Source organism: Zootoca vivipara, chromosome 7, assembly GCF_963506605.1.
Source record: "Zootoca vivipara chromosome 7, rZooViv1.1, whole genome shotgun sequence".
Lineage (NCBI taxonomy): Eukaryota > Metazoa > Chordata > Lepidosauria > Squamata > Lacertidae > Zootoca > Zootoca vivipara.
In genome coordinates, this window is record NC_083282.1 from 10,617,187 (window position 1) to 10,761,365 (window position 144,179).

A 144,179-nucleotide genomic window follows, 5' to 3' on the forward strand; every position below is an offset into this window, starting at 1 on the left:
AGATTGGATGCTATGAATTTTTAGACACATTTCTGTGTGTCTGTAATCTGTCACAAAATCTGCAGAGTCTAATAGCACACATAGCATCACTAGTGTTTAAGTGGTGCTTAAAAATAAATCTGCCATTTTTAGAGGCACAGTTCAGTAATTTTAGACTCTGGGCTTGGTGTTCTTACTAGAGGTGGGCTGGTTTTTTTCAATATTGTGTATTACTTTCCTTGTTTCAAAGTGTGTTAAGACAGCATTGCTGCCTTGGGTGACCTTCATTCTCATTCTGGCAATTGAGGGCCTTGCCTTCGCCATCCTTATATTCTTTCAGGTGCCAAATTAGGGCTGGACCTTCACCTGTATCAGTGCCAGATTTTGGGTGGTGTGGGCAGTTTCACTGCATAGGGCACTGAGCCAAAGGGGTGCAAAATTGAGAAGATCCAAAATTGAGACGATCCATTTTGTGGCACCAATTTTTGGCCTCACACTTGGTACCATATTCCAAAAGATTGCCAAAGTCCAGCCCTGCCTTTCTGCATATAGTCGTACCTCGGCTCCCGAATGCCTTGGGAGTTGAACGTTCTGGCTCCCGAACGACCAAAAGCCAGAGTGAGTGTTCCAGTTTTCAAACAATCTTTTGGAAGCCGAATATCCGACAGGGCTTCCAATTGGCTGCAGGAGCTTCCTGCATCCAATCAGAAGCTGCGCTTTGGTTTCCGGACGTTTCGGAAGTCGAATGGACTTCTGGAACGGGTTCCATGCGACTTCTGAAGTACTTATGTATCTCTGTGCTGACTATTTGCATTTTGGAGTTTTGGAGAAAGTCTCAAAAGTTCCATGATTCCAGTTAGGCATCCAATCTCCCTTTACACTGAATTTATGGATAACCTTGATATAGCTTTAATCTTACGTATTTTGTTGCTAGTTCCGATGGCAGTGGACTGTTAGGCCCCTAGATGGCACCTCTGTTTAGGAAAGAAAAGGCCTGCTTTTCAATACTAAAAGGACCTGGGTGTTCAGCCTAAGCCATTTCTCTTCCTACAGTGCCTTCTGAGTGCTTCTGGATGCTCCACAAGAAACAAATTTTCTAAATACCTGCAAAATCCATCTTTATAACTGGATTGACCTCTTGAGAGAACAAGCGGCCAGCCTTGGAAACTACCAAATAGCTCATATTTCAGTAGCTGGTTTTCCATTCAAGGCTTTTGTAATTACCTGAACGAGGACAGGGTCAATATGGTGCAACAACTGCCAGTACTGGATATGCAGCAAACCTCTGGGTGCCCCCCACATTATGATGAGAACTGAAGGTTTTGTTATCTTTATGAAGCAGAGGAAACCATTTTGAAATACTTGTGGATCCCTGCAAGGCGCAGGTGGCACTATGGTTTAAACCACTAAGCCTCTTGGGCTTGCCTATCAGAAGGTTAGCAGTTCGAATCCCTGCAATGCGGTGAGCTCCCATTGTTCTGTCCCAGCTCCTGCCAACCTAGCAGTTTGAAAGCGCACGCCAGTGCGAGTAGATAAATAGGTACTGCTGTGGCGGGAAGGTGAACGGCGTTTCCTTGCACTCTGGTTTCCGTCACGTTGTTCCGTTGTGCCAGAAGCGGTTTAGTCATGCTGGGCACATGACCTGGAAAGCTGTCTCTGGACAAACGCCAGCTCCCTTATCCTGAAAGTGAGATGAGCGCCGCAATCCCATAGTCACCTTTGACTGGACTTTATCGTCCAGGAGTCCTTTACCTTTTTACCTTTTCTTGCATAACCATTTAGTTCCACAAGACTTCAGTTGGAAAAGTTTGGTGCAGTAGTTGGCAATGTTCGTTAGGACATTCTCTGAAATGGACTAGAGTTCTGGAGAACAATGGCAGGCAGCTGTGTTCTGTCCATCAGAAGCAAGAGGAAAATGATATTGGAATTAAGTGACACGTCACAAAGCAGTGAGAAAGCTTTTGAACTCATTAGCACCCATTCACTCTGGCTATTAAAAAATGTGGGTGGGGATGAGAAAACAGAGATTGTTGATGGGTGTGATGGGAAAAAACACTGGTATGAACTACAAAATCTGACATCACGTCAAATAACATTGTTTCTTCACACCCACTCCTTTTCTTATGTAAATAATGTCCAGTCTGAAGAAGAATTCTGGTGGACTTGAAAGCTTATCTCTAATAAAGGCTTTTCAATCAGTTTAAGTGGTAGTCTTACCTCCCTGGGAGTAAGCCCCACTGAGCTCAGTGGGACTTCCTTCTGAGCAGACATGCCTGAGATTGTGCTGTAAAGAATGCTAATCTTCACCAGAGTCTTTAGTTGTTGGTCAAATACCCACATAATTCAGAGGCTGCTGTAAGTTTGTCATTTCCAGAAGAGATGTGTCTGATTTGCAGTTGTTTAGGAAAAAAGAGCTGGACCATAAAGAAGGCTGATCGCCGAAGAATTGATGCTTTTGAATTATGGTGCTGGAGGAGACTCTTGAGAGTCCCATGGACTGCAAGAAGATCAAACCTATCCATTCTGAAGGAAATCAGCCCTGAGTGCTCACTGGAAGGACAGATCCTGAAGTTGAGGCTCCAATACTTTGGCCACCTCATGAGAAGAGAAGAATCCTTGGAAAAGACCCTGATGTTGGGAAAGATTGAGGGCACAAGGAGAAGGGGACGACAGAGGACGAGATGGTTGGACAGTGTTCTCGAAGCTACGAACATGAGTTTGACCAAACTGCGGGAGGCAGTGGAAGACAGGAGTGCCTGGCGTGCTCTGGTCCATGGGGTCACGAAGAGTTGGACACGACTAAACGACTAAACAACAACAAAGGAAAAAAGATCCTGCCACTGATCTTAGGCATATTCAAGAGCAGCCCATCCTGTTTCGCAGCCTGAGGTGAATTGGGAAAGGGCTGCCCTTGCCACGCCCATCAAATCCTTCCTTGCCGGGCTCCAGCAATATTTGTTGGTTCTCATGGGACTCACCAGAACTTGGAAGCCACCGCAGCCACTCTTCACTTCTCTGGTGGCAGAGTGGTGGTGATGCCCGCAGAGGCACCCCTCATAGACAGGCTAGCCCTGGTTGTATTACATTACAGTGCACTTGAATAAGTTTATTAACTCCAGTGAGTTACATTGCTGTATTAAAGGTAAAAAGGTAAAGGACCCTGTGGCATATGATCCAGTCAAAGGCGACTCTGGGGTTGCGGTGCTCATCTCGCTTTCAGGCAGAGGGAGTCGGCGTTTGTCCGCAGACAGCTTTCCAGGTCATGTGGCCAGCAGGACTAAAGCACATCTGGTGCAATGGGACACCGTGACGGAAACCAGAGCGCACGGAAACGCTGTTCACCTTCCTGCCACAGCGGTACCTATTTAGCTACTTGTTGCGTGATTTCTGTTCTCATCCTGAAGTAAAGTTCTTAACCTGAGTTACTATTAATAATAATAATAATTTAATAATAATAATAATAATAATAATAATAATAATAATAATAAGTCTGTGAGGGGTAAATTGCAGTGCCCAAAAGTCTTTGAAAGTGTTTCGCATGCCTTCAAGTTGCAAGAAAGGAGATTCTGACTAAACATTCGAAAAAACTTTATGACAGTAAGAGCTTTTCAGAAGTGGAATGGACTCCCACAAGAACTGGTGGACTCTCCTTCCTTGGGGGTTTTAAAACAGAGTTTGGATGGCCATCTGCCATGGATGTTTTCGCTGAGATTCCTGCATTGCAGGGGGTTGGACTAGATGACTCTTGTGGTCCCTTCCAGCTCTAAGATTCTCAGGGCCGTCTCTAGCAAGTCGGGCGCCCTGGCGCTGAGGCACGGAGATCGCTCCGGCGCCCCCGCCCTCGCAGCGCACAGCATGGCTTCCGTGCGGCTTTGCCGCGAACGCCCCCCCTGCCGGCCCGGCGCCCTGGTGCCCTGTGCCACCGGGACTGCACCTAGAGCCGGGCCTGAAGATTCTATGATTCTCTGTGACAAATTACATGTTGCTTTAACTATCTAGCGGTGCCTTTAAGTTCAGGCCGCTTTAAAACAAAACAAAACAAAAAACAAATTTCTAGTAGGAAGGGTTCATCGCCATTTTTTAAGAGGACTCTAGCCCTTTAGCCCCTGCTGTGGTCCTGGTCTGGGTCCAGGCAACAGCTCCCTCCCAGGTTTTCTGAGGCAAGGGAGTAGGACTGAAGTCCATGATGAAAGCAGTCTTCCCTTCCCACGCCTGCCCTTGTTCTGGTGCTTTCGTCACCCTCCTGGAAAAAAACTGCTCTTTGGTGCTCAGTTGGAGCTAACAGGAATCTGGGTTTCCCCCAGATTGCCGTTTGTTCTGATGTATCACTAAAGAGCAGGTTTTCCCTTGGAAAGGAGCAGGGCAAGGGAAAAACTCCTCGGACCCGTGCTTAGAAAGCGTGGGTCAAGCGGGAAACTGCCAGGACTTGTGCTTTCTAGGCACAGCACATGTGGAAGTGTGTATGAGCCCTGTATTATCTATATCTATCTATCTATCTATCATCTATCTATCTATCTATCTATCTATCTATCTATCTATCTATCATCTATCTATCTATCTATCTATCTATCTATCTATCTATCTATCTATCATCAACAATTGCAGAAACCAGATGGGTGGTGTATAAATAATAAAATCATCATTATCATCATCATCATCATCATCATTCTGGCAGCGAAGGAATTCAGGATCAAAGAGCTAGCACAAATGTGCTTGGATGATGGCAAAGTGAGAAAACAGCATAGACTGGATGTTCCACATTCAGATCATAGCATTTGGCCAAAATGCTGACGATGTCCATTTCATTTTATTCATCTCCGTCTCTGTCTGCACCCACCAGCAGTTCCTCTTCTAGATGTGACCAAGTCCCAGTTAGACTGCTGTCTCTTCAGCTGTGATGACTCAACTTTGTTTTTTATCTGGAAATGCAATACTCTACCTCAGATAAACTCAATCATGGGTGAAGGTTGTGTCCAAAGTCTTTAGAAACGCACTAAGAATACCGGTAGAACCATCAAAATACAAGCCAATATCATTTTAAATCTTAAAATTAAAATTAAAACTCAGAAAACCAGGGGGACCAGAAATTCAACTAAGTATATCATTGGTTTTTCTTCAGAAACATCCCTTTTTTGTCAATTGCATCATGTCACAAAGAGATTCTGTGGAGTTTTCTATTCTCTGTGTGCCATTTTAGACCTTCTGCTCCCTACTCCTTGTTCTCCATTTAGGGTTAAAATTGCAGTTGAAGAGCAGTCCAAAGATTGTTACTGCCCCCTTCTGATTAAGATGGTTTATTTTATTCTTTTTGAATTGGACAAGGCATTAAGTGATGGCAACAAACCAAGCAGTTGCTGCTTTCGTCTCATTTCCCATTGTGCCTGCAGTTCAATCATCTACATTTATTTGTCTATATCAGGGGCGGCCAACTTCCAAGAGGCTGCAATCTACTCACAGAGTTAAAAACTGGGGTTCAGGTCAAAGTTGTTGAGCTTCTTTAGGGAGGAGGAAAGTGACACTGAGCTTTTTTTTAGGGAGGAAAGCCCCGTTTTTAGGGGTGCAGGGCAAAGATGTTGAGCTTTTTTTAGGGGAGCCAAAGTTTTTTTTAGCTTCTTTGGGGGGAGCTGGCGATCTACCGTTGATCTGCCACAGATATCCAGTGATCTACTGGTAGATCACGATCTACCTGTTGGACATCCCTGGTCTATATAACTCACATTCTCTGTGTGACATTTTAGACCTTCTGCTCCCTACTCCTTGTTCTCCATTTAGGGTTAAAATTGCAGTTGAGTGTATCTGAAGAAGTGTGCATGCACACGAAAGCTCATACCAAAATATAAACTTAGTTGGTCTTTAAGGTGCTACTGAAGGAATTTTTTTATATTCCTTATAAAGTTAAAGCATACTTTTTCTTTGTACACCATAGAACCTGGCTCTTTTCAATTTGACATTTGTGTTAGAGACTATAATAAATGCCGGACCGTCCCCAAATAATTATATTTTTTTCCAGATGTTTGGTAAAACAATTTGCCTTCTTCAAGCTACTTCCCTCCCTTTATGCATCTGAGCTACTTACTTGCCATTTACCTATTTCAGGCTGATTTTCACCCTTGCCTTGCTCTGTAGATTCAGAGTTCTTATAAAAGTTTAAGGCTTTCTCCCCTTCTCCCTGGGTCTAATAATCTTTCCTTCATTACCATCACCACATTCCAGACAACTATCCCATCAAGATTAAGGTAAAGGGTAAAGGGACCCCTGACCATTAGGTCCAGTCGTGACCGACTCTGGGGTTGCGCGCTCATCTCGCATTATTGGCCGAGGGAGCCGGCGTATAGCTTCCAGGTCATGTGGTCAGCATGACAAAGCCGCTCCTGGCAAACCAGAGCAGCACATGGAAACGCCGTTTACCTTCCCACTGTAGCGGTTCCTATTTATCTACTTGCATTTTGTCGTGCTTTCGAACTGCTAGGTTGGCAGGAGCTGGGACCAAGCAACGGGAGGTCACCCCGTCACAGGGATTCGAACCGCCGACCCTCTGATCAGCAAGCCCTAGGCTCAGTGGTTTAACCACAGCGCCACCTGGGTCCCTAATCCTCCCCTTCTCCCTGGGTCTAATAATCTTTCCTTCATTACCATCACCACATTCCAGACAACTATCCCATCAAGATTAAATCTCATCTAAAGTTAAAGGTAAAGGGACCCCTGACCGTTAGGTCCAGTCACGGACGACTCTGGGGTTGCGGCGCTCATCTCGCTTTACTGGCCGAGAGAGCTGGCGTACAGCTTCCGGGTCATTTGACCAGCATGACTAATAAGCCGCTTCTGGCGACCAGAACAACGCACGGAAATGCTGTTTACCTTCCTGCCGGAGCAGTACCTATTTATCTACTTGCACTTTTGACGTGCTTTCAAACTGCTAGCTTGGCAGGAGCTGGGACCGAGCAACGGGAGCTCACCCCGTCGCGGGGATTCAAACCGCCAACCTTCTGATCTGCAAGTCCAAGAGGCTCAGTGGTTTAGACCACAGTGTCACCCACGTCTAACTGAATTAAATCCATGCTGCCTATGCGTAGCTTTTCTCTTGCCCCTCCATATTCTTATTATTTAATTTAATTAAATTAAGAGATGCTGAGGGGGAAATAGGTTTGTCTAATGTAGACCAGAAACACTTCTGGACCATGTAAGGAGGCCCCTTCGCATGCCACTAGGGAAGTGAGTGGTAAAGATGTGGCAAGTAATCGTGGAAAGCCACTTTTTCTATTTCCTGATCCAGATTTTGTTATGTCTCCTACGTAGGCTGAAGCGGACCCAGACAATTACTCATACACAATCTGTTGATTTCAATGAAATGAGAGCAAGTCAGTAATTACTAATTTGCCCTATTGATTTCAATCGGACTGAAATGTGACTAGCTTAGTCTGGATTCACTCATTGCCAGCGATGCATATTTAAAATCACGTCTCTGTTCATCGTCTTCATGAGCGATACCCAGCAGTTAGTTTTTTTCATGCAGAACTTATTTTCTGTGTTTTAGCCACATCTTTGTTCTTCAGATGACTCAGCTACTGAAAAATCCGATAATCCCCTGCTTATATAACAACCTTAATGATGGTCATTGGAAGGAATGCCTGCTTTTAACTATCCTTTGAGCTAAAATGGAACTGAATTTAACATTTTTTTCATTGCTTCCATGCAGTCATAGACAACATATAACTAAACAAGGTTGCCCCCCCCCCTCTCCTGACGCAGCTGATAAACTTTGCTGAAATACAACACTACAGTACTGGTGGTTGTCTGAATTCTGTACATTTCCACTACAGCATTCATGTGGAACGGATTAGAAGTTTACGGGTACCAAAAATACAGTTCTATTCAAAGCACCTGTTAATACTTAATTGGAAGCAGTCATGGAAGAGAAGGCAAGGGCGAAGACAGTGAAGTTAGGTAGCAGAAGTGTTGGCTTCCTAGCACAGGACTTAATTTTCATGCCAAAGGTCCTAGTAACAGAGGATCCCAAGTAGGCTAGGAAAAATCTTGGTGAATACAGTGCTAGGCTATACAGCAGGGACAAAGGACTCAGGATATAGGCACATGACACAAATCCGCATAAGTTTACATGCACTATATATATATATATATATATATATATATATATATATATATATATATACGCTGTGGTTAAACCACTGAGCCTTGGGCTTGCTGATCAGAAGGTCGGCAGTTCGAATCCCTGCGACGGGGTGAGCTCCCGTTGCTCGGTCACAGCTCCTGCCAACCTAGCAGTTTGAAAGTACGTCAAAGTGCAAGTAGATAAATAGGTACCGCTACAGCGGGAAGGTAAACAGCGTTTCCATGTGCTGCTCTGGTTTGCCAGAAGCGGCTTTGTCATGCTGGCCACATGACCTGGAAGCTATACGCCGGCTCCCTCGGCCAATAATGCGAGATGAGCGCGCAACCCCAGAGTCGGTCATGACTGGACCTAATGGTCAGGGGTCCCTTTACCTTTATATATATATAGGCGTATATAGGCAAATTAAGATGGCAAGTGGCTGGGGTCTCATCCATACTGCAGTTCATCCAGCTGCCCTGTAAACAAAGTTTTAAAAAAGTTTTAACAATGGGAGGAAACAATGGAAGGATGACCATCTGTCATGGATGCTTTAGTTGAGATGCCTGCATTACAGGGGGTTGGACTAGATGACTCTTGGGCTCCCTTCCAACTATACAATTCTATGATTCTTGATTCTAAGAAAGCGGGCAAGGGATTTGGGGTCCAGTGAGACCGCGGGCTGTTTATCTGAGCCACCCCAAAACAACACCCCTGGTTTGCATGTTCAGACCCAGAAACCTCCCCCCTAAATAAATTCACACATGACTCAAATTTTGGTTTGGTTTTTGGCAGAATTTAGGCCACAACTTTATTGATTACAGAAAGTGAATGGTTGCATAGGCTCTGGTTCGACTAGCTCCCTACACCCTTGCAAGTAGCGCTGACCCAGAGCTCTATCATAGGTCAGCCAAGGGTGAACATCTGAGGCAGGTGAAAAGCCTGGGAACAGACTCTGTTCACTCGCCAGATGCTCCCCTGGACTCAGGCACAGGCACAACCCCCTCTCAGGGGTTGACCAAACCATTGAACCCCTGGATTCCTTTAACGGAATACCCTCCACATAGGGATGGCGAGAGCGTTCCCCCATCCCTATCACCTGAACCAGTGGCCTATCCTCAACCTTACAAGTAGTGACAATTTGCTACGCGGTAGGCGAAACCCAAATGGCAACAGCCAATCAGGCAAGTGGGGAAAATTCCTGCCATGCCCCTGTCCCAACGACAGACGACACACAACGGCATAGCAAGGTCAAATGCAACAAGCCCTAAAAGTAGGGAGAGGTGGGTAGGTGTTCCGAATGCACGCACTGAAACATGGGCGTAGGCAGAAGGGGGCAGGAGGGGGCAGTTGCCCCCCCTAGAAGCAGGGCCGCTGGTGGCCAGCCTGCCCCGCTGCCCGCCGCCGCCTGGTGCTGTCTCCCTTCTAGCCGGCTGGCTGTGGGGCGGGTGGAGGGAAAGCCAGCCAAACGCTTTGCGCGGCTCTGGGGCTTTCCCTCCACCTGCCCCACAGCCAGCCGGCTAGAAGGGACGTCTCCTTTCTCCCTTGCTGGCTGTGGGGCGGGTGGAGGGAAAGCCAGCTTTCCCTCCACCCGCCCCGGCGATCACGGAGGGGGAGGAGGGGATTGTAACAGCCCGATTTTGGGCTGATCCTGGCGCCCCCTCGCCCCTGCCGATCGTGGAGGGGGAGGAGGGGGTTGGATCAGCCCGATTTTGGGCTGATCCTGGCGCCCCCTCGCCCCTGAACGACCATGGCTTTCCTTGCCCCACTGTGGCCCCTCCCCTGCCCCTTGGCCCCGCCCCTTGCCCCTTGCCCCCCAATTTTGATCCTGGCTACGTCCCTGCAGAGGAATCTCTGGGTCACGTGCATGGGTATATATATCCGTTTGGGCTGCGCCCCATTGGCCAGATTGACCCAACATCGAGGGACCTACCAATCAGGTGTTGTGGCTGACCAATCTTACCCACCCACAACACAGGGTGTCGGTTTCCAGGTCTCACTGCAACACACACCCTCTTTTAGGGAGGACCGATACAAGGACCAATGGTCCGAATTGATATAAGGCATCTTTATATGAAAATCAACGACAAACTTATTTCCCACCTAATCTGGTGGGTCACAGATTAAATTGTGTCCTCTCTGGGTCTGAAGACGCAATCTACCTCACAGCTACCACAGTAAGTCTGGAAAATCGCACTGATTTCATAAAATGTGGTTTCATAAAATGCTGTCTGTTTACTTTAGGGGTGCTATTTAAAATATCAGGTGGTGTTACAGAACTGGAAGGATAAGCTGTTTGTCTAGGTTATTTGTTGCTGCCGTTACAATCAGGGCATTTGACGTTTTTCACAAATAAAAAGGTGGCTCCCAACCCTAAGCAAAAAAGGATCCCTGGATGGAATCAAACAAAGGAAGAGGGGGGATGGAAAAAGGAGTTTAACAGCATCTGGAGGGCATAGCTGTCAAGTTCTCCCCTTTTTAAAAGGGAAATTCCATTATACTGAATAGGCTTCCTCACGAGACAAGGGAAAACTTGACAGCTATGCTGGAGGGTTTAATTTGTGGTGGAACAGGTGAAAAGGAAGGCTGGGCTCCTGCAATTTTAACAGGTGAGAAGAAAAAGGAATTGTCATGCAAGCTACAGCCACAGAAATTATCTGTTCTACACATATATTAAATGTCCAGGAGCCTCTTTTGCTACCTTAGTTAGTGATGAAGCCTTTTTCTGTTTCAGAAGAAGTGCCTTTGAATTTGAACGAAGATGATATGATAGATATCATAACAAGGGAGAATCAGCATAAGTCCTTTGTCGACACCCTGAGAGGATTTATTTAGATTTAAGTGGTGATGGAATGGAGAATCTCACCAGAAGCATTTGTTTCCCAGCTGCAGATACATGACTGAATTTGTCTTCAATTTAGCTCTTAAATCTCCCATACAGGCTGGAGCTGGAAATGCTAGCTTGTTATGTGAGATACCACAGGAACGATAACATTGAATTTTACATCAGTATCGTCATTTTTTCTGCTATTTCCCCCAAATACGTTGCCGTCTTCATCTTGCCAGTCCTCACAACAGCTCTGCGAAGGTGGCGTTAAAAAATTCCACAATACAGTTTCCATTGTTTTCTCATTTCCTTCTTACTGTAGTCTGAGACTCATCATCTTTAATGTTACGGGCATTTGGGGCATGACGAGATATATTTCTTCAGCCTGTACTTTTCCATCCCTTTGTTGCAATACATAAATGTGTAAGAACCCCTTGAGGTGTAGCTAGAGCCCAAGGTGTGACTTTCACAATCTGAACAGCAGTCAGAATAGATTCTCAAATATGGTTTGCTTGACTTACCTGAACAAACAATCTGCTTTTCCCCTCCTAATACGCTCAGCAGTGCCAGAAGGAGGCGGAGTCCTTTCTTAAGGTACTAACTGTGATTCCAAATTTAGAAAGAAAACATTAAAGCAGAAAGTAATATTCTTGCTAAGATATTGCGCCAGGCTTTTTGACCCATCATTTATCCACTATAGAAATTCACTTTAGGATTATCTAGGCAGTATAATATGTGAATAATTAAGAATAACTGAGTGTGATTTTTGCAGCTGTTGTAAAAGTGGCAAAACAGTGTATCACGGGATGGAGCAATGGAGAATTTCTGAAACAACAGGGGTATATTAGCTCCACCCAAGGCATGAGGGAGAACAGCAACCACCAGTAAAAGATAGACATAATATTTTAGAAGGACAGGAAGAAACGTCACAGACAGAATAACCATAGCTGCCAAGTTTTCCCTTTTCTCACGAGGAAGCCTATTCAGCATAACGGAATTTCCCTTAAAAAAAGGGAGAACTTGGCAGCTATGAGAATAACTGCCACACACAGGAAGAACAAGGATATAGTTTGAGTGCCTCACCTGTAGTTTTATAAATCATTTAATGTGTCAATATGAATGGAAGTGGTTACGGTAATATTGCAGTTGTTGTATAAGGGATTGTTATTTTGACTAGAGTGTAACTAAAATTAATCAGATCTGGGAACGTGGAAATAAAGTAAATCATCAAACTATCAATTCTAGCACATGGCATTAAATTGTGTTTGTGTGTACAAATTGCTAGTCCTTGAGCAATACAGTAAGGCACAGATGCTTCTTGTGGAAATACAGGGCCAAGTCAATGTGAGGCATCTTTGCTGAACACACCGTCCTCCCTGCCTAGATTTGGGCACGAAAGAGTTGGTGGATGAAATATGAGTTGCAAGCAAGCATTATTGATAGTGGGGGACATCTATTATGGCATTTTCCTTGGCCTCCAGCTTTCTGTCTTTATGGAGCTTGAACCAACATGAGATAGCTTTAACTCTGGTCTTAAACTGTCGAGTATTTTTTTGGGGGGGGGGGATCCTTTGTGTCAATTACCTTCAGGGGCCTGGCAGGGAAAAATTAGGTCAGAAAAGATTACGGCTAAGGTTTCCAGCTTCACTCACATGCTTTCATTGCTGTCAGGGGATTGTTGCGGCTACTCTCGAGTAAAGACGCTCCGGTCTGCTCTTTCTTTAAGAGCTTTATTGTGCATATTATTTACAGTGCAGAGACATCAGAAAACATGACTGCCTAGTCTGATTCAGAACCCAGCAATGGCGCTTGTCTGCTTTTGCGCCAGCATAGTAGTCTGGGGACCCCAAAACGCCACCCCCTTGCCCTACGTCTGGGTGCATGACCCAATGTGGGCGCTGGAAGGGGCTGCGTTCCTTCTCCCTTCCTTTGGCTGCGCTGTCCTTCCTCCTCTGGCCAGCTGGGTCGGTGCTGAGGCTCTGACACGTCTTGGAGCCCCCTCTCCACTCCGCTCCATTCCTCATTCCCTCCTCCTGACCCGCTGCTAGCGCTGTCACTGGGCGAAGTGCTGGTCAGGATGACTGGGGGAGGGTCCCTGTAGAAAGTCCCCCTGACAATTGCTAACCCCTGTTTTTACTGCAATAATTATCTAAAAGCAGAGGACAAGGATGTGAGTGCTATATTCAAACTCTTTTTTTGTTCTCATACAGAATTTCTTTTGCAAACGATCATTAACCAAATTCTCTCTCTCTCTCTCTCTCTCTCTCTCTCTCTCTCTCTCTCTCTCTCTAAGCAAATGCAAGCAAATATAGCTGAAAGAAAAACAATCCATTCTTGTACTTGTTCTCTCTTACACTTTGCATTTCGTTATTATATGGTCCGATGCACTTGCGATCAAGGCCCACTAATTGCAGTGAGGCTTACTCCCGAGTAAGCACAGAATTGCACTTGTCAACTTTTTTTCATGGCTCCTCGCCTTGCTTGACACATAGAAAATGAGCAAAGGAAGCTTTTCCTGGAGTTTATTTATTTCATAAACTTTAAATACTGCTGGATTGTTTTAAAAAACCTAAGAGTTGTTTGCTAAAAGAATGAGACTACGCCTAAAAAACAGTTAGAAACAACCATTTAAAACATTCAAAAAGTAAATGAAATCAACAATAAAATGCTGTACAAACAAATTAAACATGTCAGAATTCTACATGTCTTAAAAAATAATTTCTCTGAATTCTTTTTTATGGATAAAGTGTCGCCTACTTAATTGCTAAATGAATGTGTGGGCCCATCTCCTATTAAAGGTGTGATATAGCAAGGCATATGATATGCCGCATATCATATTGTGGGAACTCTCTGCATCTGCTAAGATGCACTGTGGTAGCAGCTTTCCAAGACTCCTGGAGCTACTGTAGTTACACTGCCTAGAAAGCTGGAGGGTCTGCCTTCCTCTCTTTAGGTCAACTAAATACAAAAAAATGCAAAAAAAATCATTTCCTTATTTCCCTCCAGACTTCCTTCATTTCCGCAGCCTATTTCCATGCCCTCCAACAATTCTCTGATGAAAATAGGGGCGTCGTAAGGAAAAGTAGGACATTCCGGGATCAGAATCTGGGATGGCTTCTGTAAATCTGGGGCTGTTCCTGGAAAATTGGGGCACTTGGAGGGTCTCTATTTCTTTTGGGGTAGGGAGCGTTGTAGGCATCGCTGCCAAGTATCCTGCGGAGAAATCTGGGATCGGCAGCCGCGCGACATTGGAAGTTGCATAGACACTAATTTGCCCATCTATGGGCACTGAAAATGGCCGGCGCCGGAAATCACGTCTACGCATGTCCGGAAGTGCGTAGATGCAATTTCCGATGTCGGCACCAGCCATTTTCTGGTGCCCATAGATGGGCAAAGCGGCACCAGAAAAATGGCTGCCAACAGGAACAAAAATAAGGGAAATTAACAGGAGAGGATCTGGAACGGGAGACCTCCGGGAAACAGTAAGGAAAAACGGGGGTTTCCCGGGAAATACGGGGTACTTGGCAGCTATGGTTGTAGGACGGTTTTGTTAACCAGCTGGGAGACCGAATTCTTTCGTGATATACTGTAAATTATCCACAGCAGATTTCAGTGTATCTTCTGCGCAGCCCTGCCTGCCCTAAGAGTTTGAGTTTGCACCTTGACACAGCACTTATCCTCGATGCAACAGATGGTGTGTGGGGAGAGGGGTGTCTTTTCTGAGCTTTGGCTGGTAGATAGGGCTGCCCTTGAATGCATTCAGAAACTTGAACTGTTGCTACCAGGTTGCTGGTTGCAGCGGCGGAGCTGTACACCCGGGGGGGGGCAGGGTGAGCCGCCCAGGGGGCCAGGGCGATTGGTGCCCAGGGGGGATATGGTGTGGCAATTGGCGCCCATTGTGGGTGATCGACGGGGCGATCGGTGCAGCAATCGGCACCCAGGGGGGCTGCGCAGTGATCCGCCTAGGGGGATTTTGTCTCCCCTCCTGCTCAGAGATGACAGGGGTGACCCGGGGTGGACCGCCCCCCTTCCTACGCCCCTGGCTAGTTGGAGTTAGGCATTCAGGCTCATTTTTGTTTCCAGGTTCAGTTCAAAGTGCTGGTTTTAACATTTAATGTCTTAAACAGCCTGGCACCTTGGTAGGCCAAAGACAGCCATATTTTGCATGTTCTTCCCCACATACTCCATTCAACAGCCGAGGTCTTTCACAAGGTCCTGCTGCCAAATGATATATTTTTGGTCACTACAAGGAGTGATGTCTTTTTGGTATTGCGGAAATTCATCAGGCCCTGACAGTCTCTTATTTTAAGGTGCCTAGCCAAAACATGTCTTTATCAGAGTTTTAGTCAGTTGTTTTCTTGGTTGTGTTATTTTAGTACTATCTCTCCATGGTTGATGTTTGTGATATTTGATTATTATTTTTTTTGTAATTTTATAGTGGGTATATTTTTATTTAGGGTGTGGTGCTCTTATCATAGCTATCAAGTTCTCCCTTTTTTAAAGGGAAATTCCCTCATGCTGAATAGGCTTCCTCGCGAGAAAAGGGAAAACTTGACAGCTATGGCTCTTATGCTGTAAGCTACTTTGTAAGTTCAATCGTGTGGGGAAAGGCAGGGCATGAATTTCAGTACAAGCAAGAGTTATTTTCCTTTCCCTTAGTGTGTATTTCAGAAGGTGCAGTTCAAATTTCCTGTGTGGTTTCTGGTAGAATGGAATGTGTTGAGTAATGCATTTTGTGATTCACTTTCTTACCTATCAGGATATTGTTGAACATGGAAGAGTTTTTCTTCCCCCATCAGAAGGAAATTGTGATGGGTCACTACATTGATCTAAAGAATATTATTCAAATATCCCTTGTCCTGTTGCAAGAGGAAATTCATTTTAAAGGATTCTTATATCTGTTTTGTGTTCTTTCTTTTTTTTCTTGTTATAGCTTGTTAATCAGCCGATAGTCACCATGTGGTCATATTTCTTCAAAGGGAGTGGGGAATCAACCATACCTTGGGAAACTTATATGATGGCACCTATGTATTTCATATTATGCCCCTTTACCTACATCTCTGCGCCCATTATGGCATTATGCAACAGTGGACTTTCTCCCCTAAGCCCTATAAATGCATTTGATTCCCTGCCACCTGCCTACTTTCTGGCAAAACTCATAGCGCAACCATTATTTATCGTTTCCGACAGTTTTGGCTCCCAGCTATTTACATTCGTTATGTGCTAAATGCCACCGGAGACTGAAACATGAATAATAGAGCTAATTGTCCATCACTAATCCAGTGGAACGACAAAATGTTAGACAAGGAATATTTTCCGCAGGAAGCCCATAAAGATTTAGAATTTCCATGAGTGAAATTGTGTTTTTTGTAGTTATGGCACACTTCAGTCAAACAGGATTGCACGATTCCAATAGAATAAGAATGGGGGGGGGGGAGATTCTTCTGCTGGTTTAACCTTTGTCACTTCTGTAATGGCTTTCCATGAAGATGGATGTCAGGGTTCGTAATATAATATTAAAACCAAGATAAAACATCAAACATTAAAAACTTCCCTAAAGTTCCCAAAAGGAGTACCGTAGTTCTGTGCAAAAACTCCTGGGTAATGTGGCCATTCTATAGCAATGATTCTACATTTTCTTCCATTGCTTACCATCCTCAGGTTTTTTTCTCATCAAAGGGATGTCGTCGGCTTGATACAATTTATTAAGCTTTTGGGGTGCTATTACCCCCAGATATTGAAACTGTATCTAAGGGGAGTATAGTAAAACTATTTCTTGCTTAACATAAGCGGGGAGTGCTGCCAGTGGGTCAATTAACATGATTGCCATGTTGTTGGTAAAGAGATTCAAGTTATGCTCCCTTCTCTCGTCAGATATCTCTTTGCTATTAGGATTTACTTATCCATACATATCAACAAAAGTGAACAACATTTTCAGAGGGCTCTTGAGATCTCTAGCCCAAATCAAAACATTAGCTGTATTAAACAGGAAGTTGCAAAAAACAGCAACAGATGTTTTCTAAGTGATGTCAGTTATTATAGAAGCCAATTTCCAGGTGCTTAGCACGTTACATGTAGTTTGAGAACCACAGGCTTAGCAAATTCTCTGCTGAAATAATAATAGTAATAATAATAATAATACCCCGTCCACCTGGCTGGGTTTCCCCAACCACTCTGGGCGGCTCCCAACATAATATTAAAAAACAAGATAAAACATCAAATATTAAAAACTTCCCTAAAGTTCCCTAAAGGAGTAAGGTAAAGGTAACGGGACCCCTGACCATTAGGTCCAGTCATGACCGACTCTGAGGTTGTGGCGCTCATCTCGCGTTATTGGCCGAAGGAGCCGGCATACAGCTTCCGGCTCATGTGGCCAGCATGACAAAGCCGCTTCTGGCAAACCAGAGCAGCGCATGGAAATGCCGTTTATCTTCCCGCTTGGAGCAGTACCTATTTATCTACTTGCACTTTGACGTGCTTTCGAACTGCTAGGCTGGCAGGAGCTGGGACCGAGCAACGGGAGCTCACCCCGTCGCAGGGATTTGAACCGCCGACAATGTGGCCATTCTACAGCAATAGAAATTCTACATTTTCTTCCATGGACAATCCACATGTTGGTTTTTTATTTTATTTTATTTTTAAAATGTCTGTAAACAAAAATTGGAAGAGATGCGAGTATCCTCCTCAGAGATTATTATTTTTTTGCATTCCAATATATTGTTATAGATTTGGAGGAGGACCCCCCGCCCCAAATGCTAGAAATTAATAAATGGCTGGATTTTGATGATGTGATGGGAGAAATAAAATGCAGATGAATTCCTGGGCTAGCCTATGCAGAATGACATGGCCAAACTAGCGCCATTAAGAAAAAATGAAGGGCCATTGAGGGCCATTGGCAATGCGAGAACTGTCCTTCCCCCTGCCCTGGGGTATGAACAGAGACTGGGGGTTTGGAAGGTTCCCAGGGTAATGGTGTGAGGTGACAGGAAAGGAGAGTTTTTAGTGGGGTAGATAAAAATCACTGGGTATAAAAAAAGGATTTTTTTATTTAAATCTGATTTCTTTTATTTAAATTGTATTTTTAAAATAAAATACTTTTGGAGAGAAAATATTTCTAAAGATAGTTTTCTATTTAAGTTACATTACAGTCCAAAGGCTATTCATCAGGAAAAAAGGATTTGCTTTAAGTTTTTCATGTCTCCTAAAACTCAGTCTAAGTTTTTTTTAATTGTTTAACCACATCAGTTAACAAACATGTCCTATAAAGCTACTATTTTAGTTAAATAAGTGGTTTAAATTGTTCTTCAGGAAATGATTATTTTTATCCTTCCAATAAAGTACAGCAGAAAAGTCGTCCAAATATAAACAGTTAACTTATTAAACCTCACAATAATTTCATAATTATCTGTCTATGTATTTCTAATAGTATAACCAAATCAGCAATTTTTGATATACCGGTAACTGTAGAAACTACTCTGAAATTTTATTATTCCAAAAACGAAACCTTCATCTGGTTGTAAATATTAAGATTATACCACCAAGAATGAGTCTTTCTGTAAAAAGAATGATTTAAATCATGTCTTACTGACTAGTGATTTAAATCATGATTTAGATTGATTCGATTTAAATCAAATCCATCCTGGTTTTTAGCAAGGTGTTCTTGGAGGAGGAAGGAGGAAGAAGACAAACTGGGATCCATCTTGGGAAGGCTGGCTGGGAGTGATGCCTTGAGCTTCAGGGTTGTGAGGTACAAGCCCCTCTGGAAATGACCGTGCTCTGTGCAGACTGAAACCATAAATAGGTGAATAAACCATATTTCTTAAAGCTACGACAGCCTCTGGCATATCTCAGTTACCAAAGAATCACAGACCCTGGGTGAATGCCTGGAACTCAATGAGCTCTGGCCACCACTCAGCAGGGGAGGAGTCACCCAGCTTTGGTAACAATATATTTTCCCCCCAGGTGTTCCTCTATCAAGGAAAAAGCAGTTGTGTTGCAAAAGGCCCTGGATAGATGTTGACCTCAACATAAAGTTTTTCCTTTGAGTTAGCACTAGAGGGTGCACTATGTTTAGGACATGAATGCCAAACCCTACCTCTCTCTTCTCTTTCTTTGCCGTCAGCTAAGATCTATTCCGGGAACTCTGGTCTAATGGAAAGCACATTTGGTGCCTTCTGCCAATATGGTTACGGAAGCTGGCTTCCGCAAATTTGTTCCCAAAATATTGATAAGAACAAATGATCTATATCAGGGGTTCCCAACAAAATTTTCTCGAGGACCCCTCATCGAGCCGCTATTGTGACAAGGACCCCCATTATTGTGACAAGGACCCCCAGGGAGGAGGGAGGGGAATGGAGAAGACAGGGTACCTGCGCAGTAGCGCACAAATGAAGCCGACGCGTGCAAAGCATCTTGGGGAGGTGAGCGTTAGTAGAATGCGCGTGCTGCCTCTTTGCAAAACAGTAGTGTTTGTAAAGCGCCACCTAACAGCATACAGCAGAACTACTGCCTCTATCTAATTCTAGTTTTGCGCTAGACTCTGCTCATGCAGGAAGCGGCCAAAACAAAAAATCTGTTATCATACGAAATATATTTAATATATTTTTTATTCTAATAGCATCTTGAGGACCCCTCTGGCATAGCTCGCGGACCCCTGGGGGTCCCTGGACCACCTGTTGGGAACCACTGATCTATATGTATAGTTTTTACACAACCTCCCCCCCAGCCAACCTGTAGCACAAGTTGGGACGTGGGTGGCGCTGTGGTCTAAACCACTGAGCCTCTTGGGCTTGCTGATCAGAAGGTCGGCGGTTCGAATCCCCGCAATGGGGTGAGCTCCCGTTGCTCTGTCCTAGCTCCTGCCAACCTAGCAGTTTGAAAGAACCCCAGTGTGGGTAGATAAATAGGTACCACTGCTGCGGGAAGGTAAATGGCATTTCCATGCACTCTGGTTTCCATCAAGGTGTTCCGTTGTGCCAGAAGCGGTTTAGTCCTGCTGGCCACATGACCCGGAAAGCTGTCTGCGGACAAACGCCGGCTCCCTTGTCCTGAAAAGCGAGATGAGTGCTGCAACCCCATAGTTGCCTTTGACTGGACTTAACCATCCAGGGGTTCTTTACTTTTTTACCTTTTATGTGGATTTGGCCCTCTGAGCCAGCTGCAAAAAGGGACACAGATTTGCATCAAATGCAAATTTGTGTCCTCCTTTGGGTAGAGTGGATGGCAGCCTCAGCCTCTTCACCCACTCTCTAGCAGCCTCTAGGAGCCAAAGGAAGGAGAACATTGCAATAGGCACAAGATGATGTCACCAAGGCAACTATCTGTAAGCAAACAATAAACTTGGCAAAAGTAATTTCTTTCCCGAGTAGGGGAAAGAATACCTTGTTTCTACATTTTACCTAAGATTCATAAGGCTCCCCGATTCTGAAATCAAATGGGTTCACTAACTGTGGCACCAGAAATGTGATTTATTTAATCAAATGCACTTGTCAGTTGATATACATTGGCGCCACCACCCGCACTGTTAAGACGCATGGCAACAATAGAACGGTACAGATGCCATAACTAACTAACTAACTAACTAACTAACTAACTAACTAACTAACTAACTAACTAACTAAAACTGTTATAGGAATTCTAAGGACTTATATATGTAAATTAAATGTTCATAAATGAAGGTAAACACATACATAAGTATACATGTGTTTGAAATAGTACAGGAAAGCAATCCTGAAGCCATTTTTACTCTTTCACTGACCTCAGATATTTCTCTGCAGTGAGGAAGGAAATAGGGACTCCTCCCCATTGCTCGCAAATCCTGTCTTAAGGGCATATTTGTGTATGAATAGGGTAAGCCTGTGACCTATATTTAGCATCTCGAAAGGAATAGCCAGGCTGCCCAGGTGGAAATATCAGTGACCATTGTCAGGTATCCTGACAAACAGGATTCTGTTATAGACCACCCCCCTGTGATGTATTTCCGCTGTAGCCCACCTCCTTCTGTGATGTATGTAGGATGTTTTGGGGGTGGTCTTGAGCTACAGGGGGGGCAATTTCAAAAGTCTACATAAGGGCTTGCACACCATTGTTCGGGGTTCCTGTCCTCCAACCATAGCTGCCAGGTACCCCGTTTTCCCCGGGAAACCCCCGTTTTTACTTAGCTTTTCCCGGTGGTCCCCCGTATCACTTCATCTCCTGTTTTTCTCTGTTATTTTCTCCTGCTGGCGGCCATTTTTTTCCCCTTTCTGATTTGCCCTTCTATGGGCACAAAAAATGGCCGCCGCCGGCTTCAAAAGTCGCATCTATGCATGGCCGGAAGTGCATAGACGCCACTTGCGGTGTCGGCGACGGCCATTTTTGGTGCCCATAGATGGGCGGGGCGACACCAGAAGTTACGTCGACGCAACTTCCGGTGTCACACGGCTGCCGGTCCCGGATTCTGCAGTCCGGGACTTGGAAGGTAAGCCTCCAACCCTGCATGGGGTGAGTGGGGGACCCTGTTGCAACAGCTTAATAAAGATCTGGCTAATTTTCTTGTAATAGAACTAGCTAACTAACTTGGGCCCAGTATACCTTAAGGAGCACCTGAGCCCTTATATGACATCTGGGTCACGAAGTTAATCCAGAGGCATAGGAGCCACCCAATAAAAATATTTGAGGGGACCAGGCCCCCCCAAAGTTGATGGACATTTCCATTCAAATAGACATTTAGTGCCGCTGGCCCCATGCTGTGGAAGCCTCTTCTAGAGAGATTTGTAAGGCATCCTCTCCTTTGACTTCCAAGTACAGTATGTCTTAAAAACTTTTTAAAAATGATTCTGCGGGGCTATGCAGTTGTTTGAAACGTCCCTTGAGTAGCTAGCCATGTTAATGATTGCTTCATATTGCTTTTTTTTAAAAATTACATTGTGGAAAACCACCCTGATGTTGTGCAAAAGGGCAATATAGAAATGATTTTATAAGTAACTTAAAAAGAAAATTGCTTCTGTTAGTTAGATGGAGGCCCGTGGCAGTGAGATAAAGGATGGCAAGGCCATCCTTGTCCAGAAACATTTCGGTTTTTCCTCGCATGTGGTTATCTCAGTGCACTTTGCTCTGGTTGAGTCGCTGAAAATGGTGTTATCTGAAAGCAAGGGATTTATACAACCTTCCTCTCTAGCTTTTGCTGGAGATTAAAATGCTGAGCAAGTGAGACCCTTGGGGCATTATGACCTTTTTGTCTCCCTTGTCAGTGTTAGTTGAAAATTCACAGAGCAAAAGCTGTATTTCCTATTTGTATTTTGCCTTTCCTCCCCCTAATGTGCAAAAGATGCTTGTGTAAGCATCTGCCTCAGGGTTTCGTGGACATTTATTGCATTCCAGGAGATTTTATTATTACTATTATTCAAATTGGATAGGAAATTGAGACAAAAAGAGGAAATCACTTCATCATCTGTTGAATTAAAACATTTTGGCTGCTGTATATATTCGCAGGCAGGGAACACACACACGCATACAAAGAGAAAGGGAGGGGGAATCAAATTTGGAGCTGAAGTTGATGGTGAGCAGAGCCAGAGCTGACAACTGGCAAAGTTTGGAGGCGCATGAGTAGCGTTCTCTGTGCTGTTATGGTAGTTTAGAGGGATATAGTATGAAAGGGAAGGCAAAGCAGTGCTCTTATTTGAGTATATTGGCAGGCCACAATATATTGTTACATGCCACCTCAATGTACCGTAAACATCAGGAAGAATTTTCTGACAGTAAGAATCATAGAATCATAGCGTTGGAAGAGACCACAAGGGCCATCCAGTCCAACCCCCTGCCAAGCAGAAACACCATCAAAGCATTCCTGACAGAGGAAGCCTCCGCTTAAAGACCTCCAAAGAAGGAGACTCCACCACACTCCTTGGCAGCAAATTCCACTGTCGAACAGCTCTTACTGTCAGGAAGTTCTTCCTAATGTTTAGGTGGAATCTTATTTCTTGTAGCTTGAATCCATTGCTCCGGATCCGCTTATCTGGAGCAGCAGAAAACAACCTTTCTCCCTCCTCTATATGGCATCCTTTAATATATTTGAACATGGCTATCATATCACCCCTTAACCTTCCTCTTCTCCAGGCTAAACATACCCAGCTCCCTAAGCCGTTCCTCATAAGGCATCGTTTCCAGGCCTTTGACCATTTTGGTTGCCCTCTTCTGGACACGTTCCAGCTTGACAGTATCCTTCTTGAACTGTGGTGCCCAGAACTGGGCACAGTATTCCAGCTGAGGTCTGACCAGAGCGGAATACAGTGGTACTATTACTTCCCTTGATCTAGATGCTATACTCCTATTGATGCAGCCCAAAATTGCATTGGCTTTTTTAGCTGCTGCATCACACTGTTGACTCATGTCAAGTTTGTGGTCTACCAAGACTCTCAGATCATTTTCACATGTACTGCTCTCAAGAACTGTTCATCAGAGGAATGAACTCCCTCAGGAGGTGGCAAACTCTCCATCAATGGAGGTTCTTGTGAAGAGGTTGAATGGCCATCTGTCATGGATGCTTTTGCTAAGATTGTAGGGGGTTGGACTTGATGACCCTTGGGGTCCCTTCCAACTCTGTGATTCTATCATTCCATAAACAGTGGTGGCTGGATTTGGCTGGCAACCCTGCTCTTAAATGTGATGCAATGCAGACTTGTTGAACTAGCAACTCATGAAGGCAAAAGAGGACTACCTGCAGCTCACCGGCAGGCTCAGTCTATAGGTTTCGCTGTCTGCCTGAGACTATAAAAATGGAGACGGAGGTGGGGGTGCTATTGTCAACTGGCAGTGAACAATATAATGTTACAGGCCAAGGACATGGGTGGTGCTATGGTCTAAACCACTGAGTCTCTTCGGCTTGCTGATCAGAAGGTCAGTTGTTCAAATCCCTGCAAAGGGAGTGAGTCTGCTCTGTCCCAGCTCCTGCCAACCTTGCAGTTTGAAAGCACACCAGTGCAAGTAGATAAATAGGTACCGCTGCGGCGGGAAGGTATACGCCATTTCCATGAGCTCTGGTTTCCCTCACATTGTCTGGTTGCACCAGAAGGTGTTTAGTCATGACCTGGAAAGCTGTCTGCAGACAAACATTGGCTCCCTTGACCTGAAAGCGAGATGAGCGCCACAAGCCCATAGTCGCCTTTGACTAGACTTAACTGTCCAGAGGTCCTTTACCTTTTTATTTTTTTTATTCTTACACAACAAAAAATGCAAGATTTCAGGGGTACCAAAGTCTGTGGTGTGGTGTTTTTTTGTTGGTTTTGTTTTTTGCAACAATGAGACACAGCAGAGTCTGTGGCGTCTTTATGATATATGGTTTATTTACAAATATATTTAACCTGCATATCAGTGGAGACGTCCCCAAAAGATCCTGTTCCTCCCATTGCTGCAGCCTCCGATTCCAAGAGACTCCAAGCGTTGCTCTCTGCAGCATAAAACAGAGGGGCTTTCCCCATTTTCTGTTTGGCTAAGTAGTGATGTATGGAAGTGAGAGCTGGACCATAAAGAAGGCTGATCGCCGAAGAATTGATGCTTTTGAATTATGGTGCCGAAGAATTGATGCTTTTGAATTATGGTGCTGGAGGAGTCTCTTGAGAGTCCCATGGACTGCAAGAAGATCAAACCTATCCATTCTGAAGGAAATCAGCCCTGAGTGCTCCCTGGAAGGACAGATTGTGAAGCTGAGGCTCCAATACTTTGGCCACCTCATGAGAAGAGAAGAATCCTTGGAAAAGACCCTGATGTTGGGAAAGATTGAGGGCACTAGGAGAAGGGGACGACAGAGGACAAGATGGTTGGACAGTGTTCTTGAAGCTACGAACATGAGTTTGACCAAACTGCGGGAGGCAGTGCAAGACAGGAGTGCCTGGCGTGCTATGGTCCATGGGGTCACGAAGAGTCGGACACGACTAATAGACTAAACAACAACAACAACAACAACAATGAGTTAATGGCTTGGCCATTCCAGTGATTACCTCTTGATCCAGGCGTTTCCTGGATATGGAAAAACTGGTTTAAACTCTAGCTCCCACTGGAGCAGGGAATTTACGGGTTTTCTTAAATTCTAACCCTTTACCGAATCCAGATGTTTTAGGGGAGTCTTGCTGCCCCACAAACTTATAACAATATTTGTGGCCTGCATCTGGCACAGTTTGCCACATGTTTTGCAGGCATTGTGAAGCGTGTCTTGATCTCTAGGTCAGTGTTTCTCAACCTTTTTTGGGCCACGGCACACTTGTTCCGTGAAAAAAATCACGAGGCACACCACCATTAAAAAAGTTAAAAAATTTAACTCTGTGCCGCCCTATATTATAATTATGACTGTAAGAAACATTTGACAAATATTGCTTTCCGGCGGGTCAGTGTTGTTTATTGGCGGCCGCCAGGCACGTGACAAAGCAAATCGCCCTTCTCGTCGCGGCACGTCGCGGCACACCAACCAGTGTCTCACGGCACACTAGTGTGCCGCGGAACAGCGGTTGAGAAACGCTGCTCTAGGTAATGGTGCATGCTCTAAGGGGAAAACATGCTTCTGGTCATTTTAATTTAAAATGCATCTTTTTAGGAAGTAAAATAAGAGTACTGTTATTCTTTAACTGTAATACAAGCACCAGGAAAGCCAAACAGTATTTTGAAAACTAATGACCTGTGTTGCAATGAATAAAGTGCTAAGAGGCTACCAAAAGTCATACAAGGTTATTCATACAATCCATTGAAGTAAATATCCAATATAGAAACTGCAACTAGTATTTGCTGGAGAAATTTATACAACACTGGGGCCCAAGTGGTGCTTTTCAGCAACCCAGGCGTTGATGAATGAAATCTCTGCCCAAAGCAATGTGTAAAATGTGCACTTGAAAGTTTCTGTTCAAATCAAGGAAGTTATAGAATATATTTCAAACGTGGAGGCAGCTGAATATGTATGTGTGTTGCTCTAGCTTAATTTTAAAAGAAAATTGCAGTCAGTATAAATGCTACGGACTGTGTTATGCCATGCAGTTTTTTCAAAACACTAACATAAAGAGAATTAATCTAAATTTCCTGGTGACATCGTCATAATCCTGTCAACCAATAGGGATTATTCTCACTTTCTCACTAGGAAATTTAGATTAATTCTTTTTATGTTAGTGTCTGCAGTTGGGTTTTCCACTCTCCTTTCTGCCCACTTTTTCCCCCCACTTGACACCACCACAAAATCTGGTCAGGCCCTTAAGGAAGATGGGGGCTCTGTGCCTCTCAGGCCTCCTGCCTTTGCTATTGATCTACTGCCACAAAGTAGGCCATGGAAGACTGGGAATTAATCCAGGGCCTGCAACAGGTGGAAAAAAATAAAATAATAGTGCCCCAATTAAATTCTGTACCCTGGAATTAAAAGGTACCCTTCCAAACAAGAATATTTATGGCATGCTAAAATATTGATAGAAATGATGTTGTCTTAATAATATTTGTAAGTTTTACGCAAGTTGACGAGTCTTTCAAAAACTCCATCCAGTACGTAAGAGACAATTTCATATGGAATGACGTTTTTGAAAAGAATTATACCCAAACAAAAGTCCCGCAGAGAGATGCAAACAGCCTGTGATGGTTTTCTGATGTTCCTGGTTTGCAGAGTGGTAGATTTAGGACAGGAAGTTGATGTTATCTGCCCACAAATTTCACAGATGACAGAAGCCGATCTGTGAGTCTAGTGAGAAAGAAAGAGCTAAGTTAGTCCAACAGCAAATGACAGAAAACCACAAACTAAAGGCCACCTTTGTAACTAGTTCTTGTTCAGCAGGATAATTAAATTTTGCATTTGCATTCCTACTACTGAAGAACTGCTAGCTATCTCCTCTCCCATGTTACCACAGGGATACCTGCACCATTAGTTTCACATTTTCATAAACTCAAAACTTTCAGTTTACAATGGCCATTGTGTAAGGATGGAAAGGGGTTCAGAAAGACAATGTTATATTGCCAAGAGGATATGGCAATAATACTCCAGCATCTTATTTTCAGGGCCGGCGTGTCCATTAAGGCGAAATAGGCAGTTGCCTAGGGCGCCAAAATGGAGGGGGCGCTGGCACGACGGGGAGCGCTGCTGGCTTCGCAGGACTCGCTCTGCTGCGCGGCCGCTGTGCCCCGACGCCACCTACCTGCGTCCAGGGCGGGGCAGCAGCGGCGCCGGAGCAACCCAGGCATGCCCGGAGCGCTGAGGGCAGCAGCGTGTGGAGGACACGTGGGGCGAGAGCAGCCCCTTTCTGTGGTGCGCGCGTGCCAGGCGCCATCACTGCTCTCTACTTCTTCGGCAGGCGGGAGCAGCTGCCGTTGTGCCCTGGGTTCCGTGGCTGAAGCCCGAGGGCATCCAGAGCAACCCAGCCGTCGACATCACAGGTAAGCGGGAGGGGCGCTGGGAAGGGAAGGGGGTGAAGGCTGTGCCAGGCCCGCAGGGAGGAGGCAGACGCCGGGGGGGGGGGGGCGTGCCAGAAGGTGATCTCTCCTAGGGCGCAAAAAACCCTAGCACTGGACCTGCTTATTTCCTTTCTAAAACAGGTTACTTGTTTAATTTAGAGCTCTGATTTCAATGAATGCAGCTGTGGTTCTCTACGTAACGCCAGACATCTCCTTTCTACCTGGCAATTTCTAGAGACAGCTTCTTTCATTTTGTACTCACATACAGAGACACTGCCTTATACAACACACACACACACACACACAGAGAGAGAGAGAGAGAGAGAGAGAGAGAGAGAGAGAGAGAGAGAGAGAAGGATCAGGAGAACCTCTTAAGTAAATCATTCCAAAATCTTCCCTCTATGGGAAAAGTAAACAATATAGCCCCCAAAATAATAGTCACCCAGATGCACCTACAGTGTGAAACCTAGGTGTGACTGTTACCTGTTTCTTCCTTTGGGCTGATCCTGATTGTAACATCATAGAAAGCGTCAGAAGGTCGTGTTTGCGTTCAACCTAGGGTGACCTCATGCCAAGCATAGTTGACATTCACCTTGATTCTCTCTTTTTTTTTTTTTTTTTTAAAAAATATTTTTATTAATTTTTCAATTAAAACCAATTATATCACATTCAATATTTCAAATTATACACATATATATATCAATCAAACCGAATGTTATGCCAAATCATCTAAATAATTTATTTTTGGGTTCCCATGCTTCAAGAAATTGGGAATTCCTCGCAACTGTCCACTGCCGTCTTATTTCTAAAGTTCAAATCGTCCTCCAAGCTCATAATATTCCAAATCTTCCCCTTACAGTCACCTAGATGTTTTCCACTTTCATCCGATTGTTCCAGCTGCTGAGATAAATGTCAAACGAAGTTTCACAGATGTTCTTTCTCCTGTGTGAGTTAATCAGTCCAGCCTCCCCATAAATCTTCTTAGTGGAGCTCCCTGTTGCGACGGAGTAGCAGCGCCATCTTAAAAGGCTCAAATCACTTTCATTTTCTCTCATAGCCATGAAGATTTACGATTTATTTATCTTTATAGAATTTACAGCTTTTCCAGGCAGGAGACCCAAACATCCAACCATGAACTCTTGGTAAATTAATGGATCTCCTTGCCCTATAGCTGAACTTAGCTTCAGGTCGCTGCTCCAATTTAAAGTGCGTCACAGCTCATAAATCCTCCGAACGCGTCCAGAACTCCTTCCGTCTGACTAGGGGGGGGGGCTTTTCTCATCGGCAACTTCACACTCACACAGTCTTTTGCTTCTCTTTCACTCCAAACAAGCCAGGACATCGCGTCCGGGAAGATACGAGGCAACAATATGAAGAAAAAATAAAAACTTGCTTCCCTTATCGCTCCGTCCCCATCAATCCTTCTTCCAGATGCCGTACATTCTTTGACTCCTCTCGCTCAGCAGCATAAAATTCTCAGCAGTAAACAGCGCTTCTTCCCCTCCTTCTGAAGTATGTCCATAGATTTAAGCCTAATTATCTTCTTTAACCATGGAAATCCCCGCCATGCAGATTAGCGTCCGGGAGTCCTGGCCGTCGTAAGTGCTCAGCCCAAGCTCCCCCCACTCCAAAAACAGTCGGAGTGGGTCTGGGGGCATCGCGGGCCAGCGGCCCCTCTCCGTAACCCCCGGAGAGGGTAGGGGGTTGCCATTTACTCCCCTAGCAACCGCCAAATTCCTTACGAAGGTCAGAGAGATGGAAAACAGGTCCGCCATTCCTGCAGGCGGAAACCGAATCAAATTCACCTTGATTCTCCAGCAAGTTTGATCTCATAACCTATGACATTTAAGCAGCAAGAATTTTAGAGTCGGGTGACACCTCTGTTTCTAGGGATAAAAAAAGAAACCACTAGCTAAACCCAAGCAGGCCTGTCTAGTACCTCTTTGGGGCGCTAACTGAAGCACCCTAAAATGTGGGTAACCCTCCCTCCTACAAGGGCAGACTTTGGTAATATGTATCATAGAACTATATCACAGCAGCCTACAACAATACGAAAACATAAAACTGAACGTTCACATAGCAAAAAAATAAATAAAAACAAGTTAAAGGCAAAAAGAAATGAAACAAGCATCAAATAGATAATTGTTGTGAGTGGAGATCTACATCAGAGCAAGAGAAGACTAATGGGAGGAATAAAGATTTACACTGGGATCTGCTGCCCCTGCAGATCCTGCCGCCTCAGACAGTAGCAGCATGGACCAGTAACTCATAACTGCTGCTTCTGTTTTGTTTTTGCTATGTTAGCAGCACCAAAGTGATCTCTCCAGGGCACATGCCTGAGAAGTATGTAAAGTTCCCCTGGATGGTTAAGTCCAGTCAAAGGCAACTGTGGGATTGCAGTGCTCATCTCGCTTTTCAGGACAAGGGAGCCAGTGTTTGTCCACAGACAGCTTTCCAGGTCATGTGGCCAGCTTACCTTCCAAGTTCCGGACTGCAGAATCCGGGACCGGCAGCCATTTGACACCGGAAGTTGCGTCGATGTAACTTCCAGTGTCGCTTTGCCCTTCTTTGGGCACCCAAAATGGCCGCCGCCGGCTTCGAAAGTTGCTTGTACGCATGTCAGGAAGTCCACCGACGCAACTTCCGGTGCCACTCCGCCCATCTATGGGCACCAAAATGGCCGCCGCCAACACCGGAAGTTACGTCTATGCACTTCCGGACATGCGTAGATGTGACTTTTGAAGCTGGCGGCGGCCATTTTTGGTGCCCATAGAAGGGCAAATCAGAAAGAAAAAAAATGGCCGCCGGCAGGAGAAAATAACGGAGAAAAACGGGAGACAAAGCGATACGGGGGACCACTGGGAAAAGGTAAGTAAAAAAGGGGTTTTCCCAGGGAAAATGGGAGACTTGGCAGCTATGGTGGCCAGCAGGACTAAACCACTTCTGGCACAACGGAACACCGTGACAGAAACCAGAATGCATGGTTCCGCTCCTCCCTCCTGGCCGTGTTCAGAAAGTGGTGGTGGGGGATGAATGTTCAGACCCCTGGGCTCTCACTTGTGGGGTGCCTCAGGGTTCTGTCCTCTCCCCCATGCTTTTCAACATCTACATGCAGCCGCTGGGAGAGATCATCAGGGGGTTTGGGTTGGGTGTTCATCAGTATGCGGATGATACCCAGCTCTACCTCTCTTTCAAATCAGAACCAATGAAGGCGGTGAAGGTCCTGTGTGAGTGTCTGGAGGCAGTTGGAAGATGGATGGCGGCTAACAGATTGAGGTTGAATCCTGACAAGACAGAAGTACTGTTTTAGAGGGACAGGAGGCGGGAAGGTGTGGAGAACTCCCTGGTCCTAAATGGGGTAACTGTGCCCCTGAAGGACCAGGTGCGCAGCCTGGGAGTCATTTTAGACTCGCAGCTGTCCATGGAGGCACAGGTCAACTCGGTGTCCAGGGCAGCTGTTTACCAGCTCCATCTGGTACACAGGCTGATACCTTATCTGCCCTCAGATTGTCTCGCCAGAGTGGTGCATGCTCTGGTTATCTCCTGCTTGGACTACTGCAATGCACTCTATGTGGGGCTACCTTCGAAGGTGACCCGGAAACTACAACTAATCCAGAATGCAGCAGCTAGACTGGTGACTGGGAGCAGCCGCCGAGACCACGTAACACCAGTCCTGAAAGACCTACATTGGCTCCCAGTACATTTCCGAGCACAATTCAAAGTGTTGGTGCTGACCTTTAAAGTCTTAAACGGTCTCGGTCCAGTATACCTGAAGAAGCGTCTCCACCCCCATCGTTCTACCTGGACACTGAGGTCCAGCACCGAGGGCCTTCTGGCAGTTCCCTCACTGCGATAAGCCAAGTTACAGGTAGCCGGGTAGAAGGCCTTCTCGGTGGTGGCACCTGCCCTGTTGAATGCCTTCCCACCAGATGTCAAAGAGAACAACAACTACCAGACTTTTAGAAGACATCTGAAGGCAGCCCTGTTTAGGGAAGCTTTTAATGTTTGATGGATTTCTGTATTTTAATATTTTAATATTTAATATTTTAATACTTTGTTAAAACCCAGCCAAGATAAAACCCGGGTATGGGCCGGGTATAAATAAATAAATAAATAAATAAATAAATAAATAAATAAATAATAATAATAATTTAATAAAAGCAATAAACAAAACAAAAAAGAAAGAAAGAAGAGGGGGTGGGAAACAGCAACATAGAAAATCTATAAACAGAAAAGAAAATACAATAAATTCATTCGTCAGCTTTATTGGAGTGGCAGCTTAGAGGTTCAGGTGAGCACGGGGCCAATTTGAATAAAATATTGGGGGGCAGGTAAGTCCAAGCTTGCATAATGAATCACATGATGCAGTACATGCACACCATTTGAACGGCAATGTTAATCAACTTTAGGGGTTCTCGGCCCCCTCAAATATTTTTTGGGGGGTGCAAAGTGACCTTGGCCGCTAGGAGTTGGCTCCTATGAAAGTGAGTCTGGAGCAAGGATGATAACGAATGAAGTGTAAACGTTGGCAGCATTAAGATAAATTCAGCAGTGTAAATAAGTTGTGATGGATGTAATAATGGAATACTGAATGGCTTGGTTTATATAAAATATGCAAAATTAACCATGGGAGGGAGGAAGTCATTGATATTTTTAAGATTCGCTTATGTGTTTGCGCGAGTGTGAATGTGAAGAGAAGGGAACAGGCCCCCGTTTTAAGAAGGATTTCCTTTGCCTTTTTTTTTTTCAGAAGCCCAAGGCTCTCCGCACCCTGAGCGCCTTCTCGCGCCGCCTTAAAGTTGGAGGCAGCGGGCAGCTGACTTGGCCGGGGACTCCGCCCGCCCCCGCTCGGCTCGCGAATGGCAATTCTTCCCGGGCAGCCCGCCTGAGAAGGGGAGGAGAGAGACCTCAAAAGAAAAAGAGAAGACACAGAGACACAGGGTATGCGTGCGCGCGCGGCTTGCAAAGTGGAGACCTGCGCGCCACCGGAGGATCCCTGAGCGCTCCAAGACGGCACTGCAATTGTAAGTAGGGCGACTTTGGAGAGGAAGGAGGCGCGCGGGGGCGCACGGGGCTTCCTTACTGAGGTTTCGGCTAAGGGTGGTTCGTTCGCGAGAAGATGGGACGGGAAGGAAATAAGGAAGCGCATTCTCCCGGTCCCTTAAAAATAACTTGAGGGGAAGGAATGCAAAAATGAAAGACGAATTCTGCGATTCTGTAAGTTATTTTTGCAACAGCTGGTCAGATTGCAATTGGCAAGGATAAGAGGAGATGTTTGGGTCGCCTGGGCAGTTGCAAACGGGATAGGCTCTCGTGCCTTGGGTATTACGGAGCTTTGATTTGTTTTGTTTGTTTGAATGGGTCAAGGGAGGGGGGGGGAGAGTTGCATGTTATTTTCCTCTCTAGGGACCAGAAAAAAATGTAGGAGCCTGTCATTATGGAGCTAATAATCGTCGATTTGTAGAGTTGGGAGGGACCACGAGGGTCATTTATTGCAGCCTCCCTGCACTGCAGGAATCTTTTGCCCAATGTGGGGCTCGAACCCACGACCCTAAGTCTCATACGCTAACCACTGAGCTATCCCAGGTGCATCACATCACGTGATGCTGTTCTCACGTGCTTTTGTGGGGATGGCGATCAAGCGCGTAAAGTAGGCTACTCGAGCATAGCCTGGTCGGTTTTCTACTCGAGTGCAAGCTTCTGTAGGGTGGCCTCAGCTTCTCCGCCTGCAAAATGGGAAGAAGCGCCGATTAAAAGCGCCCTTAACTGATGAGAGGCAAGCGCACGCATGCCCTGGCTGAAGTAACTTCAGGCCAGGAGGCAAAAAGTTTCGCAACGGCCACGGAGATGTTTTAGCAAACGAGCTGACAGCTTCTTCCTTCGCTCTGCGCGGCTTCCTAATGCAAAAAGAGGAGGAGGAGGAGGAGGAGGGGGAAAGCCAGGATTTTTGAGCATGAAATTGAAAATATGCCCAGTGTGGAGAGAGCATTTCTGTCACTGAGAAGGCAGCTCTGCACACACTTACCAAGCGGAAGTTGACCCCGTGGAATACAGCAAGCAGTTCTGAATGAACTCACAAGGGGCTGAAGTATGAAGGATTTTTTTTTTTGTGCAAATATTGTTTGATATCTGCCTCTGCTTACTCTAGCGTCCACATAATTTGTAGATTGCTTGTGTGTTCTTTCCCTTAGTTTATCGGTGACCCTGATGTATCACATTCCAAGCGTCACTTCTTTCTCCTTGATAAGAAAAAACAGCATGCAATCTAATATTAATATTTGCATTTCTAGGTGCTGCAGGAAATACTCAGCTTGGATTTTAGAAATAGCGTGCAAAAGAGTTTTAATGCCTGAGATCTTGGTGTGGAACGTAGATTTTCAAAAGTGTTTTCAGTGCAGGGCTAAATCCAAGCCAAGATGTGCAGCCTTAGATAACCTAAGAAGCCCTAGTCCAGGCATCCCCAAACTGCGGCCCTCCAGATGTTTTGGCCTACAACTCCCATGATCCCTAGCTAACAGGACCAGTGGTTGGAGAAGATGGGAATTGTAGTCCAAAACATCTGGAGGGCCGAAGTTTGGGGATGCCTGCTAGTCTCTGTGGCAGGCCCATTTGAAATAAATGTGCATTTTAAATTTATTTCTTTTAATTTTGTCTTTATTCCACCTGACCTACATTGTTCCTTCCATTGCCCACTTTTCCCCTCACAATAACCTTGTGAGGTAGGTTAGGCTAAGAGAAAAGGAGATTGGCTCAAGGTCACTCCAAGTGGGCTGTTTCACGGCTGAGTGGGGATTTGAATCCAGACCAGGCCTCCTTGGTTCTAGTCAGACAGTCTAACTCAGGGATGGGAGCAGGTAGATTTGCTGGTAGATACCTAGGCACTTGGCAGTAGATCAGCAAGGGTTTCTGACTCCCATTAATTTAATAATACCAAGTGAAATGGCAAGTGAAAGCAAAAACCTGTGGCTTAGCCTTGTGCTAATTGCTTGCCAACCTTTCTGTACCTCTCCTTACTGCAATTTTATGAATGTAAGTTGGTTGCCTTTGACCAGTTCTTTTTGCACTTCCACTGGCCTGTTGGGGAGTTTGGTTCTCAAATCCCTGATCTGTTGCAACTCTGAAGTCAATTTGTACTAATACACACAGGCAAACTCGGCCCTCCAGATGTTTTGAGACTACAGTTCCCATCACCCCTGACCACGGGTCCTGTTAGCTAGGGATGATGGGAGTTGTAAGTTCCAAAACATCTGGAGGGCCGAGTTTGCCTATGCCTGCCTTCTGGGATGCAGTAGAGGAGTGGCTCCGCCCCTTTTTTTCTCCAGCTGGCTCTGATTGGTAGATATTGGTAGTTTAAGCAGAAATGCAAAGTAGGTCCAATAACCTGAAAACCTGCCCACCCTGCTCTAACCACATCACCACATTGGCATAGGTACCACATCTAAGCACATGCTAGTTGCACAATTAAATGAAAAGGTTCCAAGAGCTCTGGCCAGGTAGTAGATTAATTTTTAGAAAGTTTTAAGTTGAGAATCATGACCTTGAAACTATGAAACTAGAGCTGATGAAGAATAAACTGAAACAGGGCCTTGTCCTGGATTTCTAAAAACTGGATTGCTTTTGAAATTTGTCTTATTATTCTCAACTTAAAACTTTCTAGAAATTAATCTACTGCCTGGCCAGAGCACTTGGAACCTTTTCATTTGATTTCCTCAACTCTCCAAGGACTCCAATTTATTTAGTTGCACAATTAAAGGCACAGCTGCTGCTAATTAATAGAGTGATGCTGGGATAATGAACAGAATCAACAACTGTATCCTTAACTCAGGATGGGAAATCAGACATCCTTGGACCACAGCTTCCATCATTCAAGACCATTGGCTGTGTTGGCAGGGGCCAACTAAGAACATCTGGAGGGCCACAGGGTCACTACTCTAGGGATGTGGGTGGCGCTGTGGTCTAAACCACTGAGCCTCTTGGGCTTGTCGATCGGAAGGTCGGCGGTTTGAATCCCTGTGACAGAGTGAGCTTCTGTTGCTCCGTCCCAGCTCCTGCCAACCTAGCAGTTTGAAAGCACACCGGTGCAAGTAGATAAATAGGTAGTGCTGTGGTGGGAAGGTAAACGGCGTTTCTGTGCACTCTGGTTTCCATCACGGTGTTCTGTTGCGCCGGAAGTGGTTTAGTCCTGCTGGCCACACAACCCAGAAAGCTGCCTGTGGACAAACACTGGCTCCCTTGGCCTGAAAGTGAGATGAGCACCGCAACCCCATAGTCGCCTTTGACTGGTCTTAACTGTTCAGGAGTCCTTTACCTTTTTTCATATATAAAAAATTCCAGCTTACTTTTTCTGTTTTACACAGTTTATAAAACCTCTCTTTAGTGTGCTTGACAGTGGTGTAGTAATGGGGGGCGGGGGGTGCGTGCTGCCCCAGGGGGCAGCAGGCTGGTCGGGGATGACCACCTCCGATGGCCGCCGCTGCAAGAGCCCCTCGCCGCTCACATGGAGGCAAGGCCGAGGTGCATTGCGGAAAGAGCTCCAGCGGCTTCCGAGCCTGGCTCCTCCACGTCGTCTCCTCCCTGCTGGAGGAGCCACCCTCCGCTGGCAGTGCAGCCCTCACCCACCTCCACGATGGCCCTGAAGAAAGCTAGGCGGCAGACAAGCAGGACCAGCCCCTGCGGGGCCAGCGCAAACTGGCTGTGAGGAGAACCGCCTTGAGCGTGGTAAGGATGGGCAGAGGGAGAGGGGGAAGCCTGCTGGACGCCGGCGCCGACGCTGCCTGCTGTGTTGCCACGGCGTCGTGTCGTATCCCTCCTGTGCGCGCATGCGTCGTGCCACGTACGTCGTGCATCATGATGCATGTGTCGTGACGTGCGACGCATGCATGTGATGGAAACCCCGCTCCCCGGCAGGGTGCCTTCGGGTTTGCTGCCCCGGGCTGCCAGGCGGCTAGCTACACCACTGGTGCTTGAGACTAACTTAAAAAGGAGAAGACTATGCTCTTCGGGAGTCTTGCTTCTTAACTTCTAACAGTTGTTGGCATAGTAATGAGGACATTCTGCAGATGCTCTGGGGCATTTTGTTCTCCTTTGTTGTTGTCTGTCTCGAGAGATAATGCAGTGTGCCTGTGGAAGTGAAGTCAAACCAAAGTGACCTCTCCGGGGTGCAAGCCTGGGCAGTGTGCATGGAGGTCCTGATGTGGTCCAAAATAAAGCAAAGCAAGACACATGAACAGCAGCTAAATCAATTAGAACAGGCTTCCTCAACCTTGGCCCTCCAGATGTTTTTGGCCTACAACTCCCATGATCCCTAGCTAGCAGGACCAGTGGTCAGGGATGCTGGAAATTGTAGTCTCAAAACATCTGGAGGGCTGAGGTTGAGGAAGCTTGAATTAGAAGGTGTGGAAGGATATGTAGCACAACTAAGAGTAAAAAGGAAACAATGGAGGGAGGTGCGGGGAAGTCAATCAATGTAGAAGGATAAGGAATAATATTGTTGCATGGATGTACTAATTTATTGTAAAAACATAAAAATGGGAAAGCAGAGCAAGGCATTTGGCACCAGTTTGGCCGCAGGAGTTGCCGGAAGTAGGCGTACAAGGCGTTATCCAACTTTCTTAGGGATTCCACTCCAGATCCGCTTAGTGTTTTCTTCTCCCAAAGATGTCCCACAAGGCAGCGGAGATTTAGGGCCAGATTTTTCCTTCTCCCAGGTGGGCTACCTTCCAAGGTTGATGAGCTCCACCTGCCCCCTCATTTCCCGCTACGACATGTGCTGAAACCACCTTCTTGACTGTTGGGCCCACTCTTGGTCTCGTCTGCTCAATCCGCTGGAGCCTGTCTTTGCGCACAGGGGAAGTTCCTAACGCACCAAGAGCTTGCGACCCATCGGCTACCATCACCTGGCTTAGCCGACCAGTCAAAGCCGTTCCAGGGATGTGGCCGCTGTTACATGCTGGCAGCTTCCAGGAGCCACAGGTGAGATCTGAATGCATGGTGGGGGACCAAAGGTGGTCAAATTCCCCCAGAAGGAGCACGACATGTCCCCCAATAGAGGTACTACTCCATCCTTTACACCCCATTTTGTTCTCCAAGTACAGACCAAAACTGCTTTATTTAAAGTAGTGGTGATAGCCGCTAGCTTAGATTGTTAAAAACAAAATACTGGGCAAGTTCATGTAAGATTAGGTCTGTCAAGAGGTACAGTGGAACCTCGGTTTATGAACACCTCGGTTTATGAATTTTCGGTTTATGAACACCGTGGACCCATCTGGAACGGATTAATTCATTTTCCATTACTTTCAATGGGAAAGTTCGCTTCAGTTTATGAACGCTTCAGTTTATGAACAGACTTCCGGAACCAATTACACCCATGCTTCAGTTTATGAACGCTTCAGTTTAAGTACTCCGCGGACCCGTCTGGAACGGATTAATCCACTTTTCATTACTTTCAATGGGAAAGTTCGCTTCAGTTTATGAACGCTTCAGTTTAAGTACTCTGCGGACCATCTGGAACGGATTAATCCACTTTCCATTACTTTCAATAGAAAAGTTCGCTTCAGTTTATGAACAGACTTCCGGAACCAATTGTGTTCATAAACCGAGGTACCACTGTATTGGTCATGGAGGTTAAAGACAATCTGTGTTCAAAGCAGATTTTGGGGCAAGTAGCAGTTGAAGGTTGTTACCTTGATGCTTTGCTTGTGGCCTTCTTGCAGGCAAAACAGTGCTGGACTAGATTGACCGGTTCTGATTCAGCAGAGATCCTGTATGGCAGGTTGTCTGGGCTTGTCTCGAGCTTCTGATACATAACTGTTGTCCACCTCTGCCCTGAGAGTTGGTTTAGGGCCAGAGTGGATAAAAACCAATGATTTTTTTAAAAAAATAAATGAATAAAATCAGATTTTCAAAAAAAATTAAATTGGATTTTTTTGATTTAAATTGGATTTTTTGATTTAAATTGGATTTTTAAAATAAAAAAAACTTTGGGAGGAAAAATCTTTCTAAACGAGTTCTCTATTTAAGTTACATTATAGTCCAGAGGCTATTCATCAGGAAATAAGGATTTGATCAAGTTTTTCATGTGTGCTAAAACTCAGTCTAAGTTTTTTTTTAAAAAAAATGTTTAACCACATCAGTTTACAAACATGGATACATGTGATATAATGTTATTGTTTTAGTTAAATAAATTGTTTAAATTGTTCCTCAGGAAATGAAAAGTCATCCAAATAATAATAATAATAATAATAATAATAATAATAATAATTTATTATTTATACCCCGCCCATCTGGCTGGGTTTCCCCAGCCACTCTGGGCGGCTTCCAACAGAAAATAAAACACAGTGATCTATTAAACATTCAAAGCCTCCCTGAACAGGGCTGCCTTCAGATGTCTTCTAAAAGTCTGGTAGTTGTTTTCCTCTTTGACATCTGGTGGGAGGGCGTTCCACAGGGCAGGCGCCACCACCGAGAAGGTAACAGTTAACTTATTAAACCTCACCATAATTTCATAATTATCTGTCTTATGTATTTCTAATAGTATAACCAAATCAGTAATTTTTGATATAACTGTAAAAAGTACTCTGAAATTTTATTATTCCAAAAATGAAACCTTCATCTGGTTGTAAATATTAAGATTATACCAGCACGAATGAGTCTTTCTGTAAAAAGAAAAGAAAAAGGATTTAAATAAAGTCTTACTGACTTACTTAAATCAAATCCACCCTGTTTAGGGGACATAATTCTTTTAAACAAGCGCAACCAATACTGCTAGATGAAGTGGCAGATCCAGTGAAATTGCTTTTGAGGCAGAATCCTGCATTGAATAGGTGAGGCTCCACTTGAAGAGATTAGATCTCATTCTTAGACGGATTAGAGCAGGCAGCCCCAAACTGCGGCCCTCCAGATGTTTTGGCCTCCAACTCCCACGATCCCTAGCTAACAGGACCAGTGGTCAGCATAGCTGCCAAGTTTTCACTTTTCTCGTGAGGAAGCCTATTCAGCATAAGGGAAAATCCCTGTAAAAAAGGGATAACTTGGCAGCTATGGTGGTCAGGGATGATGGGAATTGTAGTCCAAAACATCTCCCATAGGAACGCATTGAAGTGCAGTTTCCCATAGGGTGCCTGGCAAGACGGGAATTTTTTTTCCCGTCTTGCGAGGCACCCTATGGGATGAAAAAAATTCATCTTGCGAAGCGTGCCATAGGAAACTTCGTCTTGTGAGTCTCCATTGAAATCGCAAAACGCTTTTGTTTTGCGAGTTTTTCGTCTTGTGAAGCATTCGTCTAGCGAGGTACCACTGTAAAAGTAAAACACAGATGTTTCTGCTTACTGCACAAATTAAAGTTAGCACCCTGTTTGGCCTTTAGTGTCAGCTGTTCAGTAATGTTCAATTTATGTGGGTCAGTAATAATCTTGCCTCTCACCCCACCCCACCCCCCACCCCAACCCCATCTCATCTCTTTTGAGGACAGTACAGCAATTCAACAGCAGAGTGGACAAGACAAGACAATGCATTATAATATTTAACATGCATTTCGCTTCATTCAATAAGATGGTCTTCATTAAAATTGACAGACTCAGTGGTCTGGGTACATTTTTTTTTAAAAAAAAAGTAATCTAAATTGTGTTGATCTGTAAGAAAGGAATATTGATAACTACATTTTAAGCTTCCTTTCAGTTGCCTGATTCAGCTCTTTCACCACTGACTTGAAACAGTTTATTGTGAAATATGAAGAGAAGCAGCAGGATGATTCTATTAAGAAAGAGTCTTACAAAATTTCCTGCTTCGTAAATTATTTGTGAGGGAGAGAAAGATCTTGACAGCAGCTGCTGATGGCTTCTCAAAGATGCCTAGTAGTTTAAAGTAAGCTCACAAGTTAGGTGGGAATTGTGTTCCTGGGATCACCCTAAAAGCCCAAATGGCGTATAGTAAAAATGCATTGGGTGCAATGGTGTGTGGGATTGCCAAAGTTTCTTTTCCTGGAAGCCTGCCCCTTTCTATTTCCTCCTCCTCCTCCTCCTCCTCCTCCTCCTCCTCCTCCTCCTCCTCCTCCTCCTCCTCCTCCTCCTCCTCCGCATATAAAGCTGAACATGCACAAGTTAAAATCACAAAAGTTGCAGACTTACTGTATACTAAAGCAGTTAGTATGCCTTCTGGAATTGCCTCCTAAGACTCTGATGAAAGTGGGAGAGCACTACAGTCAAACCTCGGTTGTTGAACTTAATCCATTCTGGAAGCCCTTTCGGCTTCCGAAATGTTTGACAACCGAAGCACAGCTTCCAATTGGCTGCAGGAGCTTCCTGCACTCAAGCGGAAGCCGCGTCGGACGTTGGCTTCCGAAAAACGTTCAAAAATTGGAACATTTACTTCTGGGTTTTTGGCGTTCGGGAGCCAAAATGTACAGTAACGGAGGCGTTCGGGAGTCGGAGTAAGTGGTGGAGGAAGGGGAGTGCGGGCCACCCTGGGTGTCATCACCGAGGGGGGTGGCAAAATGACAAAAATACGAGTTTAAAAACATAATTTTTTAAAAAAATGGGCTCATGAAACTTTTTAGTTTCTAAAAAAAAAAAGTCGTAAAAGGAAAAGCAGCCCACCTATCATTCATCTTCTGTCATACTGCTGTCAGGTGATTGACAGGTGGTCAGGACCACCTGACTGTCAAAGATGGCCAGTGTGGGTAGGATTGAACCCCTGTCTTATCAGCAGATGGGTGAGAGACCACTCCTGCTTTCTCCAGAAACAGAGTTTTGTATGGGGATAAAGTGTGCACAGCAGAACCAAGTAGGACTGAACCCTCTGACCATCAGGTGATGTCACCTGATTGATAGATGGTAGTAGTTCTGAAAAAAAAACTGGCTGCAAGGACCAAGCTGGATTAGTACGTGGACTGAGGATTCCTCCCCCGTGTTCTAGCCTTTGAAATGCACGCCACTTCATTCAGCAAATTCCTCTATGTTTAAATTGCCAGACCATACCGTTTTGGAGTACAAAACTTTGTTTTAGCTTTGCTTACGCTGTGCTAAAATTTATTTTAAAATGGCTAGTATCGGTCTATGCCTAGCACAGATACTGAGTGCTTGTAATGTAAAAAAGAGCACTTGAAAAAATCAAGTCCTTTATTTGTCTCATTCGCTATCAAAAGCAGAACATACCTGTCGGCCAGGTACGTGGTGCAATCCTTTACACGTTTACTCAGAAAGACGTCTAGCTGCATACAGTGGTGCTTACTTCCAGGTAAGTGTGTATAAAATTCCAGCCTAAGAGTTTCTGGAAATGCACTTGTCAATTGGCACTGTGCTACAAGGTCCCATATCTGGCTCTCTGCTAAGCAAAATAAATAAGCCGTTGTGTTCATGTGATGCCAACTTCAGCTCTTACTATGTAAGGAAAAGGATAAGTTGTTGTTGTTTAGTCGTTTAGTCGTGTCCGACTCTTCGTGACCCCATGGACCATAGCACGCCAGGCACTCCTGTCTTGCACTGCCTCCCGCAGTTTGGTCAAACTCATGTTCGTAGCTTCAAGAACACTGTCCAACCATCTCGTCCTCTGTCGTCCCCTTCTCCTAGTGCCCTCAATCTTTCCCAACATCAAGGTCTTTTCCAAGGATAAGTACCAGGCTGTATAAAGGAGCTGCAGCTGATTTGATCTTTAGTAATAAACTGCGGAGGGGAACGCGGGTGGTGCTGTGGGTTAAACCATAGGGCCTAGGGCTTGCCGATCAGAAGGTCGGCGGTTCGAATCCCCGCGACGGGGTGAGCTCCCGTTGCTTGGTCCCATCTCCTGCCAACCTAGCAGTTTGAAAGCACATCAAAGTGCAAGTAGATAAATAGGTACCGCTACAGCAGGAAGGTAAAGCGGCGTTTCCATGTGCTGTTCTGGTTCGCCAGAAGTGGCTTTGTCATACTGGCCACATGACCTGGAAGCTGTACGCCGGCTCCCTCGGCCAATAATGGGAGCTGAGTGCCGCAACCCCAGAGTCGGTTACCCTTTACCTTAATAAACTGCGGAACGATTGCTTTATAGGAGCCCTAGGTTACAGTCTCCACTGGCAATCTCTGCTACTTCTTCCCAGAATGCTTCAAGCGTCAAGACCATTGGTAATGTTGTGTTATTCCCAGTGGGCATGAGGTGACGAGGAGGTTGCAGAAGTCTAGTTAGCACCTACTCTGCTACCACTGCTTGTGAGGAAGGTCACTAAAAAAGAAACGAAACTAGTACAGCTGACACTACGATATATTTTGCATTGAAAGAGCACATGGGGGGGTTGTATAGCCCTGTTTTTCACTACCACATGCACCCTACTGGCCAGCATGTTCAGGGGCCATGTTCAGAGGCCCTATGCACACCCATTTGTGCATAGGGCCTCTCTCTCTCTCTCTCTGTGTGTGTGTGTGTGTCTGTGTCTGTGTGTGTGGAACTCCTTGACACAGTTACTGAATGAGTGTGACCCCTTTGTGCCTGTGATGACTTGTGGCGCGTTGTGTGTACCTCTGAGAGAGTTCTGATAGGCTTCCTCTCTGTGACATGAGGGCAGCTGGGCCAATCTCTAGCATACAATTTTATTGTAATCAGCACCACAAAACAGCACACTCCTTTCTCCATTATGGTATGGAATAATTTTACAGTGGTACCTTGGTTGTTGAACTGCCAGATAGCTCAAGCATAACATCTTGCAATCAGATGTTGTAATCTTTTTGCCTCCTCACGTTTAATGCAGTCCTCTCTCTTTCTCTTTCATTTTTTCAAACATTTGCGCAATAACCTCAAATATTTGATATCAAATATCAACCTCAGAAATCAAATACCTTGTTTCATAAGTTGACTTCCCACCCTCACCTCCACAGTGTTTTTATCCAAACCTTTTCTACTGCATTAAATCTTTATCTATTACATATATATATATATATATATATATATATATATATATATATATATATCGCAATTATTTTGTCATTCTCCTTCTGCTGCTTTTATCTCAAATCCTGCCTGTGATTCCATTTGGCTGTAATATTTTTTAATTAGTTCATCATTTTGAATGACAAAAGAGATCATTTTGATCTCTTAATTTCAGGTTTGCCATTACTTTCAAAAGCCTGCTCTTCTTTATTTCTGTGCATATAATATTCTAGCTGATAGGTTTAGTGCAGTTCTTTACCTATCTCTTACTGCATTTCAAGACATTCATGTACTTGCTTAATTATTCACATTTCAACATTGTTCTTAGCCAACCAGCTGGGCAGCTCTTAGCTAAACCCAAATACCGGTACCTTGAGCAGAACAAAATTTCAAGCTGCTCTGAAATATCGATATGGAGGTGTAGTTATAAATAATGCAATATGTGTGAGAAAAAGGATAGTTACAAGGTAAACAAGGTATAAGAATAAGATTTAGAAATTACTATAGAGGATTTACAATGTAACACAGTTGAAAGGGACTTGAGGAAGTCATAGTTACTAGAATTGATACAAGTTGAATGTTTTGGAATATTTGTTTTTGTCTTTTTGTGCTTTTTGTATCTGGTATTTTTTGTATTTCTTTTATTTTGTCTATTTTTTGTCTTGGTGTGTTACAAATTAATAAATATATTTGAAAAATTCAAGCTGCTCTGCATTTTAAAGCATGATAATCTGAAGACACCTTCTCAGACATTCTTTTTTCCAGCACATATTTTTAGGTGGATAAACGAGCTGTATAAATGCCAGCAATCTCTGTTTTCCAAGATTTTCAAAAATTGGCAGGTATGGTGTGTTTGAACATGCCAGGGATCTTAGTGCCCCTGTGTAAAAGGTGCATATTGAGTTCCACTGTAAGATTTTGCCTAGGGTGCCAAAATACTACAGGCTGCCCCTGGGAATTTAATGACAGGTCTGGGCCCTTGCCAAGGGCTGGAATGCTGTGGCTCCTCAGTTCCTGTTGCTGCAGTCAGTAATAAACACTACATAGTGCTGATGGCAGAAGCAGCCAAGAGCAAGTTGAAGCCAGCCCGGCCGTATTTCTTGGGAGATTTTTGCAGCAGCCCTTGTTAGCTTCCTCTTTTAACTAAAGAATGAAAAAGCGAGTTTGCTCATCATTTGCCAGATTTAAAGGTGGCAGCCTTATTCTAGCCAACTATTATAACAACCCATCCCCTTGTAATCTTCTCATCCCAGAGGTATGTGTCATTTTTGGATTACCCAAGTTGTGGACCATTTCCCTACAAAGCGTAACCATGATTCAGCCTTGAGGTTAAAGCTTGCGTCTGTCGGCTAGGCTGGGGGAAGCCCCCCGGCCGTCACCATTTGTAGTAGATTTCCCTGCAGATGTGATTCCTCGCACGATGCGATTTTTGGAGAGGAGTCAGTAAATCAGCCTTTTTACAGGTTTTAAAAACAAGGCAGCAGATAAACTTCCACATGTTACCGATTTCTTCCGGTTCTCTTTTTGCGGGGGAGGAAAGCGAGAGGAATCTGAATCGAGTCTTTACGTGCTTCGTGAAGTTAACCCGTTCCGGACTTTGAGGAAACAGAATACTGTCGTTTGTAGAGCGGAGAGACAAGTGAAATTAGCATTAACAAAATGTTGGGATAAAGCCTGAATTTTTGCATTTTGATCTGTCCTGTCCCGAGGATAAGCATGCAGATGTGACATAGCTGCCAAGTTTTCCCTTTTCTCGCGAGGAAGCCTATTCAGCATAAGGGAAAATCCCTTAAAAAAAAGGGATAACTTGGCAGCTATGAGATGTGATGATATATGAACCTGGAAGAGAAAAGGGCCGAGACGCAAATTACTGTGCAAGTGGTGTCCAAGGAAAATAGTGAAATGTTTCGCTCCCTCCCAACCCCCTTGAACCGCCAACTCCTGTGTTGTATCATAAACTGATTTTGGAAAGCCCTGAAATGGTTTCAGAGCAGTTTGCCATGTGGCTGTGGGGATCTGCTGTCTTAGAATCATAGGATTTAAAGCCCTAATCCACCCAGAGGAAGCAATAATAGCAGTTGATTAGGTTATATGCATCATTTTGTTGTCCAGATTTAGCATAGGTACCTCCTCTCAAGTATATTTGGGAAGATTTCCTTTCCTTTCTTTTTAAAGAACTGCTGCTCTACTTTCCTGTAGGACTTTTGGATACTTACAGGTACTGGTATTTGTGAAGCAATAGTAGGACTTATATTACAATTGGGAAGCAGTCATAGGTCTTAAGAACACAAGCAGAGCTTTGCAGGATCAGACCAAAGGCCCATCTAATCCAGTGAGCTGTTCTCACAGTGGCCAGCCAGATGACTTCTCTTAATATGGCTTAACATGGCCCATTGTGGAAGAGATGGAAAGTATGCTTCCTAGTTAATTCAGAATTGCAGAGTTGGAAGTAATACCAAGGGTCATCTAGACCAACCCCCTGGAATGCAGGAATTTCGGCTAAAGCACCCATAACAGATGGCCAAGAAACATACACCCAAAGAACCCCTTGGGTATGGGGAACTAGTTGCACAGATCTTGGGTTCCTAGCTGGAATCATACACTGTTCCATTCCTCTAGGTTGGGAAACACTGCGTCTAGTCAATAGGCTTGCTCATGTGCCATTTCTGTGTAGAAAAACGAATAAATATTCTGAAAGCCAATTTGGACTGATCCGCCACACTACACCAGAAGGTGCAGAAAATTTTCCAGCCTGGGGGGTGGCATTCACTTCCGGCCAGCCTGCTGCGTTCTACATGTGGGGACAGAGGCAAAATTAGTTGGAGCAATTTACACAAATGTTCCCTTTCATACACGAGGTTAGTTTTTGTGCACACTCGCATGCCCTGCTCTATTATCGTTGAAGCAGTTTGTACATTTAAAAAATGTAGCTGCAAGGCAACATTCCTAAATGCTGGATTGAAGTGTTCTGGAGTTGAAATGATGTGTTTGTGCAAAATTGATTAAATGCTGGCCAAGAAAGCTAAATCCCGATTGCAAAGCAGTTCATGAATTGTGTGAGTTGCTTGCTCCATCCAGTGGTCCAAACAAAATGGCTGCCACAGGTTCCCTGCCTGTACCCGTGCAATGCTAGTAGGTTTTCTGTCCAAATCGTGCAGAGATGCTTGCCATCCTTTCCTTCGCTCTTGGCGCTGCTACTTTGCCCTTCCTTACAAAGGCGATTCAAGGATTTCTTCACTGATTAGTTAGGCTAGTTTGTGCCCAGTGATGACTCCAAAGCATACATTGTTGTTGTTGTTGTTGTTTAGTCGTTTATGTTCGGTTTCTGTTAATTGGTTCTCATGGGAAACTTACAGATTCTTGCTTCACACAGTTAACTCAAGGCAGTGTCAATTTACTCTTGGCAGAAAGCCAAGGTCTGCCTGGCCTGGCAACAGCTCTCTGATTGGTTAATGACCAGCACTGAACTCTGTTATCTAGGAATGCTAGCACAGTTGTTTCTTGTTGGGTGTTAGGAGTAGGAGTGCTGCGTATGGTTGGAGGGAGGGAGGGAGGGAGAGAGAGAGAGAGAGAGAGAGAGAAAGAGAGAGAGAGAGAGAGAAAGAGAAATGATTTATTTTGCTTTGCTTTGTATGCAGAAACTCTGCTGGTTTTATTTTCTTTTAATAAATCCTGTAAATAGTTATTCTGCATCTAGCCGACTAGTCATTTCCACCTCAACTTGCTTCTGCGCTGTGCAGGAAAACTCTGCTACGTTTGGGCTAAAGCCACTAGAGCTATTCCCGACACTTCAAAATTCTAAGAGTTTAGTCGTGTCTGACTCTTCGTGACCCTATGGACCATAGCACGCCAGGCACTCCTGTCTTCCACTGCCTCCTGCAGTTTGGTCAAACTCATGTTGGTAGCTTCAAGAACACTGTCCAACCATCTTGTCCTCTGTCATCCCCTTCTCCTAGTGCCCTCAAACCCTACTATTCTGATTCATTCAATCTTAAATTTGTTGTATGGCATTACAGGGTAATGCAGATACAAAAATACAAGGACGTACACTACATCCTATGCCCTTTTAAAATGTGTTTTTTTGTTGGGGGGGGCTATTGGGTTGGTGTTTTTATTTTTATGATGTATTTTGTGGTTGTATATCTTGATTTTATTCCGTGAACTGCCCTGAGGACCCCCCCCCCCCCCCGGGTATAGGGCGGTGTATAAATTCAAGTAAATAAAATAAATGTTCTCCAACCAGGAAGCGAAGGAGTTCCAAGGACACATTTCCAGCCAAGCAGAAAACACTTGGTGGAGCAGGGCTGGTGAGATGATGTAGCTAGGGAAAGGATGTGGCTTGGGCACAGTTTCAGGGGCCAGGTTGAGGGGTCTGGAGGGCCACCCCGAGGCTCCCCATCCCTGCCATAGGGTGGACATATGCAAAGGAAGGCAGGGATTACATGCCTTCAAGAGCTCTGTAGAAAGAAAGAATTTTGGCAAAGTTCTGCTTGTGTTCATGTGGAGGTTAGAAAAACTAGCTGCCAGAAATTCACTGTCTGTTACTTACTTACTTACATGCCTGCTTTCCACAGTTCAAACCATGCTCAAGGCTGCTTGTAAGATGAAATGAATGCAAAACTACAACATAACCAAAGTACAGTGGTACCTTGGTTCTCAAACTCAATCCGCTCTGGCGCAGCTTCTGATTGGCTGATTGGCCCCGGAAACAATGCCGACAGCCGAAACAGACGCTTGGCTTCCGAAAAACGTTTGCGATCCGGGACACTTTTACTTCTGGGTTGGCGGCGCCTGGGAGCCGATTTGTTCATCAGCTAAGCCGTTCGGGAACCAAGGTACCACTGTAGTCATAAACAATAAATGAAACATTAAACAAAAAATACAAAACCAAACTGAACCATTTCCACATAAAGCGCAACAAAGTCTAAAGTAAAGATACAACAAACCACCAGCAGCAACAACCTCACCCACCACCAACACCCCCCCCCCCATACCAATTGTGTCACATTGCTTCATCATTATTGTCTCCCGCGAAGGCATAGATAGCTTAAGAAAGCAAGGAGGGACGTGGCTGATATATCAAGTCAGGGGATCTATTTCATAGAGTGAACAAGGTTGGATTAATTAGGGGAAAGCACTTAAAAACCTTCAAGTACTTAATTGTGCAATACCCTATGCAGCAGAATGGGAGAAAGCTGGGTTTATTATCGAACTTCTTCAAGAGTTGTCAGTTAGTCATTAGCTGTGGCTGCATGACCCAGTTGGACTGGTTAGATTGCATTCCCAAAGGATGATGAAGACAAGTAGCCTTAAGGATCATTGGAGTTATTTTTTTAAAAAAGACTTTCAACAGGACTGGACAACTTCTGGCCCACCAAGCCAGTTGTATTTTGTGGCCTGTTAGGCGTTTGGTACTCCTGTTTTGTTGGTCCAAGGAAAAGGAATAGGTATAACATGAGAATTCCTGGATGCCAAGATCCAGGTTTGATGCAAGCACTCTTTGGTGAGAGAATTTCAGCGGAGATTTAAAATCACAAGAGATGCAGAAAAGCAAAGTGTGGAAATATAAGCTGTTAGACCATTAAACTATACCATTCAAAGTTCCTTCCAAAATTTCCCACTTCCCCTAGCATAGAAAAAGACCACATGTTTGGCGAGTTAAAAATGGTTTACTTACAAGCTCTCCAAAGGTCCGTTTCATGTGCCTCAGAAAAGTTGTGCAGCAGTAAAACTTTCACAAAGTGGTGAAAGTTCCAAAATTATTGGTATAGGAACTCAGGAGTGGCTTGTGGTTGCCATATGGTCTGCCATATGGTCTGAACCAGCTCAAATCTCTTTATATGTTCAGTTTCTCAGGTAGACTGAGGGTGAACAAAGGCGTGATTACTTAGTTCCTCCCAAGGTGAGGGGAAGTGGACATTGCTAAGCCTGACAGGACAGCTTACTCTATGGTATTAACCCCTTCATGCATTGGTTAGAGTTAAGCATGTTGATTATATGCAGCTGTTTATCCAACACATTTTACTGCTGAGGAGGCAAGTGTGGAAGGAGATATTCCCTAAGATCAGGCCCATGATCCCTAGCTAACAGGACCAGTGGTCGGGGAAGATGGGAATTGTAGTCTCAAAACATCTGGAGGGCCGAAGTTTGGGGATGCCTGCCTAAGATAGTCAGAACCCAGGGAGATGAGAGTTTTCAGGCCGAAAGCAGTACTTGGCCTAGAAACATAGGTAACCAGTGCATATGTTTCAGAATACGGAAGATATGGGTACAGTATGCTGACTCTAACCTGCCAATAGTTGAGCATTTTGTGCTAGCAGGACTTTCCCAACAATTTTCAAAGGCATTCTTATGTTGAGCACAGAGCTGTACTGCAACCTGGGCATTTTATTTGTTTGTTTATGTTAGCTCACCTGTCCTCCAATTTGCTAGGCTGAGGGGCAGTGACTGTCTCGCCGTCACCCAGGGATCTTCACTGCTGAGTGGGGATTTGAACCTGGGTTTCCCAAATCCTAGTCCAGTGCTCCTAACCACTACACCACACTGGATCTCACCCCAGCATGAACAATGTTCGCCGAGCGAGCTTCTGTTTACCCGAAGCAGCTGTAGCTGGCACATCAGCTGAAATTGATAGAAGGTAGCCTAGCTCACAATAGGAGCAGGGTGGAACCCAGCAGTTGAAGCCATCAACCTGAATATTACAGGGGAGTGTGACCCCCCACCCATACCAGTCATATCACCCACAAATGGGTCTACTGAGTTCAATCCAGATAAATCAGAATTGATAGCAAAGCACTCATTAGACCAGTTGGCTGGGGATATGTCTAGTCTGGGTGGGATCACACCCCCTTGTATGGTTCACCCATATCCGGTTCCAGGATTTCAACTTATTATTGAGAAGATGCCAACAAGTTGCAATAATACTTCATAATAAATGACTACTATAAAGGACATAGCGTTTGTTATTTTCCTTTTCCACTTATTTAAGGAACAGACATTTAGAGCTACCTAATGGAAATAACACAAGCTTTTTTTTTTTTTAAAAAAAATGTGGACTCTGACCAAGGGTATCCCATCATACTTCAATAAAAGCAAATATACAACTTCAAAGTAATGCCATTGTTGAGTCACAATGAACGGAAGTTCTGAATGATGCCTGACGTACAGAGCCCTTTCTTCCATTGTTGAGTTTTACTGTTAGGAGAAAAGTATTTAATCTTCCTGTGGCCAATTATCACTGACTTAACACCTTTGAAGTGCAGAGTTTTGCAACTTTTGTTTTCATTCTCATGGCAACCCTGTGAGATAAGTCACTGAGAGAGGTCAATCCCAGGTGGGAATTTGAACCTGGAGCCTGCACCACATACTACTGTACAGCCCATTGGTTCTGCACAATTGAATAAAGTCATCCGGTATCTGTTAATTGTCATTTAGTTTGGTCTCCTAAGGTGACAATGTATAAGTGTGAAACATATGAACAGCCAGTTCTTTAAGAATTCATTGTGATTATGTAGTTCTTTCAAAATACCCATACAGGGGGTGGCATACATGGGATGAATAGCTCAGTCGGTAGAGCATGAGACTTTTAATCTCAAGGTTGTGGGTTCGAGCCCCATGTTGGGCAAAAGATTCCTGCATTCCAGGGGGTTGGACTAGGTAACCCTTATGGGCCATTCCAACCAAACAACTCTTGAGGACAATACATTACACCTGCATATTGTGTGCAGGCTTTATTGTGCACACAGCTTTTATTTTGGGTTTGTGCATGGATGTATACTTGGGCAAACTTCTGTTGACCCATATTTCTTGTGGCGGAGGGGGGAAGCAGGTTTTATCCCTCCCCAATATTTGCCCTGATTGCCCAGTGTGGTAATGCAAGCAACAGAGAACAAACACCATCTGCGTAGTCCCATCTTTGGATCCATACATTGGAGTATGGTGCAACAATGGTGGGGAAACCTTAGGCTTGTAGGATCTACTTTAATTTGTACTGGGACTGTGAGAGCCATCAACTTGAGCCAAATGCAAGAGACATAGACTAAGAAGTAAAGACTCCTGAGCCCCGGAATTGGGTTTGAGGCCCAGAATTGAATGGAGCTCATAGTCTTTCCACACACAAATCTGTTCTTGGTTACCCCAAGCTTTCATCATTTCAGCTGTATAATTAAAGACAGAGCAGGGCTTCCTTTGGTAGATAGCTTTGCTAAATAACTGAACCTCAGAAATCCTTGCTGATCATGCAGGAATCTAGCAGAAGATTCAGATCTACCTTCCACCCACCCTTGTGTTATGATAGTGAGTTAGTTTAATATAGTGATAAGGGATGGAACTAGGAATCAAGTCATCCCTCTACTGCCATGAAGTTAGTAAGTAGGTAGCCTTAAGCAAACACACTCTCTGAGTCTCATATGTAAACATAATGGCAGTTGTTAGAAGTCTCCTTCCACCCTCTTTCAGATCACCCAAAACACCACAGCACTGGATCTCTTTACCCATATATAGTTTTAAAATGGAAAGTGGTGACAGCAATAATACTGAGGAGCCCATGACCCAAGGAGCACCTGCAGACTATTTTACTTTGCAGGAGTGCACGATTGCGCACACTCATTCTTTACAACATGCACCATATATGTTGGCATGGTGTAAATCTGTGAACGGCACCAAAAGCAGGAGGCATCATTAATATATAAAAGGACTAACCGTGTGAACCAAAAAACTGGAGTTTCAGTGTTTTGCATGGAATTCTAGACTACAGAATGTAAGGTCATGGCTTCTGGGTCAGATAAATATTTTTTGTTATTGGTATGGGACTGATGGATGGGGAGACAAATCTTGGGAGTTGCTTGATAACAACAAGCAGATTTGCCTGGAGGTAGTTTGTCCTGCAATGTACCAGCTCTTTATCTGTAGTAGACTAGCTGGGATTGTATTTGTTGGCGTGTAGGGAGGTGACACTTCCATAAGGTGACGTTGGATTCAATGGCCTTTATGCTGTTCTCAACTATGTGACTGTATGAGAACCATTTTTTAAAAGCGTAAAGAGACTACTGAGAAATGCATGTATTAACATAGCTGCCAAGTCTCCCGTATTCCCCGGAAAACCCCCGTTTTTCCAGCTGTACCCAGCCGAAAAAACTGTTTTTTTTGTTTTCCCCCGGTTTATTCTGGCGTGGCGGCCATTTTGGAACTGGGCGGAGCATGCTCAGAAGCGACTTTTGATGCTGCTTTGCCCAGTTCCAAAATGGCTGCAGTGCTACTTCCGTTCTGCTACTTCCGGTCCAGTCCCTTATTTCTCAGGCCAGAACTTGGCAGGTATGTGTATAAAACACATTTTCATCTGATTTTGTGTGTGTGCTAAATTTGGTTAAAGTTTGGAAAGGGTCAGCACACCATCTTGATTTAAAATTGTATCCAAATATAGACCAGAACCACCTTGATCTCAAGAACTACTACGCTTAGTGGGGTGATGAGATATTCAGGGGTGTCCAAATCAGTGCAGTTGGGAATGTTTTGGTCTTCCATCTTGATCCAAAATGGCATCCAGTGGTTTCTAAACATAGAACAAAGCCCACCATTGTATCAAATTTGGTGATATCCTCTTCAGGAATGTCCAAATCATTGCAGTTTGGAACATTGTTGTCTTCCAACTTGATTCAAAATGGCATCCAAACATAGACAAAAACCAGCACCTCCATTTTGGGAACTGTCATGCCAAGTTTGGCAACAATATCTCTAGAGGTGTTTGAACGGACGGAGAACAGACAGATAAACCACTTGCCAAAATATTGATGTACCCCAATCTCTGAGGAGTGCAAGATTCCAGGGGTTCCAGGAGCTTACCCAGGGTTCAGTTTCCTCGGAATGGGGGATCAGTGGAGCCTGTGGTGTCTCTAGGATGTGTATATGATGGATGGGTTCAGAGCGGGTGGTGCTGTGGTCTAAACCACTGAGCCCCTTGGGCTTGCTGATCAGAAGGTCGGTGGTTCGAATTCCTGCAACGGAGTGAGCTCCCATTGCTCTGTCCCAGCTCCTGCCAACCTAGCAGTTCAGAAGCATGCCAGTGCAAGCAGATAAATAGGTGCCGCTGTGGCGGGAAGGTAAACAGCATTTCCATGCGCTCTGGTTTCTGTCACGGTGTTCCATTGTGCCAGAAGCGGTTTAGTGCTGCTGGCCGCATGACCCGGAAAGCTATCTGCGGACAAACACCGGCTCCCTTGGCCTGAAGGAGAGATGAGCGCCACAACCCCATAGTTGCCTTTGTCTGGACTTAACCACCCAGGAGTCCTTTACCTTTTGCCTTGCAGCATTAACACCCCAAGAGGGTTTTCCTTCTCCCACAGCCATAGCCAAGACAGGATATAAATGAAATAAGTAAATACTACATAAATGTTAATATTAAGTGCATGACTACCTATATTTCATACAGCTTGCCTAATGCTTTTTCTCAGCTTTATGAGTGAAACAATCCTGTGCATGTTTACTTGGAGCTAAGTCCTTCAGTGTTCAGCGGCACTTGTGTATCAAGTGTGCTTAGAATTGCAGCTGTAATTAAATATTGGTAGTGCTATGAGAATCCAGGTAAAATGGCTGGGATGTGATATGATATGTGGAGCAATGGAAATGTGTGTAGAAATGGCATAATATAAATATAATGGTCTGTTTTGTATAGCTCTTGATATTTCCTGAAATGTATGTTTGCACAATTTTGCATCTCGCCTTACTGCTTACACGGAAGATGTCACCTTGTTTTCCCTTAATCTTTCCATTATTGTTTTGAGTGATGACTTTGCAACACCTCCGAACAAAGTATTTGCTGTTCAGACACCAGGAAGTAAAGCTGCGTACATGGTGTACCACTACAATTTGGTTTTGCTATAATAATAAAAGTTTCAGAAGTATGGAAATACCAAAGCTACGTCAAGCAGGACTCTTCAGAAGCAATGACAATTGGCATGGGGTTGTCCTAAGAACACCAGAAGATTCCCTCTGTGGGTTAGACCAGGTTTTTTTGAAAGGAAAATTTAGAACTGCCCAGTGGTTATAATTCATGTGCAAAGTGTGTGATGAAACAACACCTACGGATTTTCCTTGTGTGCATAGACGGTGGTACCTTGGTTCCCGAACAGCTTTGTTGGCTCCCAAACACCGCAGACCTGGAAGTAAGTGTTCCGGTTTGAGAACGTTTTTTGGAAGCCGAATGTCCAATGCAGCTTTCGCTTGAGTGCAGGAAGCTCCTGCAGCCAATCAGAAGCTGCGCCTTGGTTTTCAAACCGTTTCAGGAGTCAAACGGACTCCTGGAACAGATTAAGTTTGAGAACCAAGGTACCACTGTACATGCTGTCTTGCATTCCATGATAATTTAGAATGCTACGAAGAGTAGGAGGACAGGTAATAAGTGCTTCTAGATTCCATATAGAGTAAAGAGGGATCTTGGGACAGTTGAGAACTCATACTCCCTAAATGCCTCTTTGAGGTCAAAACATGGTGGACTTTTGTCGCAGTGAGAAATCTAGATCTCCATTTTTCTTCTTGAAGCTCAAATTCAATAATTTTATGCTATGGTGATACTTTCAGACATAAATGTTTCATGTAGCTTTGCCACAATAAGATTCCTGTTAAAAACCCCATGTTGGATATTTCTGACAATGCCATCCTTATCATGACATCTCAGAAAAAGGCAGCCTGTGTTCTATAATTATTTCCTTCATATTATAAATAGTGGTGAATGCTCTGTGGAGAATACCAGTGGAGTCTGCGTGGAGAAGGAAAAATGGATATGTTTGTTCAGGGTCTTTTTCACATTGTTCCCAGCAGCTTTTTTGCATCACTTACCGGTAATACAATATTTGCATGGCTTGAATTATTGAACTGTCCAAGTGTTCTTTTTGAACTGCCTATAAATATGGCAGGCACATCATTAAACAAAAGCAGCTGCTGACATCACCATAGCCTGAAAGCGAGATGAGCACCGCAACCCCATAGTCGCTTTGACGGGGCTTAACCGTCCAGGGGTCCTTTAGCTTTACCTTTTACACATAGATCTGTCACTGTTGTTGGAGATATGGTAGTTGGCTACATGCCCCACTGGACAATGAAAACATTGCAATAGTTATCTCAGTGGTAATTCTGAAAGACAAGTTAGGAATATTTTTAAATACAGCGGTGCCTCGCTAGACGAATGCCCTGTAAGATGAATTTTTCGCTTAATGAATAGGTTTTGCGATTGGAGGTTGCCTCGCAAGACGATGAGGTTTTCTATGGCCACCACTTTGTCTTGTGAAGAGTGGCCATAAAAACCTCAGATCGCAAAACCTAGCGAAAGGGGCATTTGTCTAGCGAAAGGGGAACTAGCTGTAGCAAGGGAAGAAGGCAAAGGAAGATCAGCTGAGAGGCACTGCCGCGAGCAGTGAGGGGCAACCGGCAGAGACCAGCGGAACACTAGCGCGGGAAGAAAGCAAAGGTCTTCCCACGCCGCCTGGATGCCTGTCCGATCCAGGCGGGAGGCGGCAGCGAGGAGATGCTCTTCTCCCGCCGCTGCTGCTCGCCGCGCCCGATGCCGGGGAAGGCAGGCGGGAGGCGGCGGCAGGAGAAGCTCTTCTCCCGCAGCTGCCTCTTGCCGCGCATGGCCAGCATGGGGCGCAGCTTCAGAGACCTCCTAGGCTGTGCCCCATGCCGGGAAAGGCAGGCAAGGCGGCGGCCGCCAGTCGCCCAGAGCCCATAGGAACGCATTGATTAAGTTTCAATGCATCCCTATGGGAAACTGGGACTCACTAGACGAAATTAATTTGTTACACGAATTGACCCGTGGAACGAATTAATTTCGTCTAGCGAGGCACCACTGTAAATAAGTGAAATACTTGCAGGTATAGTGACTACCTTTGAAAAACGGACAGCTGAATTTTCTGCATTTTATTCAGAGCAAGCCGCAATCAAATACATTCCTTCCCGCTATGCCTGATTAATTTTACATGTGAAATTCCATAAATTTGAGGCACTGGAAAGAAATGCTGGGAGGCTCTTTCCACCTTAGCTGAACTGAACTTTGAACTTTTCAAAACCCCTCTCCCAATGAAGAGAGAAAAATGAGGTGCTGGAACACAAACCTGCCACCGTGACCTTTAAACTAGCAGCCCGAAAGATGGCAGGTAAGTTTTCAGCCTGTAAGCCCAAACTATTGTTTTTGCTTGTCTTCCGTTAAAGCCAGCAGGAGGTTGGTTTGGCACAAGAGAGCTTTTTTTGGTCAGTGGTGAATTAGGGGCACGATATTATGTCTGGAGATTGGCTGCAGAAATAAAAAGAGTTTAAACTTTTTCTGGCTTTTTAAATTATACAGCCCTTAAAAGACTGCGTGTGTCCAGTGCGAAAAGAACATTACATCAGCAGCTGATAACATCGTCCATTTCACGCTGTTACCGAAACCAAAATGTCTTCTACAGATCCTTATCAGCAAATTATGGTGAGTTGGTTAGACTTTCTATTCCCAATGCTCAGGATAAACTGCAGCTAATAACAATGGCATTAACTACAACAAATTATTTTAACGAGGCTTGCAATTTTAGGAATTGTGTCTATAAGCATCATCCACTGTAAGGTTGGGTGAGCTGGGAAAAATTTGAAAAAAAAACGATGTGAAAATATTTTAAGTGCATTGAGTAAGGAAAAATATATTCCAGCTGTCCTCAATTCATGTATTTCTGAAGATAAGGGGATATAAACTCTGTAAAAAAAATAACAGCCATAAACCCAAAAGCTGATATATTTAGTAAGATAAATTCTGTACTAGCGTGTAACTAGGTAACTAAAACTTTAATTACAGATTAAACTGATTAGTTGAGGGCTTGAAAATAAGCAAAGACTTCAGGATTCTGGCTTGCTGTTCATGTTTCAAGGAGACAGTTTCTCCTCTGACAAATTACGGAAACTAGGCGTGGAAGGCTTGTATTGAAAACTTGCAAATGACCTTCCTTCAAGCAAGAAGAACCAAAGGCAGAGAAAGTTGAAGGAGCTCAGCCGCAACAAACAGTTGATTTCAAGTTTTAGAGGTGTAGAATTTATTTAATTGTTGAAGCCGTGGAAAAACACCTGTGCCTCAACCATGGGCGTAGCCAGGAGTTTTGTTAGGAAGGGGGCAGGCCTTTTGTTAGCTATGTATTTTTATTAATTTAGGGTGGGGGCAACTGCCCCTCCCTGCCCCCTCCCCCTTGGCTATGCCCATGGCTTCAACACGGTGGGGGGGGGGGAGGAATGACATTTTTTGGAAAAACCAAAATATCAGCTAAACTTACTTATGAACCCTGCACCCATTTTACTGTTTTAACTACTTAAATGGGTTATTTTATTACTTAGTTGGAATATAAAATTGTACTATTTGGCATACATTCTTCCCAGAGCCCAGTAAGCTAGACGGGGGCTTTAAAATGTTCTCTCTGCAGCAAAAAAACACAGCACAGAAAGAGCTTTTTTCCTCGAAAATGTCTCTCCCCCACCCCCTAATTGTTCTGGGGCCTTTACAACTCTATACAGTGGTACCTCAACTTACGAAGACGATCCGTTCCGCGGCTGTCTTGGTAAGTCGAAGTCTTCGGTTCTTGAAGTGCCCGTTCTGCGCATGCGCGAAGCGTGATTTTGCGCTTCTGTGCATGCGCCGATTGCGCATGCGGCGAAAAGACTTCAGGGGTTGTCGACTTCGGAAGTCGAAAACTTCGGAAGTCGAGTCGTTCGGTTGTCGAGGTACCACTGTATACAGTCATACCTCGGTTTAAGTACGCTTCGGTTTGAGTACTTTCAGTTTAAGTACTCTGCGGACCCGTCTGGAACGGATTAATCCACTTTCCATCACTTTCAGTGGGAAAGTTCGCTTCAGGTTAAGTACGCTTCAGGTTAAGTACAGACGTCTGGAACCAATTGTGTACTTAAACCGAGGTACCACTGTAGTTCAGACGTCATTTTACAGACTTGATCAGGAAACACTGCTTAAGATTGTGAGGGATGCCAGCTGAGTAAATTGGTCAAAAACCAATCGGCATAATTAGAAACTTAGTGGACTGTTCTTGGGTATCTAAGGCTCTCCCACTGTCCATTACTCAATTGGCTGAACAAGAGACCCCATCAAGTAGTGCAAATCAAGTATTGTTTATGGATTATAATTTTTTTGTTGAGGCAAAATGGTTTGGTTTGAGTTCTGTTTGCTTCGGTTCAAATCATTATGGGCAGATACTTTTTACTTTTTTTACTGTGAAAATTAGTAATTAATACCCTTAAATGCAGGTGTGTGTTTACTGAAACTAACAGGTGGCTTCTTATTCTCCCGAGAACTGTATGAAAATATTTGCTGTAGTATATCCAGATTCTCTGGAAAGAGCTGGGAGCAGGAGAAGAAAGCAGCGTCTGTTCATAGATAGCTGCCAGATTATTCATCATAATGCTGAACTGCTGGGGTGCTAAAAATACTTTTCTGTGCTTCCTTGAAGTGATCCTTTATCGCCTCTGTGGCTTTGGGTTTCCCTCCACATACAGTCACATCCTTTTCTGTGAGTCTGCTGCAAAGAGGCTGTAACAGCGAGTATTTCACCACTCTGTGTGTACTGTTTGTTTGTTTGATTTGGAGTGAGGAATGGAGGATGAACATGATCATATTACGGGTTTATCCCGTTGCAGGTTGTCACGTAGGATGAGGTAAGCTAGTCTTGCCACCTCCTGGATGAAAAGTGCCACTTGGCATATTTGAATATGCCAGTGTGAAGATTTACAATGTGCTCAAACACTTCCAACGACTTCCAGATCCAGCACTGTCTACTGTGCTGCAGAAGAAGCTTATTGTTTTATTCTTTTTTGAGGTTTTCTTTCAATGAAGTGGCAAATAAATGTCGTGAAATGAAACAAATAAGCAAACAACTGATGCCAGGTAGCCAGAGTCAGGATACCGAACACATACAGTCATACCTCAGGTTGCGTCCGCTGCGGGTTGCGTTCTTTCAGGATATGAACGTGGTGGACCCGGAAGTGGTTACTTTTGGGTTGTGCCGCGTGCGCGTGCGCAGAAGCGTTCTGCGCGCATCGCGCATGTGCAGAAGCACACCATCGCGCTTTCATGCATGGATGAAAGTGCCGCTCGGGTTGCGGATCGGGGCCGCAACCCGAGGTACCACTGTAATACAAAACAGCTAAAGATTTACATGGTAACAACAACCGCCTACTATGAAGTATCAGTTCTGGTCACCACCATCAAATAGCATTAAAAGGCAGACATTTCAGTGAGTTCTGTTTTCATTATGGTCCCTTTGCAGATAAAGCAGACCTCTGCAGTTGTTTTAGAAATTGTCCAATTTACATAAGAAGAATAGGAATCCTTTAAATAACAAAAAAATACCTTCTTATTATCTGCATGCAAAGGACTGATTTGACCACTTCAGCTTGTGTTTTGTTAGCCCCAAAATGGAAAATGAGCGAAGTCCCAACTAAAGAAGAATGGCAACTTAAACTGATGGAATATGCGCAGCTCACAGACCTAACATAAAGAATAAGAGAACAAGAAGAACATATATTTAGAGAAGATTGGAAAATGCTTATTTAATATATGGAGGAAAATTGTGTATATCTGAAAACATGGGCAGCATTAAGATGAATTCAACAGTGTAAATAAGTTTTGATGGATGTTATAATGGCATACTGAATGGTTTAGTTTAAATAAAATGTGCAGGGATTTACGTTGTGCAAAATGAACCACGGAAAGAGAGGAAGGGAAGTCATTCATATTTTAAGGATGTTTAAGTGAATATTCTAAAATGTAAAACAGAAATTTAATAAAAATTATAACAAAAAATGACTATACCACCAACCCATCAGTTTGGCCAATAAATCAGCTCCTTTTGGCTCCTCCAAATTGGCTCACCTATTAGCAACTGTTCCAATTGGCTGGAGTGAAGGAGAGATAGAATTTTCGCGGCCACTCAATTGGCTTCCTTGACAGACCAGCTCTGATTGGCTCCTCTTCTCCTTGCCTGTTTCCATTCAAGCTACTCATTAGTAAAAATAGATTTAAGAATTGGTTTGCTTGTCATCCTCTTCCTTCTCCAGACCTTTCCCCTTTTGTGTTTTGTCTTTGTGGCTGTGAGCCTGCACAGTCAGGGATGTCTTGACTGTTACTGTCTAAGGAACACTGGGAACCTTTTTGGTTCTAGAGCAAAGTTTTTAAAAGTTTTAAAATACATAAATAAATGTAACCACTCTTATGCAAATATTTTTTTACAACGGTAGGTTTTCCTCACTCTTTCTATGCATGCAGATGGGTGAGGCATAGTCCCCAAATCCATATAAGTTAGTGTGAGTAGAGAAGCAGGATGGTGTATGGATAAATGGATGTAGGCTGAAAGAAAATTATGTTGTGTACGTACTATCGCTCTCAGTGAGAGCTGGACCATAAAGAAGGCTGATCACCGAAGAATTGATGCTTTTGAATTATGATGCTGGAGGAGACTCTTGAGAGCCCCATGGACTGCAAGAAGGTCAAACCTATCCATTCTGAAGGAAATCAGCCCTGAGTGCTCAGTGGAAGGACAGATCGTGAAGCTGAGGCTCCAATACTTTGGCCACCTCATGAGAAGAGAAGACTCCCCGGAAAAGACCCTGATGCTGGGAAAGATTGAGGGCACAAGGAGAAGGGGATGACAGAGGACGAGGTGGTTGGACAGTGTTCTGTTTAGGGAAGCTTTTCATGTTTAATAGATTATTGTATTTGAATATCCTTCTGGAAGCCGCCCAGAGTGGCTGGGGAAACAATAAATAAATTATTGTTATTGTTGTTGTTGTTGTTGTTATTATTATTATTATTATTATTATTATTATTATTATTATTATTATTCTCAAAGCTACCAACATGAGTCTGACCAAACTGTGGGAGGCAGTGGAAGAAGTGCCTGGCGTGCTCTGGTCCATGGGGTCACAAAGAGTCAGACACGACTAAACAACAAACAGCATGTACTATCGCACACTCAGACACCCCCCTTTCCTTTTATGCAACAACTGCTATCTGGGAAGACTGGGGAGAAGCTATTTTCAGTTCCAGAGTAATGTTGAGGTCTTTGAGTTTATCCTCTCTGAGTTTAATTATGCAGTATAGCTAGAAGAAAATTGACAGTTACCATTCAGCAGAACCTGTATTTATCTAAATCTTATTTGCAACAGAAGCATAAGCCTGCAGGACACAAGCCACCTTTTATACTCACTGTAGGGCTAAAAGGTTGCATTTTCCTCTGCCTAACCCTGGCATAAATGTGTGTGTGTTGGGTGTTTGTGTGTGATAGACTTGAGCTCTAACCCTGTCTTAAAAAAGAAGAAGTAAAAACGTTTTTGAGTTCCTAAGACAATGAATGGGAGCAACAGGAGTAAATATTTATAGTAGACCAAAAGAATAAGCTAAAGATAAACAGGCTGAGAAAAAGGAAGCCTGTGCAGAAGGAAAAGTGATATGATTAAAACAAGAAGTAGAATGTTCGTGGAAGGTTTGGATGACATATAAACATAGAAAGCTTATACTGAGTGAGATGATTGATCCATGTTATGTTCTTCTACTGAGCCCTTCCTCTCATGAGTACGCACCAGTCAGGAAGCTAGACAAGAACTTTGAATCTTGAAGTCTTCCTGAAGTCTACATTGAGTGGTGATGGATATAGCCTATCTTGATTTCAGCAAGGCCTTTGACAAGGTGCCCCATGATATTCTTGTAAAGAAGCTGGTAAAATGCGGGCTAGACAATGCTACCATTCAGTGGATTTGTAACTGGCTGGCTGACCGAACCCAAAGGGTGCTCATCAATGGCTCCTCCTCATCCTGGAGAGTAGTGACTAGTGGGGTGCCACAGGGTTCTGTCTCGGGCCCAGTCTTATTCAACATCTTTATCAATGACTTGGATGATGAGCTTGAGGGCATCCTGAGCAAGTTTGCAGATGACACCAAATTGGGAGGGGTGGCTAATACCCCAGAGGACAGGATCACACTTCAAAATGACCTTAACAGATTAGACAACTGGGCCAAAGCAAACAAGATGAATTTTAAAAGGGAGAAATGTAAAGTACTACACTTGGGCAAAAAATAATAATATGAAAGGCACAAATACAGGATGGGTGATACCTGGCTTGAGAGCAGTGCATGTGAAAAGGATCTAGGAGTCCTGGTAGACCACAAACTTGACATGAGTCAACAGTGTGATGCAGCAGCTAAAAAAGCCAATGCAATTCTGGGCTGCATCAATAGGAGTATAGCATCTAGATCAAGGAAAGTAATAGTACCACTGTATTCTGCTCTGGTCAGACCTCACCTGGAGTACTGTGTCCAGTTCTGGGCACCACATTTCAAGAAGGATACTGACAAGCTGGAACGTGTCCAGAGGAGGGCAACCAAAATGGTCAAAGGCCTGGAAACAATGCCTTATGAGGAACGGCTTAGGGAGCTGGGTATGTTTAGCCTGGAGAAGAGAAGGTTAAGGGGTGATATGATAGCCATGTTCAAATATATGAAAGGATGTCATATAGAGGAGGGTGAAAGGTTTCTGCTGCTCCAAAGAAGCGGACACAGAGCAATGGATTCAAACTACAAGAAAGAAGATTCCACCTAACCATTAGGAAGAACTTCCTGACAGTAAGAGCTGTTCGACAGTGGAATTTCCTGCCAAGAAGTGTGGTGGAGTCTCCTTCTCTGGAGGTCTTTAAGCAGAGGCTTGACAGACATATGTCAAGAATGCTTTGATGGTGTTTCCTGCTTGGCAGGGGGTTGGACTGGATGGCCCTTGTAGTCTTTTCCAACTCTATGATTCTATGATTCCATTGTTGTCAGTCAAGCGAAGCCTTGAGTACAAAAGTCTTCATAGATGAACTTGACTTCTCAGGTGTCTGCATTTGATAAGTGAACCAGCGTCTCTTACACATTCCCATGTTCGGCCTCAACAGAATACAGTCTGGATGATTTGTATTACCTTCGTATGGTACCTGAAGTATGCAATGTCTCTTCTTCATCAAATTTAATATATAAACTGTCTCCTGTGGTAGTTCACACTGAATTATTCCCATTATAGAAATCTTTATAGCTTCTGATAGCTTGGTAATCTGATGTAGCAACACTTTCCAGACAGTCCATTTTGCAACGAGTTCCTTCTTTAGGATTTGAATGAGTATTGTGATTTCTCACCCTATTAGCAGTTTTGTTGAGCTATAGTCAGTAGCTATTGATTCTATTGAGTTGTCACTTAAAATAGCAATATGTGGGCAATTCTCTCTGCCTTGCAGTTTGTGCTTAGTGAGGGCTAGTGGTAACGTGTCAAGAGTTGTAAGATGCACAGAATGGTTGAAATTCTACTGCCATAAATTGGGTTGCGTGGTAAGTCCAAGCTCTTCTGGAAAGCTGAAGTAATCAAATATTTCTTTCAGTTGTGCAACAATGTTATGGCAGTCAATGTCAGGCAAGGGGAGTATCTCAGTACAGTACTTGAATAGTACATAATCCACAAAAACCAAATAGTGCTGGGCTCCCAGGCTGCTAGCCTTTTCCAAAATTTATTGGTAAGGTGTAATGATGAATGGTTCCTTTTCTTCTGATGTGTCAGCAAAATTGTTTCTATCTCAATCATTGAAAAACAAGCAAACATGAGAGCTCAACGATCGGACCAAAGGCCCATCTACACAGGGTCAACTAGATCACCTCTATTATCAACTGCAGGCTTCCTCAACCTCGGCCCTCCAGATGCTTTTGGCCCACAACTCCCATGATCCCTAGCTAGCAGGACCAGTGGTCAGGGATGATGGGAATTGTAGTCTCAAAACATTTGGAGGGCCGAGGTTGAGGAAGCCTGATCTGCTGTTTAGAGAATTCTCTGTCAGAGAACTCTCAGTGGTTAGTGAGACAGGACTTGTCCTCACAGAGGCGATGTTGGTTCTTCCTCAGAAAGACTTGGGCTTATATGTGCTTGGTAATTCCACCTTTTACAATGCTTCCCACCAGTTCTTCCAGAACGGGCATTAAGTTAACCGGCCTATAGTTTCCACGATCCCTTTTTAATAATTGGTGTTACATTGGCTGCCTTTCCCTGACAAATGACTCAGTAGTTTCTCTAGGCTTTTGAGCAATTTGATAGAAGTAGGGCCCTCTCATAAACCATGTTCTTCTTGGGAGTTGTGTCAGATTAGGCCAGAACAGTCTCGCCTTACAGTTGTGCTTTTGGCCCTCCTCCCTCCCATTGGTCTTCAATATAAGGATAATAATAGTGGCCTACCTTGGAAATTAGTTATAAGGAATGTATGTGAAGTGTTCTGAATGATCTATAAAGTGCTATTCGTGCATGCTAAGTAATTATTATACTTAATATATGCAAGTATATAACTACAATAAGTGTTTCTGAGGAGAGTCCAAAGATGAGGGAGCACATAATCACCAGTGCCTGAAGGAGCCCATTGGTGGCCTGAGAAGACAGTTGGCGAAACCCCACCTGCCATCTTCCCTGGGTCCATTCAAGACCTGGGTGCCTTGAGGGAAAGCAGAAGCCAGGGAGCTAGTGTCATAAGCCACTGAAGGCCAGCTTGAGAAAAATTTGTACCTTTTTTTGCTTGTGTTAATTGTAAACTGCCCTTGGTTGCCTTTGGTGCAGAAAGGCAATATATAAATGCCATTATTAACCAATTAATAAGTAATGATTTTATCCTTAGTTCTGCTTTTTGTGAAGGGAGCTGTTGAAACGAAGCTTTCCCCCTTTCTAAAACGTCTCCTTAAGCTTCCTTGCTGTTCCCAAGGAAGTAGAAGAAGTAGAAGGAAAATGCAGGTGCGGACATGATGCGTTAAGTTTCCGCACCATGATTAGCGTTCCTGTCACAGACACGTCTTGTTGTTGTTTAGTCGTTTAGTCGTGTCCGACTCTTCATGACCCCATGGACCAGAGCACACCAGGTACTCCTGTCTTCCACTGCCTCCCACAGCTTGGTCAAACTCATGTTCGTAGCTTCAAGAACACTGTCCAGCCATCTCATCCTCCATCGTCCCCTTCTCCTTGTGCCCTCAATCTTTCCCAACATCAGGGTCTTTTCCAGGGAGTCTTCTCTTCTCATGAGGTGGCCAAAGGATTGGAGCCTCAGCTTCAGGATCTGTCCTTCCAGTGAGCACTCGGGGCTGATTTCTTTCAGAATGGATAGGTTTGATCTTCTTGCAGTCCATGGGACTCTCAAGAGTCACAGACACTATAGGAATGGTAAGAGTGAACTCCGGGCTTTTCCAGTAGGCCTAGAAAGCTTTGGTTGGCTTTTATTAGGGACCGAGCCTTTAGTGTGGTGGCCCCTGCCCTGTGGAACGCTCTATCAATAGAGGTTCGGAAGGAATCACCCCTCCCTTCTTTGAACTTTTTTTTTTTTTTTTGCAAAGTATAATGTTTAGACAGGCCTTTGCAGTATGAATATTCTCTTTTTAACCAAACAGTATTTATTGATCTGTTTAAAGACATTTTCATGAATAAATGGTTTTCACTGGCTTTATACTCATATGCTGTTTGTTTGTTTTTGAGTTTTTCCTCCTGCCCTTCCTCCATTTTAACAAAAGTGCTGATTATAAAAAGATAAGGAAGATCACTGTGCCTTCCGTAAGGAAGCTTGCTGGCACCTTGTTAGCCATGCAATACCTGCCGGGTTAGAAGCAAAGGGCCCTCCACCCCGCCAGACATTTTTCGCTTCTGTTGATGGGATGAAGGAAGAAGAAGAACCAACTTTCACTCCATGAAACAGGAGTGGGGACCTTTTTCGGCCTTGAAGTTGTGTTCCCTCAAGTTCCCACCTTGTTTTGGGTGGACTCTTGAGGGCCAGGTATGAAGACCTGGGGGGCCTCTTTTTGGCCTGAGGTCTCCCACCCCTGTTATAAAAGGTTCTCTGTCTACTTCCTGAGGAAGAGGATTCTTATTCGCCCCAGGCAACTAAGCTAGCTAGACAATGACAGTCCTCTTTCTCAAGCTCTGGGAGGAAGACCTTTCATTGCCTACAGACAGCCACCCAATCTTAAGCAACTCCTCACGCACAATAATACTACCACCAGACTTAACATGGACACTGGTACCAGAGCCTGCAATAAACCCAGATGCCAAATTTGCTGCCACATACACCCAGGCAATACCATCACTGGACCTAACAACACCAAACATACCATCTCAGGACTATTTAATTGCTCATCTTCTAACATTGTGTATGCCATCAAATGCCAACAGTGCCCTTCAGCTCTCTATATTGGACAAACAGGCCAAACCCTACGCCAAAGGATAAATGGACATAAATCTGACATCAGGAATCACAAGACAGAGAAACCAGTAGGAGAACACTTCAATCTCCCAGGGCATTCTATACAAGATCTCAAAGTAGTTGTCTTATTACAAAAGAATTTCAGAAATAGACTGGAAAGAGAAGTTGCTGAATTGCAACTTATTACCAAACTTAAAACCATGGAGAGACTTGGTCTGAACAGAGACATTGGATTCTTATCTCATTATACATGATAATGCTATTTTTTAGCCATCTCACCCCTTGCATTTTCCTGTAAAACCAATTGCAGTCGTTAAAAGTCATCCACAGGTTTACCACACCTATCAGCCAATCACCCATTCCCCCCACCCTTCTGAGTAATATCCCTCCCCACCCTCTCACTATACATAAGGGTCTGGTGACTTCTGTTTCAGTGTATTTGAAGCTCATACCAATGACAAACTTAGTTGGTCTCTAAGGTGCTACTGGAAGGATTTTTTTTTGTTTCAACCTGTTAATAAAGTAGTATTCTGACAATAATGTCAAGTTAACCCTGCCATTGTATTGTTAAAACCCAGCCTTGTTTATGGTGTTTGAGGTGCATCAGCTGGGCAGAAAACGGGAATTCCTAAGCAGCATTTCTTCTAAATTGTTTGTTTTTTATCCTCATTATGTTTCCCTCTTGTCAAACAGTCCGTCCCCCCCGTTAAATCTGTTCCTAGAGTAGCTTTTGGAAGAACAATAAAGTTGAGTGTCCTCAGTACGTTGGGATAGCTACTCCACAAATGTGTAGGGTCTCCCAATTGCATATTCAGTATGGTCCTACACAGTGCCGGGTTTATGTATAAGCTAACAAGCCAAAAAAAATTAAAGGAAAAACCCAACTGGATGTACATTTCCAAAATATAAGATTAAAAAAAAACAAATAAAATTAAACTTGCATACAGCAACAGTGTTTTGTGTTGTGTAGGCTCCTATGATGTAAGTAATGGGCCCCACCTGATAGCCTGCTCCCTAAAATATCCCTGGTAATTATTTCACTATTAATATACTTCTCCTTAATTGTATTTCACTATTAATATACAGTACTTCTTCTTAATTGTATTTCAGTTCAACAATTACTTTGATAAAATACATATTTTGTTCGGTGCAAATGGCTTTAGATACCTATTAGGTCCATAAATTACCATATAGCATATATTCAACACAAACAACAGTGGCAATTTGTTGTTGACAAAGGACAGCTGGACCTATAAAGGGCCCCATTACCTTCAGTAGCTTAGGGCCTCATCAAACTTAAATTTGGCCTACCAAATTGCAGAATATATCTTGCCGGGGTCCAAGGAGGGATCTGGGGCTATTACAAAGGAACCTGGTTGTTAAAAGAATGCCCATGTCATAATACTGTACTTCACCCTCAGCTAAAACTCATAGTTGGGCCGATACAAGAATGCAACTCGCTGTGTCAAAAGCCACTCAGAAGAAGACCTGGAAGAGGCAGCAGCATTCAATTTCCCTTCCAGGCAATTTCCCTTCCAGCTGATGTCAAAAGCTATCTTGATTGCGCAGCCAAACTGGAAGGTGATTTGGGGTAAAGCAGAGAGTCTGGCCTAACAGGTTAGGGCAAAACGTTGGGGTACTACATCACAGAACACAGTGTTACTGGTTGCGTCAATAAATCTGCCGGCCTTGATAGGAAAGGAGCTGGGAGCTCCTCTCCAGGAACCTGTATATTTGCCTGGTCGTGGCGAGCCGTCTTGTGGCTTAGCATGATGTGTGAGCTAGGCCAGTGTGGAAAGGATCCTGTGAAGTTAGAAAGTTGGAAAACAACTGCTCTAGTATATGTAAGTATCCTGAATGTAAACACATTTCCACATGCACATAGGCATACGGTATGCCTTCTGCAGTAAAGTATTTAGGTATAATTGTACCTTTCCCCTAGGAGGGAATTGCAAGCACAGGGTAAAGTTAAAGGCATCTATAAAACTTTTGGCTTCCCCAGCCCCTGCTTTTTTTTTTTTTTGTTGTTTTTTTGATGACTAACGAAATGTCTGTGCTCGGAGGGGAGGAGTGTTGAATTCATTGACGCTAAAAATTAAAAACACAAAGGTGTGGTGGCGAAGGGAACGAGCAGTTGTGTAGGAGTACAGTAGTTATAGTCAGTTACGCTCAATGTAGTCTCAATGTTCAGTAAAGCTGAAGACTTCTGATTCAAGATGCTGTGTCTTCCAGTGGGTGATTCCTTTGCTTTTGGGAAAACAAACTTGGAGAGTGTCTTAGACAAGTTGAAAATTGGTTGGAGAGGGTTGTTTGATTTATGCGCTCTGTGGCCTTTCATTTCCTTCCTTAACATCAACTGTTGTTTTGGCATGCAGGTGGAACACCAGTATTCGCACGTCTTCACCGTGACGATTAAGCAAGCCAAGAATGTCACCAAAGGGTCTTTTGGCGACATGCGTAAGTATCACTTCAGCTTTGTTCCTTTTGCTCTGCGGGATATTTCGGTGTGCATGCGCTCCAAGTGACACATGCTGGATTCTTACCGTATGAAAGAGGTCTAATCTTAAACTTGCTATTTTTCTCTGGCTTTTAAATTGTAACCAGCCAGTTAGAAGCAACAACTAAGGAAATGCAGGTTCCTTAAACCAGTGTTTCTCAACCTTTTTTGGGCCACGGCACACTTGTTCCGTGAAAAAAATCACGAGGCACACCACCATTAAAAAAGTTTAAAAATTTAACTATGTGCTGCCCTATATTGACTATAATTATGACTGTAAGAAACACTTGCCAATTGCTGTGTTGGTTGCAATCTCCTGTAATAAGGATTCACAAGCCGTCTGGCGGGTTAGTGTTGTGTATTGGCGGCCGCCAGGCTCGTTTGCATTGAGCTTTGGGAAAGAGGAGGAGAAATATTGCTTTCCGGCGGGTCAGCGTTGTCTATTGGCGGCCGCCAGGCACGTGACAATGCAAATCACCCTTCTCGTCGCCGCACGTCGCGGCACACCAGCCAGCGTCTCGCGGCACACTAGTGTGCCACGGAACAGTGGTTGAGAAACGCTGCCTTAAACAGCATTTTTGTTGACTATTTTTTTGTTAATGATAGGCTTACTTTTTATTTTACACTTCCCAGTAGCAGCAAAGCCAATGAGTGTGTTTGCTGCCTTTACTTTACTCTTCTTAGACTGACTTAGAATTCAGCAGTTTAGCTGTGGTCAAGAAAGGGGTGTGTGCAAAAGTTCTGCTGAGTCCTTGTGGCAAAACAGAAAGTAAAGCCAGAGACCAAAAATGTGCTTTTTGTTTGAAAGGCAATCTAGTATGAGCTCTTAGAATAGGGGTGGCCACTGCCCATCCTCTCGGATGTTTTAGGCTACAATTTCCATCATCCCTGGTTCCCTCGCTGCGAGAAGTCAAGTTGCAGGGGACCAGGCAGAGGGCCTTCTTGGTAGTGGCGCCCGCCCTGTGGAACGCCCTCCCACCAGATGTCAAAAAGAAAAACAACTCCCAGACTTTTAGAGCACATCTGAAGGCAGCCCTGTTTAGGGAGGCTTTTAATCTTTAAGAAATTTGTGTATTTTAATATTTCTGTTGGAAGCCGCCCAGAGTGGCTGGGGAAATCCAGTCAGATGGGCGGGGTATAAATAATAAATTATTATTATTATTATTATTATTATTATTATTATTATTATTATTGGTGACAGTTGTGGCCCACGACATCTGCAGGACACCGCTTTGGCTATATCCCCCCTTTAGAAATTAATGTGCGATCATTTAATGCATCAATGTGCTGCTCTTTCCTATACATTCTCATCCTTGGTCAACAATATCAGAGGCTATTACAAAGGAAATATATAGATGATGAAGTTTTGAAATTTTGGCACTTGTTGGTTAACTTTACTACTGATGAATTTTCAAAGTAATTGCGTGCATAGTAAACCGTATGGGTCGGCAGAGTTACATCCCATCCAGAACCCTGTGCGTTTGTTTGTTGTTGTTAGTTTCTGAACTATTTTCCCTTCCTTCCCTGCATATATGAATATATGTTTTTTTGGAATTGCAGCAGAGCCAGAGGTTTATGCAAATCTTGTGGGTTTCGATGGCAAATGCTATCTCATATTCCTTCGAATGAAACGAATTGCTTTTGAATGGTAACACATTCATCTGGCACAAAGCACTTGTTTCTCATATTGGTAGTTGATAATCTCGGGACTTTATGGATTGTGAAGGAGGCCAATGATATCGTTCCAAGGAAGTGTTGAGGGCAAACTTTGATGACACATTTTGCAAAAAAACCCCCACAAACCTTTCTGTAAAGAGAAAAAAAGTGGTCATCTAAAGATCCTCGACTGGGAAAATAGATTAGTGAAGTGGTTTTTTCCTTAGATTAGAAATGAGATTATTACTATAGCTGGTAAAAAAGTGAATTGGAAGGGATAGCTGGGTGTTCTAACCCACCCCTGTGGGTCGTCTCCATTCTGGGGTCCCTTGGTCGCAGGGGGGGGGGGGGACGACTACCGGAATGGGGGGGGAGGGGGGAATCCAGCTGGAAAAGAACCATTCCTCGCTTCTCTTTTGCATCCCGGATGGCCCTCGGTGGCAGGGAGAGCTCTGGGGTGCGGGGGAAAGGGGGGAATGGAAGGAGATATATAAATAAATAATAATAATTTATAGATAATTGGAGTGAATGGCTAAATAGATAAGGATAAATTAAATGAGATTAAAATGGTTTGTGAAAAATGAGAACTGTAAAAGTAGATTTGGCAAATGAAAATCAATAAAGGGGGGGGGTTGGGGGAAGCCCAAGGGACAATGTTTAGGAAAGAAGATAAGGTTTAATTTTTGTTGATGTTAATGTTTTGTTTTTTATTGGTCTTTTTTTGTTGTGTTTCTTTTTTCTTTTGATTTGTAAGTTTGGAAAGACAGTTGGGTGGATAACCGCCTGCTCATCGTCTTGTCATCCTGGGGCCTCTTGGTTGCAGGGGGGGGCTCTGGGGGGAGGGGGGAGGGGGGGAGAAACCCAACTACAAAATGAATCACCTTCGATTGCCCACTTTCCAGGGGATTCTCTTGTGGGAGGAGGGGGCTCTTGGAGGGGGGGTAGGAGAAGGTGGAAAATATGTTATGTATGTGTATGTTTTCTTTATTATGTAAAATCAATAAAAATTTATTATAAAAAAATAAATATCCTCGACTGAGAGTTGCCATTACATCTTGGCTACCTGCTGAAGTGAAGGTGCTACTCACCTACAAACATTTGCAGATGTAATTGGAGTCTCAGCGACCTCAAAAGCTGGATTAGTAAATTTTGTGCAAGATGATAACTACAGTGGTGCCTCGCAAGATGAATTTAATTCGTTCTGCGAGTCAATTCGTTTTGTGAAAAATTTGTCTTGCGAAACGCGGTTTCCCATAGGAATAGATTGAAATTTCTTTTGTTGCCCATAGGAAGGCATTAATTAAATTTCAATGCATTCCTGTGGGAAACCGCGATTCGCAAGACGAATTTTTCGCAAAACGAATTCATCTTGTGAGTCACCATCAGATCACAAGAAGCATTCGTCTTGCGAAAAATTCGTCTTGCAGGGCATTCGTCTTGCGAGGTACCGCTGTATGATGAAAAGTGATATCTTTATAAGTCCTGTAGGTACTTATAAAGGTAAGAAACTGAGGTGGGTATGTTTGATAGCTTCCCCCTGGCAACTCATTTGCCTTGACTGGTTACTGGTTTCACCTGCTGGTTATGGGACGCGGGTGGCAGTGTGGACTAAACCACTGAGCTTGGGCTTGTCGATCATAAGGTTGGCGGTTTGAATCCCCGTGGCAGGGTGAGCTCCCGTTGCTCTATCCCAGCTCCTGACAACCTAGCAGTTTGAAAGCACACCAGTGCAAGAAGATAAATAGGTACCACTGCGGCGAGAAGGTAAATGGCGTTTCCATGCGCTCTGGTTTACGTCATGGTGTTCTGTTGCGCCAGAAGCAGTTTAGTCGTGCTGGCCACATGACCTGGAAAGCTGCCTGTGTACAAACACTGGCTCTTTCAGCGTGAAAGCGAGATGAGCGCAGCAACCCCATAGTCGCCTATCACCTGCTGGAAAACCCTGGGAAGGAGGAGGTGGAGAATGCTGGCTTATCTCAGGCTCCTTGTTCTCTAGCCTTATACAGTGGTACCTCTGGTTAAGAACTTAATTCGTTCCGGAGGTCCGTTCTTAACCTGAAACTGTTCTTACCCTGAAGCACCACTTTAGCTAATGGGGGGGGGGGTCTCCTGCTGCTGCCGCGCCGCCAGAGCATAATTTCTGTTCTCATCCTGAAGCAAAGTTCTTAACCTGAGGTACTACTTCTGGGTTAGCGGAGTTTGTAATCTGAAGCGTTTGTAACCCGAGGTACCTCTGTATACTACCAAGGTCTGTTGGACTGCCCTGACAGGGGTGATCTTAGAGGGTGGACATTTTTGGGACACTCCTTTTGCCTTTTGGAGAAAATGGTTCACTCCTGAGTGGGAGACGGGAATGGCAAACTGTGTCAGGTGTGTGTTTCCAACTCAGCGAGAGGGGGAGTCTTGAAGGGGCCAGCCACTGGTCCTGTTAGCTAGGGATCATGGGAGTTGTAGGCCAAAACATCTGGAGGGCCACAGTTGGGATGCCTGGGTTAAACACAACACAAATCCAGAGTGGAGTCGCTTAGGCAGTTGGATGGCGCCTTGTACGCCTCCTTCTAGCAACTCCTGCAGCCAAGCTGGTGCCAAACACATTGCTCTGCTTTCCTTTGGAGTGTATCAGTGAGGCGCATTCCATTGTCTATCGAGACAGATGAATACCAGCAACAACTACTGTTGTGAAATGGTCTGCCTGCTAAAATATGCATTGGCATTCCACCAGCTGCTCAGATGAGCATTCCTTTGATCTCATGACCTGAACCTCCTGCTTTAATTGCCGTATTAGCAATTATAATTTTTGAGCTCTTTTAACAGGCTTGTTTTATTGGTTGTTTAGCTTAATGTTTTGATGGACTTGTTTTATTGTGTATTTTAATTATGTGTGTGTGTGTGTGTGTACAGTATATATATATAGGTAATTGGTTTTATACTTCTAAGTCACTTAGAAGACACTTTGGCAATTAAGTGGTGTATTAAGTAAATAAGACCTGTTATTAAAAGGCCAGTGTGGCTGTGCCCTAAGGAAGGTTCTGGCTGGGAAAGAAAAGGCTGGAGCAGATCTGGAACCAAGGTTTCTTCTTCCTCTGGCAGTGGAGATACAGGGAGGTCCTCCATGTGGGGTTTCCCCTGCTTTCAGACGGCAGCTTTTATCTGTGCACCATTTTGCGTACACATGGTGCCCCTGGAGTGGAACCCTTGGATGGAAGGTGACTGCACAGTGGATGGTGCTGTGGTCTAAACCACTGAGCCTCTTGAGCTTGCTGATCGGAAGGTCGGTGGTTTGAATCCCCTTGGCGGGGTGAGCTCCCGTTGCTCTGTCCCAGCTCCTGCCAACCTAGCAGTTGGAAAGCACACCAGTGCAAGTAGATAAATAGGTACCGCTGCAGCAGGTGAATGGCATTTCCGTGTGCTCTGGCACCCGTCACGGTGTCCCAGAAGCGGTTTAGTCACGCTGGCCACATGACCTGGAAAGCTCCCTCAGCTCCCTCCCTCAGCCGGAAAGCAAGATGAGTGCTGCACCCCATAGTCGCTTTTGACTGGACTTAACCGTCCAGGTGTCCTTTACCTTTACCTTTACACTACTTGTTTCACATATTTTATTGATGTTATGTGCTACTGTAGGAGCAAGGTGAGGGCTCTGAAGAAGTGAAATATTTGACATTAAGTCTACTCTTTCTGTGCCAGCCTGTTCTGGCCCTTTCCCTGGCAATGGTGATCAGTCAGCACTGCGTTCTATGCTTCAAATCCTGTTAGCGTAGGGCCATTGTGGGAGGTGTGTTGAAGATGCACCAATGTAAGGACTTCTGCCAAATTTTAGCTCTCCCTAGCCAGCACATCTTGGGCACAGGGCTGTGCCCTTAACTCAATTTGTTGTTGTCTTATGTGCAAAATAGCATCTGTTCAGCCCAGGGGTTCATATGTCTGCGCTGAACAAACACACAAACAGAAGTGTAGTTGGTGAAGATTCTGTTGAGTGCAATTGGCCATTTGATTTACCTCCATGTTTTTGAAGAATCTGTTACTGATTCCTGCGTGTCATTGTTTTATTTCAGTGGACACTCCCGACCCCTATGTGGAGCTGTTCATCCCAACAGCCCCAGATAGCAGAAAGAGAACGACACACATCAACAACAATGTGAACCCCGAGTGGAATGAAACCTTCGAAATGATTTTGGACCCCAAGCAGGAAAACGTTTTGGAGGTACCAACACACATTGGTCATATGTGCAGGGCTGCTTATATCTTTTGCTGGTTTGCTCCAAAGATATTTAAACTTACCTCAGGAAAACTGTAGTATTCAGAATAATTTATACAAGTTTGCACTCTTCTAAGTCTATCCATCTTTTTGCTGAATTTACAAAATGGTGTCCGGAAGCATGGTTTGACAAAGGGAGGAAGAATGTAGCATTGGCAATGTGTTTGCAGAACCCTCAAGCTTCCAGTCCACAGTGTTCTAGGTATGAATTTCCTGAGTTTACAAGGAACTGAAAAAGGACATTGCTACAGGCTGGGGAGTTCAGCAAAAAGCAAAAATATTACTAGACTAAGGCATTTCCTACAGAGACGATACACCTATGTTTGCAGTGTAGTGGGTGGCGCTGTGGTCTAAACCACTGAGCCTCTTGGGCTTGCCAATCAGAAGGTTGGCAGTTCAAATCCCTGCGGCTGGGTGAGCTCCCGTTGCTCGGTCCCTGCTCCTGCCAACCTAGCAGTTCGAAAGCACACCAGTGCAAGTAGATAAATAGGTACCGCTGTGGTGGGAAGGTCAATGGAATTTCTGTGTGCTCTGGTTTCCGTTACGGTGTTCCGTTGTGCCAGAAGCGGTTTAGTCCTGCTGGCCACGTGACCTGGAAAGCTCTCTGTGGACAAACGCCAGCTCCCTTGGCCTGAAAGCGAGATGAGTGCCACAACTCCATAGTCGCTTTTGACAGAATTTAACCATCCAGGGGTCCTTTACCTTTTTACATCACGTAATGGAACTCCCCCCCCCCAAAAGATAGCTTTGCGTGGGAAATGAATACATCAAGCTAGGCTTGAACTCTTGCCCTTTACATTGAGTTTTCTATGGTCAGGGAGTTAATTTGTATGGAGGAACATGTGAATCCTCACTGGCAGTCTGAAGTGATATAGCCCAGCCAGAAGTTCCTCTCCTCGGTGAGATCTGGCTCACTCAGTATGAGAAGAGAGAGCAACCTGTGGGCTTCTTGAGAGGTTTGGAGAGGAGAAGGTCATCTGAGGACCTGCCTTCTCTCACGACCTCATTCCCCATTTGTAGAATGGCTTTAATGTTGAGGATAAATAAGATAAGGAAACTTTGTTTGGCAAAACTGCAACGGGAATAAGCAAAAAAGAGTAAAGAAATGAGCAACTCTAAGAGCATAACTGAGTGTTGTTCTCCTCACTCAACGTTGTGTAACCACATCCATTCACCACATTATCTAGGACATTATGAGTAAGTAGCAAGGGGCCTGCAGAAGGTCTACTGGTGATTATGATAGAAGGAAATCCAATATCATGCATGGTATATGTGTGCTGAGCTTAAATGAGTATGTCTGTTCCAAATGGGGGCTTTCATTCCAGCAACATCCTGTTTTACTTCTCTTTATGCTGCTCTTAGTATGCATTATGTGAACTTCCCTTATTCTTGGAGGCAGAAAAAATATATATAGAAAGGAATTTTCTTAAGGGGCTAGCTAGTTTGCTCATTCCTGTTGCTATAACTATGGTGAATTGAAATAATTTCCCCACTGGGCAGCTTTAAAAATGAACATTTAGAAACCTGCTTTTATTGTAACAGATTTAATAATTTAAATTGACATGCTCAGCTGCTTGTGGAAGCACATGACGGAAATTCTGAAAGCTGACACTAAAGAGCCAATAATGTTGTGTAGTCTGGATAAGAGAGTTTATCTGACAATAATGCAGTGCCATTTGCAAAAGTGCTTTCCCTCTACTATCACGTTTCTATAATGTACACTGTAGTTTGTAATTCAGTGGAAATGTATCATTGTGGAGGCCTACCCTTCTCTGCTTAAATTCTATTTTTCAAGTAAACTTGTTAACCAATGTTGTTAGTTTGACAAATGAAAAATGGCATCCATGAACTAGCTAGTGATGGAGGGAATGCAAAGCTGGGGAAATTTGAAGTAAGAATTCAAAAAGATGGAAACACTCCAATCTGAGCTGGGCCCAGACCCTTCTGAATTTGGTCTACCTTTGCCAGTTGGTCTCATTCTCTCCCCAGCCCTATTCCCAAGCTAATAAACCTGGCCTTTGAGAGGAAGATGGGGAACCCAACAGCAAGAAGACAACAGCAAGAAGAGCTTAAAAGTGGCAGGCAAAACCTTCACCACCACTCTGTAGTTGGAAATGATACTTCTGAGCAGAGTTCATGAAATTTAAAGTTTCCTTTACCTCTTGAATTTAATTGCCATTTACTTTCTCCTGCCTCTGGTGTATGGGGCCAGACTGAAGTGGAGATTAAGTGTCTGCTTCAGCTGGTGTTAACTACAAAATAATAACACAAAATTCTGCAAAATTATATGGTCATCAGAGCAATGTATATGTTTAGCGTCTCCTTTTACATTCCCCTGCCTTTGGGGCCACTTACTGATGCTAGATCTCCATTCTACACTGTGAGAATGAGCATAGGAGGGAAAAGTAAAGAAATGGCTATAGATCAACATCTTTATGATGTTGGAATGTCATACTCTGTGCAACCATTGGTACACATCTGCGAGTTAATTATTTTAATAGCTGCAGCACCAAGTACAGTGGTACCTTGGTAGTTGAATGGCTTAGTTGTCAAACAAATTGGCTCCCGAACGTCGCAAACTCGGAAGTGAGTGTTCCGGTTTGCAAACGTTTTTTGGAAGCCAAATGTCCAACATGGCTTCCGCGGCTTCCGATTGAGTGCAGGAAGCTCCTGCAGCCTATCGGAAGCCGTGCCTTGGTTTTCAAACTGTTTCGGAAGTCGAACGGACTCCTGGAACAGATTAAATTCAAGAACCAAGGTACCACTGTAGTGAGTTGTATGCACGAATGGACTATTACAACAGATCACACACAACAGATATGATTCACATATCACCTCAGAATACAACACTGTTTCAAGGGAATCAGTTCCCACTAATCTCAATTCATATACTGAATACCCAACTGATTAAAAATCATATCATAATATTGCATTTTCGAACTGGCCCCCAGATGCATGTCTTGATCTCAGAATCCTTTCCATGCCTCATTTTAGTACCCGGTATATGGCTGCTCTGACATTACAATAGTATGTATCTTTGGGCACATTTTGTCCACCATTTCAAAATGTTTTTGTCTGCTGATGGTGAATCTTCATTAAGCATATTTCTGCCAGATTTTAATATTTTATTTTCTTCATTCATGCTCTGTTTGTTGTACACCAATGTACACAAATGCTTGAATTTTCCTGTGTTCCCTGCTTAATTTCTGATTTTTTTCCCTATGTTAGTATTTTAAAATGATCCTTCATGCCTTCTGAGGTGGGCACATTTGCAGCTGTTCTTGACTCCTGACAAGATATATTGAAAAATAGGTAGTTGGTGCATAACCAGAATCTGCCCATTCATACTGAGGAACAGGAAGCTACTCTGAAAACGAGATATTTATATTAGTGGTCTAGATAGAGAATGGGAATGGGACCAGAAAATGTACATCAGAAGTGGCAGTAGGGAAAGGCGATTGGATGACAAAAGAAACAGAAATGCTTAGATATATCAAGTTTGGTCCCTCTGTGCAATTGCTTTGCCATATCTCACAAAGGTGTACTAATAATTGTTGGCAAAGATGTTGACTTTAATGAGTGTTATAAAAAAGGCAAATAGGTGATTTTTTTTTAAAAAAATGTTTATCTTTTGCAGATCACTCTTATGGATGCAAATTATGTGATGGATGAAACAATTGGTACAGCAACGTTCCCCATATCTTCTTTGAAAGTGGGAGAGAAGAAAGATGTCTCACTCATCATCAATAAAGTAGGTTTCAAAATTCTGCTGGTAGAATATCAGTTCCATTGATGTTCGTGGCAAAACTGGCATTGTGCAGTATTATGGAGGGCTAAGAGTGTCTCTAGTCATTAAAGTATTTCAAATCAGCTCCGCACCTGAAGGTCCCAGAGTGGAAGTCCATAAGCTTCATAGAAGATCATAGATCATAGAATCATAGAGTTGGAAGAGACCACAAGGGCCATCCAGTCCAACCCCTGCCAAGCAGGAAACACCATCAAAGCATTCTTGACATATGACCGTCAAGCCTCTCTTTAAAGACCTCCAAAGAAGGAGACTCCACCACACTTCTTGACAGCAAATTCCACTGTCGAACAGCTCTTACTGTCAGGAAGTTCTTCCTAATGTTTAGGTGGAATCTTCTTTCTTGTGGTTTGAATCCATTGCTCCGTGTCCGCTTCTCTGGAGCAGCAGAAAACAACCTTTCACCCTCCTCTATATGACATCGTTTTATATATTTGAACATGGCTATCATATCACCCCTCAACCTTCTCTTCTCCAGGCTAAACATACCCAGCTCCTTAAGCCGTTCCTCATAAGGCATACTTTTCAGTAGGACAAACAGCAGCCCACTGTAAAATGAAACAAATGCAAAATACAAGATAAAAGACAGCAGTAGCACCCAAAACATATACATGGATTCGATGAGTGTATAGAAGCAGTTCTTTTATATAAAGTATCCCAAGTAGCTGTATCAAACAATGATATCCTTTTAAAATCATGGTGGAATTAAGTATGATGTGAAGCATGCTATAGAGCAGGGCCCTTTCAAACAATTATTGCCAAGCGGATGTGTGTTGGAAGCCACCCAGAGTGGCAGGGGAGACCCAGCCAGATGGGTGGGCTATAAATAATAAAAAAAATTTAAGGAAGTGGTGAATTGTGATAACTTACACTGAAGCATGTACATGACCAAAATCAATTTATGGTGAATTCATAATGGAGATGGAGGCAGCTGCCCTGGACACAGAATTGACCTGCGCCTCCATGGACAGCTGGGAGTCCCAAATAGCCTGGGAGTCCCCCACTCCCTTCTCCCTCCCCCCAAAAAACAGTACTTCTGTCTTGTCAGGATTCAACCTCAATCTGTTAGCCGCCAGCCTAATAACCACCACTAAAAAGGCCCTCTCTGAGCCCTTATCTTGGCTGACCTGGAGGAGTGTTTCCAAAGATTATCTCAGTATAGTGGCAGGTTGAAATGGGGGAAGGCACACTTCTAAAATGTCAGTGAAAGAGAGAAGGGCATATACTTATTTTTAGGATCAGCACCATCAATATATATGGTGCTTTAAGGAGCTGGGCAGACCAAAAGAAGAAAAAAGACTTTATCCTTGCCACCCAGGGAGAAACAATTGACCTGGAGCCCCAGGCTGCTTGTTCGGCTCACCACAGAGAGCTGGAGGGGGATCTAAGTTAAGCACACAGGAAGGGAGGAGCTTGGCTGGCTTTTTGTTTGTGGTTTGCCTCTAATTATGTCTCCTTAGTGCGAAGTATTTTTAAGGAGTTGGGAGCAGATGGAGCTGGGAGAGATTATCCAGAAAGGGGAGAAGGCTGTGGACGGAGTCGGTCCAAGACACTTGGTTGCCCGAGGCGGAAGAAGTCAACCTTTCCTTTTGTAAACTGCTTTGGGGGTGCCTTGTTTAGAGGCACCAAACGAGCAAATGATCCAACAAGGGCAGAAAAGGTGGTGCAGGTTAAGGTGGTGCTATATTTACAATAGTAAAAGGATACAGTGGTACCTTGGTTCTCAAACACCTTGGTACTCAAACAACTTGGAACCCAAACACTGCAAACGCGGAAGTAAGTGTTCTGGTTTGCAAACTTTTTTTCGGAAGCCAAACGTGCTCCGTTTTGAGTGTTACACTTCCCTTTTGAGTGTTACGCTGAGGTCTGTCTGTTTTTTGCGAATTATTTTCCGTTTTTGTGGCTCTTTTTTTGTTTTGTTTTTGTGACTGCGTGGAACCCAGTTCAGCTACTGATGGATTGTTTGTGAGACTGCAGGACATTGTTTATTGTTTTCATTTTATGGATCAATGGTCTCGTTAGATAGTAAAATTCATGTTAAATTGCTGTTTTAGGGGTTGTTTTTAAAAGTCTGGAATGGATCAATCCATTTTGCATTACTTTCTATGGGAAAGCGCGCCTTGGTTTTGGAACGCTTTAGTTTTTGAACTGACTTTTGGAAAGGATTAAGTTTGGGAACCAAGGTACCACTGTATAGTAAAAGTAAGGTGAATTGTAGAAGTTAAGGGGGGCATTTTGCAGCGGCTTAGGCTTAAAGAACGGTCCTGAAAGTTGGAAGGCAGCTACACCAGGTGATGGTTTCAGAAGCAGGTGACAGAAAAGGTCAGCAGCACAAAGCCACCTGGGAGGGAAAGATGAAATTTATTATTTATACCCCTCTCATCTGACTGGATTTCCCCAGCCACTCTGGGCAGCTCCCAACAGAATATTAAAAACACGATAAAACATCAAACATTAAAAACTTCCCTTCTCTGGGCTGCCTTCACATGGCTTCTAAAAGTCAGATAGTTGTTTATCTCCTTGACATCAGATGGGAGGGCGTTCCACAGGGCGGGTGCCACCACCGAGAAGGCCCTCTGCCTGGTTCCCTGTAACTTCACTTCTCACAGTGAGGGAACCGCCAGAAGGCCCTCGGAGCTGGACCACCAGAAGGCCCTCGGAGCTGAAGGATGGGGGCGGATATGCTCCTTCCTTCCTGATGTTAGCGAAGTAACCTACAAGCTTTTATCTGATTCTTTAAACTTGCTGGAATTCTGTGTCTAGCCACTGTGAGAAACAGGATGGGCCTTTTGGTCTGATCCTATGAGGGTTTTATTTTTAATCTTACTTAGTAGCCATCTTAAGTTCTGTACATTCTGAAAGTTTCTGTCATTCCGTAGCTTAATTAATTGTATCGTTGAGGAAACTACAAAATTTTTGTTGGTTATCATTAAGCTGCAAATGAAGACCATGGTCTTTCCCCACAAAAAAACTGATCCTGTTGTAACTTGACTTGTTTAGGTCATCACCGTTACTTTGGAGTTATCTCTTGAAGTTTGGTAAGTCATCTTGATGCAATAAAAACAGAAATTTAGGGATTTCAGCAGCAGTATGGTTTTGAGAGCAGGTTTTGGTTGTTGTTGCTTTGCTGTGTTTTGTAAATTTAAGTGTGAAGCTGTAAAATTAACTGTGTAGAGCTAACTGTTAGAATAACTTAGCATTGAAAATATCAGGTAATCTTCAGAGGAGGTATTCGACATGTGCTTAATTATCCCACTTATTTAAACTGATGGGATTCAAATGTACCATACTAGATTCTAAGCAATATTTGCAATATTCTAAAAATGTTGCAGATTTTGGGTACATAAAACTAGAAAGCCTAGAAATCTGCTGGACTGTTACCTTTCCGCAGAACACTGAATATGATATCTAATGTACAGTTCAAGTTTAAAGGGCAAATGTCCAGTTTTCATGGCGGTTACTGTTTTTTCTTCTTCTAAAACAGAGGGAACAATTAAACACAATGTGCTTGGCCCATTGATTTTAATAGGATTAAGGATGGTTAACTGTCTTTGTGTCGAGAAAATAAAGTCTAAATGAAGTCTCTTGGTGGTCGCAGAGTAGAGTATCAGTAACTATCAGCCACTCTCCATATAAAAATTTACAATAGCGCTCATAGCTGCCGAGTCTCCCGTTTTCTCCGGGAAACCCCCGTTTTTCCAGCTGTCCCCAGCCGAAAAAATGGATTTTTTTTTGTTTCCCCCCGGTTTATTCTGGCGCGGCGGCCATTTTGGAACTGGGCGGAGCATGCTCAGAAGCGACTTTTGATGCTGCTTCGCCCAGTTCCAAAATGGCTGCAGTGCGACTTCTGGTGCGGCAGCCATTTTGGAACTGGGCACAGTAGCATCAAAAGTCACTTCTGAGCATGCTCCGCCCAGTTCCAAAATGGCCGCTGCGCTACTTCTGGTATGCTAATTTCGGTCCGGTCCCTTATTTTTCAGAGAGGAACTTGGCAGGTATGATAGCGCTGACATATCACTACCATTACCTATCCATACCCATTTTATGTGAGTACCAATACTTTGCAAAAAGTTAGCCACAATTTTTAAAAAGAAAAGCATGGATGCAGAATTCCGAATTTTACACAACAAACCTCCAAAGGCCCAAATGCACTCCTGAAATACGAACCACATTTGCCTAAGCAGATGGCCACAGTCTTTTCTTTCAGCTTTGCTGCTGCTTCAAGCGGCAATGGGAGCAACACAATGTGCTATTGTTCCCAGAAGTGTTTAAAAAAGAAAGGGGGAAAGATGGTTGCCTCCACTGACCGCAGCCACCTGCCACTTGAGGCTCCATCGTGGTAAGCTGCCCCAGTCTATTAAAAACAAATTACAACGTTTCCCAATCTCAAAGATTGCAAAAATCTTTTGGGGCCCTTCCCCATCCTCCATCCTGAAATCACTAGGCTGAATATTTTTATCTTTATTTATCTTTATTGATTTTATAAAAGGTACAAAAAAGAGATATGCAAAAAGAATACAAAAAGTGAAGAAATAATAAAGAACAAAAAACAAAGGCCAAAGAAAAAAATATTTCTATAACAATATCATATATAATTCTTATTCTGTCGACTTCCTCCTTCCCCCCTTCCATGTTTCTATTAATGACTAATATAGCACTCTCTTCTTCTTAAACCATTTCTTCTTCTAAAATATTTATTATAAAAAATTATTTGATCCATTTTAAACACACATTCCCAATATTTCAAAATATCATTTGGATCTAAAAGTCTTAATAATTCTGTTACATTTAAACATAATCCCTTCTTGCTATATCTAGTTGCTTCTACAGCCTCTTTGTACTTCCACTTCCCTCATTGTCCATTTTTAATCTTATATTTCTTCTCCAGATAAATCTTAAATTTCTTCCAGTCTTCTTCCACCGTCTCCTCTCCCCGATCTCAGATTCTCCCAGTCAGTTCAGACAGTTCCATGAATTCTATCAGCTTCATCTGTCAGTCGTCCACCGTAGGAAGGTCTTCAGATTTCCAATTCCTAGCTAATACAATCCTAGCTGCCACTAGGCTGAATATTTTGGCCCAGAATTAGCGAAATAAATGGCCCAGCTCACGGCATTCCCTTGTTTCTGAATCACAGGGGGGCATCCATGGCACTAGGGCTTACACTTGCTCTAGGTTTATAATTTATGGCATGTGCAAATATTTCAGGGCTGTGCTTATTCGTAGAGAAATTAATGGTAACCTGGCCGATCTTTTAAAATTACCATTTCAAGCGATTGATTTCACGCTGTAAAACTTTATTTCTTTCTTTCTTTTTTTAAAAAAATAGTTTTTATTGGTTTTGCAAACTTTTATACATTTTAACTCTAACCATTTCAAACATTATATTTATTTTTATTGATTGTAAAGAAACTATGTCTCGTCGCGCTTATTTTCATGTGTAAATGGGCTTAAAGCTGAAATAAATTATGATTTGATTTGATTTCAAACATTAAAATAAAAGGTTCTTTTGAACCTTCGGACCTCCTTTCCTCCCTCCCATGGGTTCCATATTAAAAATTAGGTTTTCTGCATCTTTCACCATTATCATTCTATTATATATCTGTAGTTATCATAGTCAATTCCACATTACAAGAATCATTACATCACTGCCAATGATTTTAACTGTTTACAGTGGGTTTTTTTAAAAAATAAATTAAGCATTTACTCCATTTTTTTTAAAAAAAATCCTTGTTCTTCCTGGTTTCTGATCTTCCCCGCCAGTTTCGCCATCTCTGCATATTCCATCAGTTTCGTCTGCCATTCTTCTTTTTTTGGTACTTCTCCTTCTTTCCACCTCTGGGCTAGTAGCATTCTTGCTGTTGTTGTTGCATACATAAAAAGTCTTTTATCCTCTCTTGGTACCTCTTCACCTATTATACCTCACAAAAGGGCTTCTGGTTTCTTAACAAATATATTCTTAAACATTTTCTTTAATTCATTATATATCATTTCCCAGAAAGCCTTTACCCATATACATGTCCACCACATATGATAAAAAAGTACCCTCCTTCTCTCTGCATTTCCAACACAAATTTGAACTTGTTTTATACATTTTTGCAATTCTACTTGGTGTTAAACAGGCATAGGCAAACTCCGGCCCTCCAGATGTTTGGGACTACAATTCCCATCATCCCTAGCTAACAGGACCAGTGGTCAGGGATGATGGGAATTGTAGTCCCAGACATCTGGAGGGCCGGAGTTTGCCTATGCCTGGTGTTAAATATCATTGGTACATCATTTTCATCCAATTTCATGCTATAGAACCTGTCTGTTTTTTGCGCGGCAGCTCATCAACAGACCTCCGTTTCAGCATGGCGCTGTGTGATGAGGAAAAGACTTTCCGAGAGCAGCGGAAAACTAAAGTAATGCACCATCTGAACAATTTCCTGGGGACAGACCTCACCTCTACCCGCGATGTAAGTTTGGAAGGCTCATGTCAGTAGCCAGGATGGCTGTTGCTGTCAGAATCTCAATAGTGAGTTTTTTAAATGCAAATACTCATAAAACAACAAAGTTCTGCAATGAAGTACTGAACAGGTGTGTCTGTAGTCTGTTAAATAAAATGCCAGCAGCATATCTGGTGCTGAGCATATTTACTCAATTGATTTTGTTAATGCTTGACTTTGAGATTTATTCTCTGTTCCTGCTATCTATAGTCCTGCAGTTTCTTGTTTCAAAGTTCAACACACTCATTTTCTAGTCTCTACTGGCAAAATCTGGATGCTTGGATTCGTTTTCTGGAAGTTGTTGCATGTTTTGGACTTTGAGTTTTTATTCTAATCTGAGTTTTAAAGAATAAGTCTCTCCCCCCTAGAGATGTGAAGGCCTGGAAAACCCCCGGAAAAATTAGGGAAAAACCCAGTTTCTCCCCGTTTTTTTCCCTGAAGCCTTTTTTGGTTTTTTCGGAAAAATTGAAAAAAATAAAAAATAGACTATGGAATGTTTTATTTCAACATGATGAATAAAATATTTTAAGATAAGGGGTTCAAATATTTTATAAATCATTTTTTTAAAAATATGTATGGTATCAGATTATTCTAATTTCTGTGAGGACAAGCAAGTCCTAGGTTACAAACTGAACTCTCCAATGCAAGAACAAGATACATTTCTGACTGACTGAAACGGATACTGATCATTACAGCTCAGAAAATGATTCTGATTAAATTTCATGCCCATTCATTGAAACTTAGTCCCACTTCCTTCTTCAGTTCTTTTCATGAGAATGTTTTTAAAAATAACGTGGAGAGGCAATATGAATAATTGTTACTTCTGGATTTTTAAAAATTGTTTGGTGGAGTTTTTTTGTTCCACATAAACTAGTAAACAGTTCAGGAGAGTGTTGCTCCATTTGTTACAAATAAATATTATTTTAAAAGCAAATTCTGTTTGTAATAATTGTTTGGATACACTATATTTTTAATATGCTAGTTTTGATAATTTTATGCCCATTAAAATTGTCCATAGTTATATTTTATGTTTCTAAAGTAACAGAATGACTTTCAATCTGGAAAAGAAAAAAGAAGTGCTAATGTAGCATTTTTTTCATTTTTTCCAGAAATTTCAGGTTTTTTCCCGAAAAACCCCAGAAAAAAACGGGGTTTTTTCCCCCTGAGCTTCAAAATTTCTGGAAATTTTACACCCCCCTCCCATTTTTCTTTCCCCTTTAGGCTTAGGGTAGTGAGAAACTTAGTTTAGATGGTATGATATCTAATGTAGCATCAAACCCTTTTGTATAAACCTGAAAAAGTGACTGGACCACCAAAAAGTGCAGAACGACTGTTGAGAGTTGAGGACAGACCAGTATCTAAAGAGGATCAGATTGTTAAGCCAAGCCAGAAGTAAAATTGCTGTCAGAGGTGTACCAGCCGAATAACGTCGACAGCTTGTTTTAATTCTTAACAACCTTAATAAAGGTATAATTTGATTGACAAAGCAACATAAAGAGGGGTTAGCTATGTATTTCCACTCTAAGGAGCTTACACTGTAAATTTTGACAGCAGGGAGGGCAACAAAAAATGGAAGAGTGAGGCATGGATAGAAAAGAAGAATGGAAGAGAATGTTTTTCTTTGAAGCTGAGGAATATAGTTCTCACTGACCCACAGTCTTTCTCAGAGATGATTTTATTGCCTCTAGGTCAGTGTTTCTCAACCTTGGGTCCCCAGCTGTTGTTGGACCTATATCTCCCATCACTCTTGACTACTGGTCTTGCTAGCTAGGGATGATGTGATCCAGAAACTATCTAGGTCTGTAGGAACAAAAGAATTTCAGTAGACGGATAAACTAAGCCACACACAGTGAATGTTTAAAAACCCGTCTTTATTGTATGCTTATCCAGGTACCGGTGATTGCAATATTGGGATCTGGTGGTGGGTTCCGTGCCACAGTGGGGTTTGCTGGGGTGATGAAAGCACTGTATGAATCTGGAATTCTGGACTGTGCAACGTATATCGCTGGCTTATCTGGATCCACATGGTACGTTTCCCCGCTGAACTGTCCTCATCTCAACTTTCTTATATAATAATAACTTCCTTCAAATCTCATTCTTTCTAGATGTAGGTCAATGTATGAAAAGTTGAAATAGTTTTGAATAGGAACTTCCTGAGTTCCTTATCTGCTGATCCCGTTAACCAGGTTGCAGGAATGAAAACCAATGCAGAAGCAAATCCATTTTCAGTTAATAGTTGACGGAGCGTCTGGCTTGTGCCTCTAGGCCAGTGATGGCCAAACTTGGCCCTCCAGCTGTTTTGGGACTACAATTCCCATCATCCCTGACCACTGGTCCTGTTAGCTAGGGATGATGGGAATTGTAGTCCAAAAACAGCTGGAGCGCCAAGTTTGGCCATCACTGCTCTAGGCTCTTCTGGTGCTTTGATTCCGGTGATTTTAAAATACTTTCTGAATGAATGAAATTAAATAAAGGGATCCCTGGACGATTAAGTCCAATTAAAGGCGACTTTGGGGTTGCGACGCTCATCTCGCTTTCAGGCCGAGGGAGCTGGTGTTTGTCTGGAGACAACTTTCTGGGTCATGTGGCCAGCAGGACTAAACCATTACTGGCGCGGACCGCAATGGGTGCCAGAGCACATGGAAACGCTCACTGCAGTGGTACCTATTTATCTACTTGCCCTGGTGTGCTTTCAAACTGCTAGTTTGGCAGGAGCTGGGACAGAGCAACGGGAGTCACCCCGCTGCACGGATTCAGACGGCCGACCTTCTGATCGGCAAGCCGAAGAGGCTCAGTGGTTTAGGCCACAGCGCCAGTGGCTTCCCTACACGAATGAAATATTGCAGTGTAGGAATCTTTGTAATTGCATCTACAGATGAAACTGAAACCCACAACAACAAGTTTGCTCCTCATTCAAGTATTTTGCAGTATATCGTTTCTCTTGCCACCTTAAATCATCCAGAGGGTGGAGTTAAGGTTCAATATTTTTATCTTGGTTCTGAAACGTCTTCAGCTGCTGCTGGAAATGATTTCAAATGTTCTGCTCAGTAACTCTAAACTTGGTTGTGGCCATTTGCAGGTATATGTCCACCTTGTACTCTCACCCAGATTTCCCAGTAAAAGGACCAAAGGAAATAAACGAGGAGTTGAGGAAGAGTGTCAGTCACAACCCAATAAAGCTGCTCACTCCTCAGAAAGTTAAGCGATATATTGAAGCATTATGGAAAAAGAAGAGGTCTGGGCAGCCTGTTACATTTACAGATATCTTTGGAATGTTGATTGGAGAAACTCTCATCCAAAATGTAAGTTTGCAAATAAAACTCGGAGGCCGACGCCGGTTTTACTGTAGCACTGTCAAAAATCTTTCGGGCCGATCGGTTTACTTTTTGCTTTGCAAATCAGTAAATTTATCTGGTTTCGTATGGGTGGTGTCAAGTTTTGAATTATCAGCTCATTTCTCTTTCAACCCTCCAAAAGAATTCACAAAGTCCACCATAGCTGCCAAGTACCCCGTTTTCCCCGGAAAACCCCTGTTTTTACTTGCCTTTTCCCGGCGGTCCCCCGCATCACTTCGTCTCCTGTTTTTCTCCATTATTTTCTCCTGCTGACGGCCAATTTTTTCCCTGATTTGCCCTTCTATGGGCACCAAAAATGGCCGCCGGCGGCTTCGAAAGTCGCGTCTACGCATGTCCGGAAGTGCGTAGACGCGACTTCCGGTGTCGACGGCGGCCATTTTTGGTGTCCATAGATGGGCGGAGCGACACCGGAAGTTGCATCTACGCACTTCTGGACATGCGTAGACGCGACTTTCGAAGCCGGCGGCGACCATTTTTGGTGCCCATAGAAGGGCAAAGCGACACTGGAAGTTGTGTTGACGCAACTTCCGGTGTCACGCGGCTGCCGGTCCTGGATTCTGCAGTCCGGGACTTGGAAGGTAAGAAGTCCACATATTTATTTATTGAGACTCTCACACAATGTTTTATGCCGTATAATAATGTTACAATTTTGACAAACAAATTGTGTAACTTCAGTGTCCATTGAGGCAGTGCCTGCTGTTCAAGCCACAAGTATGGCATAAAATTCTATTATGTTGCAGTTCTAAAACAACATTTGTTTATGATCCAAACATTTATGTGGAGATGGAAAAAGGTGCCCCAGCAGCTCAAGTCTGCTTTGTGCAAAATCTTTTCGCTCTTTGACACTGCTGAAATATTTTAAAATTTTCCCTGGCTTTGAAGTTTTGTTTATGGCTACCGCCATGGAATGTTTTATGATGATCTGGTGTATAATTGGTGCTTTAATGCAGAGATAGGATACCTGTGGCCTTCGAGATGATGATAAGCTCCAATACCCATCAGTCTCAAGTAGCAATGCTACTGGTTTTAGTTGCCATCATTCTTAATCTAAACAAAACAAAAACAAAAAACCGTGACAATAAACAATGAAAATATACAACAATGAAAATAATACTACAAAATGCAAAATATAAATGCAATATATATATATGCTCAATAGTGCATAAATGCTAACAAATACCAGTCCATAGTGCAATAAAGCACATAAAATTCATCAAGTGTTCCAGGTGGATGTAAAGTTGGTGTACTATAATGTTCTGCTTCAAGTAAAATTCCTCGTCCTTCCTGACGGCTTGCCAGCTGAAAATCCTCCTGTTTCACTGGTAAATATCCAGTTTGCTCAAAGGAAAAAGCTCTATCAAAGGGAACAATATAAAGACAAACAATGGCCAAAAGGTCTTATGTTGCATGCAATCCTCAAGGTCGGCAAATCTAATACAAGCTGTGTAGCTCTCTGTCTTAAATACATTAAATACATCAATGTATTTAAGACAGAGAGATACACAGCTTGTTTAATGTAATGTAACTTTAGAGGTGTATTTATACCCAGATGGATGGGGTACAATTAATTAATTAATTAATTAATTAATTAATTAAATGCTATTGGTTTTCTGTGAGTAGTTCTGTTGTCCTTTGCCTTCTTGAATGATTTCACAAAAACGACCAGGTACTAGCTGGATTGCTAACTCTAGTCTTTAAATTATTTCTGCTCTCTTTTCCCCCCTGTAGAGAATGAACAACACTTTGTCTGATATGAAAGAGAAAATCAACAAAGCGCAGTCTGCTTTGCCACTCTTTACATGCCTCCACGTTAAACCTGATGTATCAGAACTGATGTTTGCAGGTAGTCAAATCACATCATTTTATATACGTGTATCTGAATATAGGCCAGATAGAAGGATTAAAACAGCCTTATTTAAGCCCCTTTCGACTTGATTATTTGTTTCTGCATGTCTCATTTGGCACATCTGATTTAAGCATGTCTGTGGCATAGGCTACTTTTGCCTTCTGGCCCCGCTCATTTTTTTGCCACCATCCCTACCAAATCCTGGCATGTACCTCCCAAACGTTGCCCATAAAGAAGGTTCCCTTCCCTTGAACTTAAATAATCCTCTCTGTCTCACTTAGACTAAAAGGTGCATTTTGAAGAAAAAATAATTCCGAGTGGGCGCTGATCACACCTATGACTGCTCGTAATTATGATGACTCAGACATAATTTGGACCTATTTCTGGAAAGCTGTTGTGAAATTTCAGAGTTTTAAATGGAAACACCTGAACTAAATAGGCTGGAACAAAACGAAGTCTACCGTGGCACCTGTAGCAGCAATGGGTTTTGTCGGGACTTGTTCACAGACCTATTTTCACCTATTAATCTGTAAATATCTCCCCCCCCCCCCGCCCCAATTTCACTCTCACTCTGTGTGGGTGTCGTGTATAATTTGCTGAAGGGCATACCATAAGAACACAGTAAAGTTCCTGGAAGAACGCAGAAAAAGATGAAAAGGGAGATGCAAGGAGGCGCAAAACGAGCTGAGGAAAATAGCAGTATCTGCTTGCCGTAGTGCAAGCAAGAATCTGGCTGAATATAGAGGGTGGCGTGCAGGGAGGGCGTTTGAAAGCACGCCAGTACAAGTAGATAAATAGGTACCGCTGCGGCGGGAGGTAAACGGTGTTTCCATGCGCTCTGATTTCCGTCACGGTGTTCCATTGCACCAGAAGCGGTTTAGCCCTGCTGGCCATAAGACCTGGAAAGCTGTCTGCGGACAAACGCCGGCTTCCTCGGCCTGAAGTGAGATGAGCGCCACAACCCCATAGTCGCCTTGGACTGGACTTAACCATCCAGGGGTCCTTTTCCTTTTTTTGTTTTTACACTTTACCACATGGGCTAGTGGTTGTTGGTATATATCCAATTTGGCAAGGAAAGACAGCAGATGGAAGTCAAGATTTGGTTAAGGCTTGAGAATCTTTTGCACACCTCTTCTGTTCCTGTGCTGTATTAGAGCATTTCTTCTTCTTCTTCTGTTGTTGTCATCGTTCTGTGTTAACCAGTGCCCTTTTTATATTTTTCTTTACAGATTGGGTGGAATTCAGTCCCTATGAAATCGGGATGGCGAAATATGGTACCTTTATGACTCCTAATTTGTTCGGCAGCAAATTTTTTATGGGAACCGTAGTGGATAAATATAAAGAAAACCCTTTGCATTTCTTAATGGGTAAGTAATTGAGTGGATATGGGAGCATTGCCAGAAAGTGAATAATACCCAAGCACCTACCAATATCTTAACAACAACAACAACAACAACAACAACAACAAATATTTCATTTTTTTCAGGTGTCTGGGGAAGTGCATTTGCTATATTATTCAACAGAGTCCTTGGAGTTTCCAATTCTCAAAATAAAGGGCCTACAATGGAAGAAGAACTAGGTAATGTTACGAAAATAAATGTATAAAGACCTTAAACAATAGGCCCAGGACAGAACCCTACAGCACCCCATGTCAAGGTGGTGGTTACTCTCCGCAATAAATAACCCTCTTCTCACTCACATATATACAAACAGATCATGCTTCTGACTCCGATGAATCAAATTCGGGGAGTGGATTTTTCTGACTCCTCCTCCAGCACACTAAGCGGGGGAACCTTGCGAGACGTCTGTGATCCCTGCCTTTTAACTATTGCCTTTCCTGTGCCAAAGGCACAGTCTCTCCCTCTGTCCCTGAACTGCCTGGGTTCAGAGAGCCTTGACATCTCCTGACTGGTCTCCGCTCTTTGCCCCTTCGTCACTTCCTGGTTTCCTTTTTGTGACCCTTCCAGTTCCGACTCTCCTCCTCCCCCTGACTCGAGGGCGTTTCCTGGCTGTCCCTTGATACCCCATTTGTCACTTTCCCCCAGGATGACATAGGACCATTCATAAGCACTCTTTTGGTTTGGTCAGTCAACCAGCTACAAATCTACCTAACGTTACCTCATTCAGCCCACATTTTACAAACTTCTCTGCAGTAATATCATGGGGGACTTTGTCAGAAGCCATACTGAAATCAATTCTTTACTGTATTGCATTAGCATTTAGCCATAGCCCAGCAGGACGAAAACCGAACAGAACAATACCAGATACATGCAACAACAAAAAATAATTCAATTGCTAATGCCATAAAGGTAAAGGTAAAGGGACCCCTGACCATTAGGTCCAGTCGTGACCGACTCTGGGGTTGTGCGCTCATCTCGCATTATTGGCCGAGGGAGCCGGCGTATAGCTTCCAGGTCATGTGGCCAGCATGACAAAGCCGCTTCTGGCAAACCAGAGCAGCACATGGAAACGCCGTTTACCTTCCCGCTGTAGCGGTTCCTATTTATCTACTTGCATTTTGAGGTGCTTTCGAACTGCTAGGTTGGCAGGAGCTGGGACCAAGCAACGGGAGCTCACCCCGTCACAGGGATTCGAACCGCCGACCTTCTGATCAGCAAGCCCTAGGCTCAGTGGTTTAACCACAGCGCCACCTGGATCTCTTGATAATGCCATACTGAAATCAATATTCACTAAATCCATAACATTCCCCTGATCTCCCAAGTTTGCAACTCTGTCATCTCCCTTAAATGTCTGTTGCTTTTCTTTAGGTACAGTATTAGCTTTTAGAATGGCTTGAGTAGTGTGAGTAATTGTGAAGCTGGGAAGATTACATGAAAATATGTAAATCTGTCATTGATACTGATCTACACAGATGTAAATTACATGAGGGTGTGACTCTCATAGAAGTCATTGTAATCAAATATACTTGTAATATTTGTAAATATACAAATACTTGTATATTTGTAATCAAATATACTTGTATCTGGGTGTTTGTATTTTTTTTTGGTGCAGATCTAGTTGAGTTAAACATTCCTTTGTGAGTTAAAAGAGCCTTTTAATATTAAGCCTACCCAGTCTGAGACTGTTTCATAAGGATCTTTCGAGATAATGTAGGAAGAGTTTTTGAGACAAGCTGAGATGCTTCTAGGGTCAGTAAAAAGCAACGGTCTGTTTCAGACATTCGTTCTTCGTTTCAGAATGAATGTTTTTGGAGCTGGGAATGAGAGTCAGGGCCACACATGCCATGCTTACTCCTCCCCTCTTTAATTCCTTCAGGCTGGTTTGTTTTAAACCACGGTTTCCAGTTGCATACAAAACGGGAAACCCTGGCTTAATGACTTTTAACCTGGCTTAATATCCTAGTTATCACATGCCAGTACAAATATACTATTTCATCTTTATCAAAGGGGATGCTGCTGTGGGAAAGACCCAAACCAGAGGCAGAGTTTAGGAAACACTTCCCTCTGCTGATGCTTTTTGAGCTTGGTCCATTTGTTACCTCAGCAAAGGTGGTTAATTTCCATGGCTGGCTTCTCTGTTACCAAGGTGAGATACAGAAATTTCTTGTTTTGTGGTCCACATTGCGTAGGTTGCTTCTCCTATCAGCAGCCCCTATGGAAGGGAGAAGGACTGATACGACGCGGCCTACTCACATGTGAAGATGCTTTTATTTGTTACAGAGGGTAATGTGGGAGCCAGACATGGGGCAGTGGTTAGAATCATAGAATCATAGAGTTGGAAGAGACCACAAGGGCCATCCAGTCCAACCCCCTGCCAAGCAGGAAACACCATCAAAGCATTCTTGACATATGCCTGTCAAGCCTCTGCTTAAAGACCTCCAAAGAAGGAGACTCCACCACACTCCTTGGCAGCAAATTCCACTGCCGAACAGCTCTTACTGTCAGGAAGTTCTTCCTAATGTTTGTGTGGCAGGAACCATAACACCAAGGTAATGTAGAAACTCGACCTTGATGTGGTTCTGAGAGGCAGGTTTGAGGAGTTCAGCAATAGGGTGAAGTCAAGAAGAGGCGGAGATGGGAGTCTTTGCCTACTAGCACTTTTGTAAGAGTAATAATAATAATAATAATAATAAATTTATTATTTATACCCTGCCCATCTGGCTGGATTTCCCCAGCCACTCTGGGCGGCTTCCAACAAAATATTAAAATGCAATAGTCTGTTAAACATTAAAAGCTCCCCTAAACAGGGCTGCCTTCAGATGTTGTCTAAAAGTCTGGTAGATGTTTTTCTCTGACATCTGGTGGGAGGGCGTTCCACAGGGCGGGTGCCACTACCAAGAAGGCCCTCTTTTTATGGCTAATACTATGATATTTTGGCAGCATATGCTTCAGGACGTGCCTGTCTCCTTGATATTCCAATTTCCTTGTTGTCAAATATGCAGCTTTTGAGTAAGGAAGGGGGGGTAACAAAAGGCCCCCTCTCACCCTGGAAGCATGCAAAGCAAGGCAATCCTAAACCACCATGTTGTATTTGTATTAGTCTGGAAAGCCAAAACGTTGCGCATTAGGTTGGCGACTGTCATATAATGCAAGTTAGCCATGCTTCTCTGCTCAAGCTTAAATTAGTGTTCATCTCTGCTTGTATATTTTGAATGTGGTAGTGTGGGAAGAAAAACGGAGGCCTCGTCAAGTTGGTCAGAAAAGAAAAGTTTCAAAACATATTAATCTCCTGTTTAACTTCTTTCGAGAGGCAGTGCTCTGTATTGTAGTTTTAACCCTAGAGATCCCCGAGTGTCCTTTAGTTTGGTGATCTGCTGGTTTTATGGATGTGGAAAATCCTTTTGTCATAAAGTCAGCTTCAGGTCGTTTATTGTTTTATTCCAACGTCACTCCCTCCTTCCAAGAACTTGCGCAGCTCCTTTGATTGCCATTTTACCAACCCAGCCATTTAAGGTATCCAAAATCTTCCTTTGTTTATTTCCACAGAAAATATCAGGATGCGGCACCTCGTGAGCAACGATTCAGACAGCGATGATGAGTCACAGGGACCAAAAGGTAAGAAAGGTCACCAGACGTGATACTTCATACAACTATTTTTACTGGCGTGTCCCACTAAAGCAAGACATAATGAAAAAGAGAAAATTCAGGTAGTATTTAGGACCCGAGAAAGGAAGAGTCGGCTTTTTGATAAACTATTTCCTGGTGCTTCATAAAGTTGGGAAGGTGGAGGTGGTTGTGTGTTGTGTGTGTGTGTGTGTTAAGATGAAATGTGAGACCTTTTTTGGTGGCAGAGCAGAGCACGGTGGCACCTTGGTCAAACTTAATCTGTTCCGGAAGTCCGTTCCATAACCAAAGCATTCCAAAACCAAGGCGTGCATCATATTGGAAAAAACCAAGATGTACCAGAAATAAATGAATGGCAGGAAGAATTATTAGGATTCATGGATCTAGCAAGATTGACAAATGTAATAAGAGGAGGTAACAAGCAAAAATTTGAGCAAAATTGGGAAAAATTTGGAAATTACATGAAATCACAATGCCCCGCAATAAAATCCTGGATCCACTTCTAATGATCGGCACCGAAAATAAGATGTATAGGAAGTAAAAAGAAAGGTGGACATAGTATGTAAAGGGAAGCAGTATCTAGAAAGAAATTGAGGGAACCGAGGTACAGACAAGGGGAAGTCACAAATTGGAGAGATTGATATGTTATATGTGATATTTGATTTGGAATTTATAGTTGAATGTTGTATATATTATTAGTATTGTGTTATATATATATTTAGTATGATTTAATCTTGATGTATGTTTTAATTTGAATCTTAATAAAGTTTATTTATATATATAAAAAAGGAAGTAATGCAGAAATGGATAAATCCATTCCGGACTTTTAAAAACAACCCCTGAAACAGCAATTTAACATGAATTTTACTATCCAATGAGACCATGGATCCATATTAGGAAAGCAATAAACGATGTACTGCAGTCACGCAGTCAGTCTATCAGTAGCTGAACTGGGTTCCACACAGTCACAAAGACAAAAAAAGAGATGCAAAACCCCAAAATAAGTAGCAAAAACAAACAGACCTCAGCGTAACACTCAGAACGGAAGTGTGGCACTCAAAACAGAAGCGTAACACTCAAAACGAAGCCCGTTCGGCTTCCGAAAAAAGCTCGCAAACTGGAACACTTACTTCCAAGTTTGCAGTGTTTGGGTTCCAAGTTGGTTGAGTACCAAGGCGTTTGAGAACCAAGGTACCACTCTACTGCTGATGGAGCTGTTCTTCTGTGGAGGAGACCTGACCTCTGCCCAATGTCCTGGGGTTTCAGGGGTGCAGTACGGTAACTATTGACCAGCCAAGGCTCTCCATGTCCCAAAGCCAGTCCATTGCCAAGTGAAGCCTGGAGCTTGTGCAGCCAAAATAGATCTCCTCACTTTCCATCTGGCAGGACTTTGGACGCAGGAGTGACTTCAACTAATTTTTGAAATAGTCGAAGTCACTTTGTGAATCACATGTGGTTCATTATAAATGTCTGGGTTATTTATGAAACCTGGAATGAGAGTTCTCTTTACGGTCAAAGGAGGGCCCACCCTTCTGAACAATATTGGGCAGGGACAGTATGGCTCTGAGCGTGTTATGCTGTCCAGGGGAACATTAAGACTTGCGTGCGCCTCTCTCAATGACATCAGTAACAAAAAAGCTCAGCTGGGCAGATAAGATCTCCCTTTTGGCCAGACAGTTTCCCCTTCTACTTTTCCACATGCAAATCAGTTCCATTTTCTCACATCTACTCTTGTCATGGAAGATTTTTCCTTATGGCATATCAAGTAAAGTGAGGAAAATGAGTCTTCCTTCCTTCCTTCCTTTTAAGATGGAAGCAGATTAGTATGTCCTTTAATAAAAAAAGGTTGTTGTTACCCAACAAAATCATTAATAAAAACAATTTTTATTTTTTTAAAAAAGTAGTACTTATTGCTAGAAGCCATTTTGTTTGCTCTCTTTCTTGTTTGTTAAGGTACGTATTTGTGTTTTGCTGCACCGAGGGACTTTTCAGGGTGACTCACAATACAAAATAGAATGATTGAATGATTAATCAAAACATTCAATCAGTACCTTTATTGGCAAATAACAGCCAGGAAGAGAAAGGTTTTCATTAGTAAATTGTCACAGCCCCCTAATCATGGCATATGTTCCCAATTGGGACCCCACAGCTGCTTTCTTGTCAGAATAAAAGTGGCCAGTTCAAGTAAACGCCTTGCTTATCACAGCACATCATTTAATATATAATAAATAAACAGAAACAGTAGCATCAGATTTCAGCCCAAAAATACTTTGCATCCTTAAAAATGGTTGTGGGGATTTTACAGAAATTACAGCTGGAGTCCTAGGCATACTTACCTGGGAGTAACTTCCTTTTAACTTGATGTGACTTTATTCTAAGTAAACATATATAGGATTGAGTTTAAGGGTCCATAATTTTGGCTGCCCTTGAGATAGGCTGAAGACTGGTCATACAGACTCTTCCACTCCCCTTGGAGTTTTTTTTCTCCCTGTTTCAGATTTCCCACTCAGCCTCTTTCAACTCAGGATGCTAGACACATCTCTGCTGCAATTCTGTGGCAGGGAAGGAACGCTGGAGAGAGAGGGGGCACTTTGAGCTGGAAAATGCCCAGAGTTAAAACGGTTCCATGCCTCACCTGTGATTTCTTCGCTTAAAATTGCAGCCTTGTGGCACTTCTTTCTTTAACAAGTGAAAGTCTGCTGAAGCATCACTACCTGAATGTGTGTGTCATGTGCGGTGTGCCCTTCAGGCATTGCCAGAGCCCAAAGGCTTCTCTATTTAACTTTCTGTAGGAGAGGTAGTTTTATTAAGACATTAATTCAAGCACAGTTGTCTTGGCATGTTACATTACATGCTGAAGTGTTATATAAAGGTAAAGGGACCCCTGACCATTAGGTCCAGTTGTGACCGACTCTGGGGTTGTGGCCGAGGGAGCCGGCGTACAGCTTCCAGGTCATGTGGCCAGCATGACAAAGCCGCTTCTGGCGAACCAGAGCAGCACACAGAAATGCCATTTACCTTCCCGCTTGGAGGTATTTATCTACTTGCACTTTGATGTCCTTTCAAACTGCTAGGTTGGCAGGAGCAGGGACTGAACAACGGGAGCTCACCCTGTCGCAGGGATTCGAACCGCTGACCTTCTGATCAGCAAGCCCTAGGCTCAGTGGTTTAACCCACAGAGCCACCTGCGTATGTGTGTGTGTGTGTATGTGTGTACACACACACACACACATATATATATATACACTGTGTACATATATATATATAACTTCAGCATGTAACGCTACACACACACACACACAAGTGCTTTTTAGGGGGGGGGCGCAGGGGTACACATACCACTAAACATTTTGTGAATCTTTGTAATTTTGTCCGTTTATTGTATTTATTTTTCCAAATTAGATAGATAGATACACAGTGCTTTTTTCTAAAAAAATGTTTAGGGGTACAGTACTCTTATTTTGACTCAAGAAAATCACCATTTTATAGAGTACCCCTAAACATTGTTTTAGAAAAAAAAGCACTGTGTCTATCATCTATCTTTCCACGGTTCATTTTACATATATTAAATACCTGCATATTTTACAGAAACTATACCATTCAGTATTTCATTATTACATCCATCATAACTTATTTGCACTGTTGAAATTATCTTAATGTTGCCAGTGTTTTCAGCTGCCCATAGTTATTTCCCATAATGTTTTCCAATCTTGTCTAAATGTATGTTCTTCTTGTTCTCTTATTCCATATGTTAACTCTGCAAGCTGCACATATTCCATCAGTTTAAGTTGCCATTCTTTTTTAGTTGGGACTTCGCTCGTTTTCCATTTTGGGGCTAACAAAACACGGGCCCGCAGTAGTGGCATACATAAATAACCCTTTTTGACACCTGGGAATTTCAGTCTGAATTATCCCCAACAGAAAGGACTATGGGTTTTTTTGGAAAATACTTTTAAACATTTTTTTTCAATTCATTATTAATCATTTCCCAATACCCTTTTACAAGTCCACCACATGTGGAAGAACGTCCCCTCAACCTCTTTGCATCTGCAACACTTACCTGATTCAGTCTTATGCAAGCCTACTCGGAGTTAAATAACATCTGTAAATCATTTTCAAGTAGTTCTCCTTCAAAGAATCACACACTGTGAGCTTCAAATCACTTTTCCAGAGTTTTCCCCATATGCTGAAGTTCTTTCTGCTCCTACTCGGTCTACAGGCTCAGAAAACCCCGATGCTGAGAAAGAGCGTGAACAGAGCAACCAGGAGAGCTGGGTTCAGCGAATGTTGATGGCTCTGGTGGGCGACAGCGCCCTTTTCACCACCCGGGAAGGACGCGCAGGCAAAGTACACAACTTCATGCTGGGCCTGAATCTCAATACTTGCTACCCGTATTCTCCTTTGGCCAGCTACGGTGCTCAAGAATCTGTGGACGAGGATGAAATGGATACTGCTGTCGCAGGTAACTGCATGCCCTTTCATTTATTCTTCCTCTCTCGTGAAAGCGTCCGAGTATGTGAACGGCAAATGTGAAACCTGGTGTGAGACCCATTTCCAGTGGGTCTTGCTCCCCAATAGGTAAAGGTAAAGGACCCATGGATGGTTAAGCCCAGTCAAACGCAACTAGGGGGTCGCGGCGCTCATCTCGCTTTCAGGCCGAGAGAGCCGGCATTTGTCCACAGACAGCCAGTGTGGTGTAGCGGTTAAGAGCGGTAGAATGGTAATCTGGGGAACCGGGTTCGCGTCTCCGCTCCTCCACATGCAGCTGCTGGGTGACCTTGGGCTAGTCGCACTTCTCTGAAGTCTCTCAGCCCCACTCACCTCACAGAGTGTTTGTTGTGGGGGAGGAAGGGAAAGGAGAAAGTTAGCCACTTTTAGACTCCTTCGGGTAGTGATAAAGCGGTATATCAAATCCAAACTCTTCTTCTTTCCGGGTCATGTGGCCAGCAGGACTAAACTGTTTCTGGCACAACGGGACACTGTGACAGAAACCAGAGCGCAGGGAAACGGCCGTTTACCTTCCCGCCGCAGCGGTACCTATTTATCTACCATACCTTTCTGTTTATAACACGCCTCATGTATAAGACTCCCCCTGTTTTTGAGGGGAGATTGCCCAGGATTTTTGAGCTTTTTTTTGTGCAGAGGATTGCACAAAGTTGCAGAGCTTTTTTTTAAGGGGGGGGGGTGTTTGCTGAAAATCACTCACCCGCCTGGACAACGTTAACACTCACACTATTATCCATTGTAAATACATGGAGCTTCCGTGTGTACAGGAAATATGCCTAATCGGGACATGAGAGGGCGGTCACTGCTTCTGAACTCCGCAGATGCATGTGGCTGGTCCCTGTTGGCCATAATGCATTTTTTACCAAATACAGTCATACCTCGGTTTACAACCGCCTCTGTTTGCGAATGCTGCGGACCCATCTGGAACGGATTAATCCACTTTCCATTACTTTCAATGGGAAAGTTCGCTTCAGGTTAAGTACGCTTCAGTTTAAGTACAGACTTCCGGAACCAATTTTGGTTGTAAGCCGAGGTACCACTGTAGTCAAAAAATATTGCTCTCTTTTAAATGATTAGGAGTCCATTTTCAGTGAATGTACGAACTGCCCTGAGGTCACTGGAAATAGAACTAGACATTCTGTGGCACAGTGTTTACCAGTTTTCACTGCTAAGACTTTACCACATTAAGATAATTGAAGTCTGAATGGGGAACTAAGCCATTTAGGTGCATAACTTAGGAAGTTTGTAGCCATGGATCTCCATATTACACCATTCATGCTTAGAGCCAGATCACTGTACAGTATCTTAAAATAACAACAATTATGCTTTGTTTTAAAAGTCATTAGGTAAGATGGAATTTCTTGCCATTGTGCAATTGTGCTCAGATTTTACAATAGTGCAACCTTTTATACCTCTGTTCAGTGGGACATTCGCCCAAGTAAGTGAATGTAGGACTGCAGCCTAAACATTCAAATAACTCAGGAACATGCAGAAAAGCACATACTTCTTTTAAGTGGCTGTCTCATCATTTCCATCTGTGCTCTGCTAAATATTTTTTTAAACTTATTATAGATGTTTATAACTATCTAATCCTAATATTTGAAGAAAGAGTAAAAGTGGACATTCATCTTAAACAGTAGAATGCTGAAAAGTAGGTAGGGAAAATATTTTGGATGGCAGCTTTAGGCTTTGAGTAGATCTTTACACAATTTTCTAACTACACACATGAGGTCAGTCTGTGCTTTTGGGAGGCCTGTTGACTGTGGCCTGGTTCAGAAGATCTTTCAAGGCTCTGTAAACCTTTTAGAAATGAAAACGTGATGGTCTGTTTCAGACAATTGCCCAAAGCATAGCTGCCAAGTTATCCCTTTTTTACAGGGATTTTCCCTTATGCTGAATAGGCTTCCTCGCGAGAAAAGTGAAAACTTGGCAGCTATGGCCCAAAGCTTCATAAACCATATTTGGTTGAATACCACCCATTGAGGGTTTTACAATATTTGCTTAGCATTAGAAAATAGCTCATACCATGCATTTAATATAGTTAAATTAGTTAAAATTAGCATTTCAAACATTTTGAGATGTGAGATACAGTGGAACCTCGGTTTATGAACACCTTGGTTTATGAATTTTCGGTTTACGAACACCGCGGACCCATCTGGAACGGATTAATTCACTTTCCGTTACTTTCAATGGGAAAGTTCGCTTCAGTTTATGAACGCTTCAGTTTATGAACAGACTTCCGGAACCAATTACACCCATGCTTCGGGTTAAATACGCTTCAGGTTGAGTACTCCACGGACCCGTCTGGAACGGATTAATCCGCTTTCCATTACTTTCAATGGGAAAGTTCACTTCAGTTTATGAACGCTTCAGTTTAAGTACTCCGTGGACCGTCCGGAACAGATTAATCCACTTTCCATTACTTTCAATGGGAAAGTTCGCTTCAGTTTATGAACGCTTCAATTTAAGTACTCCGCGGATCGTCTGGAACAGATTAATCCACTTTCCATTACTTTCAATGGGAAAGTTCGCTTCAGTTTATGGACGCTTCAGTTTATGAACAGACTTCCGGAACCAATTGTGTTCATAAACCGAGGTACCACTGTATAGATATAGATGTTTTGATTTTTGTTCATTAACAAATGACACCGTTTGTCTCATTCTGCCCAGATCCTGATGAGTTTGACAGGATAATGGAGCCATTGGATGTAAAGAGCAGAAAGATTCACATTGTGGATAGCGGGCTTACATTTAATCTGCCGTACCCAATTATCTTAAGACCACAACGAGGGGTTGACCTTATTATCTCTTTTGATTTTTCGGCACGTCCCAGCGATTCCAGTCCTCCTTTCAAGGTGAGAAATCCAGGACAATGCAATTCATGCAGAGGAAGTGCTAAATAAGAATGTTTTTTTCCTCACACAAAGCGTGGTTCATAATGATGAGAGGTTGTTTTACATAAAGTCTTTGTGCAAATAGAACGACTTCTGCTCACCCAATGGAATTTTCTCTCCCTCTACTCCCCTCCCGCCTTGCGCCTCCAAATATGCTCTACAGCATGGGTAGGCAAACTAAGGCCCGGGGGCCGGATCCGGCCCAATCCCCTTCTAAATCCGGCCTGTGGATGGTCCGGGAATCAGTGTGTTTTTACATGAGTAGAATGTGCCCTTTTATTTGTGGGGCCTGCCTGGTGTTTTTACGTGAGTAGAATGTGTGCATTTATTTAAAATGCATCTCGGGGTTATTTGTGGGGCACAGGAGTTCATTCACACACACACACCCAAAAAATAGTCCAGCCCCCCACAAGGTCTGAGGGACAGTGGTGGACCGGCCCCCTGCTGAAAAAGTTTGCTGACCCCTGCTCTACAAATTAGGGAGGAGCCAGTCCTGTTGCATGATCAGAAGTCCTTCCGCCCTTGTGCAAAGACATAGAATCATAGAATTGTAAAGATGGAAGGGACCATGAAGGTTGTCCAAACCCTTGCAATGCAGAAACCTTTGGCCCAACCAGGGGCTCGAACCCATGAACCTGAAATTGAGAGTCTTATGCTATACCAGTATCCTTGGATTCAACCCAATATGCGAACATGGAGCTACCATTTTTGGTGTCAGTTCAACAATACCATGAGTCTGCCAGGCAAACATGGGAACTGGTCCATTATCTTGCTGCCAGCATGCTTACATGCTATCCTTGTATGAATATAAATGGCAGCTCTAAATTTGTGCGCATTTGATGCATGCACAACCATGTACGCATGTGTCATGCTTGGCACCGGAATGGAGCAGAACAGGCTTATGCACGCCCGCCAATGCGCACAGTGGCCTGGAACATAACCCCCCATCTAAATGGAGGTTTGCCTGTATTCTGTTTCCATATAATGTCATTTCTGCCCGTCCTAGCCTTCCTTTTCTCATTTTTTTTTTTGCTTTCTTCCTAGGAAATTTTACTTGCTGAAAAATGGGCGAAAATGAACAACCTTCCTTTCCCCAAAATTGACCCAAATGTTTTTGATCGTGAAGGCTTAAAGGAGTGCTACGTCTTCAAACCCAAGAATCCTGCTTCTGAGATATTCTGCCCAACAATTATCCACTTTGTTTTAGCCAATATAAATTTTAGAGAATACAAAGCACCAGGTCAGTAGGCTAAAACGACAACACAATTAATCCTATGTTATCTAAAGATACGGTTACAGTACAATTTAATCTTTCTCTCTGTGTGTCTTTTCTCTTAATTATGTGCATAGTTTTTTTCTCACCTCTTCATCATCATCACCAACATCATTATTTCTCATTTTCCCCAGACTGGGATTCAAGGTGGCTTGCTAACTTACTTTTACTAAATAGATATTAAACTGTGGTATATCTACTGAACAGTTTGCCCTTTAAAGTGCCTGCTTTCATTGTGGTCTACTTAACAGGTGTTCCAAGGGAAACTCAAGAGGAGAAAGATTTCGCTGAGTTTGATATTTTTGATGACCCTGATACACCGTTCTCCACCTTCAACTTCCAGTACCCAAATGAGGCCTTCAGCAGACTGCACGATCTAATGGAGTTCAATACCCTGAACAATTTAAATGTATGTTTAACGCACAACTTGCTTCAACTCAAAGATGCTTCAGTTGCTTTGTGGAAGTGAAGTGGTGGTTCTTAATGACTTTTCCACCCTCTGCGTGCAGATTTTTATGGGTGTGGTGCCACATCCCTCTTGATTTCTGTTTATTCTTAAGAGGGCTGCTTATCAGTTTCAAAAGCTGGGTTTTTTTTACTATTTGTATTTCACAAAGAAAACACGGCCTATTAATGTGATAACAAAGGAATTGCTGCAAAAGAGCCAGAATGCTTTTAAGAGTGGGGTTATGTCTTAGCTGTGTTCCAAGGGTTCCTGGAATTTGCTCTGTAGCAAATTTGCAGGCAGATTTGGGTGTAGAAGACTCAAACGATGGGTTTCTATTTGGCATCGCCGTGTAAAGTATCTCCTGTGAAAATAAAATGGCCAAAACTGGTCTGAAAGCCTAACAGTCATTCCTTCTCACAGTAAAATGTGTGATCAGATGGAGTATGGCAGCACAATGGGACTGTTGTGAAAGAAAAGGAGTTATTCTGATCATATGGAAGAAGCTCTGCCCTACAAAAAAGTGTCGAGAGACAAAACTAAATTAGAATCTGAGGACTGTACATACTTCCTACTTTTCTGATGCCATGAAGCTCTTTTGGCAGAAAGTGGAGGCACTATGTGTTGGTGCAGTTTGTTACGCTGATGGGAAATACATTTGCTGCACTCCTAATTAATCCCGCATAGTGTAGCATTCACACTATAGACCCTGTGATCCTAAAATGAAGGGCAGCATACAAAATTAATAAAGAAAGTAGATTAATAAAAATAAATAGAGCTTCCCATCAGCCGTGTTTATGGGTTAGGAAAAATATTTAAGCACTCTAATAATAATAATAATAATAATAATAATAATAATTTATTATTTATACCCCACCCATCTGGCTGAGTTTTCCCCAGCCACTCTGGGCGGCTTCCAACAGAAAAATAAAATACAGTAATCTATTTAACATTTAAAGCCTTCCTAAACAGGGCTGCCTAATATTTAAGTACAATACCACAACTTAAATGATTGCTGTACTTCTGGTATTATGTTAAAGACTGAATGGTTACCATGCAGAAGACTAGAGTTTAATATTAGATGTATGTTTGTTTAATTTTTTTTGCTAACAACTTAATTAAACGAAAGTAGTAGTGTTTTTTTTTCTGCTGTAGATGCCCAAATGGACAGTTAGAATGTGATCAAAACATGCCACCTACTGGCTAAGTTTCATTCTGTATTTCTTCTGTAAAAATACAAATAAATAGGTTTGCATTAAGAGCAAGAGATCCATTCCAAGTTTAAATGGATAACATTTTCATCGGAAACATCAACATAGTTTGTCTATGCTAATGCAAATATTTTTTCCTATTGTATACAATCAGGTATACAATCTACCTGTATGTAGGTATGCATGCTCACCTGGGTGTGTGTGTGTGTGTGTGTGTGTGTGTAAATTGCTATCCTGAGAATACATATTTCCAGTGGTGAAACCCTTACAGTTACATAGGGTCGGCTTACTTTCAGAATATAATTACCTGTGCAGCTGCTGTCTGGATAATAAATCTCTCCCATGACATGAGTTCACCAGCTCTGCTGCAGGACAATAATTTCAGCCTAATAATAATAATAATAATAATAATTTTATTACTAACTAGCTGGTCCTGCCACACGTTGCTGTGGCTCAGTCTGTTAAATGGAGACTCAGAGTCCCCTTTCAGACTCCCCTCATCTTCAGAGTCCCCCTGTTTTACACGTGTTCTGTTTACACAGGCTCATCTCTGTGACTCCCCCCACCCTGTCCCGACCCATGTCCCATCCCGGGCCCTCCTCCCCCCACCCCCAGCTCATCCCTGTGATTGGCCCCACCCTATCCCGCACCCAGACGAGCCCCCACCTCCACTCAGCCCAGTCTGGAAAGCCAAGCCAAGATGCTGTGGAAAAGGAAATTTTCCTATGTGCAGTACCAGTGTAGCCATCACTAGAGGGCGCTGTTTTGCAGCCTTTGTTCTGCCCGAACACTGAGGTCCAGCGCCGAGGGCCTTCTGGCGGTTCCCTCACTGCGAGAAGCAAAGCTACAGGGAACCAGGCAGAGGGCCTTCTTGGTAGTGGCGCCCACCCTGTGGAATGCCCTTCCATCAGATGTTAAAGAGATAAACAACTACCTGACATTCAGAAAACATCTGAAGGCAGCCCTTTTTAGGGAAGTTTTTAATGTGTGATATTTTAACGTATTTTAATCTCTGTTGGAATTTTTATTATTATCATTATTATTAATTACCTCTCCTGTGCTCCCAGCATGCACTTTCGTCTGATTTGTGAGTTGTGGAACACGTGGTTTTGGGGTTTTTACCTGGCCCAGGTGCAACATCTGTCTAAAATGGTATGGAGTCACTAATATTCGCTTGGGACGTTGTGTCAAAATTTGAACGCAATCGGTCAAGCGGTTTTGTTGAACATTGGAGACGAACCAACATACCTAGTCAACATATATATATCTATATCTATATCTATATCTATATCTATATCTATATCTATATCTATATCTATATCTATATATATATATATATATATATATATATATATATATATCCCACCCATCTGACTGGGTTGTCACAGCCACTCTGGGTGGCTTCCAGCATATACAGAAACATAATAAAATATCAAACATTAAAAACTTCCCTATACAGGGCTGCCTTCAGATGTCTTCTAAAAGTCAGATAGTTGTTTAATTCCTTGACATTTGATGGGAGGGCGGGCACCACTACCAAGAAGGCCCTCTGCCTGGTTCCCTGTAACTTCACTTCTCGCACTGAGGGAACTGCCAGAAGGCCCTCGGAGATGGACCTCAGTGTCCAAGCTGAATGATGGGGGTGGAGACGCTTCTTCAGGTATACAGGACCAGGCTGTTTAGGGCTTTAAAGATCACCACCAACACTTTGAATTGTGCTTGGAAATGTACTGGGAGCCAATGCAGGTCTTTCAGGACCGGTGTTATAGGGTCCTGGCAGCCGCTCCCAGTCACCAGTTTGGAGAAGACTTGCTTTATACCATTTGAACAGTTTTCATTGATAAAAATGTACCCAAGGCATGCAGATCCACCTGTCATTTGAAGAAAGGGGAGGGGATGCTTGTTTATTACCTGATTTTCCTGGTTATGCAAAGAAGACCAAACGGGCAAATAGCATCTGATGACCTTTGATTGTTAGTTGGTTTCTTCTGCGGCATGTTTACACACTTTGAAAAATCGTCCGCATAAGCAAGCACTTCGCATCCACTTAGCATGTGGTGGCTTCCGGAAGAGGCAACAGCTAGAAACATGGCATATCCTATATCAAGTGCTGGTAATGATTTCAATGTTGCTTTGCTTCTGTTTTGCAGATAGTCAAGCAAGCAATAGCGGACAGTATTGAGTACCGAAGGCAGAACCCGTCACGCTGCTCTGTATCCCTCAGCAGCGTTGAGGCGAGGAGATACTTCAACAAGACACAAAGCAACAACCATACATAGGGACCAACACATTGCAGGCTTCGTTACTCAGAGCAGAGACTTCCTCTTCCTGGATTGGTCAGACAGATGTCGTGATGAAGAAAATCGCTTCTGGTTTAAACAGTACAGAAACACAACGTGTGCATTTTATAGACGTTTAAAATGGCACTGAGTTGTCTTACAGTCGTGACAATGTCCTAAGCCACCTTTCAAGGTAGCTCATGTTACTACACAAATGTGCAGCAATAAGCGCTAGAAAATTTTGATACCGTTGTCTGATGATGAGTTCATGTTAATATGCTCTGTGTACAAAATGCCAGTTCACTCGTACATTAGCACCAGTGGGAATATAATTGGCTTGTTTAAAATGTTACTGTTTATTTTTTTATTACATATACATATACAGTGGTACCTCGGTTTATGAACACAATTGGTTCCGGAAGTCTGTTCATAAACTGAAGTGTTCATAAACTGAAGCGAACTTTCCCATTGAAAGTAATGGAAAGTGAATTAATCTGTTCCAGATGGGTCCGCGGCGTTCGTAAACCGAAAATTCATAAACTGAGGTGTTCATAAACTGAGGTTCCACTGTATATAGATATGGCTGAACATTGTTTCTTGTTATTCTTTGACTTGGTTGGTAAATGGGCTAGACTCCCCCCCCCTTTTTAAATAAGGTTGAAAATTCTGGGATGGGGGTCTGAAATGTCACTAAGGTGGGGGCGCAGAAAGCACTTTATCTACAACCCTTTCATTTGCCCTCTTCAGTAATATTGTAGTGTGCGGAAGAGCAACGAAAAGAAAATCTGCACAAAGTGATTTCTTGCTATTGCTAACTGTCTCAATTTGCTACATGAAACCATTTCGTGCAACCTTCCTTCATGGGATTAGAATCACATGAGGGGGAAACCAGGGCCCAGATTGCTGGCCCCACTCCATCTCATTGCACCCCTGTCACCCCAGTAACTGTCCACAAGCTGTAGGGGATAGTCTGCAGTAGGGAGCCTGCTCCATTCATGCTGGCACCTGACATAATTTTGAACTTTGGTCACACAGGGTTCTAAATCTTTGGGGGATCGTACACATGTGTGTGGACAGGGTGGGGGAATGCAGATGTGGAAATGGGGCCAGTAAGCATGACCCCCCATTCCTCCCCTCACACAGGCACTATAGTATTTCCCTCTTCTATCATACTGGCGCTGTAGTTTAAACCACTGAGTCTCTTGGGTTTGCCGATCAGAAGGTTGGTGGTTCGAATCCCTGCGACGGGCTAAGTTCCCGTTGCTCCGTCCCAGCTCCTGCCAACCTAGCACTTTCAAAGCACGCCAGTGCAAGTAGATAAATAGGTACCGCTGCAGTGGGAAGGTAAACGCCGTTTCCGTGCACTCTGGTTCCTGTCACAGTGTTCCATTGCGCCAGAAGCGGTTTAGTCCTGTTGGACACATGACCCGGAAAGCTGTCTGTGGACAAATGCCAGCTCCCTTGGCCTAAAAGCGAGATGAGCGCCACAACCCCATATATGTCTTTGGCTGGACTTGACTGTCCAGGGGTCCTTTATACTACCATTTCTATGTAGCTAAATGCCACTGTTGGAATATGCAAGTCTTTTATTTGTATCTGATTGGTTGAATGTTTAGGTTGTTCCAAGGCTATGTGGCCAAGGCACCGCTCAAGCATGCTTGGAAAGAGATACTTGCTGCTGAAAGCCTCTTTTTTTTGCACTACTGGAAACTTTGAAGAGTTAACTACATGGTTCTGCCATTAGCACCTGGGAGGCAATGTGATGCTAGTATTTGCCTGGAGCTGGATGATACAGATTCTGGAAGGGCCACAGAGCCCTTTGGCATCCTGAAGACGTTTTCAGTAGCAACGGCAGGTAATCCATTGGGCAGCAATGAGGTTATACTGCAAGCAGAAGAAAGGTTCTTTCTTGGTTCCTTACAAAGCCTTGTTTCAAACCTTGGACAACAAAGAAACAGTGCCTTTGAGAAAAGGACTAAGGGCTAATTAAAGTGTCATATTTTAGAATTCTCTTTTCAGGATAGGTTGAAATATGGTGGACCAGTTCTCTGCAGTTGACCCTGAGTCCTCTTCACCAGAGAGCTCACGGTGATCTACGAGCAAAAGGATCTAGCTGATTTGCTCTTCGCAGTGGACCGACTTTCCCAGACATTCCCATGACTCCTGTAAATAAGGTTTTCATTATGCTTTTGCTGGATATTTTATGTCTAGCTGCCTCCTTTGTTTCCCCGCAAAAATGCATCATGCAGCAACCACAAGCATTAATCACTAGCACTGCACCCCAGTTGTGCAAAACGAGGGTGAAGTCATATACACCTTTCCCCCCACTTGATGATTGTAGTTATTTCATGCAGGCCCGATTGTTGGAGATAAATCAACACATTCAAGAAATTCTGCCAGTAAATGTAAATTTTACCCATGATGACCATATCCATAGCTTCGTAATTGTTTGTCTGAATTCAACCGTGGTCTTTTGTGTTAATTTGCTTTTACTGTCAGAATTTCAGCTAATGGATAATGATTCTGGTTCGTCTCCCAAGGTGCCACACTGGGCTGTTAAATCTAAACCTAACAATGTTATTGTGTCATAAGCTTTGATGGCCAGAGGCCACTTTTTGCATAGATAACCGGAGTCTGGAGAGGCAACACTTTATCAAAGCCAAAAGGCCAAGCAATCAAAGAGACAAAAGGCTTGTCATTATGAGGAACACATTTGAATTGCTCTGCCACATTCCTTGTTCTTATTTATTTATTTAAGACTGTAAGCTGCTTTGTGGAAGTCAGAACCAAACAAATCCAGAATCCAGTCCAAATGAATGCAAGATACAAACGTCTGGGTGCGACCCACTCCTGATGTCAGCCACATTGGTGTGGTTTTCCATTAAGACTCCCCATACCAAGTCTCTTACCAGCAACCCTGCTCTATTCTCTTTGAGTGCTTTTCCCTACCTGGAATTTAACTTTCGACCGTGATAATGGCTACTGTTAGCTTGTGAGAGCCCTTTGGTAACAACTACCTGCTAATTTCAAGCATTGATCCTGAAAAACGTACGCCTTCCATAGAGAGAAGTCTTATATAACCCCTTTCTACGATTTAGTTGGAGATGGATACGTTCTGATCTGGCAGATGTACTGGATAGCTCAGTTGGTAGAGCATGAGACTCTTAATCTCAGGGCCGTGGATTCAAGCTCCACATTGGGTGAAGGATTCCTGAATTGCAGGGAGTTGGGCTAAATGACCCTCGTGGTCCCTTCCAACTCTATGATCTTTTTGAGAATCGTTTTGATAGCCAAACTTTCTGTGCTTAGCTGCCATATTGGGCTTTCTTCTTGCATCTGCTGGGTCAGAAATTTTGAAGCATCTAGTCTCTTGAATTCTCAACTCTGGTCTGAACTTTCTAATTGCTTGACTTGTTTCTGTCAAAACTATAAATAACAATCATTGCTATAATGAGTTTTTCACAGTGAATTAGTAGGAGCTAAACTAAATTTGTATATGATTCTGTCTGCAGTTATTTTTTCCAACAGCTTTTCATTCATCAGAGAGATTACTTATCCAATGGTGGCTGCATCTATTATAAACAATTCCCATTTTTCAATTGTCTACAATATGTGAAATCTACAAGTAAGAACCTGGTAGAGCTGCTTTCTTTCTTTCTTTCTTTCTTTCTTTCTTTCTTTCTTTCTTTCTTTCTTTCTTTCTTTCTTTCTAATACCTACTTCACCAGCCACCCTCAAATGTTTGTAAAATACTAAGGGATTACTAAAACCCCTATCCTTGATTAATCAAGATTTATGTTAGTTTTAATTAGTACTTGTTTAAAACTGCAAGAGTAAAATAAGTACCATGTATTTTACAGTTGTATTTTAAAAGTATTTACAGTGAAAAACAGGAAGAAGCCGGTACTACGGTATATTTTCAGATATATCTTTTTAAATATTTTGTTCATAAATACAATAGCACTGGCTTATTCAGTTTTATACAGAATGCAATTTTGTATGCATCTTTTCTGATACTTGGAGAATCTCCTCTGGATCTGTGTTGTAATATGAAAATATTTGTTATGGGGTACTTAAAACAATAAAATATGAACTTCAGTATATTACTTCTATTTATCTCAAATTTGTGGTTTGTTTCGCCCGTGGCCTGCAAATCAAGAGATGGCATTGGATATGTCTGTCTTGGTCCCTTCTCATCTCCCCAGAGGTATTGCCCCACTGCCTTTCCTTCCGGTGGCTTTATATTACCCGTGAGCAAACTAAGCTAGGTTCCCTTGTGACTATGGGCTAAACCACATTTTCACTTGTCCCACTGCTTTCCCCAGAGAGAACCTGCTCTTTACCTCTGAGTCAGACCCTTTCTTGCAGAGGGTCACATTAGTGCCTTGTTCCCAACACAGCAAAAGGAGGCTGTCATTGAATTCTCCGTATTGATCCAGAGTAGATTTCAATGCATAGTTAGCAGAGTAACAACTTAAAAATGTTGCAGGATAACCCCCAAAAAAGACCAGAGACACAAATCCAATACAGTGGTACCTCGGTTTATGAAAACAATTGGTTCCGGAATTCTGTTCATAAACTGAAGCGTTCCTAAACTGAAGCAAACTTTCCCATTGAAAGTAATAGAAAGTGAATTAATCCATTCCAAATGGGTCCGCGGCATTCATAAACCGAAAATTCATAAACCGAGGTGTTCATAAACCGAGGTTCCACTGTACATCCAGGATTGGCCCTGTCCATAAGAAATCCAGTTGCAGCAGACTTAACTTAAACTTACAATAACTTATAATCACTCTAAACCTTAACACCAAGCGTACTATGTACAGAACACCACACCAGAAGGAAAAGAGAGAGAGAGAGAGAAAGGGAAACCCAGACTCCTTCTGGCCTTATTATTATAGTCAGTATGACCTTGACAGAAGAGATAACAGAACCAGTTTAAGCCAGCTGTACTCAGCTTGTCTGAAGGAATAACCCAAACATCATGAACCTCCTGCTTGTTTCTTTCACACAGAGAAGCTACTAGAACCCTCTTTAATTAATTAGAATAGGAAAGGTATCTGCGAATCAGATCAATACTTTCTGCACTAAGAAATGCAAACTGACAACATCATGAGGGAGGAGTTGAGGACAGGGCCGTCTTAAGCACCTCTGGTGCCCTGGCATCGTGGTGCAATGGATCCCTCCAGCGCCCCCCGCCACCCCGTTTCCCAGCGAGGCGGGCGGGCAGCCGGGCTCAACGTGCAACGCGGCTGCCGAGGGCGCTGCTGCGCGATGGGTGGCCGGGTGGGCTTAGCGTGCAGCGCTGTTGCTGCAAGGTGGAGCGGCGGGTGGGCGCAGCTGCTAGGCGCCCCCCCCCTGGCAGGCTGGCGCAGCTGCTAGGCGCCCCCCCTGACAGGCTGGCGCCGTGGTGCCTTGCGCCACCCAGCCTGGCCGTAGGGCCGGCCCTGGTTGAGGATGACTTTCAGCAGTTCTGTTGGGATTCCATTCTGTCCTGGGGCTTTCTCACATGCCTGCAAGTTGATGCACCTTCCGCTCTTCCAAGACAGGCAGTCTGGAGGCTGTCAAGTGCAGCGTTGAAGACCATGTTTTCCCTTGAGTACAGTTCTTGACAGTGCTCATTGGGTGAATACGTAGTTAATAAATTTTTAGCCGTTGATCTAATTATTTAGTCATTAAAAATGCTATTAATCTACACAGTATAAATATGTAGCAATTGTACATCACAGTTAACAGATGGATACGGCAGCATAAATGTCAAATTCCACAGGCAGTGGACGGTGGCTGTTGGTTCATCCTGGAAAAGAGAGTTTTAGATCTGACCTGGGTTACGTAAACAAGTTTCCCCTCTTGCTTACTCACGGTAGACGCAAGTAGACATTTCCTAAAGCTCTTAAAAGTCATTCCTTGCACTTTATAGTTTATTTGTTGCATTGCATAATAGCCAGATCTTTTTATCTGTTGATTCAGCAGGTAGAATTTAGGCCTTTCTCACGCTAGGGAGTAGGAAAGACCATAAATCACAGAAGTTGCATCGAATATTAGAAAACGAAGTGTAACTATGTGACTGATTCACTGCGTACTGTTGGAGTTTGGAAATGATGTCGAATGTTGTGGCATGCAGGGCCGGCTCTAGGGGTAGGCTGGGTGGCGCGGGGCACCAGGGCTCCGGGTCAGCAGGGGGACACTGCACGGTGAAGCCACATGGAAACCATGCTGCGCGCTGCGCCCGCCCACCAGCCGTGGGAAAAAGCAGGGCGGGGGCGCCCGACCTGCTTAAGGCGGCCCTGGTGGCATGCATTCCATATGAGGCTAAGGGAGGCAACTCAGATAACACAGTTTTGGCCTCAATTCACTTCCAGTTTTGTAAGGTCTCACCACATCTGACTGCTCTTGGGTTAGTTTGGCATCTGGGAAATACCACTGGGGTTCCCACTCGCCTCTCTGACATGAGGCACCAAACTTTTAGGACCTGTGGGCTTAGTAGCAAACTGAAGAAACCATGCACTGCAACCATACACATTTGCATACATTGGTACCCTTATGTATGCTCACTCTCTGCGCCAGCAACTAGGCTTGGAAAAAAGAGTTTTCCATTTTCTCCTAAGCCTTATGGAGGAGTGGCCAGTTGGGGCATGGGCCTGATGTGCCTGAAGAGTGCAACTGGAGAGGCAAGCAATCTTCCTTCTCTAGCTGTAATTTTTAGGAGGATCAATCCTGCCCCTGCAAGAATTATAATTAAAAACACAATAAAACATCGAACATTAAAATCTTCCCTGTACAGGGCTGCTGTCAGGTGTCTTCTAAAAGTCAAAGAGTTGTTTATTTCCTTGACATCTGATGGGAGGGCACCACTACCAAGAAGGCCCTCTGCCTGGTTCCCTGTAGCTTCACTAATGACAGACAGGGAACCGTCAGAAGGCCCTTGGAGCTGGCTTGGAAAAAGTTCCAGCTAGGGTGGTTACTGAAGATATGGCTACTTGCCAGAGTGGTTCTAACAGGGACGCTGTGGTGACATTCCAACTGGGACTTTCTTAGTTCTGGTTCTTCGTCCCTGCCCACTCCTGGACTCTCTCCAGCTAAGTGCTCTGGGGTCAGATATTGAGACCTAATTCATCTGTACCTTTGGCTTGACTTTCTTTATTTCCAGTTGTCAGGACTGCAGCAGGGAGAGAACGAGCGACCCCACAAGGTCAAAGATTGTTTAGGCTTCCCTCCGGCTGTTATTTATGTAACCCCCCTTCCAAATCTGCATATTATTGATATCCACATGAAGATGCATCGAGGTTGGTTTTCTGATATGTAAAGCACATAATAAGTTGTCATGAAGCCTTGTCACTTTGCCTAAATGTGAGACGCCATATATATATATCTCTAAATACCATATTTTACCATGTATAAGACACCCCCAGATTTTTAACCTTATTTTAAAGTAAATAAAAAACCCTAGTCTTCTACACGGAAAAGTACGGTAATCCCCAAGTATATTTGTTCCGTTTGCTCCTTTGAAAAATGTTTGAAGACTACTAACACTTCTTGAATCCACTTTGTTTTTTGTTTTGACTTGAACCCCAACCAGAGCCAGGAGTGAAAATGAAAGATCAGAATGCCCTTGAGCACATTCTAAGTCCACGAATTTGTTTCCGGAACCAAGAGCTGAACAGAGCTCATCCTCCTTTCTCATCAAAGTCTACTCCTGGCTGGCTGGCTTCATTTCAGCAGCCTAACTGAATTGGGGAAATCTGCTCTCTGGTTGCTATTGTAAAACAAACGGGGAGCTAGAAACCCTTTCAAAAGTACTGTAAATCCTCTCAAGAACTCACAGTAGTTCCCCGTCTATGTGTGGCCCACCCATGAATTAAAGAGAAAAAACGAGCAGCGGTTGGCTGTGTTTGCAGACCCAGAATCAGTTTGGATGTAGAAAACTGGAAAGGATGCAGGAAGTAACCTGGAGAGCTCGCAAAATATAGTGGAAATTTGACTGAGTTTCGTCACCCTGTTTTCACCTGCTTCATTCAGTATCATTTTCTTTGCAGTGGTGCATCTGTAGGGCTCCTTCAGGTGAAAAGAATTCCAAATCTCTGATCCAGCCCACAGAAAGCTATCAGATGTGACCCAGAAACAACAACAAGAGTCTGTAGATCATGGTTTTCAGATGGCTAGCTATGATCATGGTTTTCAGATGGCCCAAGAGGAAGGGACAATAAAATCAGAGGAGTCATCTATCTACCTGAAATGAGTTGGTGGGACTAATTCTGGGCAATAATAGCATGTGTGAGGCTAGGCAAAAAGAACATACAAGGAGCACTGCCGGATCAGACCCAAGGTCCCTGTAGCCCACCCAACGCCTATTTCCCCCAGAAGTCAACCTGTTGTCTCTCGGATGCCCACAGAAGAAAGTGGCTGTTGGTGAGTGTTGAACCAATGGACCTCTGAGCTACCCGTCTTAGCTATTACAATTTGTGAGTTCATGTACCCAAAGAACTGGTAATGACTCAACACCAAGGCTTTGACGCCCCATAGATAGTGAAGAACACTTCCTAAGATGTCACGGCCCTTATAAACAAAACTGTGGGAGAGAAAGAGTGGGTAGCACATGTCGCAATCCCCCCTTAATAAATATCATGTTCATCAGCTGACCCTTGTGCGTCACAATCCCGTCCTTACAATGACGTGCTTAGAATTTGCAGGACGAAGTCAACGAAATAGATTAGTCTAGCCTCAGGTCATGTGACCTCAGTGTTTGTCACCATGGTGAGCAAGTCTGGGTTTAACTGCTTTGCATTAAGTTGCGTGCATGAGAGCAGTTGACAAGAGCTTTAAAACGGAACAGGAACCTGAAGTGAGAAACCACAGGACAGGAATAAGCCCCCCTGCCAAGGGCCTTAATAAAGTAATTGGAATATTTACATTTAAGTTGCATGTTAGCAAGGGTTTATGTGACATCTGTTCAGCATCAACAGTCAGTCCGCAGGCTTGGAAGACTCTGCCCAATGTATCCCAGTGTTCTTGGTTTCTATTCCATTAGTTGTGGAACAGCCTGGCTGTGGGTAGTGGGGGTTGAAAATGAGGGGGGGGGAGAGAAATGGTGAGCCTCCGGGGGGGGGGGAAGCAACCAGTAACCCCAAATTGCAAGGCAGAAACATTTACTATGCTGTTGCTGTGATTCATTCTGCTGTGACATAGGTTTTCTCGGAGTCTAATTCAAGATTCAGGAGCTTTGGCTGTAATTTTGTACCCACATATCTAAGGTGAAATCACCACTCAAGTTCAATTTTTATTACAGCAAAAGCCAGCAATACAGAATATCATAATTCCAAACGAAAGAAAACCAGCAATAACATCACCAGAAATAAAACAATTACACAAAAGGAATTTGCAATGTGTCATTCAATAGAAGGGATTTACATTTCTTGATAGCTGAAGCGCAGAATTTAGCCACGTCATATGACACTGGGCTTATTGTGCATAATTTTATAGTGGCTTAAAAAAAAACTCCTCTCCCCTTCCGTCCCCCAGCAATCTTAGCTCACCATCAGTCTCAACAATAATTGCTGTTTCTGACAGAAAAACGTCAACTTCCCTGTCTCTTAAAGGCAGGCGTCCCATGCCTTCATCCTGGGAGGAGGCCCTACTGAATTCAGTGGGATTTATTTGCAAATAAACTCGTGCAGGATTGTGCTGTTAGCCGGCTCTCTGCCAGACCCTTCACAAGACCCGGCTTGCTTCTCCAAAGCTGTGAGATTTGCAGCCAATTAGGTGCTCCCTCATGCAACTTTTTTTTTTGCCGTTTCCCCAATTACCGAAGTCCTTCTCTTCCCCAGAGCAAAGGTCTGCGTGGCACTTTCACAGAACAAAAAGGTTTTGACAAAACAGATAAGCAAATCATTCCTCACTGGCTATCAACAGGCAAGCAAAGACAGCTCAGCAAACCCTTCAGGTAAGGGAGAGGGGTTGCAGAGAAGCTGCTTCAGTTGTGATACAACCCAACATGGAATATGCAATAAAAAGAAGCTGTAGCCATTCGCTGCTGAGGAATAATTAGCTAAAGTTGGTAAAACTCTTTGGATTCTGTAAAATTTTCTACACACACAAAACCTGGTATATATACCGTGAGTGTATTTCAGAAATGCAAAAGGTAACAGAGAAGATAAATACAACTCTACAGAATATTCTTAAATTTGCAGAGGAAAATAGCCTTTTGAATTCTCTTGAATTTTCTTAGATGGAATCTAAGGAAGGGACAATATGAATGGACTCTCCATGCCCTTACTATGGCAAAAAGACAGGTATTGATGAACTGGAAAAATTAAAATGCAGTGCCCTTCCACGATTGGATTGAAAATATGTATAAAGTCCCTACACATGAAAAAGTTCATGGGTAGGTGTTATGAAAAATGTACCCCAAAATGCGTTGCCTTTTAAGAAGGACAGACGCGGGTCGGAAGCTCCAAAATTTGCACTAAGTTCAGCTCCGCCGGGAAAATGACAGAGACCACACAATGCTGTCAGGAAAAACAAACTGATCCCTTTATTGCAGAATGCAAAGCTACAGCTGTAGGGTCCCTGCCTCTGGAAAGAAGGAAGGAACCCCGGGAAATGGTGAAGTCCCCCTATATACCCTCCTGTTCATGCATGGAAATCTCTGGACTAGGAGGGAGGGGGAGACAAGGGCGACGGGTGGGAGATCGGATTAGCTGGGTGCGGAGATGACTTTTCCTTTCAGATGGAGAGATGTCAATCTCTCTTCTCCTGTCGTTGATGGTGCTCCCTGTTGTTTGGCAGGAAGGGCAATCAGTCGAGATGGGTGCAGAGGTGGGGCAGTTCCTGGCGATTTCCATGGGGTGGAAGTCCGCCCGGCAGTGTTTTCCTCCAGGCCATGGAAGGGTGGGCTACGTTGAGGATGGCAATTTATTTGAATAAAGTTGTTCCAGCTAATCCCTCTATTGTCCGTGTGTCCTTGAATGGGTATAGGGTGGTAGTAGGGCAAGGTTCAGGTGGGTTGGGATCATACAGGGTTCATACAGAAAATATACCTGGAAAACATACCTAATGCAGGGATTTCTAATTAAAAGGTAGCAGTCCTGACATATACAGTTCTAAGATATAAAACAGCAATTCTAATACAGAGGCAGCGGATAGAGATTTCATGGTAAGAGAACATATAATAGGCTGTATTATTAACTTGAGTAGAAAAGTGTCACTTTGGATTTGGGCGGTTCCCCCCCCCCCCTTCTGGAAACATTGTTTTGTTCTGGGCGGAGGGGAGGTGGAGAGGGGAAATGTGTGAGTTTATGCTAACTGTTGTGCATATGCAGATCCTTAAGCCTTCCTTCAGGCAGGGTCGCGTCCTAGCGGGAGGTGTGGGGAGACAGGGAAGATGGCATTGAACAGGATTCTGGGTATTTCAGCTGTCAAATTCTGTCACCCCTCTCTGTTCATTAATAATGGTGTCCTGCAACCCCCCCAATATGATTTTATAACAGTAGGCAAACTAAGGCCCAGGGTCCGGATCTGGCCCCACTCACCTTCTCAATCCAGCCTGCAGACGGTCCAGGAATCAGTGTGTTTTTACATCAGTAGAATGTGTCCTTTTATTTAAAATTCATGTCTGGATTATTTGTGGGGCATAGGAATTTGTTCACCCCCCCCAAAAAAAAATACAGTCCAGCCCCCCACAAAGTCTGAGGGACAGTGGACTGGCCCCCTTCTGAAAAACTTTGCTGACCCCTGATACAAGTTGCATAAAAACGTAAACTTGCCATGGACAAATTCAATGATACTTGGAATTTGTTTTTATAAACACCGTATTAGGTTAAGGTTTGATTAACTACAATAACATTTCTTTTTGTAACGTATACAATTTTTTTGGGGGGGGGGTTCTGTTTTGTTTTCTACATGGGTAGTATTTTCTCTTCTTCTCCTTTGTCTTATCTTACTCTGTGCCCTTGTAATTATGTAAAGAATGTAAAATAAAAAAGGGTTCTTCATAATAATAATAATAATAATAATAATAATAATAATAATAATAATTTATTATTTATACACCACCCATCTGGCTGGGTTTCCCCAGCCACTCTGGGCGGCTTCCAACAGAAATATTAGAATACACTAATTTCTTAAAGATTAAAAGCTTCCCTAAACAGGGCTGCCTTCAGATGCCCTTTAAAAGTCTGGTAGTTATTTTTCTTTTTGACATCGGGTGGGAGGGTGTTCCACAGGGTGGGTGCCACTACCAAGAAAGCCCTCTGCCTGGTTCCCTGTAACTTGGCTTCTCGCAGCGAGGGAACCGCCAGAAGGCCCTCGGAGCTGGACCTCAGTGTCCGGGCAGAGCGATGGAGGTGGAGATGCTCCTTCAGGTATACTGGACCGAGGCCGTTTAGGGCTTTAAAGGTCAGCACCAACACTTTGAATTGTGCTCAGAAACGTACTGGGAGCCAGTGCAGGTCTTTCAAGAGCGGTGTTATGTGGTCTCGGCGGCTGCTCCCAGTCGCCAGTCTAGCTGCCGCATTTCTTCAGAAATGACAACTGTACATGCATGCATCTGTCTTGCTTCCCCATTAGCTCCTGTAATAATGCAAAATGCAAAGTGTGAATCAGTTGTGAGAAGATCAAGCAATTCATAATGATAGCTGGAGGTGACTTCAAACATCAGGGTTTGTTCCAAAAGGCAAGGAAGAGAGCCATCATAAGTGGCTTCTAACTCTGATGCACCAAGAGCTTTCTTTCAAAGCTGCATAATTCAGCTTGGGTGTAAAATGTCACACTGGGGGAAGCTGAATTTATTTTCCCCTTTGCTGCATTTTGTGCTAGATCAGAATTATTGCTGCCAAATAGATCAATCTAACCTTCAAAGTTTTAGAATTGCTATCGTGTTAAATTTAGCAGAGCAGTTAATGACTAGTTTGCTAGACTACTTTGACTAGCTTCTTCTGGCGTTCCTCAAGAAGCAGGCCAGGAGCAGATGTGGTTGGGGGAAAGTGCAAATGTTTTCAGGATCCTGGGGAATCAAGAGGTGGGCATCGGGATGAATGATTACTTGTGACAAAGGAAGATGGAAAAATGGTTGTATGCTAATGGTGCAACTGAGACCTTGAATGGGAGTTTCTCAAAGGAGGCTCTTGTGCAGGGCAGTCTCGAGCAGGTCGCGCGCCCTGGTGCTGAGGGGCAGAGATTGCTCCCGTGCCCCGCCCTCGCAGGGCGATCCCTTATTTGGCGATCACTCATAGCTGACTGCCCTCCATGAACACAGTCTTAACAGTGAGTTCGTAAGTGACTGTGGAGGCCAATTCTGGATCCACACATCCTTCCACAGTGAGGACATAGGTTTCCGGGTAGCAGTTGATCATGGTGTGGGTTTGCCAAGCATGCCTTCCTCTTAGCAAGTTTCTCCCTTCCGTCCTAAGTTTGAGCATCTTCCAAGCCTATGACACCTTTTGGTAAAAGCTGTTCTCCAATTGGAGTGCTCACAGGCCAGTGTTTCCCAGTTGTTGGTGTTTATACTACATTTTTAAAGATTTGCCTTGAGATAGTCTTTGAACCTCTTTTGTTGACCACTAGCATTACGCTTTCCATTTTTAAGTTCAGATTAGAGTAGTTGCTTTGGAAGACGATAATCAGCCATCCGTACAACATGACCAGTCAAACATAGTTGATGTTGAAGAATCATTGCTTCGACACTGGGGGTCTTTGCTTCTTCCAGTACACTGGCATTAGTTTGCCTGCCTTCCCAAGTGATGTGTAAATTTTTTTGGAGACACTGTTGATGGAATCTTTCAAAGAGTTGGAGATGGTGTTTATAAGAGGTCCATGTTTCACAAGCATACAGTAAGTTTGGTAGTACAAGAGCTTTGTAAACAAGCATTTTGGTTTCCCTAAGCTTCACTGGCTGACCCAAGGGATGGCTCTTGTAAGGCATAGATGTATCAAGAGATCCCAATGTGAGAGAAACCTAATCCCTGCGCTCACAGGTGTGGAGACCCTGCAGTGACTAGGAGGAGAAAGACCCCTTGTTCCCCTTGTTCTCTAGATTTATCTATAACAAGCACACACACACCCTCTCTATGTGTGACCAGATTCTGAGCTCTTATTTTTACACTTTTCTTCACTTTTCTCCACCCCCATCGTTCTACCCAGACACTGAGGTCCAGCTCCGAGGGCCTTCTGATGGTTCCCTCTCTGTGAGAAGCCAAGTTACAGGGAACGAGGCAGAGGGCCTTCTCGGTGGTGGCACCCGCCCTGTGGAATGCCCTCCCATCAAATGTCAAGGAAATAAATATCTGACTTTTAGAAGACATCTGAAGTCAGCCCTGTTTAGGGAAGTTTTTAATGTTAGATCTTTTATCGTGTTTTAATATTCTGTTGGGAGCCACCCAGAGTGGCTGGGGAATCACAGCCGGATGGGCGGGGTGTAAATAATAATAATAATAATTAAAAATAGTTTACAAAACCTTGTGCTGCATGTTACAGAAGACCAGTTATGGGACTCTGTGATACTTTAGGCTACTTCAGGAAGCAAACTTGCAGTGTGGCATGTGTGAAGGAGAAATCTTAGAATCTATCCCTACAACATCTGCAGGAGAAAAGGGCTCTTCACGGACACTGTTCTGACATGGGGTTGAAAGCCTCCTTGTACACTAATAGAAATAGCACACTGTTTAGTAATTTTGGTGCAAATCAAGGCTCATGGGAGACTTGTAAGGCAGTCTTTCAGTGACTGGCTGCCAATCTCTGGTCCTACACTCTGACAATTCCCCTTCTAGCTCTCATGAGGCTTTGAAATAAACAACAGCAGAGCTGAATATCTGGAAAGCTCATATCCCCCAGCTGGTCCAAATCTTGATGCAATGTCCTCTCTAATTTTGCACACATCACAAGTGATGCTCTCAAGGGAGCCTCACTGAACGAAATAGCGAGCTGAGCCAGTCCAACAGCAAAACGCCTGAAGGAAATTGCTGCAGGAGACAAAAGAAAAACATGGCCATTCACATTTATTGTTGGCAGACACTAACATTTGGTGAAGATGCGTGAAGGACAAGATCATAATGAAGTGAGACAAAGTAATCTAGGAGATGTCTAGATTGGGAGAAGATATAAACTTGTAAAGTCTATCAAACCCTTAAAAAAAAGTGGATATTTGCAAACTGGAAGGCTTGTTTTCTTTAGGAAGTAAACATTTTGGGCAAGGTTTTCCTGTTGACAAATCTAATTATAACATAGTCAGAATTAAATCAATGTTCTTCACCACCCCTTCCTCCTTCTAAACACAGCTATGGCGTTGGTGTCTTGCAGTAATTTCCCTATGGGTCAGGAATCTTTTCAGCGTTATCTGCAGAGTTGCCTTACTTTAGTTAACTTTATGAGGTAGCTGAGGGGTATCTCCCCCTCCTTTTGCACTTAAAAAGTGTTGTGGTTGTTTGTGGCAGCCCTGTGACTCTCTGTAGCATTTTCTAGAATGTCCGAAGAAAGGATAGTACATCATGACTTTGCCTACCCTCCTGAAAGTAGCTGAAAATCCTTCCCTCATGTGTGTGTGTTTGTGTGTGTGTGTAGTGAGCAGTCTTGAAAAATGGAAGAGGGTTGTTTCCCGATCCTTGTATTGCTGGAATGAGGTGGCATGAATAAAATTACCAGTTCAGCCCCCCCCCCCATTTATGAAGATAGACTAAAGGATTCCGCCCAAGGCCTGAAACCACCAAAGTTGTGACGGCTACACCTTCTGTTGTGTGGGTAGGGCGGTCCCTCCCCTTACTTGGCCAATCCCCTGGCAACGCCTCCCCAGGTGGGACTGGGTGGTTTACTGTGATAGGTGGAGACCCCAAGTATCCAGCCTGGGAAGGATGAAGCCAGACTGAACTACCAGGAGCCGCACTGGGATCCAGGGGGCTGCGCGCGACCACGCAAAAGTCGCCCCCCATTTAATGGGAAGCGGTCATCCCCAGGGACAGTCCCAGTTTTACAGAAGCTGTCCTGGTTTCTGATTTGTTCCTAGAATGCCCCACTTTTCCTTAGGACATCTCCCTATTTTTGTTGGAGAAATGTTGCAGGGTACGATATCTGCCCTTATTGACCTGCTCATGGAAGATTGCCCAGTAAGCTTCCAAGTGGCATTAGGGTTCAGGCCCAAGGTCGGCGAGATGCCCACCACTTTGCATTCCCCCACAGTGCTCCGGAGCAACACTTCCTTAGGAACTGCAGGAAATTTTAAAATGGTGGCTGGGCTTGCAGCCTTCTGCTGCAGATCACAACACTACTGCTGCTGCTCGTGCCACAATGGCTGGTGCAGACATTGGAAAGGGGCAGCAAGTAACACCTTTTAAAAGGTAAGGTAAAAAGGCAAGGGACCTCTGGATGGTTAAGTCCAGTCAAAGGCAACTATGGGGTGTGGCACTCATCTTGCTTTCAGGTCGAGGGAACCGGCATTTGTCCGCAGACAGCTTTCTGGGTCATGTGACCACCATGACTAAACCGCTTCTGGTGCAACAGAACACCATGACGGAAACCAGAGTGCACGGAAACGCTGTTTATTTTCCCACCACAGCGGTACCTATTTATCTACTTGCACTGGCGTGCTTTCGAACTGCTAGATTGGCAGGAGCTGGGACAGAGCAACGGGAGCTCACTCCCAGTACATTTCCGAGCACAATTCAAAGTGTTGGAGCTGACCTTTAAAGCCCTAAACGGCCTCGGTCCAGTATACCTGAAGGAGCGTCTCCACCTCCATTGCTCTGCCCGGACACTGAGGTCCAGTGCCGAGGGCCTTCTGGCGGTTCCCTCTCTGCGAGAAGCCAAGTTACAGGGAACCAGGCAGAGGGCCTTCTCGGTAGTGGCACCCGCCCTGTGGAACGCCCTCCCACCAGATGTCAAAAAGAAAAACAACTACCAGACTTTTAGAGGTCATATGAAGGCAGCCCTCTTTAGGGAAGCTTTTAATCTTTAAGAAATTAGTGTATTTTAATATTTCTGTTGGAAGCCGCCCAGAGTGGGTGGGGAAACCCAGCCAGATGGGCGGGGTATAAATAAATAAATTATTATTATTATTATTATTATTGAGATTTGAACTGCCAACCTTCCGATCAGCAAGCCCAAGAGGCTCAGTGGTTTGGACCACAGCATCACCTGCATTCCATCTTTTACTTTTTACCTTTCAAGAGGAAGAGCTTTAAACCTTGATCCAGCCCCGCTAGGGCTCACCAGAATGCAGCTGGATATATAGTTTTATTAAACTGTGCCTTTTAAATAATGCAACAGTGGGTCTCAGTTTTGCCAAAGCTTGCCAGTGATCAGTTCCAGTGTATGTTTTCATCACTAAGAATTAATCCTGGGATGTATGAAGTAAGAGTAAATGAAAGTGCCTTGGGACATGAAGAATATTCCCTGCTTTATTGAGTCACACTGTAGAAAATTCACATACGCCAGGGATTTGAGGGAAGGACTTTTCGGTGAAATCATGCTGGTTTCAGACAAACTTTATCTCTATCATCTCTTCTTTCTAGAAAAAAAATACCGTGCATGCGTAGGAAGATTAAAAGCCCAACCCTCTCCATATCTGTTCAATAGTGAGTCTCTCTTATTTCAATGAGGCTTCGTCTTTAGTAAGTGTGTTTCGGATTGCAGGTTATATCATATGATGGATAGTTGATGTAATGATGTTCCTTCCTGCAGCAAACCTTTCAGCTAGTTTATATTCCTGCTTTTAATACAGGCTTGTCATTAAAATGAAAATCTTAAGGATTTAAGTCTAAGCTGTGACTGGTCAAACAGAAAAGGAGAGGGAAATCTCCATTTCTTGTAGGTATTGCGGAATTTATTTTGTATTCTGTTCAAGCGGTAAACTAAGAAGATCACATGAGAACAAGTCAGTGGTTTTTGAAAGGATGCCACAGCAGAATTTCAACCTACGGTATTCTGAATAACCCAATAAATGAATAGTTGGCAGAGGAGATAAATGGAGGGCAATTTTTATACCCTCCGGGATCGAGACCCCGATGCCTTCCATATTTGCTGCTTCAGGAAGATTTTGGGCAGAGTCTCAAACAAAGATTTGCTCTTCCAAGCCCTCATTCCCAGCATGTTCATACTTCTGTCTCAGTGATGTCTAAACTGGCTTGGTCATGCACATAGAAAGGGAGATACCAGGATCTCAAAAGATATTGCTCTAGGGGGAACTAGCTTCAGGAACTTAGCAAAAACTCTTGTGTTTCATAAGTTGTATTTCCAGTTTACATTTCTAACATAAATGTTGAGTTGGGGTGGGGAGAGCTTGGAAACTGGAATGAATTTTGCTTTATAAAGATGCCCCACCCCAATACAATTTGTCCTGTTCACAAATGCAATTTGTTTCAAATTTAAGTTATGGTAAGAGATGTTTACAGGGGATTAATGATAAATGAAATGGGGAAGAGTCAACCTGGAGTAGTGCATTTTAATTTCATAATGATAAAAGATTGATTGTTTAATGTAAATAGTATTCTTGGATTCAGTATTCTTCATTATAACTAATGGGCCCACATTCATTCCAGCATTTGATGAGAAAGAGAACGAAAACGTCTTTTGGATTTAATAATAATAAATTGGTTTGGTCATCAGTTTGAGCTGAATTTTCGGTTACAGGAAAGGGAAAAGTAGAAGAGTAATTAATCATCTTTGTAATACACAAACCCTTCATCCCACCCAAAAATAAATAAATCCCCCAAACATAATTGAGTTCAATGTTTTAATTTTAAAACACCCTAAGCAAGAAACTAGTGCTATAAAAAATAGGCTACTATTTCCAAATAGTTATGAGTTGTGCCTGCCAGATTCCAGACAATGTTATAAGTTGGGACATTGTGATCATTTGTTTGAACAGCTTTGCAGAGAGGGCCTCTGACAGCTATCTCTAACCAAGTGTGGAGCAGGTCAGAGAGTTGAGATTTACAGCTGTATTAGGAGCAAGCGCCAAAAAGAAACTTAAAGTTCGCAGAGATCGTTGCAAAACAGTGGCAGACTTTTAGAGAAGCAGTAGAGGTTGTTTGAGTTCTGGGGTAGAGATGTTGAAAACCACGAGTGTCTCTCTGCAATACTTCAGCATAAGACAAGCCCCCTCAGATCATGACTTTGGTGAGACTCCCAAGATAGTCTTTACGTTCTGAGTCCCTCTGTCTTTGTGGCCCGAAGAATACTCTGCATCTCTTAAAGGTAAAAGGACCCCTGACCATTAGGTCCAGTCGCGGACGACTCTGGGGTTGCGGAGCTCATCTCGCATTATTGGCCGAGGGAGCCGGTGTATAGCTTCCGGGTCATGTGGCCAGCATGACAGAGCCGCTTCTGGCGAACCAGAGCAGCGCACGGAAACACTGTTTACCTTCCCGCTGGAGCGGTACCTATTTATCTACTTGCATTTTGATGTGCTTTCGAACTGCTAGGTTGGCAGGAAAAAACAAATAAGATAAAAAACAAATAAAATAGAACCTACATACAGCAACAGTGTTTTGTGTTGTGTAGGCTCATGTGATGTAGGTAATCTAGCCTGCTCCCTAAAATATCACTAGTTTGCTCATTTCTGTATATAGGGCGCCTACATTCTGCTATTTGCGTGTTCAGACCCAGAGACCTCCCCCCTAAATAAATTCACACATGACTCGAATTTTGGTTTGGTTTTTGGCAGAATTTAGGCCACAACTTTATTGGTTACATCAGGTGAGTAGTTGCATAGGCTCTGGTTCGACTAGCTCCCTGCACCCTTGCAGGTAGCGCTGACCCAGGGCATCAGCATAGGTCAGCCTAGGGTGAACACCTGGATAGGCAGAAAGCCGGGAACAAGCTATGTCCGCCATCCAGATGTCCTCCTGGACTCAGGCATGGGCACAGCCCCCTCACAGGGTTGGCCAAACCATTTGAGTCCCTGGAATACCCTTCACATAGGGATGGCGAGAGTGTTCTCCCATCCCTATCACCTGAATCGGTGCCTATCCGCAACCTTACAAGTTGTGATGATTTGCTACGCGGCAGGTGAAACCCAAATGGCACCAACCAATCAGCCAAGTGGGGGAAATTCCTGTCGTGCCCCTGTCTGAATGACAGACGACACATGATGGCATAGCAAGGTCATGCGCAACAAGCCCTAAAAGTAGGGAGAGGTGGACGGGTGTTCCGAATGTGCATACCAAAAGAGGAAGCTCTGAGACACATCCATGGGCATATATAGATCCCTTGATCCGTTTGGACTGCACCCCATTGGCCAGATTGAAACCAACATTGAGGGACCTACCAATTGGGTGTTGTGGCTGACCAATCTTACCCACCCACAACACAGGGTGTCAATTTCCAGGTCTCACCGCAACACATGCCCTCTTTGAGGGAGGACCCAATTTATAATTATTAGTAGTTTGCATCATATATTTATACCTATCATTATTTCATGTTATAGCAAGTTTCTAGAGACTAGATTATGAGTCTTTGTAAATTGTGTTTCTAAAGGAATTTCTGTTATTGCCAAATGCCAATGTGTTTGCATTATTAAGTTTGTTATAAATAAAAAATTATTTTAAATTAGAGCTTAATAGTTTTTTCACTATTAATATACTTCTTCTTAATTATATTTCACTATTACCGGTAATATACTTCTTCTTAATTGTATTTCAGTTCAACAATTACTTTGATAAAATACATATTTTCTTATGTGCAAATGGCTTTAGATACCGGTACCTATTAGGTCCATAAATTACCATATAGCATATATTCAACACAAAAAAAGTGACAATTTGTTGTTGACAGAAGGCCCCATTACCTTCAGTAGCTTAGGGCCTCATCAAACCTAAATCCGGCCCTGCCCATGCCCCACAGAGCATTTCCTATCAGAAGAAGAAGAGGAGTTTGGATTTGATATCCCGCTTTATCACCTCCAGATGTTTTGGGACTACAACTCCCATCATCCCTAGCTAGCAAGACCAGTGGTCAGGAATGATGGGAGTTGTAGTCCCAAAACATCTGGAGGCACACTGGTTGAGAAACACTGCCCTAAGGAGTCTCAAAGCAGCTAACATTCTCCTTTCCCTTCTTTCCCCACAACAAACACTCGGTGAGGTGAGTGGGGCTGAAATACTTCAAAGAAGTGTGACTAGCCCAAGGTCACCCAGCAGCTGCATGTGGAGAAGCAGGGAATCGAACCCGGTTCACCAGATTACGAGTCTACCGCTCTTAACCACTACACCACACTGGCTCTATCAGAAGAATGGTGAGTGCCACCACCACTTAATTTAAAAGCTCTTAATCCCAATTTTATTTTATCTTGTTCTTTGGTAGATTTACAAAAAGAAAAACAAAAAGAAAAACACAGACCAATAAATAATTTTTAGAAAGGGGCAAGATTAGATGTGGATGGACAAAGCCTTTTTTTAAAAAAATTAAGACTCCTTGCTCCCCCTTTTTTCCTGCCCAGGTATGCCTTGCCCTCTGCCTGCCCATCAGAGCCGGGGTGGGGCCTTGGCTCTGGCAGCCTCTCCTCCTCCTTGCCTGCTCTCCGGCAGCTGCTACAAGCTGCCCAAGGAAGGAGGCCGACAAAGGCAGCTATGGAGAGGCCAAGGAAAGGAGAGGTAATGGGATGCTTCCTCGCAGCTGCTGCAGTTGTCACTTCTGCCTCCTCCCCGAGCACAACAGTGGCACTTGTGAGAGAAATAGGGGCATTATGGGGTCAAATCAGAAGCCGGGATGGTTTTCATAATTCCAGGACTGTCCCTGGAAAATCGAGACACTTGGAGGGTATGGAAGTGAGCTACAAGCTTGCACATTCCCTTCCACTCCTTCCCTGGCACTGTGGTCTAAACCACTGAGCCTCTTGGAGTTGCCAATCATCAGGTTGGTAGTTTGAATCCCCACGACGGGGTGAGCTCCCCTTGCTCTGTCCCAGCTCCTGCCAACTTAGCAGTTTGAAAGCACGCCAGTGCAAGTAGATAAATAGGTACCACTGCAGCGGGAAGGTAAACGGTGTTTCCGTATGCTCTGGTTTCCATCATGGTGTTCTGTTGCACCAGAAGCAGTTTAGTCCTGCTGGCCACATGACCCAGAAAGCTGTCTGCGGACAAACGCTGGCTCCCTCAGTCTGAAAGCGAGATGAGTGCCGCAACCCCATAGTCCCCTTTGACTGGACTTTACCTTTTTTACTACCTTTAACCATGGTTAATGCAAAGGAGATAATGACAAGAGCATGCTTGAACTGATTGCTTGTTCCTGTGCCAACAAATGCTGTTATGTCTGAACTGGACCATGTTATACTCTGTTAGGATGATACAGTCCTTGGAATCAGCAGAACCCTATTCCAGCCTTGCTTTTCTTTGACTTTAGTATTGTTTTTGACCTGCTTCTGTTTGTTTAGCTTCCCCAGTCCTCAAAGCATTTCAGAGTCCAAGCACATTTGTTTAGTTTATTCCCAGTTATCTGTGGGCAAGCAAGTATATTATATCAAAATGACAGCCGGCCTGTCTCCTGAGCCTAACTTGCGAGCAGAGTTGGTTTTTATTTGAGAAAGTCATTTCTGGTTTGTTCCCCAAGGGAAAAATCTTTGTGGAAATGTTAATGAGGGTTTTCTTATCTGTAGGAAGTATGTGTGTAAAGTGTTTAGTCACATTCATGGGCTTCTGTGACAAATGTCAGAAGAACACTGGAAACGAGTGTTTGAAATTGTGTGCATGTGGGAGATTAATGCACAATATCATTTTCCCTTCTTGGGATTCAAATGCTTGAATGAGCAGAAATAGACTCTTGGTGTGCAGATCAATAGCAAAATGAATTGCCTGAATTTTGACATGGGGTGGTTTCTTTTAAAAACATAGTCATACCTCTGGTTGCAAACGTGATCCGTGCGGGAGGCATGTTGGCAACCCGCAGTGTTCGTACCCTGAAGCCCTGCGCCTGCGCATGACGCGATTCAGCGCTTCTGCGCATGCACGTGACATCATTTTGTGCTTCTACTTCCGGGTTTGCAACCCGAAAATGTGCAACCCACAGCGTTCGTAACTCGAGGTATGGCTGTATATATCTCAGTTGAAGAAGTGAAGCAAATTAGGGAGGGAGAATAAAATCTCCAACAAAAAATAATTGTAACAGGATATATAGAGGCTAGAGGATAGCATTTTGAAGCCTAAGGACACTTTTTAAGGTGTCTTTAAGGGAACCATGTATTGACTTCAAGTTTGAGGGGCCCTTCAGCAATGGGCTCATTTGTGAATCCCCATGCCAGTGCCCCTCATGTTTGGGGTAGCTCCTCCTCCTCTTGTATGTCACCAGATCTGAGTGGGTGGGGCTGATTTATATAATAATAATAATAATAATAATAATAATAATAATAATAATAATATATTATTTATACCCTGCCCACTCTGGGTGGCTCCCAAAGGAATATGAAAAGGACAATAAAACATCAAACATTAAAAAATTCCCTGAACAGGGTTGCCGTCAGATGTCTCCTAAAAGTCAGATAGTTGTTTATTTCCTTGACATTTGAATTACAATTCCATTATACTTATTTAACTATTTCTTTTTTTAAAATTGCAAACAGCAATTAATACTAACCGATTTGTAGTCACTTCAATTTTGTGGACTGGGACCTACGGCATTCAAACATAAACACAGACACAGTTTGCCAACATAATGCATCTGATGAGGTGGGCTCTAGTCTACAAAAGCTTCTTCTGCAATAAATCTGCTTCCATTTCAAGTGCCGCAAGACACTTTCAGTTTTGTTGCAACAGATTGATAGGCCTACATATTCAGAATGTTTTGACCTACAGATTTCTCTTAGCATATAATAAAAATATAACACTGTCATCATGCTGCACCTTACCTGGCTGCCAAAGGTGATGCTGTGAACTACAGTATGATGACAGACTTCTGAGAGCTATCATAGCATTGGAGGGCGAGGAGAATGGAAGCAGATGGAGGTGGGCAGATCTGAGGTGAACCATGGAGGAATTGTCAGGACAGACTGGGGCAACTCCCCAACAAGCATCCAGCCTACTGCTTTACTCCTCCTTGCCCTCCGCCAGTGAGGCTGAAATGGCAGCATCAGTAGGAGGCAGGCAATATGAGCAGAAGAAAGTGGGAAGAGGTCCAAGGGGGATGTTTGGTGAGGTCTAAGATGAAGGGATAGGTGAGGTTTAAAAAGAGGAGCTGGTGAGGGGATGGGGGTAAGTGGGGTTGGCAAGCAAAGTTGTTGTTGTTTAGTCGTTTAGTCATGTCCAACTCTTCATGACCCCATGGACCATAGCACGCCAGGCACTCCTGTCTTGCACTGCCTCCCGCAGTTTGGTCAAACTCATGTTCGTAGCTTCGAGAACACTGTCCAACCATCTTGTCCTCTGACGTCCCCTTCTCCTAGTGCCCTCAATCTTTCCCAACATCAGGGTCTTTTCCAGGGAGTCTTCTCTTCTCATGAGGTGGCCAAAGTATTGGAGCCTCAGCTTCACGATCTGTCCTTCCAGTGAGCACTCAGGGCTGGTTTCCTGAAGAATGGATAGATTTGATCTTCTCCTCCAGCACCATAATTCAAAAGCATCAATTCTTCGGCGATCAGCCTTCTTTATGGGGCAAGCAAAGTAAGCACATATATTAATAAAACTTCCTGAGTCATAGCTCAGTGGTATATGCCCTTGTTTTAAATGCAAAAGGCTTCAGGTTCTCTCTTAGGAATGAGGGCTGGAAAAGATTTTGGGGAGCTAGTCAACATTGCGATATAGACAATTCTGGGTTCATGGTCTGACTGAGTGCAAGGACATCTCACATGTTCACAAAGTGGTACCTCTGGCTACAAACTTAACTCGTTCTGGAGGTCCATTCTTAACCTGAAACTGTTCTTAACCTGAGGTACCACTTTAGCTAATGGGGCCTCCCACTGCCGCCACACGATTTCTGTTCTCATCCTGAGGTAAAGTTCTTAACCCGAGGTACTACTTCCGGGTTAGCGTAGTCTGTAACTCGAAGTGTTTGTAACCCGAGGTGTTTGTATCCCAAGGTACCACTGTATGTTGTTTTTATTTATGGAAATTTTGCAAGTGTACTAATGGGATTCAGGAGAATTAGCTATCCAGCTCTGGTTTGTAAAATTTATACCCTGCATTTCCAAATAAAATATCCAAGGGGGTCAGCAACAATAAATACACAATAAAAGTAGCCAGCCCATATAATAATAATAATAATAATATATAAACACTAGAATCATTGGGAAAGACTGGTAAAATGTTAAGCAACACTAGCCAGTTAAAAGAATATTAAGATTACAAGAGCAGAAGAGTGAAATAATAATACCTAATAGGGTGTTTTTTATCTGCTAGCATAAGGACATTGATGAGGGGTAAGATAGACCTCCCCTTGATAGAGAGATTGGACCAGATCACTCTTGAGTCTCTTCCAACTCTACAATTCTATGATTCTAAAACACTTTAAAATGCTGACATGGCATGGAAGATGCTTATTAAGTCCAATTAAATTTACGGTCCTGTTTTGAATGAGGCAACAGACATAATTGCCCAGATAGATGTAAATTGAAATTTCGATGAAAGCCACTAGATGTCACTCTAGCCATGCAGACATCTATTTCTAAGTAACAGTGTTATGTTCTGATTTTAAACTGTGTGTGATGGTTTGTCTCAGCTTCACGTTCCTCCACCAAAAAGTATTTGATTTGCTTTCCCATTGTTGGTAACCTTACCTAGAGTTTACAGATCTGTAACTCTTTAACTGATATAAGGAACTAACAAAATTCAAGCTTCCCCATAGTCCTGGAAACGTATATCCTATTTTTGAGCAATTTCCAGTTTTCGGATGCCATCCTTGGTCCATTTACAATAACCGTGAACAGCTGAACACACTGGCAGCATTAAGATAAATTCAATAGGGTAAATAAATTTTGATGGATGGAATAATGGAATACTGAACGGTATAGTTTTTGTAAAAAAGAGAAGAAGTGAGGTCACTGATATCTTAAGGATGTAAAAACGAGTACTTTAAATTGTAAAACAAAATTTTAAATAAAAATTACAGACACACACACACACACACACAGAGAGAGAGAGAGCTTTTTTCTGGGGGTACGCAGGGGTACCCATACCGCATAACATTTGTAAATCTAAGTTTGGCCTCATTGAGGGGCAGTATTTCGATATGAGTAGGAAAATGAGAGTACCCCTAAACATTTTTTAAAGAAAAAAACAAAACACTGCACACTTGAGAAAATTGCCTGACTTTGGGTTGTGGCCGATTTCCAACTCATACCACATACTGATGTAATTTATGACGGACTTAGTTTACGGTAATTTGGCTCAAGCCAATGTTGTATACATTTGACGATGTGCTGCTGTGCAACATTGTTTTATTTCATTTATAAATCGCTTCCCATGAGGCGTCCCAAAGAGATTTGTGATTTAAGCTTTCAGTTGAGGCCGCAGCCAGAAGGGAATAATGCCAGTGTGTGGCCGTTTCCCCCCGGGGGTTTTGTTCGTGACTTAGAGGAGTTGAAACGCCGTCCAATAGTTTGGGATGGCTCGGGATAGAAATCTAATGTACAGAGGCATGCATACAAATAACTGGTTCGGGAAGCCATACCTATATTTGGATATTCTTAAAAAGATTTATAAAATTTATTCTAAATGATTACTGTATGAGATGGATTTGTTTTTTTGAAACCGAAATGGAATTTCTGTTCTAGTGGCTTGGGCCACAGATTCACCTGTATAAATCAAGCTTATAGCAGAATGACAAATGACAAATGCAAGTGGACAATGGCCTCAAGTGTGGCAAGAATTGGTATCAGGAGGAAATATACAGGGATGTGTTTACATTTTGCAATAGGTTATTAAGTTTTCTAGCATTATTTTTTCCTCCAAATCGCCCGCCCTGAGGGATTGCTTTCCACATTGATTTGTCTGTGGAGAAACCCTTGTTTGTTTTCTACATAACACTGGCATACTGTAGAGCAGGCATCCCCAAACTTCGGCCCTCCAGATGTTTTGGACTACAATTCCCATCATGCCTGACCACTGGTCCTGTTAGCTAGGGATCATGGGAGTTGTAGGCCAAAACATCTGGAGGGCTGCAGTTTGGGGATGCCTGCTGTAGAGGATTCAGTTAACACAGTAGGCTAGCCAATGAGCACCAGCCTAGCTTTGCTGATGCTTCATTTACATCAGAGGGATGTGGGTGGTACTGTGGACGAAACCACTGAGCCTCTTGGGCTTGCCAATCAGAAGGTTGGCGGTTTGAATCCCCACGACGGGGTGAGCTCCCATTGCTCTGTCCCAGCTCCTGCCAACCTAGCAGTTTGAAAGCACGCCAGTGCAAGCAGATAAATAGGTACTGTTGTGGTGGGAAGGTAAACGGCGTTTCTGTGTGCTTTGGTTTCTGTCACGGAAGTGGTTTAGTCCTGCTGGCCACATGACCTGGAAAGCTGTCTGTGGACAAACACCGGCTCCCTCGGTCTGAAAGCGAGATGAGTGCCGCAACCCCATAGTCACCTTTGACTGGGTCCTTTACCTCCCCCCCCCCAATGCCTCTAACTCTGGTTTGCCGCTGTCCATTGCAGGCGAAGATTTGTATTAGGTAACAAAGCGTCTGACCTGATCCTCTGGCCTGCCTGGCAGCCAGACGGTGTGCCGAGACAAAGTCCAAAATCTGAGGGTCCATCAGCAAAGTCCACGGTCCAAGATCTAAAGTCGAAGGTCAAGGAAGCAAGTTCAGGGTCAACCAAAGTCTGAGGTCAGGATACAGTCCAGCATCAAGCCTGAGGTGGAAATCTGTGGAGGTCCAGGAGAATCCAAGATGAAGTCCACATAGCACCTCAGTTCTGCTGCCTGCTGATACTGTGCCTGCTCATCTGGGCTTGATGAGGCAGAGGAGCCTCACCTGCTCTCTGCTTCCTCCACCTGAGGAATCACATGCCTCCTTCCCCACCTGGCCAGCTAGTGAACCCTGGCCTGCTTCTGTTTCCTGCAGTGCCCCACCCGCTGTTCCCTATGCCTCAGGACCCACCGTGTTCGTGGGGACAGGGGCTCCTCTGGCTCTGGGAAGAGGTCCTGCTGCTCAGCTTCCTGTGCACTGGCCCCTGGCCCCTCATCCACCTCTGTGAGTATTACCTACACCAGGCCCTCCTTTCCCATCCCCAGCTTGCCCCCCTGTGTCCCACTCCCAGCTGCACCCCTCACCGGGACCCTATTCCCCCTCCCTGAAGTCCTGCCAGTTCACGACAGCGTTTTTCAGGGAAAGGTGTCCATCATCCCCGACCGTCTCGTTTCGGATCCCCTGTTAAGCTTCTCATAAAATTGGCATAGGTGCCGCTTTCAAAACCCGAACTGAAGGAAATGTTTCCAGATGAAAAGGAAAATGCTCATCACTGCAGCAAAGAGACTGGGCCCCGACCTCAGTTGCTTCATTATTCTCTCAAACATTTGAGCTCTATTTTCAGGGTTAGCGCCAGGTCTGAGGGGGTTCTTGCAAACCTTCCAAGTGCCCCTTTTTTCCAGGGACAGTCCTGGATTTGCAGAAGCCATCCTGATTTGATTCCAGAATGTCCTGCTTTTCCTTAGGAGGTCTCTATTTTCATTGGAGAAATGTTGGAGGGTATGGAGTTATGCAATCCCTGAGCCAAGGAGATAAGTACAGTGGTACCTCGGTTTATGAACACAATTGGTTCCGGAAGTCTGTTCATAAACTGAAGCGTTCATAAACTGAAGCGAACTTTCCCATTGAAAGTAATGGAAAGTGGATTAATCCGTTCCAGACGGGTCCGCGGAGTACTCAACCTGAAGCGTACTTAACCCGAAGCATGGGTGTAATTGGTTCCGGAAGTCTGTTCATAAACTGAAGCGTTCATAAACTGAAGCGAATTTTCCCATTGAAAGTAATGGAAAGTGAATTAATCCGCTCCAGATGGGTCCGCGGCGTTCGTAAACCGAAAATTCGTAAACCGAGGTGTTCATAAACCAAGGTTCCACTGTAACTGTACAACCTTTAGAAGACACCTGAAGGCAGCCCTACATAGGGAAGGTGTTTTTTTATTAAAAAAAGTTTAATATTTTATTCAGTTTTTATATATGTTGGAAGCTGCCAGAGAAATGTTGGGTTGTATGTTCTGGGCAAACTGACTTCTGTGGGGCCCAGCTGCTTGCTTAGCCAGCTGTCAAGAGGTGTGAGCCACAATTTAACATTTTCCTCACTGTGCCAGAGCACTCGGTGTTGCAATGCTCACAGGCAATCTGGGACATTCAAATGGCAGCTTGCGGCTGTTTACCATGGGATCTCACTGGGCCCCAGCAGCTGCCTGAGGCTATTGGGTGCTGATGCTGGGTCTGTTTTTTCCAGTTCCTTCCAAGATGCAAAACCTTGCATATATCTGCTGCTTGGGCTTCTCCTGCAGCAAGCTTCCTGTCCACTGAGATAACCATCTGAGGCTTTTTTCTCCACGAGGCAGGTGGCAACTGAAGAGAAAGCCGTTCCAGTGGCTGATCCTTGAAATTGGAAAGCCATTCTTGGGGGCAGGGGGAGCAGCCTGCCTTGTTACGGTCATTTAGTCACCAGGCCAAAACTTCTTTGTCCTCCCAGCTTTTTAAAACATTGATTATTTTAACAGTTTTACTGGTGTTGATTTTTATTTTTTTTGTGTGGCTAGTGGGGTAGGGAGCAAGTGGAAGTGTTAAGAAGCGAGGAATGTGAGATAGTTATATGCAGTGCTTTTTTTCTGGGGGTACGCAGGGGTACGCATACTCCTAAATGTTTTGTGAATCAGTGTTTTGTGAAGCAATGGATTCAAACTACAAGAAAGAAGATTCCACCTAAACATTAGGAAGAACCTCCAGACAGTAAGAGCTGTTCGGCAGTGGAATTTGCTGCCAAGGAGAGTGGTGGAGTCTCCTTCTTTGGAGATCTTTAAGCGGAGGCTTGACAGCCATCTGTCAGGAATGCTTTGATGGTGTTTCCTGCTTGGCAGGGGGTTGGACTGGATGGACCTTGTGGTCTTTTCCAATTCTATGATTCTATCTAATAGAAGAAACTAATTTTTTTTAATAAAAAAATTAGTTTCTTCTCTAGCACGGTGAATTGTCAGTTCCATTGAATAGAATGGTGAATCGTCAGTTCCGTTGCTACTCTCAATGGCGGCCTCATTTCCTGTTCTGGTGTTTCCCGAGTCTCCGACGGAAGCGAGCGTTTAGTGTGTGAAGCAGTGTGGAATGTGGATGTGTGATGTTTTACTGATAAAAGTCGGGAAGATGTTAGTGCACACAGGTAAGGTAAAAGGTAAAGGACCCTTGGATGGTTAAGTCCAGTCAAAGGCGACTATGGGGTTGCGGCGCTCATCTCGCTTTCAAGCCGAGGGAGCTGGCGTTTGTCCACAGAGAGCTTTCTGGGTCACGTGGCCAGCATGACTAAACCACTTCTGCACCGTGGAACACCGTGACGGAAACCAGAGCGCACGGAAACGCCGTTTACCTTCCTGCCACAGCGGTACCTATTTATCTATTTGCACTGACATGCTTTTGAACTGCTAGGTTGGCAGGAGCTGGGACAGAGCAACAGGAGCTCACTCCGTTGTGGGGATTCGAACCGCCGACCTTCCGATCAGCAAGCCCAAGAGGCTCAGTGGTTTAGACCACAGCGCCACCCGCGTCCCAGTGCACACAACCCCATGCCAATGTGGAAATTACTGTGAGCTGTCAGCTGCGTGATATGAGGTAATGCATGTTCTTTGTACTTTTGTCCATTTACTGTATTTATTTCCCCCGATTTGAACTATAAAATAGTGGTTTTCTTCAGTCAAAATGAGAGAACCCTTAAACATTTTTTTAAAGAAAAAAAACACACTGGTTATATGCCAGGGACTCCACGGTGCAAAAACATGGGGGGGTGGGGTGGGGTATATGAATGGGGAACAGTTTGCCACTTGCATAGGTTGCATTGGAAGCAGTCTGTTAAATGGGGGAAATTTGGCTGCTTGGAAATGGAACTTCTATGCGGAGAATGATGTGGGTGAATTTGGGTTGGAGTTATTACACGATGGGGCAATCCAGAACAGTGTGTGCTAATTTGGTGGCATACTGGGGCCTCCCTGCAAGGGCAGGTATTATTTTTGGGGGAAATGGATGTGAGATGGAACTGGATGTTTCTTGGTGAGAAAACTTACTGACTGGGGAGACACCTTGATCATTGTTTTGTATGAGCAGCCTGCCGCTCAACGGACTGTTGCTGTTTGCCATTTATTCTTTCCCATTTTCATTGTACTTTTATTTATTGTATCTTGCTCGTTTGTTAGCTGCCTTAGGAACATAAATTTCTTTTGCAGGAGAGGGTTATAAATAATGTTAGTTAGTTAGTTCCCCTTATTTAACTTTCAGTTGCTTTCTGTCATTCCAAGAGTGTAATAAATTGTCTTCTCTTTGCCTATGATCCAAAGTAGAGCAGTCAAATGAAAAAAAGAGCATTTAGTGAATAATCACCTGCATTTCAAGTGGCTGGTCAATTGAGTTTAAACAACTTTATAGATCACCTAAATCTTTTGAGATACTGAAGAAAATGTCAAAGAGTTTCTGGATATTGAAAATCGGATAGCTTACCATTTCAACGAACAAAAGCATGCCCTCCAAGTATCCCTATGTTCCAGGGGCAGTACCAGAATTATGAATGCCATTCTGGAATGTTCCTATTTACCCTGTGATTGCTGCTGCGAAGCTCAGGGAGGAGGATGAAATAAAATCGGGATTAAGGGGTTTTCTCATAATAGTGGAGGGTTTGCATGCTGACCCATTGGTGTCATGGTGGTGGAAATGCTTGGGTGTGTGTGTGGAAAATGGGGGGGGAGGTCCTAGGAGGGTCAGTAGGAGGGGGGGTGAGAAATGTCCTTATTTTCATCTGCGGAATGTTGGAGGGTATGAAAGCAACCACCTATTATTTGAATGGAAGGCTATCTTTAATGCTTTCTTGTTCATCTCATACATATTGGGTGATAACTCAAGAAACATTATCGAGTTAGACTGCTCGACTGGTGATTAGGTGACTAGACTGGTGACTGGGACCGGCCGCCGAGACCACATAACACCAGTCCTGAAAGACCTACATTAGCTCCCATTAAATTTCCGAGCACAATTCAAAGTGTTGGTGCTGACCTTTAAAGCCCTAAACGGCCTCGGTCCAGTATACCTGAAGGAGCGTCTCCACCCCCATCGTTCAGCCTGGACACTGAGGTCCAGCGCCGAGGGCCTTCTGGCAGTTCCCTCGCTACGAGAAGCCAAGTTACAGGGAACCAGGCAGAGGGCCTTCTTGGTAGTGGCACCCACCCTGTGGAATGCCCTCCCACCAGAGGTCAAAGAGAACAACAATTACCAGACCTTTAGAAGGCATCTTAAGGCAGCCCTGTTTAGGGAAGTTTTTAATGTTTGATGGATTTCTGTATTTTAATGTTTTGTTGGAAGCGGCCCAGAGAACCCAGCCAGATGGGCAGGGTATAAATAATAAATTATTATTATTATTATTATTTGATTAATCAAACAAAGCAGCCATACTCCGAATATAAGATTGGCACATGGGCTAAAGGCAACACTGTCTTTTCCTTCACCTCCTGGAGTAGGCACAAGAATTATTGGCCGCTCCTCTGAATTGTGGCCTTCAACTTGTGGGGAACCACGTGAAAAGATAGTTAAACCAAAAATTTCATGGCCCATGGGGCCACAGGAAGCATTGGATCTCTCTCTCTGAGGGTGAAGAGATTGTTCCAACCTCAGAGAAGATGTATTGTCAGATTCCCCCTTACTCACCATTTCTGAAATGTCTGCTGTCCTTGCCTTACCAACACTGGTGCTTTGACATTGGTAGGGCTGAAAAGGGGATGGTTTGAGATTGTGCTGGAGGTTGACCAGGAGAAAGCTTGGATCCAAAGGACTCAATGTCTGCCTCCCCCCTAGTCCCCCTGTATAACCCCAAATGATGCTAACCCTCCGAGTAGTGTAGTTTGTTCCTGAATATTCTTCCTAATGGAGTGGATAGTTTAAACCAAACCACAAATAAAGGAATACAATAACACTTCTCTGCCTTCACTTTAACCCTGCTGGCAAGTGTCTGGCCGGGCACTGAATGCAGGGACAAAATTGACTTTGGTCCTCCTCCTCCCCAGCTTTAAAATGGCTTCCTAAATTTGTTTCTACAGATTGGTGTCAATTAAATGAAAACCATGTAATTGTCTACTGACAATGTTCCACTTTAGTGGGTATAGTGATGATTATGGAACCAATTCTTTTTTAAAAAAGCATTAATGAGACTATCTATGTATGTTAATATCGAAGTAAATCGCCATCCACTGAGGAGGGGAAAACCTTTGTATCTCACTTCAGAAAAATTAAATCTGACACACACAACAATCAATCTTCTGAAAACAGCACTACCAAGTATAAAGCATTCTCAGATCTCTGTGTTTTTTGTTCCAGTCAAAGGAAGACATAAAAAAAGGATAGAATCGCTCCCTTTAATCACATAAAGATATTTACATTTTATTTGAATCAAGGAGGGGGGGGGAAGCACCAATGTAACAGAGGTAGTTGCAGAATATTTAATCTTTTAAAACGACAATTTCTCTATGACTCCTGACTTTAATGTGGTTTTGGTACTGTGCGTTCAGGGTGAAATGAATTTTCCCGACTTGGTTAATTAAACTTTGAAGATGCAGCACTTGAGAGGGGAGGGGGAAGGGAGAGAGCAAGAGACAGATCAGTGCAAAACACATTTAGGTGTGGGGATGGAAGAACTGACAGAGTAATTACTTTTTTCAAACACATTTAGGTTCAGTAACAGAGAGTTAGCAAAAATAGCATACTGTCTCTCTTATAGTGAACACACACACACACACACACACACACACACACACACACAGAGAGAGAGAGAGAGAGAGAGAGAGAGAGAGAGAGAGAGAGAGAGAGAGAGAGCTTGCTTTGTAAACCACAAGTCACTTAAGCAGTAGGACGACACCTGAAGAAGTATGTAAATTGCCGCCTCAGGAGCCTACCATTTTTAAAATGGTCTCTTCTTCTTTGGCGATCCCTCGTAGCCGAGTAAGATTGCCTTCCATGAACACAGTTTTAACAGTGAGTCCGTAAGTGACTATGGAGGCCAATACTGTGGGGACACAGTAAGATCTGTCTTGAGAGAGCCCTTAAACCTCTTTTGTTGACCACCAGCATTACACTTTCCATTTTTAAGTATGGAATGGAGTAGTTGCTTTGGAAGACGATAAAAAGGAATCCGCACAACATGACCACTCCAACGAAGTTGATGTGGAAGAATCATTGCTTTGACACTGGTGATGTTTGCTCCTTCCAGTACACTGGCATTAGTTCACCTGACTTCCCAAGTGATGTGCAAAAAATTTCAGAGACACCATTGACTTTAAAATGGTGTATCGAACCCTGAAATAAACAGTGGGGCGGGGTGAGTTAAGAGCACTTTTTTTCTTCCCTCACTTTTGCATTTGGGTCTGGTTTGTAAATATAATAAGAAACGAATGTTAAAATATTAAAGGTGGACTTTTCTTCCTTTAATGGTAGCTTTTGCTTGTTTTTTTAAAAATGCTTAACATAATTTTTATCGAAGTATAAGTAGCTTGTGTTAATTAAATTACACAGCATTCCATACTTCCTTCATCTCAGAAAGGCACATTGACGGTTGGGTGGCCTGTAAGTTAATTTAAATTTAATCAATTCATTAAGAAGCAAATGCCTGATGTATTAAAACTTATTCAATTGGTCCAGTTTTTCCCCCATTCATTAATATTATCTAAGTGGTTGAAATGTAGGACAATTCCCAGTTTAAGAATACTTTTAGGGTGAAATCAATGCTAATTTTTTTCTAGAAAAAGTGGTGCTGGAACTCACCATGAACACCTCCCTCATTCTCTTAGAACTCACGTGAGAGATGCCAGACCTGAGCGTAACTGTCAAGTTTTCCCTTTTCTCGCGAGGAAGCCTATTCAGCATAATGGAATTTCCCTTTTTAAAAAAAGGGAGAACTTGACAGCTATGGACCTGAGTTCCAGTGAGTTCCAGCTGAAAAAAGCCCTGGGTACAATCCTGCATGCACAGAGTAGAATGTGGTGGTGACACATATCATAGCAGAGGCAGAAGCTGGCACACAGTATTGAGGTAATTAATACTGCGCACATGGCAGCTATTGGATGGATAATAACTGACTCTTCTTTGAAATAAAAATTATCCAGTCCAAAAATATGGTTCAAAAGTTTTACTTACAGAACTAAACTCCAAAACAACTTAAAACATATAAATTCACTTAGTTGCATAATTTCTTATACTTGTTCCAGCGCATAAAACACAATTATCTTAGATTACAAACATCTTGAATCCTCAGCTAAAAATCAAAGCTCTGTCTCTTCCTCATACAGCCTCCATTATCCTGAGGCTGTTTATTGGAGAACAGAGACAAACAAGTCCATTCTCTTCAGTAGCTTAGAACAAAAAGCTTAGCATATGCATAGGCCTGTAACACAATCTCTTTCCTCTGACTGAGCCAGCAGATATACAGTCCTATGACACAGCCCTACTAATGATCAACCTGTTAGGCTGTTCTTCAGCTTCAATGGAAATTTCTAGACATGCTTCACAGTATTCAAAACAAGCACATTACATGATATAGCCATCTTACCCCTTGCTTTTTCCTGTAAGACCAATTGCAGTCGTTAACAGTCGTCAACAGGTTCACCACACCTTTAGCCAATCACCCATTTCCACCACCCTTCTGAGTAATACTCCACCCTCTCACTACCGGTATATATAAGGGTCTGGTGACTTCTGTTTCAGTATATCTGAAGAAAGCTCATACCAATGACAAACTTAGTTGGTCTCTAAGGAGCTACTGGAAGGATTTTTTTTCTTTTGTTTCAAACACATTATATAATAAGTAAAACTTTAATACGGTCAAAGACCAACAAAAGAATAATACAATTCAATTCAGAAGTTATCTTCCTATAACTTATAATATTATTGAAAACTACACAATTTTAAAATTTTATAACATGTAACATATAACATATAACATGGATGTTTTAAAAACAGAACCTCTATCGCCTCTCCATCTGCTATGGGTTAACTAGGGTCTTTATCTTTGGTGGTTGCTTTCATCAAGGCTTGACTTGTTCTCGCCACCAAATAGCAATATGTAGCTACAGCCCTA

General features: G+C 43.5%; 1 protein-coding gene and 1 non-coding gene across 7 annotated transcripts; both read left to right on the forward strand.

Moving 5' to 3' along the window:
* Positions 1 to 32,164: 32,164 nt before the first annotated feature.
* Positions 32,165 to 112,096, forward strand: PLA2G4A (phospholipase A2 group IVA). 6 transcript variants are annotated; one of them, XM_035122361.2, is made up of 18 exons: positions 32,165 to 32,329; positions 56,533 to 56,655; positions 68,833 to 68,914; positions 74,663 to 74,811; positions 78,503 to 78,616; positions 81,671 to 81,708; positions 84,997 to 85,126; positions 87,047 to 87,183; positions 88,236 to 88,458; positions 90,241 to 90,355; positions 91,588 to 91,725; positions 91,845 to 91,937; positions 95,305 to 95,373; positions 99,602 to 99,844; positions 102,559 to 102,743; positions 103,827 to 104,022; positions 104,307 to 104,464; positions 107,862 to 112,096. In XM_035122361.2, exons 2-18 carry the CDS (start codon positions 56,623 to 56,625, stop codon positions 107,988 to 107,990), a joined length of 2,232 nt encoding a protein of 743 aa, XP_034978252.1. In that variant the 5' UTR covers positions 32,165 to 32,329; positions 56,533 to 56,622; the 3' UTR covers positions 107,991 to 112,096. The 6 variants fall into 6 exon arrangements, with proteins under 6 accessions (XP_034978252.1, XP_034978255.1, XP_034978254.1 ...); XM_035122363.2 differs by lacking the exon at positions 32,165 to 32,329 and adding an exon at positions 32,337 to 32,522; XM_035122362.2 differs by lacking the exon at positions 32,165 to 32,329 and adding an exon at positions 43,259 to 44,454.
* On the forward strand, positions 50,751 to 50,823 carry TRNAK-UUU (transfer RNA lysine (anticodon UUU)). The gene has a single exon. It is a non-coding gene; the product is annotated as a tRNA-Lys (tRNA).
* Positions 112,097 to 144,179: the final 32,083 nt, after the last annotated feature.

What these genes read in the sequence shown, in the direction of transcription:
- PLA2G4A (XM_035122361.2), top strand. Translation starts at nt 56,623, where the DNA reads ATGTCTTCTACAGATCCTTATCAGCAAATTATG. An exon ending in GAGTTATCTCTTGAAGTTTG is followed by an intron (nt 81,709 to 84,996) that starts GTAAGTCATCTT and finishes TTTGCGCGGCAG; the next exon opens with CTCATCAACAGACCTCCGTT. An exon ending in ACCTCACCTCTACCCGCGAT is followed by an intron (nt 85,127 to 87,046) that starts GTAAGTTTGGAA and finishes ATGCTTATCCAG; the next exon opens with GTACCGGTGATTGCAATATT.